This window comes from Salmo salar, chromosome 03 (assembly GCF_965601325.2).
Source record: "Salmo salar chromosome 03, fSalSal1, whole genome shotgun sequence".
In the NCBI taxonomy this organism is placed as follows: domain Eukaryota; kingdom Metazoa; phylum Chordata; class Actinopteri; order Salmoniformes; family Salmonidae; genus Salmo; species Salmo salar.
Genome location: NC_138293.1, coordinates 92,562,457 through 92,677,089, shown reverse-complemented (window position 1 = coordinate 92,677,089; position 114,633 = coordinate 92,562,457). Strand labels below are relative to the sequence as shown.

General features: G+C 42.1%; 2 protein-coding genes across 2 annotated transcripts; one reads left to right on the top strand and one right to left on the bottom strand.

The window, feature by feature from the left end:
• Window positions 1–51,895: 51,895 nt before the first annotated feature.
• Window positions 51,896–78,248, bottom strand: eps8l1a (EPS8 signaling adaptor L1a). The gene is made up of 15 exons (XM_045715725.2): window positions 78,113–78,248; window positions 67,931–68,036; window positions 67,789–67,847; window positions 67,315–67,447; window positions 66,620–66,708; window positions 63,698–63,772; window positions 62,515–62,663; window positions 61,785–61,929; window positions 61,620–61,675; window positions 58,995–59,103; window positions 58,337–58,477; window positions 57,439–57,571; window positions 54,560–54,725; window positions 53,809–53,941; window positions 51,896–52,419 (listed from the first exon to the last, which is right to left on the bottom strand). Exons 2-15 carry the CDS (start codon window positions 68,034–68,036, stop codon window positions 52,333–52,335), a joined length of 1,581 nt encoding a protein of 526 aa, XP_045571681.1. The 5' UTR covers window positions 78,113–78,248; the 3' UTR covers window positions 51,896–52,332.
• A 6,334-nt stretch (window positions 78,249–84,582) lies between these two features.
• LOC106601978 (sodium-dependent neutral amino acid transporter B(0)AT2) lies at window positions 84,583–112,858 on the top strand. Its single transcript, XM_045715724.2, has 12 exons — window positions 84,583–84,867; window positions 89,716–89,956; window positions 94,877–95,034; window positions 97,967–98,093; window positions 99,147–99,322; window positions 99,874–99,984; window positions 100,255–100,496; window positions 102,511–102,691; window positions 104,559–104,760; window positions 105,514–105,673; window positions 109,107–109,269; window positions 111,291–112,858. Exons 2-12 carry the CDS (start codon window positions 89,716–89,718, stop codon window positions 111,624–111,626), a joined length of 2,097 nt encoding a protein of 698 aa, XP_045571680.2. The 5' UTR covers window positions 84,583–84,867; the 3' UTR covers window positions 111,627–112,858.
• The last annotated feature ends 1,775 nt before the right edge of the window (window positions 112,859–114,633 follow it).

The window sequence follows — 114,633 nt, the reverse complement described above, 5'->3', positions numbered from 1 at the left end:
AATGGCCATTGCAAATGTTGATATTTTTTTTTTTTTTCAATTAACAATTTCTTTCTGGATTTTAATGTATGCTATTGGTTGTTGTATTGCTGGAAGATCCACTTGTCGACAAATTTCATCTTCCTAGCAGAGGCAACCCGATTTTCAGAGCCTATACCAAGGCAGGACATATAAACCCAATAATCTATTAATCAACTAAATATTGAACAACAAATCATATTTTGCATGACTTGGCCTAATGCCACTAGTTCCAAAGTGCACAGTTTTACAACAGGTCTGATTTATAAAGGGAAACATGCGTATGTGTGGTGTGCGCCAAGTTTATATATCTCAATATTTTTTTAAAGAAATGGCACAGGCAGATATAGTTGAAGTCAGAAGTTTACATACACTTAGGTTGGAGTCATTAAAACTTGTTTTTAACCACTCCACAAATTTCTTCTTAACAAAATATTGTCTGTGAGTATAACAGAACTGATATAGCCCAATGACTTAGGACTCAAATTGCACTTCCTATGGCTTCCACTAGATGTCAACAGTCTTTAGAAATAGTTTCAGGCTTGTATTCTGAAAAATGAGGGAGTAAGACCAGTCTGAATGAGTGGACACTGCAGTGTCCCAGAGGTTTTTCATGCACACGACCGAGAGCACACCTTTCTTGTTTTCCTTTTATATTGACTAAGCTTTTGTCCGGTTGAAATGTTATTGATTATTATGACTAAAAACAACCTGAGGATTGATTATACACATTGTTTTACATGTTTCTACAAACTTTACTGATACTTTTCGGATTTCTCGTCTGCCTGTTGAAGCCGCCTTTGAGCCTGTGGATTTCTGAACAAAACGCGCGAACAAAACTGAGGTTTTTGGATATAAAGAGGGACTTTATCGAACAAAACAAACATTTATTGAGTAAATGGGAGTCTTGTGAGTACAATCATATGAAGATCATCAAAGGTTAATTGTATTGCTATTTCTGACTTTTGTGACTACTACTACTTGGCTGGTAACTGTAATGATTTGTCTGCTGGGCGCTGCCCTCAAATAATCGCATGGTATGCTTTCGCCGTAAAGCCTTTTTGAAATCTGATACAGTGGATGGATTAACAAGAAGTTAAGCTTAATTTTGATATATAACACACATATTTTCAAGAATGTTAAATATTTGAATTTGGTATTTTTGAATTTGGCGCTCTGCCATTTCACCGGATGTTGTCAAATCGATCCCGGTAATGGGATCCGTGCGTGAAGAGGTTTTAAGTACAATCAAGCAGGAGAGACCAGCCTCCCCTGCACCCAGCTGAGTGTCCATGAAGAGTGACTGGTCTTTGGGTCATCCTATACATTTTACATCTCAAAGTCCTAAACGATATCATAACCACCATCGATAAAAGACAATACTGTGCAGCCGTATTCATCGACCTGGCCAAGGCTTTCGACTTCATCGCATTGTTATCGGCAGACTAAACAGCATTGGTTTCTCAAATGACTGCCTTGCCTGGTTCACCAACTACTTCTCAGACAGAGTTCAGTGTGTCAAATCGGAAGGCCTGTTGTCCGGACCTCTGGCAGTCTCTATGGGGGTGCCACAGGGTTCAATGATGTCGCTCTTGCTGCTGGTGATTCTCTGATCCACCTCTACATAGACGACACCATTCTGCATACTTTTGGCCCTTCTTTGGACATTGTGTTAACAAACCTCCAGAAGAGCTTCAATGTCATCCAACTCTCCTTCCGTGGCCTCCAGCTGCTCTTAAATGCAAGTAAAACTAAATGCATGCTCTTCAACCGATCGCTGCCCGCACCTGCCCGCCTGTCTAACATCACCACTCTGGATGGTTCTGACTTAGAATATGTGGACAACTACAAATACCTAGGTTTCTGATTAGACTTTAAACTCTCCTTCCAGACTCACATTAAGCTTCTCCAATCCAAAATTAAATCTAGAATCGGCTTCCTATTTCACTACAAAGCATCCTTCACTCATGCTGCCAAACATACCCTCGTAAAACTGACTCCTACCGATCCTTGACATCGGCGATGTCATTTACAAAATCGCCTCCAACACTCTACTCAGCAAATTGGATGCAGTCTATCACAGTGCCATCCGTTTTGTCACCAAAGCCCCATTTACTACCCACTACTGCAACCTGTATGCTCTCGTTGGCTGGCCCTCGCTTCATATTCGTCGCCAAACCCACTGGCTTCAGGTCATCTAAAGGTCTTTGCTAGGTAAAGCCCCGCCTTATCTCAGCTCACTGGTCACCATAGCAGCACTCACCCATAGCACGCACTCCAGCAGGTGTATTTCACTGGTCACCCCCAAAGTCAACTCCTCTTTGGCCGCCTTTCCTTCCAGTTCTCTGCTGCCAATGACTGGAACGAATTGCAAAAATCATTGAAGCTGGAGACTCATACCTCCCTCACTAACTTTAAGCATCAGCTGTCAGAGCAGCTGTTGAAATCCCTTTGCTACCACAGAGAAAGACTTTGCAGTACGGTAACATCAAAAGGTTGGATAATGAAACAATATTTCTGTAATCCAAACAGTTGGAAGGGTCCGTGGGTATTTAAAGAACAATCCTGTCGAATTCATTACGATTTTGTGATGTCTTAAAGACGGTAGAACAACATAACTGTATCTCTGAAAGTGTACATTTCCCATTTGTCAGGTTCACATCTAAATGTTGTGTAATGTATATGATTAAGTATGAAACTATTTGTGAGAAGATGAAATGTGATCTTTGCCTTCTAAATGAGAAAATTGTTTTTCATGTAGCGTTTATCCAGTCAGTAACCACACCCACGTAAGCACAGACATTATGCCAAACGTAATGGAATGCTCCTTTTGCCGGAGTTCATAACCCCCCCCCCCCCGTAATGAAATTTACATTATACCAAGTAGACGGACGGTGAGCCGAACGTAACAAATGGTTAGACAAGAGACCAGTACTGCCCTCCCAAGCAAAAAGGCAGTAACTGCTCATAGAGTGGAACTGAGAAAAAGGGCTTCAAAGTTTTTTTTAATTGTCCAACCAAATGAATTCTAGGGAGATCATTGGAGATGTAATGATTTGTTGCCTTACTATGAGTACATGTTTTATTTATGTTGACCCTGACATGAACTTTGACATGACCTTTGACCCTTAAACGGCAGTTACTGCCTTCTTCCTTGGCATGATATGTTATAAATTGCAGGGTAATACCAAAGCAAACAGCAGTATCTGACATTTGTATTTGTTAGTTTATTATACTTCTCATTTATGCTATTAATACAAGAGAAGTGTAATTACTGGCAGTGTAACAGAGTTGAAACTGCATCCTTTGTGTGTCTTCCACTAAGATACCAGTTGCATTTTGTCACGGGTGTCGTCGGTAGAAATGGACCAAAACGCAGCAGGTATGTGCAAGCTCATCTTGATGTTTATTTGCTTTCAAAATGAACGTACAAAAATAACAAAACACGAACGATCAACAAAAACAGTCTGGTAAGGCACAAGGCGAAACACAGAACAATCTCCCACAAAATACAAGACAAACACACCCAACTAATATAGGACTTCCAATCAAAGGCAACACCAAACAGCTGCCTTCAATTGGAAGTCCAACCCCAATTAACTCAACATAGAACCAGACACACTAGACTAAACATAGAAATACATAAACCAAAACCCGGAAATACTAAATCAAACACCCTTTTAACAAACACACCACCCCGAACCACATAAAACGAATACCCTCTGCCACGTCCTGACCAAACTACAATACTAATTAACCCTTATACTGGCCAGGACGTGACACATTTACATAGAGATGTAGGTTCTGCGTCAGTCACATTACCTACTGTGTTTGACAAGTAGCCCATGTCTTGTTATAAGAATACATGTGAAAAGCAGCGCTGCAATTGTTTGAATTACATGAAACGATTACCTGTCCTGTAATATATAATGATGGAACATGATATAAGTATGACGTAGGGTAATACAAATGATAAAAAATGACCATGAGATTGCTAATAAAAACATTTTATTAGTATTTTTTCAAATGACACTTTTGAATGAACAAATAAATAACAGCTTTAAGAATACATTTTAAACATATTTACATGTTCATATTCATAAGAGGCCCCAAATGATATTTAGCTACAATTGATTAAATGCTGAATAGTTACATTTCATTTTTCGGTAACATTTCATTTTTAAGTAAAACTTCTTCAGTGCTCTTCCATATCACTCTTCATCCTCAGCAATGCTGTTCACAGCCAAGGCATTCCAGAACTGCCTTCGATTTGCAGGCATCAGAGGACACATCTTGGTGATTATGTCCATCTTCTTTGACTATTCTATCCCTCTATCCTGTGTACGTAGTATCGAGGTTGTCTCTAGAGTGACTTTCTTCATGATAAAGTCAAGCTCTGTGAAGTCATTTTCTTCATAGGAGACTTTGTAGAAGAGGTTCCTGGATCCACGCCTCAACTGGATTTCAGCCATCTCTGCCAGCTTTGGTGCTGCTGCCTTCTTCAGCTTGACGATTGAATGGCCAGCTTTCCATGCCAGGATGTTTTCCTTTTTCATTTCGACCACCTCCAGCTTGCCTGCATTGGAAGTGGCGACCACATGGAGGAATTCCCGAAGTCGTACACCACACCTCCAGGTCGAGCTTTCATTTCCTGTTCCTCGCCATGGTGGAAACTGTCTGCACTCATGAAGGTGTGTCCTAGCTCGAAGAACTTGAGGGTGATGTCCTTCATCAAAGTTGAGTCAGCATTGACAACACTCACCAGTGATGTTAGGAAGCACCAGTTTTTGTTTTGAGAAGTGCAGTTATCCACCCAATACACTGCATGCTTGACATCTCTCTCCCTCTCCAGTGCTGTTACGTAGATGAAGTAATCTCCTCTGCCTTCTGACCAGCTGTTCCTTCATGCTATACCACTGAGATTGTTTTCTTCTTCTTTTGAGACTTCTGTCCAATGGTGGCTAATGTCTCGTGATAGGAAACGATTCTTCTTGTGAACAATGCTGTTTTCACACCTGGCATGCGAGGGAGCATGATGACTTTTTGCATATGAACGCTCCTCACAGACCAGTCCTCAGACCAATCTTTCTGTGCACCAGCCTGGTAATGGCTTCTGCTCTGCCCTGCAGACTTCTTATATTCCTCATATTTCCTACATTGCATGCAGTCGGGGTTGGGGATGGTGAATTCAGATTCTGCATCGCTGTTGTCTTGGCAGGCTTGGGTTTCCATGGCCTCATTCTCCCTGTGCTCCATCTTCAGATGATGACCCTGCACCAAACAGAGCTCGCACTCCTCCTCTCCAAGCTTCACAAAGCTGATTTTCTTTCCCTTTACTGCCTTGCAATAGGTTTCGTAACCGCAGCTGGCATCTTTGTTTTTCTCCTTGTAGTCATTCTGCATGAACCAAATATTGACGTCACTAGGGAAGTAGAGGCGATGGGTATGCTCTCGTCTGTAGTGGCTGATTTGGGGATGGAAGGACTCAATGTGTTGCAGGATTGGATTCATGTTCAATTTGCTCACTGAAGCTTTCTTTCCCCTCTGATCCTTTGGTGGAATCAGTTTGGTGGTGATTGACTTGCCCATCATCGTGAAAATCAGCCTGTCATTTTTGGGGTGGTAGCCCAATGTTGTCAGAAAAAACACTTTGCAAACCTGTTGTGCAGAACTGCTCTGGTTTGGAAGATGGTACAGAAACGACCTGCTGCATTGACTGTCAGCGCCAACAGTGATATTTTTCTTAGATTGCTGTGCCACCATGTGGAAGATTCATGTCCTTCTCCTTATACTTCATCTCCCAATACTTTCCCATATTTCCTTTTGCCTACCCTCTGAAATATTCTGAGTACATTGCCTCTTGCATTTGGGACCACATGGCTTACCCATTGGTGGAATCTTGGATTTCTTGTTTGATAGGTTGTCTGGAGTTGTGTCCACGGGCTCAGCTGCACTTGTGCTGGAACATCCAACTCTGAAGGTGGATGAAAATCTTCATCATCATCATTGGTAATTGATTTCTCATCTGATATACTGATGTCTAAGGAGTCAGAGACCACCCACTGGTTCTCTTTCTTCAAATAGTGTTGACACTGTGACTTCAGTTAAAGGGGGTAAATCAGGAATCTTTGTTGGAATGTGGCCCTCAAACTCAACTGAAATAAATAGAGCAAATAATCAGGGACATGCATCCTAATGATTCTATTCTGTCATGGATGATAATAATTGATACTGACATTTTGTGGTGTGCAAACATATGATCATAATCCTTTTCAGTTATTCTATAATATAGGATATAATCAATGTTGATTTTATCTTGTGCAAACATTATCATAATAATTTTCACTGTCATAACTCAGTTCATCTATTAATGACATACCTGCTCCCAAAAAGGCTCTTAAATGTTCATCTTTATTTACAAATAGAAAAGAATTGCATGGATGGACATTGACAGGAATTAAACCTAGTATTGACGTGGTTGTACTGTCCTAATACACCCTCACATGGCAACTTTGATCCGCATAGATACCAATCATCTAGACCACAGGCACTGGTGGAAGTCATGCAAAACAGTTTTTTCTGCATTCATGTAATGATGGCAACGAAGCAGACACATTGAGCACACATTTGGCATGTCAATGTATCGGCCGTCGAAGGGAGTAGACCAAGGCGCAGAGGGTTGATTGCTCATTTTTAACTTTTATTGAACACGAAAACAAAACAAGAAATGAACGACAGCTGAACAGTTCCGTCAGGTACAAAACACTAGACTGAAAACACTACCCACAAAACCCCAAAGGAAAACAGGCTGCCTAAGTATGGCTCCCAATCAGCGACAACGATGTACAGCTAGCTGTCCCTGACTGAGTGACATACCAGGCCAAAACAAAGAAATACAAAAACATAGAAAAAAGGACATAGAATGCCCACCCTGACCAAACCTAAATAGAGACATAAAAAGGCTCTCTCAGGTCAGGGCGTGACAGTCAAAGCTTGTTGTACTAATTACATATGCCACCAACAAAGGTGATGGATACAATTTGGGATTTTAACTTTCCTGACCAGGACAGTCACGCAATACTGGAATATAAAAGAAACCCTGAACATATGAGTAGATGTATTATTATTGAGCTAGCAATGCTGTGTGTGTGCTCATCCAGAAAACGAGTGTGCGTGGCTTTTGACAATTCAGTATGGGGTGGGGTGCACTTCCAACTGACCGTCAGCTGGCTAGAGATCGTGTGTGTGGTGTAACGTTACGAATTCAAATAACCCATGGAATGTCAGAATACAACTAGGGATTATATTAATTCTAGGTATAATAGATTGAAGCTAGTATAAACTGCTGGTCGTCTCATATGGGAGCATGTAGCACAAATCTATTGCTTCATGCTAATGCTAGCTAGGTAGGTTTTGACGTTTTGGTAGGGGCGCGTCAGTTTTAGCTAGGTGGCTATCACTGGCTAGAAATTGTGTGTATGGTGTACTGATTCAAAGAAGACATCAGATGAAATTTCAGAATATAATTAATGATATGGCTAATAGATTGAAGTTAGTATCAATTGCAGATCTCCTCTTATGAGAGCAGGTAGCATTGTTAATCTATGCTCGCTAGCTAGTTAGCTAGCTTAGCTTGCTAATTAATTTTGATCTCAGATCTACTTAGCTAGCTAGTTCTTACCAGTGTCTGGATGTCGGCGTTTCAGAGCAAGTTCAACCATCATTTTCCCCCGGGAATGCTGTGCCATGGTGTTGTATCCCTAGATTAGCTATGTATGTGTGTGTGTAGCTGTCAGTCAGTGTCATACAGGTTCGATTGCATCACTATCAGAATAAAATTATATGAAACCAAGGTAAAACGCAGTAACTGCAGCCAAGGGCAGGTTGAAACCAAGCTAAAAGGCAGTAAGTTCAGTTACTGCCATTTACCTTGGTTTCACAGTAACTTTTTGCAGTTACTACTAATACGACCTCCATTTTCTCCAAAACACAAGAGGCAGGATACTTGTACAAATGATTAAGCATGCATTTAATGTATCAAAAATTACGTTAACTTATTTTCGACCAAATGAGCAGTTACTGCCTTTTTGCTTGGGAGGGCAGAGTGCATTGCCGGGTTGCTACTGGTGTGTAAAATGGTCCTAGTTGTACCTTGAATAATCAATCATTAAGCCCAGAAAACATGAGGACGTGAGTCCCCACGTTGAAATGGTTACCACTCTATAGACCAAGCAGACTAAGGTGTGAGCCAGATGTTGCAAAATGGTTTAGACTTTGAAACTATCGATCACTACCGAAGGAGCAAATCCTAGATGTCGCTTTATTAGTCTGCAGCTGGAACTGTGTAAGTCTAGAACGAGAATACAGACATCTGCGGATGCATCTATTCTAACAGATCAACTCTAAGAACTACAGGGTACGTCGAAGTATCCATTTTAACCTAATACAGCTACAAAGGACATGGTGACTAGAGACTTAAACAACCAGAGACTCTCTGATGAACTATTCTCCACAGTGATCGAGTGATTTCAACAGAGTGATATGACAAAGACATACAATCATGAATATATACATTGCGCTTCTAAAATCCGAATGAGCGGTTGATAGGGTGCTAAATATCCATATTCATGATGAGCGTATTATTCAACTGTATGTACGAAAGTTGAACTCCTTTGTCTCTTCTCCCGCTCTTTCTTACGTCCCCCTCCCTGTTCACTGTGTACCAAGCCGTCATATCGGGTAAGTCCAATTAACAATTAAGCCAATTTGTATATCGCTGATTCATCATTTAGGCTAGGGTTCGTGCAGATATCCAAGAATTTTAAGATGTTCAGAATGAGACTGATAGAAGGTAAATATTAATTAATGACTAATTGATGATTGATATGTAAGAGATATTATCTTCAAGAGTTAATTCAGAAAACGGTAACTCGTTAAATAAACCTTTTCCGTGGTGCCCCAGGTTACTAATGAGTTAATTGTTGCATGACTAATTTAATCACGTAATAATTAAAGTTAGATAATCTATTTGATAAAATATGTCATAACATTAATGATAGTCAAGACACGACAAGAGGAATACCTGGAGCGGTAGTCTCAGGCTGCGCTACTCCAAATCATCTTGGTCCTAAAACACACACGCACACAAACGCAAGCTTTGTAGGTCCATCAAGCCATTTAAATACCTTTCACTCCCTACAGTAACGTGGATCATTAGAGAACCTTCAAAAATCAGCAGAACGCTAATAAACGATTTATTGACACTTTATGTAGTGTCCTGTAATACTTAGTTTGAAGTGGGACACCTTTAATCATTCATAACACATCCATAAAGACCCTATATCGCATGATGCTGTACTTACTATAAAGTCAGACCCATTTGGTCATTTATAACACATCCATAAAGACCCTATATCGCATGAGGCTGTACTTACTATAAAGTCAGACTTCTTTTATCATTTATAACAAATCCATAAAGGCTTAATGATATAAACACAAATGTAATAACCCTTAGGGAATTACCACTAACAACTAAGACGAATAAACATTAAAGACATTTTAAACCATACATTTCCTTCTTTTTTTAACATTTTTAAAATAATACACACATATTCAGTTTCAAAAAGTCCAGCAATGCAATTACATGGAACATTACACAGGGCTGTGAATAGTGTAGCTTGTTCCTGAGCTGGCGGACATACTGTAATGGTTCTCGCCTCTCTGCCTGCTGGAGGTACTGCACGTTGGTTCCAACCTTAAAATGGATTTGCCAGTAGATTGTCGACTTGATTGATGGTGACTGCTGGCTAAGATTTTGAAAGTATGCTGTTGACATGATCAGTCCAATCAAAGCTAGTGTACATATAACGTGATTTGACATCATTTTATCTGTGGCCAATGACCTTGAGCCTTCTTGGATGGTCACTTTTAAGGTATCTCTAAGGCAGCACCCAAGAAGGCAATAATTTTCTAGCTCTCCCCTTAGACTTGGCGATGACGTAGTGTCCCAATGAGTGACAGAACACTGAGCCGATCACGGCACAGTGCTTCGTATTTTCTGCTGGCTTTCCCCACCACCACAGAAAGCACTGAGCTAGGCTGAAACACCTGCATTTTGGAGCTGCCTTACTCAAGAAAACAAAAAAGAGACCATGTGTGTAAGCAGCTTTATTAACTCAATGAAACATATATATTTGACATTGTTTCCAAACTGATATGGGAAATGTATCTTTGCCAAAATAACATGCATAACACACAAGCCCCAATTCTTTTTACAAATAAATTCTTTGTGCAAAGAATGTGGGGCTCAAAACAAGCTCTGCCCCACCTGCCCTGAATGACGGGTCGCCACTGTATATAACACACTCCTACAATACTGTAGGCATTAAAACAGATGCCATAGAAATATCCTCTGTGTTATTTTTTTCATTCAGATGAGCTTGCTGTGATTTGCCAACGTGAACTCAAATCCAATCTAAAAAAGAAATTTCAATGTGTATTTGAGGGGAACGCTAAACAAGGAAACCCAACACTTCTCAAAAACAGCTTGTTTTGAGCCCCACATTCTTTGCACAAAGAATTTATTTGTAAAAAGAATTGGGGCTTGTGTGTTATGCATGTTATTTTGGCAAAGATACATTTCCCATATCAGTTTGGAAACAATCATCACAGAGGGTGGAAAAGGAGAGGTCAATAATGAACATGAGTTGAGACAGATTGAGACAACAACCAGGGAACAAGCAAGACCCGGGACTGCAATCAAATGTAACGACATCTTCAAACCCTTAACTGGACAAGACAAACTTATCAGAACTGTGCTGACAAAAGGAGCCGCTGGCATTGAAAAAACAGTCTCTGTGCAGAAGTTCATTCTGGACTGGGCTGAAGGAAAAGCAAATCAGGACGTCCAATTTGTATTTTCATTCCCTTTTCGGGAGCTGAATTTGATGAAAGGGGAAAAACACCCTTTGATTGAACTTCTCAATCACTTCTCAATCGAAACGAAAGAATCAAGAATCTCCAACTACGCAAGTACAAAGTTCTGTTCATCTTTGATGGTCTGGATGAGTGCCGACTGCCCCTCGACTTCCAGAATAACAAGATCTGTTGTGACGTCACAGAGTCAACCTCAGTGGATGTTCTGCTGACAAATCACATCAAAGGAAAACTGCTTCCCTTTGCTCTCCTCTGGATAACTACCTGACCTGCAGCAGCCAATAAGATCCCTTCTGGGTGTATTGACCAGATGACAGAGGTACGAGGGTTCAATGACCCACAGAAGGAGGAGTACTTCAGGAAGAGATTCAGTGATAAGGACCTGGCCAGCAGAATCATCTCACACACAAAGACATCAAGGAGCCTTCACATCATGTGCCACATTCCAGTCTTCTGTTGGATTTCTGTAATAGTCCTTGAACACGTGCTGAAACATAAGAGAGAAGAGATGCCCAAGACTCTGACTGAGATGTACACACACCTCGTGGTGTTTCATACCAAACAAAAGAATGAAAAGTATCTTTGGAAAGAAGAGACAGATCCACACTGGAATAAACAAAACATTCTGTCTCTGGGAAAACTGACTTTTCAACAGTTTGTGAATGGAAATCTGAATTTTCAATGAAGAAAACTTAAAAGAGGCTGGCATTGATGTCAATGAAGCCTCAGTGTACTCAGGATTGTGCACACAGCTCTTTAAACAGGAATGTGTGCTCTACATTTAAGTCATTTAGCAGACGCTCTTATCCAGAGCGACTTACAAATTGGTGCATTCACCTTATAATATCCAGTGGAACAACCACTTTACAATAGTGCATCTAAATCTTTTAAGGGGGGGGTTAGAAGGATTACTTTATCCTATCCTAGGTATTCCTTAAAGAGGTGGGGTTTCAGGTGTCTCCAGAAGGTGGTGATTGACTCCGCTGTCCTGGTGTCATGAGGGAGCTTGTTCCACCATTGGGGTGCCAGAGCAGCGAACAGTTTTGACTGGGCTGAGCGGGAACTGTGCTTCCTCAGAGGTAGGGAGGCCAGCAGGCCAGAGGTGGATGAACGCAGTGCCCTTGTTTGGGTGTAGGGCCATGGATCTACCAGGATCAGGTGTACTGTTTCGTGCATCTGAGCAATCAGGAGATTCTGGCTGCTCTGTACAGTGCCTTGCAAAAGTATTCACCCCCCTTGGCATTTTTCCTATTTTGTTGCATTAAACTGTAATTGAAATAGATTTTTATTTGCAATTCATGTAATGGACATACACAAAATAATACAAATTGGTGAAGTTAAAAAAAGAAAAGTGGTGCGTGCATATGTATTCACCCCCTTCGCTATAAAGCCCTTAAATAAGATCTGGTCCAACCAATTACCTTCAGAAGTCACATAATTAGTTAAATAAAGTCCACCTGTGTGCAATCTAAGTGTCACATGATCTGTCACATAATCTGAGTATACAGTTGAAGTCAGAAGTTTACATACACCTTAGCCAAATACATTTAAACTCAGTTTTTCACAATTCCTGACATTTAATCTTAGGTCAGTTGGGATAACCACTTTATTTTTAGAATGTGAAATGTCAGAATTATGTAGAGAGAATGATTTATTTCAGCTTTTATTTCTTTCATCACATTTCCAGTGGGTCAGAAGTTTACATACACTCAATCAGTGTTTGGTAGCATTGCCTTAAATTTGTTTAAACACTTTTACATGAATGTGGATGCTACCATGATTACAGATAACCCTGAATGAATAGTGAATAATGATGAATGAAAAAGTTAGACGCTCAAATATCATACCACCCCTTAACTTCTCTAGAGTAGGGGGCCGTATTTTGACGTCCGGATGAAAGGCGTGCTCAAATTAAACTGCCTGCTACTCAGGCTCAGAAGGTAGGATATGCATATTATTAGTAGATGTGGATAGAACACACTCTGAAGTTTCTAAAACTGTTTGAATGACGTCTGTGAGTATAACAGAACTAATATGGCAGGCAAAAACCTGAGAAGAATCCAACCAGGAAGTGTGGAAATCTGAGGTTTGTAGATTTTTCAAGTGATTACCTATACAGTATACAGTATACAGTGACTTAGGGTTCATTTTGCACTTCCTAAGGCTTCCACTAGATGTCAACAGTCTTTAGAACGTTGTTTCATGTTTCTACTGTGAATATGGAGCGAACAAGAGGGCCTGGAAGTTGATGAGTGAGGAAATGACATGAGCTCAGAGGCGTGCGCTCTCGTGAGTGTGAGCTGTGTTCCTTTTCATTTGTCCGGTTGGAATATTACTGAAGATTTATGTTAAAAACATCCTAAAGATTGATGCTATACATCGTTTGACATATTTCTACGAATGTAAATATAACTTTTGACTTTTCGTCGTGACATTTTCACGCGCTTCCTGCATTTGGAGTAGTGGACTGAACGCGCGCACAAAAAGGAGGTATTTGGGACATAAATGATGGACTTTATCAAACAAAACAAACATTTATTGTGGACCTGGGATTCCTGGGAGTGCATTCTGATGAAGATCATCAAAGGTAAGTGAATATTTATAATATTATTTCTGAGTTTTATTGACTCCACAAAATGGCGGGTTTGGTTTCATGTCTGAACGCTGTACTCAGATTATTGCAAAGTTTGCTTTCCCTGTAAAGTTTTTTTGAAATCTGACACAGCGGTTGCATTAAGGAGAAGTGTATCTATAATTCTTTGAATTACAGTTTAATATGTTATCAACGTTTATGATGAGTATTTCTGTAAATTGATGTGCTCATTCACCGGAAGTTTTGGGAGGCAAAACATTTCTGAACATTACACACAAATGTAAAATGGGGTTTTTGGATATAAATATGAACTTTATCGAGCAAAACATACATGTATTGTGTAACATGAAGTCCTATGAGTGCCATCTGATGAAGATCATCAAAGGTTAGGGATTCATTTTAGCTGTATTTCAGTTTTTTGTGACGCCTCTCCTTGCTTGGAAAATGGCTGTGGTTTTTCTTGTCAAGGTGATGTCCTAACATAATCTAATGTTATGCTTTCGCCGTAATGCCTTTTTTAAATCGGATAATGTGGTTGGATTAACGAGAAGTGTATCTTTAAAATGGGAAATAATAGTTGTATGTTTGAGAAATTTGAATTATGAGATTTTTGTTGTTTTGAATTTGGCGCCCTGCTATTTCACTGGCTGTTGAATAGTGTGACCCGCAGGTGGGATGGTCATGACCCACATACCCCAGAGAGGTTAACTTGGGTCAAACGTTTCAGGTAGCGTTCCATAAGCTTCCCACAATAAGTTGGGTGAATTTTGGCCCATTCCTCCTGACAGAGCTGGTGTAACTGAGTCAGGTTTGTAGGGCTCCTTGCTCGCACACACTTTTTCAGTTCTGCCCACAAATGTTCTATAGGATTGAGGTCAGGGCTTTGTGATGGCCACTCCAATACCTTGACTTTGTTGTCCTTAAGCCATTTTGCCACAACTTTGTAAGTATGCTTGGGGTCATTGTTCATTTGGAAGACGCATTTGCGATCAAGCTTTAACTTCCTGACTGATGTCTTGACATGTTGCTTCAATATATCCACATCATTTTCTATCCTCATGATGCCATCTATTTTGTGAAGTGCACCAATCCTTCCTGCAGCAAAGCTCCCCCACAACATGATGCTGCCACCCCCGTGCTTCATGGTTGGGATGGTGTTCTTCAGCTTGCAAGCCTCCCCCTTTTTCCTCCAAACATAACGATGGTCATTATGGCCAAACAGTTCTATTTTTGTTTCATCAGACCAGAGGACATTTCTCCAAAAAGTACAATCTTTGTCCCCATGTGCAGTTGCAAACCGTAGTCTGGCTTTTTTATGGCGGTTTTGGACAAGTGGCTTCTTCCTTGCTGAGCGGCCTTTGAGGTTATATCGACATAGGACTCGTTTTACTGTGGATATAGATACTTTTGTACCCGTTTCCTACAGCATCTTCACAAGGTCCTTTGCTGTTGTTCTGGGATTGATTTGCACTTTTCGCACCAAAGTACGTTCATTTCTAGGTGACAGAAAGCGTCTCCTTCCTGAGCGGTATGACGTCTGCGTGGTCCCATGTTGTTTATACTTGTGTACTATTGTTTGTACAGATGAACGTGGTACCTTCAGGCGTTTGGAAATTGCTCTTAAGGATGAACCACACTTGTGGTGATCTACAATTTATTTTCTGAGGTCTTGGCTGATTTCTTTTGATTTTCCCATGATGTCAAGCAAAGAGGCACTGAGTTTGAAGGTAGGCCTTGAAATACATCCACAGATACACCTCCAATTGACTCAAATGATGTCAATTAGCCTATCAGAAGCTTCTAAAAGCCATGACATAATTTTCTGGAATTTTCCAAGCTGTTTAAAGGCACAGTCAACTTAGTGTATGTAAACTTCTGACCCACTGGAATTGTGATACAGTGAATTATAAGTTAAATCATCTGTAAACAGTTGTTGGAAAAATTACTTGTGTCATGCAGAAAGTAGATGTTCTATCAGACTTGCCAAAACTATAGTTTGTTAACAAGGCATTTGGGGAGTGGTTGAAAAATTAGTTTTAATGACTCCAACCTAAGTGTATGTAAACTTCCGACTTCAACTGTATAGACACCTGTTCTGAAAGGCCCCTGAGTCTGCAACACCACTAAGAAAGGGGCACCACCAAGCAAGCGGCACCATGAAGACCAAGGAGCTCTCCAAACAGGTCAGGGACAAAGTTGTGGAGAAGTACAGATCAGGGTTGAGTTATAAAGAAATATCCGAAACTTTGAACATCCCACGGAGCACCATTAAATCCATTATTAAAAAATGGAAAGAATATGGCACCACAACAAACCTGCCAAGAGAGGACTGCCACCAAAACTCACATACCAGACAAGGAGGGCATTAATCAGAGACGCAACAAAGAGACCAAAGATAACCCTGAAGGAGCTGCAAAGCTCCACAGCGGAGATTGGAGTTTCTGTCCATAAGACCACTTTAAGCCGTACACTCCACAGAGCTGGGCTTTACGGAAGAGTGGCCAGAAAAAAAGCCATTGCTTAAAGAATAAAAATTGTAAACACATTTGCTGTTAGCCAAAAGGCATGTGGGAGACTCCCCAAACATATGGAAGAAGGTACTCTGGTTAGATGAGACTAAAATGTAGCTTTTTGGCCATCAAGGAAAACGCTATGTCTGGCACAAACCCAACACCTCTTATCAACCTGAGAACACCATCCCCACAGTGAAGCTTGGTGGTGGCAGCATCATGCTGTGGGGATGTTTTTCATCGGCAGGGACTGGGAAACTGGTCAGAATTGAAGGAATGATGGCGCTAAATACAGGGAAATTCTTGAGGGAAACCTGTTTCAGTCTTCAAGAGATTTGAGACTGGGACGGAGGTTCACCTTCCAGCAGGACAATGACCCTAAGCATACTGCTAAAGCAACACTTGAGTGGTTTAAGGGGAAACATTTAAATGCCTTGGAATGGCCTAGTCAAAGCCCAGACCTCAATCCAATTGAGAATATGCGGTATGACTTAAAGATTGCTGTACACCAGCGGAACCCATCCAACTTGAAGGAGTTGGAGCAGTTTTGCCTTGAAGATTGGGCAAAAATTCCAGTGGCTAGATGTGCCAAGCTTATAGAGACACCCCGAGAGACTTGTAGCTGTAATTGCTGCAAAAGGTGGCTTTACAAACTATTGACTTTTGAGGGGGGTGAATAGTTATGCACGCTCAAGTTCTTTTCTTATTTCTTGTTTGTTTCACAATAAAAAATATTTTGCATCTTGAAAGTGGTAGGCATATTGTGTAAATCAAATGATACAAACCCCCAAAAAGTACATTTTAATTCCAGGTTGTAAGGCAACAGAATAGTAAAAATGCCAAGGGGGTGAATACTTTCGCAAGCCACAATATGTGTTCCCATCATTCATCAACAACAATGACAACTAATGGTTAAACTGCAACAATAAGTTACTGTCTACAGAGTGCTATGTGTAAAGCCTTGCAGTCATACGGGAAATCTGGACCTTTTGCTACGCTTCCTTCTGGGCCTCTCACTGGAGTCCAATCAGAAGCACTTACGAAGTCTACTAACCTGTCTGGGATGGGGCAGTATTTTCACGGCCGGATAAAAAACGTACCTGATTTAAACTGGTTACTACTCTTGCCCAGAAACGAGAATATGCACATTATTAGATTTGGATAGAAAACACTCTGAAGTTTCTAAAACTGTTTGAATGGTGTCTCTGAGTATAACAGAACTCATATGGCAGGCAAAAACCTGAGAAAATTCCAAGCAGGAAGTGGCCTGTCTGAGAATTTGTAGTTCTTCTTTTGATTCTCTATCAAAACTACAGTGTCCGTGGGGTTACGTTGCACTTTCTAAGGCTTCCATTGGCTCTCTAAAGTCTACAGAAAGCAGATTGAGGCATCTCCTGTCTCTGGGCAGAGTATAGTAGCTCAGTTTCTCAGTGGTCTGCCTGGTGACAAAGAGATTGGATATGCGCGTTCACGCGACCAGGCTGTTTTTTCTTTACCTCTTTGAATGAAAACACTATTGTCCGGTTGGAATATTATTGCTATTTTAAGAGAAAAATACCATAAAAAATTATTTTAAACAGCGTTTGACATGCTTCTAAGTACGGTAATGGAACATTTAGATTTTTTTTTGTCTCGATATGCGCTCGCGCGTTACCCTTTGGTTAGTGACCTGAACGCACGAACAAAACGGAGGTATTTGGACATAACTATGGATCATTTGGAACAAAAACAAAATTTCTTGTGGAAGTAGCAGTCCTGGGAGTGCATTCTGACGAAGAACAGCAAAGGTAATACAATATTTCTAATATTAATTCTGAGTTTAGTGTGCCCCGAACTTGGCGGGTGTCAAATTAGCTAGCCGTGATGGCTGAGCTATGTACTCAGAATATTACAAAATGTGCTTTCACCGAAAAGCTATTTTAAAATCTGACACAGCGATTGCATAAAGAAGTTCTGTATCTATAATTGTTATGTATTTTGTCAACGTTTATGAGTAATTTAGTAAATTCACCGGAAGTTTTTGGTGGGAATGCATGTTCTGAACATAACACACCAATGTAAAAAGCTGGTTTTTGGAAATAAATATGAACTTGATTGAACAAAACATGCATGCTGTGTTTTGGGTTTTTGTGACATATATGCTTGCTTGGAAAATGGCTGTGATTATTTTTGGCTCTGTACTCTCTTAACATAATTTCATGTTTTGCTTCGCTGTAAAGCCTTTTGAAATCGGACAATGTGGTTGGATTAACGAGAGTCTTATCTTTCAAATGGTGTAAAATAGTCATATGTTTGAGAAATTGAAGTTATAGCATTTTTGAGGTATTTGTATTTCGCGCCACGCGATTCCACTGGCTGTTGAATAGAGTGGGACGCTAACGTCCCACCTAGCCCAGAGAGCTTAAGGGATGTTGTGTACAGTGGAGAATTTTAATAGTTTCAATAATAATAGTAAGAAAATTGAGAACAGAAACAACGTCTGTTTATGAAACCTTTACTCGTGTCTCAGGCAGCAGTGCAACAGTGGCATGAAAATGTTACAACACAGTAGATTGATTCAAGAATATAATTTTCCATCAACTCTTAGTGTTTCACTATTCCGTGTCTCATGTCGTCTTAGGCAGTATTCTAATTATAAGCCTGTTCGTCTTAATAATGTTACGTTCTCCCTGATTCTCCCTCTGTTTCTTGATACAGGCATGGTGAACATGGAGAGCATGCCACAGACTTTAAGATTTGATGTGCAATGACTATTTCAAAGACTGTGTGGGGTACACAGGAAATGGGAAGTGTGGAGTTCTGTGGGCGTATTTCACAGACCATCCCTTCCTGGACAGTGCCCAGACTGCCAGTTTTATGTATTGGGGAAGGAGAGAGCTGTGACAGAGGGGTGGAAAAGAAGAAGAGAGAGGGATATATCTGTTACGTCTAGGTGATGGAGGGGGGGCACAGTGTGGCTACTGTGGAGGAGAGGCAGGGTGGCTACTGTGGAGGAGAGGAGAGGCAGGGTGGCTACTGTGGAGGAGAGGCAGCGTGGCTACTGTGGAGGAGAGGCAGCGTGGCTACTGTGGAGGAGAGGCAGCGTGGCTACTGTGGAGGAGAGGCAGCGTGGCTACTGTGGAGGAGAGGCAGCGTGGCTACTGTGGAGGAGAGGCAGCGTGGCTACTGTGGAGGAGAGGCAGCGTGGCTACTGTGGAGGAGAGGCAGCGTGGCTACTGTGGAGGAGAGGCAGCGTGGCTACTGTGGAGGAGAGGCAGCGTGGCTACTGTGGAGGAGAGGCAGCGTGGCTACTGTGGAGGAGAGGCAGCGTGGCTACTGTGGAGGAGAGGCAGCGTGACTACTGTGGAGGAGAGGCAGCGTGGCTACTGTGGAGGAGAGGCAGCGTGGCTACTGTGGAGGAGAGGCAGGGTGGCTACTGTAGAGGAGAGGCAGGGTGGCTACTGTAGAGGAGAGGCAGGGTGGCTACTGTAGAGGAGAGGCAGGGTGGCTACTGTAGAGGAGAGGCAGGGTGGCTACTGTAGAGGAGCGGCAGGGTGGCTACTGTAGAGGAGAGGCAGGGTGGCTACTGGAGAGGCAGGGTGGCTACTGGAGAGGCAGGGTGGCTACTGGAGAGGCAGGGTGGCTACTGGAGAGGCAGGTTGGCTACTGGAGAGGCAGGGTGGCTACTGGAGAGGCAGGGTGGCTACTGTAGAGGCAGGGTGGCTACTGTAGAGGCAGGGTGGCTACTGTAGAGGCAGGGTGGATACTGTAGAGGAGAGGCAGGGTGGATACTGTAGAGGAGAGGCAGGGTGGATACTGTAGAGGAGAGGCAGGGTGGATACTGGAGAGGCAGGGTGGCTACTGGAGAGGCAGGGTGGCTACTGGAGAGGCAGGGTGGCTACTGGAGAGGCAGGGTGGCTACTGGAGAGGAGAGGCAGGGTGGATACTGTAGAGGAGAGGCAGGGTGGATACTGTAGAGGAGAGACAGGGTGGATACTGTAGAGGAGAGACAGGGTGGATACTGTAGAGGAGAGGCAGGGTGGATACTGTAGAGGAGAGGCAGGGTGGATACTGTAGAGGAGAGACAGGGTGGATACTGTAGAGGAGAGACAGGGTGGATACTGTAGAGGAGAGACAGGGTGGATACTGTAGAGGAGAGGCAGGGTGGATACTGTAGAGGAGAGGCAGGGTGGATACTGTAGAGGAGAGACAGGGTGGATACTGTAGAGGAGAGACAGGGTGGATACTGTAGAGGAGAGGCAGGGTGGATACTGTAGAGGAGAGGCAGGGTGGATACTGTAGAGGAGAGGCAGGGTGGATACTGTAGAGGAGAGGCAGGGTGGATACTGTAGAGGAGAGACAGGGTGGATACTGTAGAGGAGAGGCAGGGTGGATACTGTAGAGGAGAGGCAGGGTGGATACTGTAGAGGAGAGGCAGGGTGGATACTGTAGAGGAGAGAGAGGTGGGGTTCTGGTTTTTGTTGCTCTATCAATAAATAAATAGATATACTGTATCTGTTGTAATATGACTCAATCTCGGGGTGGGGGATAAATCTGTCACATGTATATTTCATTCAGTGGAATATAGTTCATACAGAAACAAGATTGTTGTGTCAAGAATTTGACAAAGAAACATTCTACAGACAACAATATTTACAAACACCAAGAGGCCCAATAACAACAAGATCAGTGATTTGTAAATGAAACCAGGTTTTACAACACAGTGTGGTGATTCATTCTATTAATAAATGACTCTAGTTGACAATATCTGACAACTTCAATGGCGTTTATTCATGAATATTTACGATCATATGTTTACACACTAGAGAGATATTCTACATTGTTGTTCCAGTGTGTCTTACTGAACATGACTATTAGAGTGAAACATCATGTTGTGTTTTACACAGGGACCACCTGACACAGGGACACTGAGGAGTCTTCAAACCAAACCCTAAACCCTGGATAGAGGGGCTCAGTGAACGTGGAGGTGAATGTGTTCAGGTGGGTCAGTGTGTCAGAGGAGACTCTGTAGAAGGACAGAGTGTCGGCTGGCCAGTCCAGATACACTCCTACTTTGTGGGATCTGGATGAGGGGACGTCTATGGTAGTGGGATTATAATTGTGAAAGGCTTTGTAACTTGTCAGAGCAGACCAGACTCCAGGACTTGTCATTCCATCCAATCAGACAGTCCATACCCCCCCTCCTCTCCTGCGGAATCCTTTATATGTCACTCCTATGACAGCCCCACTCCTACTCCACTCTACCTCCCAGTAACAGCGCCCAGTCAGACCCTCTCTACACAGCACCTGTCCAAAGTCCTCAAATATCTCTGGGTGATCAGGATACACCTGCTTCTTTCTCCTACATGTCACATTTCTGTTCTCCTCAGACAGAGAGAGGTGTCTGTTTACTGTGTTTGGGTCCAGTGTGAGATCACAGGCATCTGATGGATGAAACCAGACACAACATTAGAAATCATCATCATTCACATTAGAATGTTAACTCACTTTTCACTAATTCATTTAATGTAGATGTTTCTAGGTATCAAAAGGAGAAGTTAAGGTAACTTGAGACTTGTTGAATGATCACATGTTATACTGTATGGTAATATAAAACACACTTATTCTGATTAATTACACACACATTTCTTATGTAACACAAATGCGCCACACACAAACATACACACACATTGTCAAAGCAACTTTTTCTAAACTCTGGTGTCCCTGATTTCTGCTTCTGTAGAACTACAGCTGATATTTAATATTACCAAGTAAGTAATGATGGTGGTCTTTGACTTTGACTTATCTTGAATTAAGACTTATTCTTAGTTATATTCTTCACAGCAGTCAACACTCACAATTTCTAAGCCCAGGGCTCATTGTGTTCTCTCCACCATGTTCCACACTGTGTAGAGGACACACACACACCCCCCAATTGGTCTCTTAACTAGCCTGATAACTCAAACATGTCTGATGTGAACATTGACATAAGCCCTCTACATACTTGAGTTTCTCCAGTCTGCAGTGTGGATCCTCCAGTCCAGCAGAGAGCATTCTGACTCCTGAGTCTCCTGGGTGATTGTAGCTCAGATCCAGCTCTCTCAGGTGTGAGGGGTTTGACCTCAGAGCTGAGACCAGAGAAGCACAGCCTTCCTCTGTGACTAGACATCCTGACAGCCTGCAAAGAGTAAAATAATTTCAAAACCACAATGCTATTCTTTTCTATAGATATATCAGTGTCCTGAAACCTGCCATATCTATGCATAAGTGAATATATCATTATTATAAATGACAAATTATCAAAGTATTGCTTGAAGAGAGAAAAATATAAATAACAAACTATTTGAGTAGACTGGCCAGACCAGTTTAAAAAGCGGTATCAGTCAAAAGACAGACAGTGAGGTATCAGATTTAGATTATATTGAGTATACAGCCCACACCATATCTCACTGGTCACCCCCAAAGCCAATTCTTCCTTTGGCCGCCTTTCCTTACAGTTCTCTTCTGCCAATGACTGGAACGAACTGCAAAAATCACTGAAGCTGGAGACTCATATCTCCCTCACTAGCTTTAAGCACCAGCTGCCAGAGCAGCTCACAGATCACTGCACCTGTACATAGCCCAGCTGTAAATAGGCCATCCAACTACCTCATCCCCATACTGTATTTATTTATTTATCTTGCTCCTTTGCACCCCAGTATCTCTACTTGCCCATTCATCTTCTGCACATCTACCATTCCAGTGTTTCATTGCTATTTTGTAATTACTTCGCCACCATGACCTATTTATTGCCTTACCTCCCTTATCCTACCTCATTTGCACACACTGTATGTAGACTTTTTCTACTGTATTATTGACTGTATGTTTGTTTATTCCATGTGTAACTCTGTGTTGTATGTGTCGGACTGCTTTGCTTTATCTTGGCTAGGTCGCAGTTGTAAATGAGAACTTATTCTCAACTGACCTACCTGGTTAAATAAAGGTGAAATAAATAAAATTAAATAAAAATATATTTTGACAGTGAAGCAACATTTTAAATTTGGCTCTATACTCCAGCATTTTGGATTTCAGATCAAATGCTTCAAATGAGGTGACAGTATATAATGTCACTTTTTATTTGAGGTTATTTTCATACATATCAGTTTCACAGTTTAGAAAAATAAAAGCACTTCATGTATCTAGTCCCCGCATTTGAAGAAGTCATAAGTATTCTGACCAATTCACTCAAAGTTTAATAACGTAATAAAAATGTAGTATTTGGTCCCATATTCGTTGAAAGCGATGACTACATCGAGCTTGTTTCGAGAGAGTGTGTGTGTGTTCATTAAGCGATACACATGAACATACATAACCACAGACACACACAATTAATTTGTCATAAACACACACAAACACACACACACTTCATTTGTGATTATTCAAACACATATGGTGTACAGCATATGTGTATATATACAAATAATTTTGACTTCTTCAAATAGATACAAATGGGAGAACTAGATACTTAAAAGGCTTTCATTTCTAAACAGTAAAACAGATATTTATGAATACCTTATATTTACATTTTTGTCATTTAGCAGATACTCTTATCCAGAGCGACTTACTGTAGTGAATGCATACATTTCAAACATTTCAGTTAATTTCATGCATTTTTTTGTACTGGCCCCCCATGGGAATCAAACCCACAACCCTGGCGTTGCACACACCATGCTGGCGTTGCAAACACCATGCTCTACCAACTGAGCCACAGGGAAGACAACCTTCAAATAAAAGTTTAGATACTCTGTACTGTCGCTTAATATGAAACATTCTATCTCAAATCCAAAATGCTGGAGCACAGAGCTAAATTTAAAACTGTTAACTTGTTATGGATAGGGGGCAGTATTTTCACAGCCGAATAAAAAACGTACCTGATTTAATCTGGTTATTACTCCTGCCCAGAAACTAGAATATGCATATAATTAGTAGCTTTGGATAGAAAACACTCCAAAGTTTCTAAAACTGTTTGAATGGTCTCGCTGAGTATAACAGAACTCAAATGGCAGGCCAAAACCTGAGAAGATTCTGTACAGGAAGTACCCTGTCTGACCATTTCTTGGCCTTCTTTGTCATCTCTATCCAAAACAGAGGATCTCTGCTGTAATGTGACACTTTCTAAGGCTCCCATAGGCTCTCAGAAGGCGCCAGAACGTTGAATGATGACTCTGCAGTCTCTGGCTGAAAAACAGTAGCGCATTTGGATAGTAGTTGATCTGAGAACAATGAGACGGGCGCGCGCGTGCACGTGAAGTGTCCATTTTACATTTTCAGTCTTTGAACGAAAACAACGACTCCCGGTCGGAATATTATCGCTATTTTACGAGAAAAATCGCATAAAAATTGATTTTAAACAGCGTTTGACATGCTTCGAAGTACGGTAATGGAATATTTTGAAATTTTTTGTCACGAAACGCGCCAGCGCGTCACCCTTCGTTACCCTTCGGATAGTGTCTTGAACGCACGAACAAAACGCCGCTATTTGGATATAACTATGGATTATTTGGAACCAAACCAACATTTGTTGAAGTAGAAGTCCTGGGAGTGCATTCTGACGAAGAACAGCAAAGGTAATCCAATTTTTCTTATAGTAAATCTGAGTTTGGTGAGTATCACACTTGGTGGGTGTCAAAATAGCTAGCCTGTGATGGCCGAGCTATCTACTCAGAATATTGCAAAATGTGCTTTCACCGAAAAGCTATTTTAAAATCGGACACCGCGATTGCATAAAGGTGTTCTGTATCTATAATTCTTAAAATAATTGTTATGTTTTTTGTGAACGTTTATCGTGAGTAATTTAGTAAATTCACCGGAAGTGTTCGGTGGGAATGCTAGTTCTGAACGTCACATGCTAATGTAAAAAGCTGTTTTTTTATATAAATATGAACTTGATTGAACAAAACATGCATGTATTGTATAACATAATGTCCTAGGAGTGTCATCTGATGAAGATCATCAAAGGTTAGTGCTGCATTTAGCTGTGGTTTTGGTTTTTGTGACATTATATGCTAGCTTGAAAAATGGGTGTCTGATTATTTCTGGCTGGTTACTCTCCTGACATAATCTAATGTTTTGCTTTCGTTGTAAAGCCTTTTTGAAATCAGACAGTGTGGTTAGATAAAGGAGAGTCTTGTCTTTAAAATGGTGTAAAATAGTCATATGTTTGAAAAATTGAAGTTTTCGGATTTTCGAGGAGTTTGTATTTCGCGCCACGCCCTATCATTGGATATTGGAGCGGTGTTCCGCTAGCGGAACGTCTAGATGTAAGAGGTGGTTAACTTCACTGTCCAAACACATATGGTGTGGACTATGTTTGCCTGTTAAACACAAGTGGATCTGGTGGAGTTATCACTTGTTGACCAACTACAGGAATACTGACCTCAGAATCTCCAGTTTACAGTGGGGATTCTCCAGTCCAGCAGAGAGAAGCTTCACTCCTGAATCCTTCAGGTCATTGTTACTCAGATCTAGCTCTCTCAGGTGTGAGGGGTTTGACTCCAGAGCTGAGACCAGAGAAGCACAGCCTTCCTCTGTGACTCCACAGCCTGACAGCCTGACAAAGAGATTATCATGATGTCACAAACACAGTTAATTTAACACCAGTGGTGTAGAAGGACAATGTCAGATGCATTTGGTTTATTCTCTCAAACAAAATATAGATTCATCTTCCATCTCATAGAAATGTATGGTCATATTGTTATACTAATGTGAACATCAATGCATTGATTCAATATGTTTATCAATATAATATTGTATATTATATACATATTATAATACACATTTTTGTCTAAAGTGAAAATGTCTTTCTTCCTGATGATTAGTACTTAAATGTCATTTGATGTACTCACAGAGCTACTCTGGAGGCTTTGACCACTGGCAGCAGCCTCAGAAGACCTTCCTCTGATCTGGAGTATTTCTTCAGGTCAAACACATCCAGCTCCTTTTTTGAAGTCAACAGCACAAAGACGAGAGCTGACCACTGTGCAGGGGAGAGTTTGACTTCTGAGATACTTCCTGATCTCAGGTAGCTTTGGATCTCCTCCACTAGAGAACGGTCATTCAGTTCATTCAGACAGTGGAACAGATTGATGCACCTCTCTGGAGAGGGATTCTCCCTGATCTTCTCCTTGATGTACTTGACTGTTTCTTCATGGCTCTGTGAGTTGCTTCTTGTCTTTGTCAGTAGACCTCGTAAGTGCTTCTGATTGGATTCCAGTGTGAGGCCCAGAAGGAAACAGAGGAAAAGGTCCAGGTTTCCTGTTTCACTTTGTAAGGCTATATCCACAGCACTCTTGTAGAAAGTAACTTCAGGCTTGTCTCTGAACAGCGCAGTAAAGTTACTGGAAGTTCATTGAGGTTTGGCCATTCGATTCTCATTGTTGTTGATGAATGAGAGGAACACATATACAGCAGCCAGAAACTCCTGAATACTCAGATGTACGAAGCAGTACACCTTGTCCTGGTACAGCCCACATTGCTCTTTAAAGAGCTGTGTGCACAATCCTGAGTACACTGAGGCTTCATTGACATCAATGCCAGCCTCTTTCAGGTCTTCTTCATAGAAAATCAGATTGCCAATCACAAGCTGTTGAAAAGCCAGTTTTCCCAGTGACAGAATGCTCTCTTTATTCCAGTGTGGACCTGTCTCTTCTTTCCCAAGATACTTTTCATTCTTCTTTATGGTATGAAACACCACAAGGTGTGTGTACATCTCAGTCAGAGTCTTGGGCATCTCTTCTCTCTTGTGTTTCAGCATGTGTTCAAGGACTATTGCAGAAATCCAACAGAAGACTGGAATGTGGCACATGATGTGGAGGCTCCTTGATGTCTTTATGTGCGAGATGATTCTGTTGGCCAGGTCCTCATCACTGAATCTCTTCCTGAGGTATTCCTCCTTCTGTGGGTCATTGAACCATCGTACCTCTGTCACCTGGTCAACACACTCTGAAGGGATCTTATTGGCTGCTGCAGGTCGGGTAGTTATCCAGAGGAGAGCAGATGGAGGCAGATTTCCCTTGATGAGATTTGTCAGCAGAACGTCCACTGAATTTGACTTTGTGACGTCACAACAGATCTTGTTCTTATGGAAGTCTAAGACCAGTCGGCACTCATCCAGACCATCAAAGATGAGCAGAACGTTGTACTTGACATAGTTGGAGGTTCTTGATTCTTTGGTGTCCATTGAGAAGTGATTGAGAAGTTCAATTAAAGTGTGTTTTTGTGAAATGAAAATACAAATTGGACATCCTGATTTGCTTTTCCATCAGCCCAGTCCAGAATGAATTTCTGCACAGAGACTGTTTTTCCACATCCTCCGATGTAGTTCTGGGCTGATTCCTCACCGTTCTCATGATCATTGCAACTCCACGAGGTGACATCTTGCATGGAGCCCCAGGCCAAGGGAGATTGACAGTTATTTTGTGTTTCTTCCATTTGCGAATAATCGCACCAACTGTTGTCACCTTCTCACCAAGCTGCTTGGCCATGGTCTTGTAGCCCATTCCAGCCTTGTGTAGGTCTACAATCTTGTCCCTGACATCCTTGGAGAGCTCTTTGGTCTTGGCCATGGTGGAGAGTTTGGAATCTGATTGATTGCTTCTGTGGACAGGTGTCTTTTATACAGGTAACAAACTGAGATTAGGAGCACTCCCTTTAAGTGTGCTCCTAATCTCAGCTCGTTACTTGTATAAAAGACACCTGGGAGACAGAAATCTTTCTGATTGAGAGGGGGTCAAATACTTATTTCCCTCATTAAAATGCAAATCAATTTATAACATTTTTGACATGCGTTTTTCTGGACTTTTTTGTTGTTATTCTATCTCTCACTGTTCAAATAAACCTACCATTAAAATTATAGACTGATAATTTCTTTGTCAGTGGGCAAACGTTCAAAATCAGCAGGGGATCAAATACTTTTTCCCTCACTGTAGCTCCAGTAAAGTTGAAAACGGCCACTTGGGAAACGAATCAATTAAAGTGAAATTGCAGGACGGCAGAGGTGAAGTGAAGAAAGTCAAAGTTGCAGGTCCATTATGATATTCTGAGAGCAACTTGGTATGTATAACAAGCCAAATAGAAATTCCAGACGGACACATTTTTCTAACTTGATCACTATTAACCTTGTTGGTTATGTTTACTAAGTGAAATTCAAAGTTTTCTACGTTGTTGACCCCAAATGATGGTGAAACTGATTTCCCGACTGCGGATTGTGCCATTACTCACCACAGATATGTTAAAAAATATATATATAACATATTTGCATTAGAATATGTATAGTTTTTGCTCCATTCTGTTAATAGTTTATTTGTGTATTTGTAATGGACATTTTCATGACTACCTATTTTTCTTCTTTCAGGCTGAGTGAGTGAGTAGAGCTCTGCCAGTGTGAGCTGGAAGCAGTGTCATTGGTCAGGTACATGCTCTGGCCTTGCACACCCAGCCAGCCTCAGACTGCAGTGGTCTGCTCACTACTCAAGAAGATAACCAGCCTGCAGCTTGAGAGTGGTGTTTCACTGAGGGCCATATGCCTGTCAATCAATTTTCCTCATAGGACACTAAGTAATCAGTTTTATAGTCTGATTCTGTACTATGTCTACTTTGTCTGCAGAAGTTCATAACTAAATTCCTGTTTTGATAAACAGATCTGTCATAGAAACCATCTGCTCTGTTAATTTTTTTTACATAATGTTGCTGCTACCGTCTCTTATGACAGAAAACAACTTCTGGACATCAGAACAGCGATTACTCACCCCGAAATGGAATAAACTTTTTCCTTTAACGAGTCCGACATGAAGGACATACTGCTTTCCCGGGACAGGCCCAAAGAGAAAACTGAGAAAAAGGGGGCGGAGGTCGTGCTGCCTTCTGAGAATTCGTAGCTGATCGAATAAACCCCCACTGCCATCCATTCTATTGGCTAACGTGCAATCATTGGAAAATAAAATCGATGACCTACGAGCAAGATTAAACTACCAACGGGACATTACAAACTGTAATATCTTATGCTTCACTGAGTCGTGGCTGAAAGATGACATACTTAACATACAGCTGTCGGGTTATACACAGTATCGGTAGGATAGAACAGCGGCATCTGGTAAGACAAGTGGTGGTGGTCTATGTACGTATATTTGTAAACAACAGCTGGTGCAAGATATCTAAGGAAGTCTCAAGGTTTTGCTCGCCTGAGGTAGAGTATCTCATAAAAAGCTGTAGACCACAATATCTACCGAGAGTTTTCATCTGTATTTTTCGTAGCTGTCTACATACCACCACAGATTGATGCTGGCACTAAGACCGCACTCAATGAGCTGTATACCGCCATAAGCAAACAGGAAAACGCTCATCCAGAAGCGGCGCTCCGAGGGACCAGGGACTTTAATGCAGGGAAACTTAAATCCTAATGTCTATCAGCATGTTAAATGTGCAACCAGAGGGAAAAAACTCTAGACCACCACACACAGAGATGCTTACAAAGCTCTCCCTCACCCTCCATTTTGCAAATCTGACCATAATTCTATCCTCCTGATTCCTGCTAACAAGCAAAAATTAAAGCAGCAAGCACCAGTGACTCGGTCAATAAAAAAGTGGTCAGATGAAGCAGATGCTAAGCTACAAGACTGTTTAGCTAGCACAGACTGGAATATGTTCCGGGATTCTTCCGAAGGCATTGAGGAGTACACCACAGTCATTGGCTTCATCAATAAGTGCATCGATGACGTCGTCCACACAGTGACTGTTAAGTACACACCTCAACCAGAAGCCATGGATTACAGGCAACATCCACACTGAACTAAAGGGTAGAGCTGCTGCTTTCAAGGAGAGGGACTCTAACCCGGAAGCTTATAAGAAATCCCACTATACCCTCAGACGAACCATCAAACAGGCAAAGAGTCAATACAGGACTAAGATTGAATTGTACTACACCGGCTCTGATGCTCGTCGGATGTGGCAGGGCTTGCAAACCATTACAGACTACAAAGGGAAGCACAGCCGAGAGCTGCCCTGTGACACGAGCCTACCAGACGAGCTAAACTAGTTATATGCTTGCTTCGAGGCAAATAACACTGAAACATGCATGAGAGCACCAGCTGTTCTGGAAGACTGTGTGATCACGCTCTCAGCAGCCGATGAGAGTAAGACCTTTAAACAGACGGATTACCAGGACGTGTACTGCGAGCATGCGCTGACCAACTGGCAAGTGTCTTCACTGATATGTTCAACCTCTCCCTGTCCAAGTCTGTAATACCAACATATTTTAAGCAGACCACCATAGTGCCTGTGCCCAAGGACACTAAGGTAACCTGCCTAAATGACTACCGACCTGTAGCACTCACGCCTGTTGCCATGAAGTGCTTTGAAAGACTGGTCATGGCTCACATCAACACCATTATCCCAGAAACTTTAGACCCACTCCAATTTGCATACCGCCCCAACAGATCCACAGATGATGCAATCTCTATTGCACTCCACACTGCCCTTTCCCACCTGGGCAAAAGGAACACCTTTGTGAGAATGTTGTTCATTGACTATAGCTCAGCATTCAACACCATAGCGCCCTCAAAGCTCATCAATAAGCTAAGGACCCTGGGACTAAACACCTCCCTCTGCAACTGGATCCTGGACTTCCTAAACGGGCCTCCCCCAGGTAATAAGGGTAGGTAATGTCGGGTTCACCTAGGGGTCATGAAAAGGATTGTATCAAAATGTTTGATTTATTAGAATAATTGATTATTCTTATGTTGTATTAATAGAAGGGGATGGGTTATAAGACCCCTCCTTCCTTACATTTATAGGGTCCTAGACTACAGATTAACAATATATATATATTCATTGTAGAGGTTTAGTATTCCACAATTGTTTTTTAGTTCTCTCTCTCTTTCTTATAAAAAGGCCCCTCTGAGAATGTGTGACTGTGAAGAAGAAGCTCGGCAGGGGAGTGTAAGAGAAAAGACTAGTCAAACATTCCACAATAAATCAACTTTGGGGAGTGGACGTTTACTGCTAAGTTTTAGATAACACAAAGCCTTGTTTATATAGCTTTGTAGGCATGGTTTTGGTCTCAGGAGTAAAAAGGTAATGACGTAGGTAGTGACATCACCAGGCTAGACTGAGGGTGTAACAAAACAACTTTTTTGTTTGATGCAGAACTTACTCGGAAACATGCATGCTATGTTCCTGATTGTCAACTTCTGTCTGCAATTGCATTAATAAAGGTTTTTGAATTATTTAATTAAATATATTGTCATAATGCTAATTTCACCAATGATTGACAAGGACGAAAGGAACGAACCCTAACATTAACAACACAACCGCCACGCTGATCCTCAACACAGGGGCCCATCAGAGGTGCGTGCTCAGTCCCCTCCTGTACTCCCTGTTCACTCATGACTGCATGGCCAGGCACAACTCCAACACCATCATTAAGTTTGCCGATGACACAACAGTGGTAGGCCTGATCACCGACAACGATGACACAGCCTCTGGTGAGGAAGTAAGAGACCCGGCCGTGTGGTGCCAGGACAAAACCTATTCCCCCTCAGGAGACTGAAAATATTTGGCATGGGTCCTCAGATCCTCAAAATGTTCTACAGCTGCACCATCGAGAGCATCCTGACTGGTTGCATCACTGCCTGGTATGGCAACTGCTCGGCCTCCGACCGTAAGGCACCACAGAGGGTAGTGCGTACAGTCCAGTGCATCACTGGGGCCAAGCTTCCTGCCATCCAGGACCTCTATACCAGGTGGTACCAGAGGAAGGCCCTAAAAATTGTCAAAGACTCCAGCCACCCTAGTCATAGACTGTTCTTTCTGCTACCGCACTGCAAGCGGTACCGGAGCGCCAAGTCTAGGTCCAAGAGGCTAAACAGCCCCAGAAACTGCCGCTCTGTCTCAAGACCATTAGCCATAAGACTCCTGAACATCTAATCAAATGGCTACCCAGACCATTTTCATTGCCCCCCCCCCCCCCTTAACATTGCTGCTACTCTCTGTTATTATCTATGCATAGTCACTTTAATAACTCTACCTGCATGTACATATTAGCTCAATGACCTTGACTAACCGGTGCCCCCACACATTGACTCTGTACCGGTACCCCCTGTATATAGTCACGTTATTGTTATTTTACTGTTGCTCTTTAATTACTTGTTACTTTTATTTCTTATTCTTATTCATACCTTTTTAAACTGCACTGTTGGTTAAGGGCTTGTAAGTAAGCATTTCAATATAAGGTCTACCCCTGTTGTAGTCGGCGCATGTGACAAATACAATTTGTTTTGATTTTACTTGTAGGTGAAGATGTATTTACTGTATGTGTTCATGGCCTACTCTGATGGAATGCAGTAATGAATCAGAGTGCCTTTAAGTTCATTCATTTCAGGGAAGATACTGCCCTGACAAATGAGGCCTTTGAGAAGTTCCCACATACTATGTTGGAACTTGATATGTTGTGCCGTCGAGCCCCAGAAACTGCCGCTCTGTCTCAAGACCGTTAGGTCCAAACCCAAAACAACGAAATTGGACGAGGCAGGCGTGTTGGGGGTTTCCTTCAAGTATGAGCACCCGCTTCACATCTTGAACATTAAAAAGGGTGAAAGGTGGGATGCAGTAATAATGTTTTTCATTTAAATGGTATGTATGTTTTGCAGTGTTTGATTAGTTTAGTATGCAAATAATTATGTATCTCTTCAGTAGTTTGTCAAATGCAGTGTACCTGCTGAGCGATGAAGGAGGGGAAGGGAGGAAAGAGCATCAATCTCATCTTCATATAGGACATTGATGCAAGAGGCAGCCATCCGTGCAAGTAATTAACCTTTTTATTCTACATCTCAATTACATGAACAGTTGAATAGCAGTTTTCACCAAAAACATTGTTTTAAATAACGTTTTAGATAAACTTTTCTGAATTGAAGCATGGGACCACATTTGTTGTGCTAGTTTTGCATGCTTATGGACAAGACTTGCCATGTCAGGTGCTTGAACATGATCATTAATATTGTCAGTTGGTATTTATTCATATTTTATAAGGTTTAACCAAATAACCCTTTAACCATGATGACGCTGTCCAATCGTATTGACCTCCTGACTGATGCCCTTCTCCAACATGGGAAAAAGATGCGGCAGAGGCAATGTTAGTACACTTGGAATTGTTATTCATTTACTTGATGCTGGTTGACGCTCGTGATGTTCCTAACATTTCCTGTTTTTGTGTTTTAGTGGACTCTCTGCCAGAGGCTTTCCCGAGCAACAGAAGTTGCAACAGAGGCAAAAAGGGAAATGGCAGAAATTGCACAGTCTCTTCCAGGTAAATCATTGTATCAATAATCTAATAATAGAATTTCAGTATTGATTAGAAATGTTGTCACATCTGTCACTGTTGTTATGTTTTAGGAACAACACTGGACACCATTAGGGATTGGGGCAGGAATGTCAGTGTTGTTATGTTTTAGGAACAACACTGGACACCATTAGGAATTGGGGCAGGAATGTCAGTGTTGTTATGTTTTCGGAACAACACTGGACACCATTAGGGATTGGGGCAGGAATGTCAGTGTTGTTACGTTTTAGGAACAACACTGGACACCATTAGGGATTGGGGCAGGAATGTCTGTGTCACCCTTCAGAGGCCAAAACCTGCTCTGTGCTGGGAGGAGCAATATGTTGCAATGCTTCAGCAACATGCAATTGCAATGTATGCAATTAATTTCAAATGACTAAACAAAGTTGTTATTTTTCAGTATGCATTATTGTATGCCCTCTCTAATCCATTTTTTATTTTCAGGGCACAACAGGAAAGTGGCGACGGAACAGCTGTTTTTCAGCTTGTGCAGATCAAGAGGTACTTCCTCAATTAGTTTTTAACAGTGCAATTGTTAGATAAGTGAATATAATTGATCTCCCCGGACAAACTATTTAGAACCTTTCTGATTACAGAAAACTGAAGATGATGGAGAGGAAGAACAACATCCTCCATTGATGGTCCCCCACCAGCAGTTGCTTCCTGCCCTCCACAGACTGCAGAGTAACAGATTGATGTCACGGCTGTGTGGAGAAACGGACCAAGGCGCAGCGTGCTCTGAGTTCCACATATTTATTTTAGTGAAACTTTACAAACAACCAAAAGAAACAAACAACAAACCGTGACGACAGAGGTGCTACATGCACTTACTCAAAATAAGATCCCACAAAACACAGTGGGGAAATGGCTGCCTAAATATGGTCCCCAATCAGAGACAACGATAAACAGCTGCCTCTGATTGGGAACCATACCAGGCCAACATAGAAAAAACAACCTAGATAACCCACCCTAGTCACACCCTGACCTAACCAACATAGAGAATAAAAGGCTCTCTATGGTCAGGGCGTGACAATTGAGGACCAATCTGGAGAGAATCTTTAGTCTGGTGCTAGAACGGAGGTTCCTCTGTGGCCTGATGACAAAATATGCAGGTAACATATATATTCAACAATAGGAACAAGTCAAATCATATCAGTTGTATGATATTTATGGGTGGGCAAACAATAATAATTGTTATTTCTGGGTGGGCACACAATAATAATTTTGATTTGTAGCTGTTTCTGAACTTAGTTTCTGTTGCTAATTATCTATTGTTGGACGGTAATAGTTATTGTATAGCAGTTTTTGTCATTTTCGAAAGATTTTTTGTTTAGATTGGATTACCTTCAACATATTTTAGTTGTCTGTATTATCTGTTAAAAAATAGATGGTCTAGGTATTGCCAACTGCCTGTCCAAAAGGCTTGCCACGGTCAGTAGTAGCATTAAAAACAGTGTGAAGGACTACAACCTGAGGAGACAAGGTTTGTCCTCACAGCTCCCACATGCCCTGGTGTATGAGGATGCAGTGCAGGTGGACAGCACTGTTTGGTCCTGGAAAGCAGGAGGAGCAGAGAATGATGGGAGTTTCACCTCAAGGCTCTTTGTGCTCCATTCCCTCAGAGAGCGGGCATGTGAAGATAAGCGCGTTGAGGATGATGTCTTCACTGTCAACAAGTTCTACTCACATGAGCAGGAACTTATCGTGGAGGTCTTACAACATTACACAGAGCAAGATGGAGTTAATCTTGGGGCGAGAGCTGTCCTGGCTGGAAAGCTTGATGAGCTCCAGCATGCAGAAGGACAACGTGAATTGTTCATAAGGGCTTTTATTGAGGGCAGTGGCAGAAACTTTGAAGTGGAGGACATCCAGGAAGTGGATGAGGACAATGACTATGACTACGAAATGTAGAACATGTACATTCTGTTTTCATTTATGTCATTGTATTCCTGCCTCTTTGTTTAAAATGTTATGTTTTATTGCTCTTTTAGGGTTGAAAGAAGCACTCTATGCATCTGTGGACATTTCTGTTCAATTGTTAGATGCAATACAGGCCACTGTTGCATGTCATTTACCCAACGCTCTAACCACTAGGCTACCTGCCGCCCCGATTTAGGACCCTTACAGTGGTGAACTTCATTTTGAATAAATAGGCCTATAGGCTTTTAGCTAGGCTTGAATTTACTCATCAGTAAACTTTGGAAACAGCTTGATTGTACTACTTTTAATGATAAGACTAAGCCCATATCTGATTGATCAGAGGGGTTATGTCCACATGTCAAGCCAACAGGCACTGGGCGAGAGCTTAAAATGCTTCAGTTTTTACAATCTGAACACCTGAATCACTACATGGACTAGGGTTGAATATACTCATCCTATAGGCCAGGCTACACATATTCATATACAGCATATCACTACATGGACTAGGGTTGAATATACTCATCCTATAGGCCAGGCTACACATATTCATATACAGCATATCACTACATGGACTAGGGTTGAATATACTCATCCTATAGGCCAGGCTACACATATTCATATACAGCATATCACTACATGGACTAGGGTTGAATATACTCATCCTATAGGCCAGGCTACACATATTCATATACAGCATATCACTACATGGACTAGGGTTGAATATACTCATCCTATAGGCCAGGCTACACATATTCATATACAGCATATCACTACATGGACTAGGGTTGAATATACTCATCCTATAGGCCAGGCTACACATATTCATATACAGCATACATAGGCGTACAAGGTCATACAGATTGTAGGTTTTAGGTCAGAAGCATGGTGCTGTGAGGTGTTGACTCACTTGAAGCTAACTGCTGTGTTTTTGAGTGACCAGAGATAGAAGGGGGTTCTGTATTACCATCTGAACTCTGACTCTCATATCTGCTGCCCATGAAACAGGTTTAAAGGGCTCTATTCAAGCCGCATCACTGACGTTAAGCTTTACAGCGTGATTGACATTTAAGGAATGTTCCTGCTTTCACAGAGACTGCATTCACGGTAAACGCTGCATATGTCGGATCAATCTGAAATAGGGCTGTCCCGAGCCATAGCATTAACCAGCATCCAAGAGGATACTTCCATGGGCTTGGAGGTAAAGCAGCTGGAAGAGTGGGCGACATCCAACAACATGATCCTGAATGGGAAAAAGGTCTGTGGAAATTGGGATATGTTTTTCTAGAGACCATCCGCAATCTGTACCACTGATAGAGGACAGGAAGTACCAGTGGTAACAACAACTAAGTATCTTGGTTTTCATCTAGACTCTAACCTCAGTGGTGACACACATGTGGGGCAGTCAGTGAGGAAGGCCTCAAAATGTAATATCTGGTCACAGTCTATACTACACTGGTGTCGTGTCTTTGGGGGTACCATTAAACTGAAGATATGTTTATCAATTAGCTCCCTGTAATTATTATCACGCGATTAAACTGATTAATCGTTTAATTGTAATTAACTAGGAGGTCGGGGCACCAAGGAGAATATTCAGATTACAAAGCTATAATTTTCCTAATATAACTTTCCTATACTATAATATTATATTCTATTATAGTATAGGCCGATTATCTCCTAGTTTAAATGGTGTATTTACCTCTAGTCCAGTCTCATTCCAAAACGTCGTAAATTGTTGTATCTCCACGAACCCAGTCTTTACTAAAATCATCCATACATCAATTGTCTTAAAATCATTTATTTACTACACTAAGTAATTAACAGAAAAACATACAAACAGTAATTATTGTCACAAAGGATTGGTATCGGAATGTGCCCTTGTGGGCTAAACAGGCTGGTCGGCCTGTTGAACAATGGGTCATAAATGGTCAGCTGAGAAGTTTACACAGAGTTCATTAATATTACAATTGACAATTGAAGGCTCACTCATTCGGGAACAATTGCAATCAATATATATTTACGCTCAGTGTGTCGTCGTTCTTTGTTGGAGAGTTCGGTTCTGTTGGAGAGTTTTGTCCGCGTTCTCTCTCTCTCTCTCTCGGTTAGAATGGATCTTTCAGAGCGACATTCATTAATGTCGTCATAGAATGGTTGTTTCGTTGGTCTTCGCGTTCGATGATATAATTTACTTAGCTGCAGACTAATAATTAATATCAAAGACTTGTTCTTATTCTGTCGGTATCAATAGTCTAAAAGTTAACCACGTGGTATGGTTCACTTTCAGTAGAGTACTTGGATGGTCAAACCTCTGGCCATAGAGTGTAGGCCTGGTCTGGAGAAATGTAAATCAGGGAGTGTTTTATAGTGCCCATAGAACAGCTTGTCAAATGACGCCTGGTCCTGTATGGGTGTTGGGTGATGGTACAAAGGGGAGGGGGGTCAACTGTCCTTCCTGTACCCAAAGAGGCCAACGTCATGACATACCCCCCCTGGTGGTTTGGATCTTGTTTATCCTGCAAGTTACAAATCAACATAAAATCATGACCACGTGATGTCCCATTGGTAGATCATCGTTGCAGTCCTCTCTGGTGGTTGAACTTGGTAGGCTCTCTGAAAGCGGAGCCGTCCACCACAAGGATGGACAGTTGATGTCCGGTTGGTGATCGCCGTTGCGGTCTCCTCAATTGGTGTACCTTGGTAGGTTCCCTGGAAGCTGTAAAGTACCCCAGGAAGGGCCAGGGGATGTCCTGGTTGGTGATCGCCGTTGCGGTCCCCCCCTCTGGTGGTTTACCTTGGTAGTTTCTCTGACAGCGGGCATGCCGCCACAAGGATAGGCTGTGGGTGTCCGGATTTGGGGTCGCCGTTCCGGACACGTCGTCCAGACTGGAAGGTCTGGGCAGTAACTTAGGCAGATGTTAACAACGCACACACACTCATGAAATATATATAATTATATTCATTCCCCAATGAGCGGCGTTGTGGCACTAAGTGATGGTTGTATGGGGACTTTGTTTATGGCTCTATCACTTCCTAAGTGTCAAAGGAACTGAACCGAAAAGGAATGAAAGCATAAACAAAACAAAAATATACAAAATATAGTTCACACAAAAAATCATCTAATTGGACTGTATTCTATATACGTCCAATGTTCTGGCAAAATGATTATCATGGCATTGTCTCTAATGCCATATCTAGGGTTTTCCTACTTGGTGTGTTGCTTAGGCGCTATCCTAAGTTGATAACTATATGATAAGTCTACAGCTGTAATGCACTAGTTTGGGGCAGTCTACAGGTATGACCTACGGACTTCTGGGAAGAAAACTGGTGAGTGCTGTAGAGTCAAAGGCCTAGAAGTAAATGTTCAACTTTACTAAGGCTGGTATATTGCTTGGGCCCTTAAGTGGTCCTAGCATAAATCCTAATTGGATGTTCCGTTGTGCATGTGCGTTTATGCTTACACAAGCGCGCATGTCAAGGGAAGAAAACCAAGTATCCGGGCAGATTACAACTTGTTCAGAATGAGTCTGACGTAGTCAGGTAATTTTCAGGTCAATGCCTGGAGGTCAGTCAGAATTGGTGTCAAGGGAGTCTGTAGTAGTTTTCTACAAGTCACTGTCTTCCACTATTGTAGTGGCGATAGGTATGAAGTCTATTTCATAGCTATGTTATCCACGGAGGAGCTAACCTCACGACGGAAGTACTCTTTAAGTATTGGACCAGTCATACGTGGTGTGATCATGGTTCATGACTTCTAATAATTTTACTCCTGAATGGAGGGTCCTATTTATTAGTGACATGTGTGTTAACCATTGGAAGAGTGCACTGGAGATTCCCCTCCACGTGTTGCACTCTGAGTGACTCCTATGTCGCTGTTGTCAATGGTAATTTGATTTGTTAAGTCTCTAACCTTCTTACTGATTGTAGCTGGTATTGGTACTGGTACTCAAGGGGACCAGTTATCCTACCGATTTATTCTGAAATATTATCTACCGGAACACATGATTGGAGCATTTTACTAGTTGTATTGTAGTTGAACCTACGCATGGCAAAGAATGATTATTGATGCCATTAGTTTTGGAGGTGGACAAGTCCACTGGACTTCCTTTACAACCAGTGTGGTACACCTCAGTACTATCTTAGATGTCTTCTAAGATAATCCCCGTCTAGGGGCCTGTCTGCTCCTCACTGTTCTCATAGGAGAGTTTACAACTAGATTTGATTTATGCTCTGGCGGCCTCGTACGGTGTTGGCCGTAGTCTTGACCCCCCCACCGGCCTCGATGAGGCTCATCATGGGTCTGGGCTACTATTCCCCCCCTTTGTGCCTCGGGACCCCCCCACCAGCGGGTGGTCATGGTGTCCGATGCGCAAACGAGAAGATCGGACCCTACGTACGAGTTTTCAGCGGCCGCGTTGTTATGAGAATGGCTGTAACCTTTCAACCAAATCTCCTGGTGTTTGTGCTTCAAAAAGCTCAGTGGCTGTCGAGGCATGTCAGTCACCACCGCATCCGCGTGTGGCAACCTCTTCATTACCTGCGAACTGAGACGAGGATATCGGTCTGTGATATCGCAAAGTGTTTCACCAGTGGGAGTCATCGGGTCAGTTGCTGGACTGACGCCATTAGTGTCATTGTAAGGGGTGACAGTCCCCAACAAAGCGGAAGGTGTATCATCGGAAACAGAGTATACTCTGCGCATCAATGTTTTTCTTGCTGAGACGGCCGCAGTGCTTGCGGAAGTGTCCAAAGGGCAAGAGAAGTTCATCTCAACTAACGTATTGCACGACTGCAAGGAAGAGGGAAGTTGCTTATTCACAGAGACAGCTGGCTCGAAATCATGAAAAGAATGGTCAATCAGGTTGGCTGAGGGAATGTGTCGAGATATCGTACTATCTCCGTGGATCGGATTTTGTACCAAGAGGTTTCTAAACGTCTTTTTCCCAAGGGGTGCTTTCGACAGATACCCCTCGTGAAGGACTGCGTTGCAGCTAGCGTTAGGGGAAGACAGTGTGGTCAGTGGAGAAGGCACTGTGGCCTGTGACCATACCTGGTTGGTTTTCCAATCCATCAATGGGAGTAACCGATCCATCAAGTCTGCTCCAAGTAGCAGGGTTACAGTTTCGAGGCTGGTAACATACACAGGGTGAACGAGCGATACGTCCTGGAAGTGTAGTTTCAGCATGACTCTCAATGTGAGAGGCGAGGTAGTCTGAGTGACCCCTCGAAGTTTAGTGTCGCATCGTTCCACTTTTAACCAACGTTTAGTTGGCTTCAAAGCCCTTTTGAGATCATCAAACAATGTTTGAGAGATGAGTGATATTGTCGCACCCGAATCTATTAGCGCATGACAAGTTAAGCAGTCCTCCAGGACTGTTTCCAGGTATGGCCATTTAGATTCGTGGTTAGTGGACATATTCCCCACAAAGTGGAGTGGTCGTCCGCAACGACATGATGTGCCATTTCTGTTCAAGGTGGAAGCAGATTGACTTTTCCGATTTTGAGTGGGCTTGGCTTTAACGAAGCGTTTGACCTTTTTCTTCGCAACTTTTGTATCAGAGTCTATAGACAAAGCCCGGGGGCTTGTTTCTTGATCAAGCGGGCCCTGGATAGGGTCTTGAATGAGAGCGGGAGAAATTTGAACTTTAACGTCCATGCTATGGGTGTTAACTCCTGCGGACCTGGTGTCCGGTAATTCCCCGTCTAGTCCTTGTGACTTATCTTTTACCCTTTTCTCAAATTGTTCTCGCTTAAGTTCTTCCCGTAGTGGGACTTCTGGAGAACATTGGTCTACGTTTTGATCGTCCTTCAACCCTTTGTTACCCTTGTGCTCTGACACTGTTTGTGGGTTGGGTGCAGGAACGTAGCGAACGGGTCGATTGTAGCGGTAGTCATGTTGATGGCTACGTACTTTACAGTTATTTCGACCGCAGAGGTTATTGGAATCATGGTTTCGTGGTAGAAACTGTTGTTGTGCGTCATCTCTCGACGCTCCAATACCTGATAATGCACCCTCTAACTGGAGTGAGTGCTCCTGGTTAAACTTCAAAACCGAGTGGTCAGGGATCTTAGCATTGTGAACTTTTGATGCCTCAAAAGCTGTGCTTGCAAGCTCTCTGAGTTGTAAGATAGGCAAGCCAACGTGGGCGGCAGGGCCCAAGTAGGTAATGAAGGTGGGATACATGTTCGACAGAAACATTTGTTTGAATGGTAACAGCTCTTCCGTTCCTGTTTCTGTGAGTAGGCCAAAGTAAGCTGAACGAAGCCTATGATAGTAAGCTTGTGGGTGTTCGTTCCGAGCTTGTTTGACGGTGTTAGCCAGTGAGCTATTGTGTTTGCGAGTCGCAGAACCACTGAATTCTAATTTCAAAGCTGTGGCAAGTTTAGCGTAGTCATTTAGCACATGTTGCTGTTGTAGACGAATGAACCTCGTCACATGTCTATTCGACGTTCGCTTCAACAGGTAAACCCTGTCAGTACCCGTAGCGTTCGGGTAGCCATCCAACGCGTCCTCTATGTCAGCTAGGAACGTCTCAGTATCGTTTGGCTGACCTGGAACGGGGTCAAAGGTGGGGAAATTCTTGACGAGTTTGTCAAGGTATTCCGCGCCAAGCGGGCGGAGAGGGTTGGCTTCCTCCTGTGGAGAGATTGGGGCCGAAAGGCCAAGAGAAGAAGCCAAGCCTTGTTGTTGTTGGCCAAGAGGCGCCATATTACTCAGTGCCGAAGGGCCAAGAGGAGAAGACTGAGGGACACATGAGGGAGGCAAGGTCTGAAACCTATTGTCTTCACTCCTGTGAGTACAGGGCTCCGGTTGCTTGGATGGGTAGTCGCGCTGTAGAGCGTGACCATTCTGGATTTCCTCCAGATGGTACCTAAGGGTGGAATTCTGCTGCATTGCAGAGTCCACTTGAGCGCTTAGAGTACTGATTTTGGACACGTGAGTGTCACACCTGCTCCTTTCGGTCTCAAACTTATCTGTCATGGTTTGCAGATAGAGGTCTTAAGTACGGAGCGAGATATTCAGTGATGAGATTTCCTCTGCTTGCTTAGAAATCAATATTTCCAACCTCATCACCTGAGTTCTCTCATCATTCATTTGGTCAGCGACTTCAATAAGTTCTGCTGATTTATCATCCAACTTTGTCATTGTGTTCATTAACTGATCGTCTTTGGTCTGCAGTGCTTTGAGGAGCACCGTGTTATTTTGAGTAACATTCAACAAAACAGCATGCATGTTGTCAAGTTGAGCGCTCCTGTTTGTAGATAACTCTTCAGATTTATCTAGTTTGGCGTGGACATCATCGTATTTAGTTTTGGCTAAATCGAGTTGTTCCTGTAGCATATGATTTTGTTCCTGTAGAAAACGATTTTGTTGAAGAGCTTGTGCTTGGTCATCGTCATACGTTTTTGCAATTACATTTAATTGTTCAGTTTTCGAATGCAGTTCCATAGCTAGCAGAATTTTTCCCTTGTCTGCATTGCTCATTGGTTTCCCGGTTCTCTCCACCTGTCCCTTTATGTCTACCGTTACCTGCTCGTGCTTCAGCTGTGCACTGCGGTATTGGACAGATGGCAATCTCGGATGGCAAGACATCAGAGCTAGACTGGAGAGAACCTTTACGAGGCCTGCGCCCGATGGTTGATTTTGGAAAACATTGTTGTCTGCTTTTCCACTAATGGCATAATTAGGGTTGTTATCGCTGCTGAGGTCAGAGATCAATCCATTTACGGGTGGAGGTTCACTAATTAGCGGGCGAGTGGGAACCACCCCCTCTGATAGCTTGCACATTATTAGAACATTTGAAAGGAAAAATTGTTTTTCCTAATTTTTCAAAATTTGGTTTTGGAATGTGGAAAACTGCAAAGACGATTTTAATCTATTTATAGACGTTAATGAACCATCAGTACTGTACAGTACTGTGGAAGTTGGACGTGAATGAATTTGCCAAAGCAAATTGAATTAATCAATGCCAATGATTAGTCCTACCTGGGTAGGCTATCTGGGTATTAAACTTGAATTACCTGAGAGGTTGCTTCATCCCGGTTAATATGCAAAGTTTAAGTTGTCTCATTTAATTGGAAGAACCTAGAAAGGTATGTTCGACAATTTAACTAAATAAATTGAATGAGACGATAATCCATACAATCTCCATTGATTGGATATCATAAGTGTAAACTGTAGGTCAAATGTTGGGACCCTTCACCACTAGGGTACGCTCCTCCCTGGGGCTGAGCGTCAGTAAAGGGGTTTTACTGACTGTGCTTTGCTAAAGCAGATTTTACTGATTAATCTATTTATGATATATCAAACCTGTATAGGCTATCTGGGAATTAACTTTCAATTAACCTGAGAGCATTGCTTCATCTAAGTTAAGTTTGGAAAAAGTTAATCATGTCTCATTGTAGACGCCCAATCAATTTTGGATATTATTTAAAAGCTCCACTTGAAAAGGTAAATCTGGCAATTTCACTTGTTAGTTAAATTGAATGAGACGTCATATCCAGTCAATTGCGATTGTCTGGATATGTTACCATGCTCCACGTTTGAATTTCCCCTAGAGATGTACTGGCAATTCTTCACCACCAGGGTGCAGAATGCTGAAATTAAACGGAAGTACAAAGGTCGGACTTCCGTCGCGCTAGCGGAGGAATTTTAAACGTGTTACGGGGAGGGTAAAATGTTCCCTCTCTGTTAGCTTGCCCGTAATGCTAAGCTATTGCTACTTGGTTCAGGAGTATCACTTCCAAGCACCAAAATAGGATCCTTTCACTATGGAAAGGGTGGGTTTTCTAGTGACGTCTCACCTTAACCCCATTCAGCATATTCTGCTAGCGTTTATGCTGACCGGAGCGACACGGTACTTAAATACAGATACGCATACGGTCTGCCCACACTGTCTTAGTGCGGTAGGCAAATTATTCGGCTCGGTTACCGGACAGTTAACTTCTCATTTCTAACCTTACTCTAGAAGTTAATATTGACCGACAGAAATAGTACCGTTTGGCCTAACGGACTAAATCTGGAATTTATCCCTCACTGCTATCGACATAAGACCGGAGCCACTAAATAGCTTCTCCCAATGGAAAACACACAATCACTTTGTTTAGATAGCAGGCTGTTTGTACAATTCTGTTTGCACAATTGATGTATAGAATTTCACAGCAAAGTCCAATTCTATCTTAGATTCCTCACAGGGGGCACCATATATGTCGTGTCTTTGGGGTACCATTAAACTGAAGACCTGTTTATCAATTAACTCCCTGTAATTATTATCACGCGATTAAACTGATTAATCGTTTAATTGTAATTAACTAGGAGATCGGGGCACCAAGGAGAATATTCAGATTACAAAGTTATAATTTTCCTAATATAACTTTCCTATATTATAATATAGGCCGATTATCTTCTGGTTTAAATGGTGTATTTCACCTCTAGTCCAGTCTCATTCCAAACGTCATAAATTGTTGTATCTGCACGAACCCAGTCTTTACTAAAATCATCCATACATCAATTGTCTTAAAATCATTTATTTACTACACTAAGTAATTAACAGAAAACATACAAACAGTAATTATCGTCACAAAGGATTGGTATAGTAATGTGCCCTAATGGCTAACAGGCATGGCTGGTCTGTTAGACAATGGGTCATAAACGGTCAGCTGAGAAGGTACACAGAGTTCATTAATATTAACAATTGACAATTGAAGGCTCGCTCATTCGGGAACAATTGCAATCAATATATATTTACGCTCATGTGTCGTCGGGATCCTTGTTCGAGCGTCGTTCTGATGGAGAGTTCTCTCTCTCTCTCACTCTCGGTTAGAATGGATCTTTCAAAGCGACATTCATTAATGTCGTTATAGAATGAATGTTTCGTTGGTCTTCGCGTTCGATGATATAATTTACTTAGCTGCAGACTAATAATTAATATCAAAGACTTGTTCTTATTCTGTCGGTCTCGATAGTCTAAAAGTTAACCACGTGGTGTAGTTCACTTTCAGTAGAGGAATTGGATGGTAAAACCTACTGGCCGACTCACTAATGGAGTGGAGGCCTGGTCTAATGAAATGTAAATCAGGGTGGGTTTTATAGTGACCCTTGAACAGGCTTGTCAAATGACGCCTGGTCCTGTCTGTGTCCCTTGGGGGGCGTGCCGATGGCTGAGTGAAGCTTGTACAGAAATCCAATTCTATCACATTAACATCAGTACATAGCATCTCAATGTATTACAAATAGCTTTATCCTTATTAATACATTTTATACAACCATTATGATGCAAGTCTCAAGCTGAGGCTATTATATAAACAGTTTTATGGTAATATGGCTATATTGTCTCTTCTGAGTATCACAAAATTGTACCAAGCGGACCAGTTCGTAGCTGGATTCTTCACCAATCTTCCATACCTTCTCCAGAACACACATGTCGCTCGGTTCTCCAATTCTATGAGTTGGAAGAATTTCCTTTGTCTCTCTATGAAACATGTGTAAAAACTCCTCTTAGAGTTTTTACAACCCTTTCACACAGGGCCTGGGTTGGGGGGAAGGTAGGTTGGGGGATGGTACAAAGGGGAGGGATTCAACTGTCCTCCCTGTACCCAAAGAGGCCAACGTCATGACAACAGCAAAGGTAATAAAATGCTTCTTATAGTAAATCTGACTTTGGTGAGGGCTAAACTTGGTGGGTGTCTAAATAGCTAGCCCTGTGATGCCGGGCTATCTACTTAGAATATTGCAAAAGCTATTTTAAAATCGGACATATCGAGTGCATATCGAGTGCATAGAGGAGTTCTGTATCTATAATTCTTAAAATAATTGTTATGCTTTTTGTGAACGTTTATCGTGAGTAATTTAGTAAATTCACCGGCAGTGTTCGGTGGGAACGCTAGTCACATGCTAGTCACATGCTAATGTAAAAAGCTGTTTTTGATATAAATATGAACTTGATTGAACAAAACATGCATGTATTGTATAACATAATGTCCTAGGGTTGTCATCTGATGAAGATCATCAAAGGTTAGTGCTGCATTTAGCTGTGGTTTGGGTTTATGTGACATTATATGCTAGCTTGAAAAATGGGTGTCTGATTATTTCTGGCTGGGTACTCTGCTGACATAATCTAATGTTTTGCTTTCGTTGTAAAGCCTTTTTGAAATCGGACAGTGTGGTTAGATTAACGAGAGTCTTGTCTTTAAAATGGTGTAAAATAGTCATATGTTTGAAAAATTGAAGTTTTTGCATTTTTGAGGTATTTGAATAATGCGCCACAGGATTACACTGGCTGTTGAGTAGGTGGGACGCTTACTCAACAACTCATGTCAGCAGAGTACCCAGCCAGAAATAATCAGACACCCATTTTTCAAGCTAGCATATAATGTCACATAAACCCAAACCACAGCTAAATGCAGCACTAACCTTTGATGATCTTCATCAGATGACAATCTTAGGACATTATGTTATACAATACATGCATGTTTGTTCAATCAAGTTCATATTTATATCAAAAACATGTTTTTTACATTAGCATGTGACGTTCAGAACTAGCATACCCCCCGCAAACTTCCGGTGAATTTACTAAATTACTCACGATAAACGTTCACAAAAAACATAACAATTATTTTAAGAATTATAGATACAGAACTCCTCTATGCACTCGCTATGTCCGATTTTAAAATAGCTTTTCGGTGAAAGCACATTTTGCAATATTCTAAGTAGATAGCCCGGCATCACAGGGCTAGCTATTTAGACACCCACCAAGTTTAGCCCTCACCAAAGTCAGATTTACTATAAGAAAAATTTTATTACCTTTGCTGTTCTTCGTCAGAATGCACTCCCAGGACTTCTACTTCAATAACAAATGTTGGTTTGGTTCAAAATAATCCATAGTTATATCCAAATAGCGGCGTTTTGTTCGTGCGTTCAAGACACTATCCGAAAGGGTAAAGAAGGGTGACGCGCCCGACGCGTTTCGTGACAAAAAAAATCTAAATATTCCATTACCGTACTTCGAAGCATGTCAACCGCTGTTTAAAATCAATTTTTATGCCATTTTTCTCATAAAAAAAGTGATAATATTCCGACCGGGAATCTGTGTTTTAGTACAAAGAGAGAGAAAATAAAAACATGGGGTCGCCTCGTGCACGCGCCTCAGTGTCATTGTCCTCTGATAGACCACTTACCAAAGGCGCTAATGTTTTTCAGCCAGGGGCTGCCTCGACATCATTCAGCTTTTTCCCGGGTTCTGAGAGCCTATGGGAGCCGTAGGAAGTGTCACGTTACAGCAAAGATCCTAAGTTTTCAATAAAAAGAGTCAAGAAGCCCAAGGAATGGTCAGAGAGGGCACTTCCTGTACAGAATCTTCTCAGGTTTTTGCCTTCCATATGAGTTCTGTTATACTCACAGACACCATTCAAAGAGTTTTAGAAACTTTAGGGTGTTTTCTATCCAAAGCCAATAATTATATGCATATTCTAGTTTCTGGGCAGTAGTAATAACCAGATTAAATCGGGTACGTTTTTTATCCGGCCGTGTAAATACTGCCCCCTAGCCCTAACAGGATAATGAGTGGGCTGGACAAGCCGAGAGATGAGTTTGGGCGGTCTGCTACGCTTCTGGTTAGGCTGTTTTTATGTTATCCAGAGCGCTGTGCCAGAGTGCAGAAAAACTGACGAAAGCGTAATTCAATTGATGCCCGCAGCACAGTTGCGGTCACAAATGCTCTGGATAACATAAAAACAGCCTAACCAGCTCTGCTACGGTGAGTAAAATGGTCAGAGTGAGCTGATCTCTCATTTGAGTCTGGAAGTAGCTAGCAAGCTAGCCATCATTAGCCAGTTAGCTTGGGTGCTTGACTGCCGTTGTGAGGTCAGAACGCTCGGATCAACCCTACTTTTTATGGCCAGAGCGTCCAGTGTGCGCTCTGAATGCTCCGAGAGCAAAACGCTCAGAATTTGCGAACGGCCAATCTGACAACGCTCTGAGTTTACGAACTTTACGAACGCCCAGAGGACACTCTGGCACTCAAGATTACGTTTCCAAACACACCCATAGTATAAACCAGCCTTTAGTCTTGAGATCTTTGCTTGTTTAGTAAATAGCCTCTCATGTGAATCCTTAACCTGTTATGGCTAGGGGGCAGTATTTTCACGGCTGGATAAAAAACGTACCCGATTTAATCTGGTTACTACTCCTGCCCAGTAACTAGAATATGCATATAATTATTGGCTTTGGATAGAAAACACTCCAAAGTTTCTAAAACTGTTTGAATGGTGTCTGTGAGTATAACAGAACTCAAATGGCAGGTCAAAACCTGAGAGATTCCTTTACAGGAAGTGGCCTGTCTGACCATTTCTTGAACTTCTTTGCCATCTCTATCTATTACAAAGGATCTCTGCTCTAACGTGACACTTCCTACGTCTTCCATAGGCTCTCAGAGCCCGGGGAAACCTGAATGTCGTCATTCCAGCCCCAGGCTGAAACACATTATCGCCTTTGTCAAGTGGCCGATCAAGGGACTGTGGGCTTAGGCGCGTGCACTGGTTGCCCCCGTCTTTGTGATTTTTCCTCTGTTTGCCGAAAAGGAGATTCCCGGTCGGAATATTATCGCTTTTTTACGAGATAAATTGCATAAAAATTGATTTTAAACAGCGGTTGACATGCTTCGAAGTACGGTAATGGAATATTTTGAATTTTTTTGTCACGAATTGCGCCATGCGCACAACCCTGATTTACCATTTCGGATAGTTTCTGGAACTCACGAACAAAACGCCGCTATTCGGATATAACGATGGATTATTTTGGACCAAACCAACATTTGTTATTGAAGTAGCAGTCCTGGGAGTGCATTCTGACGAAGACAACAAAAGGTAATCAAACTTTTGTAATAGTAAATCTGATTTTGGTGAAGGCTAAACTTGCCGGGTGTCTAAATAGCTAGCCCGTGATGGCTGGGCTATGTACTTAGAATATTGCAAAATGTGCTTTCACCAAAAAGCTATTTTAAAATCGGACATATCGAGTGCATAGAGGAGTTCTGTATCTATAATTCTTAAAATAATTGTTATGCTTTTTGTGAACGTTTATCATGAGTAATTTAGTAAATTGGTAGTAAATTCCCCGGAAGTTTGCGGGGGGTATGCTAGTTCTGAACGTCACATGCTAATGTAAAAAGCTGTTTTTTTATTTAAATATGAACTTGATTGAACAAAACATGCATGTATTGTATAACATAATGTCCTAGGTGTGTCATCTGATGAAGATCATCAAAGGTTAGTGCTGCATTTAGCTGTCTTCTGGGTTTTTGTGACATTATATGCTAGCTTGAAAAATAGGTGTCTGATTATTTCTGGCTGGGTACTCTGCTGACATAATCTAATGTTTTGCTTTCGCTGTAAAGCCTTTTTGAAATCGGACAGTGTGGTTATATAAAGGAGAGTCTTGTCTTTAAAATGCTGTGAAATAGTCATATGTTTGAAAAATTGAAGTTTTTGTATTTTTGAGGAATTTGTCATTCGCGCCACGCCTATCATTGGATATTGGAGCAGGTGTTCCGCTAGCGGAATGTCTAGATGTAAGAGGTTAAAGAGATGGGTGGGGCTAAAGCTTAAAATGGTGTGAAAGATGCTGAATGGGTGTAGACAAAGAAGAGCTTTCCAGTAGGTACCGAAATATTCAAGGGCCATTTTCTCAAAAGTGAGGTTACAAGTTTATCAACTTTCAAAGAATAATTACTTTCCCATTGTGCGTCAACTGTAGTGTATGTTATACCATTTTCTAGCTCTGGGTCTTCAATGTAAAAAACATAATTTCACATTTTGCCGGTCAGTCAGAAATATCAGGGCTCCGAAGGAGGGAGGCAATTGGCAACAGTCTGGTAAGGTAGGACAGTCGTGGGTTAGGGAGGAATTCGGCCTGATGTCAGGTCAGATGAAGTGAGAAGGAACAGTCCTATTTCACACACATAACTTCCACGCCTACGAAGGTTCTAGCATCAGGTAGGGCCATGACTACATCAGTGAGAAGAACCAATTAAGTTCCTGACTAACAACAGAGATGTGTTATTCAATGCATATCTGTGGGCTATAGTAGTAAAGGCCAAATTCACTATTTTATCAAATTATTGTTTTAATTAAAAATAATTATACCTAAAGGGTGACTCCTTAAATCCCAAATCAAATAGCTAAATGATCCATGTTATGACATTCTTAAAATAATTCCATATTTTAACTTATATGGAGGAAGAAGGTCCTGATGGTAGTTACTATATAACCTAGGACTCATCCTGTCTAACCCTAATGAACACCACCATGTTATGACTCTGTGTGAGGAGGAAGGATGTCCTGATGGAAGTTACTATATGAGGGAAAGTGGGCTACCTAGTCAGTTAAACAATTGAACGCATTCAACCAAAGTATGCCTTCCACCTGTAACCAATCCCCTTTAAATTGGAGAGGTGCGGGGGGCTGCCTTAATTGACGTCCATGTCATTGGTGCCCGGGGAGCAGTTGTTGAGGGGGTTAACTGCCTTACTCAAGGGCAGAATGTCATATTTTTCCACCTTGCCAGCTCGGGATTTGAACCAATGATCTTTCGGTTACTGGCCCAATGCTCCTAACCGATAGGCTACCTGTTACCGAAAAGGGTTGCAAAATTATGGTAACTTTACCCAAATTCCCAGATTTTACAGAAATCCTACTTGGAGGATTCCCAGATGTCCTACTTATTCCCTCCTAATTTGGGGAAATGTGCAACATTAACATATAACCTAGAAGTCATCCTGTCTAACCCTAACCAGGTCAAACAGCAGCAGGGGAAATGTACAACATTAACATATAACCTAGAAGTGTCATACCCTGATCTGTATCACCTGTCTATGTGCTTGTCTCCACCCCTCTCCAGGTGTCGCCCATCTTCCCCATTATCCCCAGTGTATTTATACCAGTGTTCTCTGTTTGTCTGTTGCCAGTTTGCTTTGTTCATCAAACTTACCAGCAGTTTCCCCTTGCTCCTGTCTTGTTCCTGTTTTTTAGATTTCCCTGTTTGTGACCTTTCTGCCTGCCCCTACCCTGAGCCTGCCATTCTGTACCTTGTCACACCACACTGGATTATTGACCTCTGCCTGCCCTGACCCCGAGACTGCCTGCTGTTCTGTACCTTAGGGATTCTGATCTGGATTAATGACCCCCGCCTGCCCTTGATCTGTCGTTTTGCCTGCCCCCTGTTCTAGTAAAAAACTTGTGTTACTTCGACACTGTCTGCTTCTGGGTCTACTCCTAAAACATGATAGACTGCTTACAGGGTAAAGGCGTTAGCAGGCTTCAGTTTGGCTGGCGCCTAGCTGAACTCGGCTAGCCGAACTGAACAAAAAAATTGGCAACAGTACTATTTGTCCATTTTGAGACGCTGTAACCAGTATACACTTCCTCAAAATAGTCAGATTTGTTCAAAGATACTGTAACTCAAGAAATCTGTCATTCATTTTGACATTTTTTCAGAGGAGATCGTAGTCGTGCAATTGTCCATCTAACTAAGATGTTTGGTGCAGTATTTCATAATGAAAACTCTTGCATGAAAATGAGTCATCTCTCGTTGAATGACAACGGACTTTATTGAAGAATCCCTACTGTTGACCAATCACAAACGAAGGGGCATAGTCTTCGGCTGGAGACTTCTGCTTGCATCAAGAAAAATGTTGTGCCTGAACAGCCAAAAAAAACCTCACCAAAGTCCAAAACAAACAACAATGTCACAAAATGTCATCATAATATATGCACAAACTCTTCTGAACTGTTTCGGCTGGGAAGCATGCGGACGCCTTAAGAAAACCAAGTCATTTTATAGTTTGGGTGAACCCTTTAAAAGTGAAATGTCTGTATCAGAGTCTCCATACAGACAATGTTAGTGAGTGTGTGTGTCCTCTTAATCAGTGACAGTGATGTTATTGTGTTTGCGTCCATCAACCAGTGATATCTGTGTATCAGTATCAGTGATATACATGTGTATAGCTTGTTCTTGGTCACAGCCTCCTGCTCTCCAGCTGGAAGTCCGCTTTCTGCTTCTGTTTCTCCATCATTGTCTCCAGCTCTGTAGATTTGCGGACATCCTAATAGAAATGAGAGAAAGAAAGGAAGAAATACAGTCTGTTAAGGAGCTAGTAGTTACTTTGCTGATGTTAAGGAGCTAGTAGAGTTACTTTGCTAATGTTAGGGAGCTAGTAGTTACTTTGCTGATGTTAAGGAGCTAGTAGAGTTACTTTGCTAACGTTAGGGAGCTAGTAGTTACTTTGCTACCGTTAAGAAGCTAGTAGAGTTACTTTGCTAATGTTAGGGAGCTAGTAGTTACTTTGCTAACGTTAAGAAGCTAGTAGAGTTACTTTGCTGACGCTAGGGAGCTAGTAGAGTTATTTGCTAACGTTAGCCTCTTGTCTGTAGCAAAGCACAGTAATGAAAAGGTCAAGTCACTACTGGTTGGTCAAATTATAAAATGTGAATGTACTACTCTCACTTCCAGTGAGACAGTATGTGCTATGATATTGTAGGGAATTTAGGGGGTAGCCCAGACTGGGACTCCAACCCAAGTCCAGCCAACACCTAGCAACCTCGTCAAGAGGTTCAGACCTCTTGGCGTAACGGTCATTACCCCCTTCCTTCTGGAGAGTGTATCCGCACGCTTCTCTTTACCAAGTCCCTCATGTGTACACACCTCTCCGATGGAGGTGCCTTCCTTGAGTCATCCCCCTTCTGACATGTAGTCCTGGCCACAGTGTAGCAAATTCAGGTGTAGCCCATACCAGGACTCAAACCCTGGTCCAGTGACTGTCAAGCTAACACCCTAACCATTACACCAAGAGGTCTGACCCTCTTGAGGAAGTCTCTAGGTGTTGGATTAAGGTTCTACAATATATTGGTTAGATTCCAAAATGGAAAATGACTCACTTCACTCCCTTCATTAAATTAAACAGGAAGTATAGTCCTTTTAACATAACTTGACATTTTACAACCTTGTCCATCCAACAATATATTGTATGAGATTCATGTGTTACACATCTAACACCAGTCCATCATTAGAAGTATTAATTCATCTACACCCAGAAACTCCCAGAGACTCCCAGTCACACTGAATAGGAATTAGGAGATGGGGCGAAAAGGAGGGAGGGAAGAGGAGAGAGATCCTTGGTTCCCATGCTTTTTCTCTATCTATAATGTGAGAGTTGTGTCAACCAGAAGAGAAGAATGGGAACCAAGGATCTATAATGTGAGAGTTGTGTCAACCAAAAGAGAAGGAAGACAGAGGGAAAGGAGAAATAAGAGGAGTACTGAGGAAGTGATGTGTTTTGATACAACTCTATAAGAGTTGTGATGAGAATGGGGTTGCCAGTCAATGGGGCTGCCAGTCAATGGGGTTGTCAGTCAATAGGGTTTCCAGTCAATGTGGTTGTCAGTCAATGGGGTTGCCAGTCAATGGTGTAACCAGTCAATAGAGTTGCTTGTACCTCCAGTAAAGCCTTCTGCACCATCATCTGGCTGTACACTCTGGCACCCTCTTCTGGTGAAAACATACGCAGGTCCTCTTTACTCAGGGCAAAGAGCTCAGCACCAGTGAGTCTCCCCAGCAGTGCTACTGTCCTGAATGGAGAGAGAGATATGGCAGAGTAAGGTGGTCAGAAGTGTTACTGTCCTGAATGGAGAGAGAGAGAGATAGGGAAAAGTAAGGTGGTCAGAAGTGTTACTGTCCTGAATGGAGAGAGAGAGATATGGGACAGTAAGGTGGTCAGAAGTGTTACTGTCCTGAATGGAGAGAGAGATAGGGCAGAGTAAGGTGGTCAGAAGTGTTACTGTCCTGAATGGAGAGAGAGATAGGGCAGAGTAAGGTGGTCAGAAGTGTTACTGTCCTGAATGGAGAGAGAGATAGGGCAGAGTAAGGTGGTCAGAAGTGTTACTGTCCTGAATGGAGAGAGAGATAGGGGACAGTAAGGTGGTCAGAAGTGTTACTATCCTGAATAGAGAGAGAGATAGGGCAGAGTAAGGTGGTCAGAAGTGTTACTGTCCTGAATAGAGAGAGAGAGATATGGGACAGTAAGGTGGTCAGAAGTGTTACTGTCATGAATAGAGAGAGATATAGGGCAGAGTAAGGTAAGGTGGTTTTCATTATGGCCATGCTAGAAAGGATAAACGTGTGACAGAAGTATGGTGTATATCAAGTATACTGTAGTTGACTGAACTAGCTCCACTACACCCACTCACGGCTCAGTGAAGCCCTTCCCTCTCAGCCAGTCCTCTACCTCAGCAGGAGGGGAGTGGTAGTCCAGGGGGGCCGAGGTGTCTGTGGTGCGGGGGATCACTAGGGGACGGATGGAGCCCGCCCTGCCGTTGGCCAGCCGCTGGAGGAGCTCATCGTTCACCATAAAGCCTGTGTACAGGGGTCACACACACATTTAATGTCAGTTAAGAATGTGCACATACTGTATACACACACTGTTACAAGCATGTTCTCACTTATAAACATGTACTCTATCACACACACACAACTACACACACACACACACACACGCACACGCACACACACACAAGCACACGCACACGCACACACACACACATTGACTACATTGACTTGGACTACACAGCTTTAGGGTTAGACATTACATTGACTACATTGACTGGGACTACACAGCTTTAGGGTTAGATATTACATTGACTACATTGACTTGGACTCCACAGCTTTAGGGTTAGACATTACATTAACTATATTGTAGTCATTTAACCCATTTTATCCAGAGGTATCTAGAGTGGTTGGATATTATCAGGAGGCTTAGCAACATCATACAGAACATGCAGGTATAACACAACCACTAAACCTTTAGAAGTAGCCAGCCAGTCTGCAGTGCTATGAACAGAAAACACATAGTGCCTGATAAGAGTAGTGCTATGCTGAATCCCAAATGGCACCATAGTCCCTATATAGTGCACTATTTCTGGTATTGAATTGTAAAAAAAAGAGTAGTGCACTATATAGGGAATAGGATTGTTAAAACAGCCACACATTCAGATTTAGTATTTCTCTATACACACCTAGTTTGTCCCTTTATTTAGAATGCATGACAGCTCATCAGTCAATCACCCCTAACTTTCTACCCAATCAGAGACATTCTCTTCCACCTGTTAGTTGTAAGTTCCGCCTCCAGCCAGTGAGTTGCAGTGATGGAAAGTTTGGCTTTTTTTACTGACTCTGATCTTTCAGGCTCGTTCAGTCAAAAGAACTAATCTTTCGACTCATTTTGTTCATTTCAGTCAGTATTGCCCAGAGCATGAAGGACCCTCTACCGGCGAACGATGAACTGAAAACTCAAAAAAGTAATGATTCTACAAGCCTTTCGTTCACATATTGTTCACCATAAGGGACTTATTCGAGCTGTGTGACTGAGACATGTCAAAGGTTTAAAACATCTATGTTTATTGATTGCTAAACATACAAATAAAAACATTCTTGATATATTTGAACGAGGTCAAGTTGTGAGCACAACCGGACTAGATTGTGAACGACTCTTGGACTAGATAGTGAATGACTCTTGGACTAGATTGAGAACGACTCATGGCGGAATGCATTGCTTGACTGCCATGAGGGTGATAAGCACAATGTGGTTTGTGAACTGCAGCCCCTAAACGATTCATTCTCCAGTTCGGGTTTGTTGCGCAGAGGCTGTGTATGTTTTGGTTCTACGGAGGTAGGTCCGTCATACCATTCAATAATCAATTACTTGCCTTCATTTTTGCACCATGCGATCAATGATCAGTTCTAAACATGTCTTTTTCTTCTCTATGCTCATGATTTATTTCCCTGAGGACATGATGACAGACAGTTAGTTGGTGGTCGGAGGACATCTCTGGAGCTGCTGACCCGGAGGAGCGGGTATTAATCCTGCTGTAGGACTCATTGTGACCAGTACTAGCAGGTCAAACAAACAACTAAAATAAACGAGTCACAACAAAAAAAATCATGACTCTCGAGTCAGTAAAAGTGGTCGTTCAAAAATAATTAATCGTTATTCAACTGCACATAAATAGTGAGTTGAAGACAGAGAACAGATAGTTCGTGAGTTCTCCTTAGAAGTATCAAGACAAGTTCCAAGTTGCACCATGTTTAGCTGTATTTGTGCTGCATATAACAAGTGAGGATTACCAGTACATGGTGTCTTTGACATGCTGTCTGTCAGGGGATAAAGTCATGTGGTACCTTTATATTGTTTATGAGATAATCATCATTGCTAGCTAAGTAGCCAGTTAGTATAGACTACAGTTAGCCAGGCTAACTAGATACCTTTTTATGTGTCATGAGTATTTCAGTTACATTATGTCGATAAGACAGTCATATCTTTGTAACAGCAGTTACATTATGTCTATAAGACAGTCATATCTTTGTAACAGCAGTTACATTCTATGCAGAGTTAGTGTTACACTGTACAGCCTCCTCACTACTGCAGCAGCTTATTAGTCATGTATAGCATGTTGAATTGGGTTAGTGAGCTATGAAGAGCTAACATGGCTGTCATAGAATGTTGTAGAGTCATGTAAATGAAGAGCTAACATGGCTGTCATAGAATGTTGTAGAGTCATGTAAATGAAGAGCTAACATGGCTGAAATAGAATGTTGTAGTGTTGTGTAAATGAAGATCTAACATGGCTGTCATAGAATGTTGTAGAGTCATGTAAATGAAGAGCTAACATGGCTGTCATAGAATGTTGTAGAGTCATGTAAATGAAGAGCTAACATGGCTGTCATAGAATGTTGTAGTGTCATGTAAATGAAGAGCTAACATGACTGTCATAGAATGTTGTAGTGTCATGTAAATGAAGAGCTAACATGGCTGTCATAGAATGTTGTAGTGTCATGTAAATGAAGAGCTAACATGGCTGTCATAGAATGTTGTAGTGTTGTGTAAATGAAGAGCTAACATGGCTGTCATAGAATGTTGTAGTGTCATGTAAATGCATCATAATGCAGAAACCTCATTGGCTAAACTATTTAAATACATGGAGGAAAGTGTGTCAACGGTCAGAGGGAGGAATGTGTACCTGGAGGTGGGTGGTGACACTGACCACTGTAGACCACCAATCCACAGGCTTACCTTTGTCTCTGTCGCCCCCTGTCATGGTGGAGGGGGACATGCTTTGAGGACGGCGGGGCACGGCGGGGAAGTTGGCCCCTTCTCGGCTGGAGGGGGTGTAGGAGAAGTGCCTTGGAGGGGCGAAGGGCACCTTCTGTCAAACAGAGACAGGAACATACAGGGTAACTCAGATGAGTCGGTGAGTATGCGTCTATTAAGCCCAGTTCAGATACAACAGCGGAGAGGAGACGGTTTTATGCCATTTAAAAACGAAATTAGCTTGATCTGTTGTAGTTTTAGAACGTCTCATGTCGTCTGCTGTAGATTCCAAGATTCAACACCTCAAATCTTAGCTAAAGACGAAACGGATCCGTTTAGCCAATCAGAAAACAGTGTGCTGACATTCTGTGTTTAGCCAAGCAGCTAGCTAGCTAACCAAGCAAACCACTAGCTAGCTAACCAAGCAGACTACTAGCTAGCTAACCAAGCAGACCACTAGCTAGCTAACCAAGCAGACCACTAGCTAGTTAACCAAGCAGACCACTAGCTAGCTAACCAAGCAGACCACTAGCTAGCTAACCAAGCAGACCACTAGCTAGCTAACCAAGCAGACCACTAGCTAGCTAACCAAGCAGACCACTAGCTAGCTAACCAAGCAGGCCACTAGCTAGCTTGCTGATATTTATCTGACAAGTCACAAAGTGTGTATTTCATGATACTTGTTTGCTACAACAAATGGGAACTTTGTATCAAAGTTGTATCACATCATTGTAAAGAGGCACCATTAGTGTGGAAACGGTGTCAACCGTGTGTGTGTTTGTGTGTGTGTGTGTGTGTGTGTGTGTGTGTGTGTGTGTGTGTGTGTGTGTGTGTGTGTGTGTGTGTGTGTGTGTGTGTGTGTGTGTGTGTGTGCCATTACCTGGGACTGTCTGAGTGCCACTGGGCTATCCCTATGGTTGTTGTTGAGGGCAGACAGAGGCTCCAGAATGTTGAAGGGAACAAACCCAATCTGGTCAAAGTTATTGCGGCACTTCCACCAACGCTTTGACGACTCAATCACCTGAAAGAGAGAAGATTTGAATTAGGATTTTTATTTATAATATGGAATTGAGATTTACTTGTTGATAAATAATGTGTTCATGGCAATGTGAGATATAATGAATCAAGACAATAAAGCTCTATGTGTTCATGGCCATGTCAGATATACTGAATCAAGACAATACATCTCTATGTGTTCATGGCCATGTGAGATATACTGAATCAAGACAATAAAGCTCTATGTGTTCATGGCCATGTTAGATATACTGAATCAAGACAATAAAGCTTACTGAATGGAATTAATTTGTGAGAACTTTTTAAGTAATCAGGATAATTCAATCCATGTGAACTTCTGTAAATTAACACAAGTAGACCCTATGGGCTCTGGTCAAAGGAAGCACACTATATAGGGAGTAGGGTCTTGTTTGGCACTCAGACAGTATTTAACATGCAGTTCACACATTATTGTCATGTTGTCATGTTATTGTCACGTTATTGTCATGTGTTGTCATGTAGTACACAGATTCTAGAATAAAAACCTCCAGAGTTTCTCCCTGAAGCACGGAGAGTTCACTGCTGTTCCTGGCAACAAAGCCGTAGCTGCAGCTGAACATCCTCTCGCCCTCAGGTGGAAGTTCACTGCCATCTCTGGAGGAGAAACAGACAGTCCTAGGGTCAATCTCAGTTGTATCAGACAGTCCTAGGGTCAATCTCAGTTGTATCAGACAGTCCTAGGGTCAATCTCAGTTGTATCAGACAGTCCTAGGGTCAATCTCAGTTGTATCAGACAGTCATAGGGTCAATCTCAGTTGTATCAGACAGTCCAAAGGGTCAATCTCAGTTGCATCAGACGGCAGGGTCGATCTCAATTGTATTTCCTTGATTCCTCAAATCCAATCTCCTCGCCAACTTCTCAGCTGTATTGGATTAGAAGGTTGACAGTCCCAGTTTGTGTTACCTGTCATTTAACTGTGTGATCAGTTTGTGTTACCTGTCATTTAACTGTGGGATCAGTTTGTGTTACCTGTCATTTAACTGTGGGATCAGTTTGTGTTACCTGTCATTTAACTGTGGGATCAGTTTGGGTTACCTGTCATTTAACTGTGTGATCAGTTTGTTACCTGTCATTTTACTGTGTGATCAGTTTGTGTTACCTGTCATTTAACTGTGTGATCAGTTTGGGTTACCTGTCATTTAACTGTGTGATCAGTTTGGGTTACCTGTCATTTAACTGTGTGATCAGTTTGGGTTACCTGTCATTTAACTGTGTGATCAGTTTGTGTTACCTGTCATTTAACTGTGTGATCAGTTTGTGTTACCTGTCATTTAACTGTGTGATCAGTTTGTGTTACCTGTCATTTAACTGTGTGATCAGTTTGTGTTAGCTGTCATTTAACTGTGTGATCAGTTTGTGTTAGCTGTCATTTAACTGTGTGATCAGTTTGTGTTACCTGTCATTTAACTGTGTGATCAGTTTGTGTTACCTGTCATTTAACTGTGTGATCAGTTTGTGTTACCTGTCATTTAACTGTGTGATCAGTTTGTTACCTGTCATTTAACTGTGTGATCAGTTTGGGTTACCTGTCATTTAACTGTGTGATCAGTTTGTTACCTGTCATTTAACTGTGTGATCAGTTTGTGTTACCTGTCATCTAACTGTGTGATCAGTTTGTGTTACCTGTCATTTAACTGTGTGATCAGTTTGTGTTACCTGTCATTTAACTGTGTGATCAGTTTGTGTTACCTGTCATCTAACTGTGTGATCAGTTTGTGTTACCTGTCATCTAACTGTGTGATCAGTTTGTGTTACCTGTCATTTAACTGTGTGATCAGTTTGTGTTACCTGTCATTTAACTGTGTGATCAGTTTGTGTTACCTGTCATTTAACTGTGTGATCAGTTTGTGTTACCTGTCATCTAACTGTGTGATCAGTTTGTGTTACCTGTCATTTAACTGTGTGATCAGTTTGTGTTACCTGTCATCTAACTGTGTGATCAGTTTGTGTTACCTGTCATCTAACTGTGTGATCAGTTTGTGTTACCTGTCATTTAACTGTGTGATCAGTTTGTGTTACCTGTCATCTAACTGTGTGATCAGTTTGTGTTACCTGTCATTTAACTGTGTGATCAGTTTGTGTTACCTGTCATCTAACTGTGTGATCAGTTTGTGTTACCTGTCATCTAACTGTGTGATCAGTTTGTGTTACCTGTCATCTAACTGTGTGATCAGTTTGTGTTACCTGTCATCTAACTGTGTGATCAGTTTGTGTTACCTGTCATCTAACTGTGTGATCAGTTTGTGTTACCTGTCATCTAACTGTGTGATCAGTTTGTGTTACCTGTCATCTAACTGTGTGATCAGTTTGTGTTACCTGTCATCTAACTGTGTGATCAGTTTGTGTTACCTGTCATCTAACTGTGTGATCAGTTTGTGTTACCTGTCATCTAACTGTGTGATCAGTTTGTGTTACCTGTCATCTAACTGTGTGATCAGTTTGTGTTACCTGTCATCTAACTGTGTGATCAGTTTGTGTTACCTGTCATCTAACTGTGTGATCAGTTTGTGTTACCTGTCATCTAACTGTGTGATCAGTTTGTGTTACCTGTCATCTAACTGTGTGATCAGTTTGTGTTACCTGTCATCTAACTGTGTGATCAGTTTGTGTTACCTGTCATCTAACTGTGTGATCAGTTTGTGTTACCTGTCATCTAACTGTGTGATCAGTTTGTGTTACCTGTCATCTAACTGTGTGATCAGTTTGTGTTACCTGTCATCTCTCACACACAGATGTTGTTTCTTTGTAATATTGATGGTGTTTTGAAAAACAGTAGGACTGTTCATTACAGCGTGGAATAAAGAGTTAATAACATGGTAGTAATGGAAACTAGTTTTAATGACTTACTGTTTTACTATATTAATGATTTATTATTAATAAAGTTATATATTATATATGAAATATATAAATAATAGAAAAGTAATTACTTTTTTAAAAACACCCCTCTGTTTTATGGACACAGGAAGTTATTGGATCCAAGCACTCCATCATAAAGCTTAGTGAAAGGTGAAAGGTGCCATAAACAGTGGTGAAACTGTGTATGTCGTGAACTGTGTGAATCAGTAAACAAAAAGCATTACAGCAGTTATTGGGGATGTCAGAAACGTACGATTCATCAGTGTGCTGGACTGAGCTGGCTCCTTCCTCAGCCTGATCAGGAGGGTCCTAAATTAGGGAAGGAATAAGAAGCAATAATTACATAATTAAATCGAATCAATTACAATCTAAATAGGATGACATACACTTCCACTAGACAATGGTAAAGTAAGTATACCTCTACACTGTATTGAAGAGCGTCCTGTTTGTGCTGTGACTTGATTGGGTCCTCCCAAAGTTGACCTTCTGGGTCAAAGGCCTTAGGCTGCCATCCATCCAGAAAGACAGGTGAGTATGGAGGGACAGACTCAACAAGCTGGGAGCTGGGAGAGAAAGAGGCCAAAGGTCAGGACTTGTCTTGAGCCTTGTCAATGGATGACAATGTGCATATGAACTACACACAAACATACAGATGCAGTATCTTAATTTGATCATCCTGTTGTTGCAGGAATTTTCCTGCACAGCAGGAAATACAAACATGTAGTGTATTCAAGGTCTAAAAAGGCTTCTAAAATGTGTATTTTCCACTTTAAATGTCAGACTTGCACTAACGAGAAAATGTATCAAACCCTACAAAAAATGTCCATTAACTATAATCCACACAACAATTCACATTTCCTGTTGCTGCAGGATTATTTTCCTGCTGTGTGAAACAGGCTCAAATTAACATATGGCATCTGTACATCAATAAGCACAGATATCATATGCAGTACACACACACACACACACACACACACACACACACACACACAGTTTCCCCTGTAGTTCAGTTGGTAGAGCATGGTGCTTGTAACACCAGTATAGTGGGTTTGATTCCCGTGACCACTCATACGTAAGATGTATGCACGAATGACTGTAAGTCAGTTTAGATAATGGTGTCAGCTAAATAGCATATATGATTATATTACCAGTGTAAGGTCCAGTTAGGCCCTAGGGAGGTCCAAAGCTCCTTTTCGTCATCGGTCAGGTGCTTCTGCAGTAGAGACACAGCACCACTGGTCAGGGCTGGACTGACCACAGTCGCCCCCATCTCTGGCCCACCAGTAGTCTTCACCATCTGAGACCAGAGAGAGAGAGAGAGAGACATGAATTGATCTCAGACTTAACACTGATGCATCCATCCCGACCTCTGTCCGCCTGGGAAGGACAGACAGACAGACAGACAGACAGACAGACAGACAGACAGACAGACAGACAGACAGACAGACAGACAGACAGACAGACAGACAGACAGACAGACAGACAGACAGACAGACAGACAGACAGACAGACAGACAGACAGACAGACAGACAGACAGACAGACAGACAGACAGACAATCAATCATATAGTATCACCACAGATATGAGCCAGATATTTCACCGGATGAATGTGAGCATCTGCTTGGCGTTTCCACTCACTACCAAATATGGTAGTGAGAGGAAGCCCAGTGGGAGAAGATTTTGGCCGACATTCTGCTAATTTTCTCATCGCTGAAACATTTGACTGCCTATACAGTTTTCTGTTCCCAAACTATAATTTGTTAGATATCCGAGTGGACTAAGTTTTGTATACTTTACTGTTTGTCAAAGATTCTAAAATGTGCGTTGTTTAGGAGGAGTGCAAGGGTGGATTGAGTTATTGCACATGCACACTTCACAGAGTAGGCGTTCTCTAATGGAAATATGCAAATACATGCTAGAATGAGCCAATAGGATCTCGCTAGCTCGTGTTAGGCTCTGCCCACCTCCTTGCTTGTTCTGCCCACTATGATTCATTGGTTCCCATTGGAAATAATAGGCTGTGGTCTATCTTGGGTTAGTTATAAAAATCTTTGGTATCAGTATCCTAATTCCCAGGTCTGTTGGTACTGCATTGTCAGCGACCAATGAAGTTGGCTATACAGAACACACAGATCTGGGATCAGGCCAGTAAATACCTACCAAGACCAGTGGACAGATCTGGGACCAGGCTAGTAAATACCTACCAGGCCCAGTGGACAGGTCTGGGACCAGTGGACAGGTCTGGGATCAGTCTAGTACATACCTACCAGGGCCAGTGGACAGGTCTGGGACCAGTGACCATATCTGGAACCAGGCTAGTAAATACATACCAGGCCCAGGGGAATAAAGACGTGATGCACCAGCTCCCCAGAAGACGGCTCTGTGATGGACGACTTCAGGCGGTCCTGAAAGCAAAATAATATAATAATAATATATGCTATTTATCCAAAGCAACTTACAGTCATGCTACATATATTTGATGCACGGGTGGTCCCGGGAATGGAAGCCTGCCGTTGCTAATGCTCTACTAACTGAGCTACAGATAGTAAAACGGAGGAAAGTACTGAGCTTCTTTTTTTTAAGAGAAAACAGAGATCCAATCTGTATTTTTATTACATGATAGGACAGATGTAGGAACATATTGGGAGATAGACAGAGGGCAGACAGATGTAGGAACATATTGGGAGATAGACAGAGGGCAGACAGATGTAGGAACATATTGGGAGATAGAGGGCAGACAGATGTAGGAACATATTGGGAGATAGACAGAGGGCAGACAGATGTAGGAACATATTGGGAGATAATCAGAGGGCAGACAGATGTAGGAACAGATTGGGAGATAGGCAGGGGCAGACAGATGTAGGAACATATTGGGAGATAATCAGAGGGCAGACAGATGTAGGAACAGATTGGGAGATAGACAGGGGCAGACAGATGTAGGAACATATTGGGAGATAATCAGAGGGCAGACAGATGTAGGAACATATTGGGAGATAGACAGATGGCAGACAGATGTAGGAACATATTGGGAGATAGACAGAGGGCAGACAGATGTAGGAACAGATTGGGAGATAGACAGGGGCAGACAGATGTAGGAACATATTGGGAGATAATCAGAGGGCAGACAGATGTAGGAACATATTGGGAGATAGACAGATGGCAGACAGATGTAGGAACATATTGGGAGATAGACAGGGGCAGACAGATGTAGGAACATATTGGGAGATAAACAGAGGGCAGACAGATGTAGGAACAGATTGGGAGATAGAGGGCAGACAGATGTAGGAACAGATTGGGTGATAGAGGGCAGACAGATGTAGGAACAGATTGGGAGATAGAGGGCAGACAGATGTAAGAACATATTGGGAGATAAACAGAGGGTAGACAGATGTAGGACAATATTGGGAGATAAACAGAGGGCAGACAGATGTAGGAACATATTGGGAGATAAACAGAGGACAGAAAGATGTAGGAACAGATTGGGAGATAGACAGGGGCAGACAGATGTAGGAACATATTGGGAGATAATCAGAGGGCAGACAGATGTAGGAACAGATTGGGAGATAGAGGGCAGACAGATGTAGGAACATATTGGGAGATAGACAGGGGCAGACAGATGTAGGAACATATTGGGAGATAAACAGAGGGCAGACAGATGTAGGAACAGATTGGGAGATAGAGGGCAGACAGATGTAGGAACAGATTGGGTGATAGAGGGCAGACAGATGTAGGAACAGATTGGGAGATAGAGGGCAGACAGATGTAAGAACATATTGGGAGATAAACAGAGGGTAGACAGATGTAGGACAATATTGGGAGATAAACAGAGGGCAGACAGATGTAGGAACATATTGGGAGATAAACAGAGGACAGAAAGATGTAGGAACATATTGGGAGATAGACAGATGGCAGACAGATGTAGGAAGAGATTGGGTGATAGACAGATGGCAGACAGATGTAGGAACAGATTGGGAGATAGACAGAGGGCAGACAGATGTAGGAACAGATTAGGAGATAGAGGGCAGACAGATGTAGGAACAGATTGGGTGATAGAGGGCAGACAGATGTAGGAACAGATTGGGAGATAGAGGGCAGACAGATGTAGGAACAGATTGGGAGATAGAGGGCAGACAGATGTAGGAACATATTGGGAGATAAAAAGAGGGTAGACAGATGTAGGACAATATTGGGAGATAAACAGAGGGTAGACAGATGTAGGAACAGATTGGGAGATAAACAGAGGGCAGACAGATGTAGGAAGAGATTGGGAGATGGGCAGAGGGCAGACAGATGTAGGAACAGATTGGGTGATAGACAGATGGCAGACAGATGTAGGAACATATTGGGTGATAGAGGGCAGACAGATGTAGGAACAGATTGGGAGATAGACAGATGGCAGACAGATGTAGGAACATATTGGGTGATAGAGGGCAGACAGATGTAGGAACAGATTGGGAGATGGGCAGAGGGCAGACAGATGTAGGAACAGATTGGGTGATAAACAGATGGCAGACAGATGTAGGAACAGATTGGGAGATAGAGGGTAGACAGATGTAGGAACAGATTGGGAGATAGAGGGCAGACAGATGTAGGAACAGATTGGGAGATAGAGGGTAGACAGATGTAGGAACAGATTGGGAGATAAACAGAGGGCAGACAGATGTAGGAACAGATTGGGAGATAGACAGAGGGCAGACAGATGTAGGAACATATTGGGAGATAGACAGAGGGCAGACAGATGTAGGAACATATTGGGAGATAGACAGAGGGCAGACAGATGTAGGAACATATTGGGAGATAGACAGAGGGTAGACAGATGTAGGAACATATTGGGAGATAGACAGAGGGCAGACAGATGTAGGAACAGATTGGGTGATAGACAGATGGTAGACAGATGTAGGAACAGATTGGGAGATAGACAGATGGTAGACAGATGTAGGAACATATTGGGAGATAGACAGAGGGTAGACAGATGTAGGAACAGATTGGGAGATAGACAGATGGCAGACAGATGTAGGAACAGATTGGGAGATAGACAGGGCAGAAAATATTTAAGGATGCTGGAACCCCATCTCCAAGGGGACATGTGTTGTCCAGAGTCGAGAAGGTTAGCACTACACCAGACCCCGGAGTATACTGAGGTGAGAAAATTAGAAAGAAATTAGCCTTACATACGAAAGATTGATTTTGTGTGACAGAGAGGGACATTAGTCAGAATCAAATGGCTCTGTTATTCCACTACATGGGCTCACCAGCAGACAGAAGGAGTACTTGACTTTCTGAAAAATGTCAACAAACTCCTCCTCAGGTGGAGGGCAGGCTTTCAGGGTCAGCAAATCATCTGCACACAAAACACAAAACAATCAACTACTATGATGGGGAGTCATCAATTAATTAACATGTAAGAATAGTACCCAGAACACATGCACAACTTTATTCATTTCACTAGACCCTTCCTCCGGTTCATCGCTTCTTGAGGTGCCACTTTACAGTTCCACTAGCCAATGCTACAGTAAGTATACCTCTACACTGTATTGAAGAGCATCCTGTTTGTGCTGTGACTGGATTGGGTCCTGCGATTGCTGCATGCATTTTTTACTTTTAAATGAATGATATGTGCCCATTGATTCTTGAAGAATATAACTTATAAATGCCTCATGAGCCATACTCCATCAGAACCCAAAATATAAAGTTGTTTTATTTACTCCAGTGTTTGTAAACAATGCAATTGTAAACAAACACGGTATAACCAACAAAAAAACATGGTTAAAACTATTATTTTGCTCTCATTTTTGGTCTCATCTATTTTTGAGAGTTGAGTGGTTACATTTCTCCAGCCCCAACCGCCAGCTGTTTACCACCTTTAATAACTCTCTCTCTCTCTCTCTCTCTCTCTCTCTCTCTCTCTCTCTCTCTCTCTCTCTCTCTCTCTCTCACTCTCTCTCACCATCCTGCTTCTCTTTCTTCTTGCTTTTTCTGCTCTTCCTTTTCCTCTGGTTGAGGATGCTCTGAGCCTCAGCAGCCTGCTGCAGGCGGCCCATGAAGCGCTCCACGTCATCAAAACAGTGGTTTAGGATCTCCTGAAGGAAGAACACATCCCAGCTAAACCAGACACATCAATGCAGTGGTCTGGTGAGAGGAATGTTCTGCAAGCAGCCATGCACACACACAAAGACACACAAAGACACACACACACATACGCGCACACACACACAAAGACACACACATGCACACACGCACACACAGACAAAGACACACACGCACACACACATGTGCGCGCACACACATGCACACACACACAAAGACACACACACATGCACACACACACACACACACACAAACACACACACAAAGACACTCACACACATGCACACACACAGTTGCAAACATACTGTATGAACACACAAATACAGATACATACCACCTCTCTCTCTGCATGTCCTCGAGATGTGTGTTTTGGCTCACTACTGGCCCCATTCACTGACAAGAGATATAACATAGATGTCAGTTTAAACAACACACACACACACACACACACATACAGTGCGCACACATACACACACCTTTGAACACCTTTGCGTAGCCATGGGAAGGAAGTTGACCATCATGGGGCATGACTCTAACACCTGATGGCTTCCTAGGACGTACTGGGGGTGGGGTCCCAGACATCTGAGGGAGAGAGAGAGAGAGAGAGAGAGAGTAATGGTGATGCCATCAACAAGTCTTTTTGTTATATTCCTTAAGACGTCAGCATGCTTCAGTTCGTCTGGCGGCTAGCGCAAGTGTGCTTGCATACTTCCTTAAAAGACTTTCGCTTGAAAAACGAGAAAAAAGCAGCAATAGTACTGTTTGTCCATTTTGAGATGCTGTAGCCAGAATACACTTCCTCAAAATAGTAATCTGTTAATTTTGACGTTTTTGCCGAGATCTTAGTCGCGCAATTTTACATATAACTAAATGAGTCTAGCGACCAGCTATCTAAACTTGTAGTCAGCATGGTCGAATTAGCGACCGGGGTGGGGCCCATTGATCATCAGTTATCATATTAAAAATGGCAAAGATTTGCCTGCACCCTATGGCAAAATGTGTAGAATTGCAAGAAATTAGCTGTTAATGTTTCTCTCTGCCCCATGCCAAAATTAGTAGAATTGCATGAAATGAGTTATACAATTGCAAAATCTTTTCTCTGCCCCATGGCAAAATGTGTAGAAATGCAGCAAACTTGCTTTAAAACTGAAACATTTTATCTACTCCCCATGGCAAAATATGCAGAATTGCAGGAAATTAACTAAAAACATATAATATATCGATGTTGGCAGACCTAAGAGCAACTGTGGTCCCTCATGATGAGTTCAGGTTTTTGTGGCCCCACACCCATCAGTTACCTTTCCCTGATCTACACTGATCCACTTCCTTCAGATCTGTAATGGCTCAACAGGTAGGGACTATGATTTAAATTAGGACAGAGATTTAATCAAGAGGTAGGGACTGGACTTAAATTAAGACAGAGATTTAATCAAGAGGTAGGGACTGGGATTTAGATTAGGACAGAGATTCAATCAACAGGTATGGACTAGGATTTAGATTTAGGGCAGAGATTCAATCAAGAGGTAGGGACTAGGATTTAGATTAGGACAGAGATTCAATCAACAGATAGGGATTAGGATTTCGATTAGGACAGAGAATCAATCAAGAGGTAGGGTCTAGAATTTAGATTAGGACAGAGATTCAATCAGCAGGTAGGGACTAGGACTTACATTAGGACAGAGATTTAATCAAGAGGTAGGGACTAGGATTTAGATTAGGACAGAGATTTAATCAAGAGGTAGGGACTAGGATTTAGATTAGGACAGAGATTCAATCAAGAGGTAGGGACTAGGATTTAGATTAGGACAGAGATTTAATCAAGAGGTAGGGACTAGGATTTCAATTAGGACAAAGATTCAATCAACAGGTATGGATTGGGATTTAGATTAGGACAGAGATTTAATCAAGAGGTAGGGACTAGGATTTAGATTAGGACAGAGATTAAATCAACAGGTAGGGACTAGGATTTAGATTAGGACAGAGATTCAATCAGGAGTTAGGGTTTAGGATTTAGATTAGGACAGAGATTAAATCAACAGGTAGGGACTAGGATTTAGATTAGGAGAGAGATTCAATCAAGAGTTAGGGACTAGGATTTAGATTAGGACAGAGATTCAATCAACAGGTAGGGACTAGGATTTAGATTAGGACAGAGATTCAATCAGGAGTTAGGGTTTAGGATTTAGATTAGGACAGAGATTAAATCAACAGGTAGGGACTAGGATTTAGATTAGGAGAGAGATTCAATCAAGAGTTAGGGACTAGGATTTAGATTAGGACAGAGATTCAATCAACAGGTAGGGACTAGGATTTAGATTAGGACAGAGATTCAATCAGGAGTTAGGGTTTAGGATTTAGATTAGGACAGAGATTAAATCAACAGGTAGGGACTAGGATTTAGATTAGGACAGAGATTCAATCAGGAGTTAGGGTTTAGGATTTAGATTAGGACAGAGATTAAATCAACGGGTAGGGACTAGGATTTAGATTAGGACAGAGATTCAATCAAGAGTTAGGGACTAGGATTTAGATTAGGACAGAGATTCAATCAACAGGTAGGGACTAGGATTTAGATTAGGACAGAGATTCAATCAGGAGTTAGGGTTTAGGATTTAGATTAGGACAGAGATTAAATCAACAGGTAGGGACTAGGATTTAGATTAGGAGAGAGATTCAATCAAGAGTTAGGGACTAGGATTTAGATTAGGACAGAGATTCAATCAACAGGTAGGGACTAGGATTTAGATTAGGACAGAGATTCAATCAGGAGTTAGGGTTTAGGATTTAGATTAGGACAGAGATTCAATCAACAGGTAGGGACTAGAATTTAGATTAGGACAGAGATTCAATCAGGAGTTAGGGACTAGGATTTAGATTAGGACAGAGATTCAATCAACAGGTAGGGACTAGGATTTAGATTAGGACAGAGATTCAATCAGGAGTTAGGGTTTAGGATTTAAATTAGGACAGAGATTCAATCAACAGGTAGGGACTAGGATTTAGATTAGGACAGAGATTCAATCAAGAGTTAGGGACTAGGATTTAGATTAGGACAGAGATTAAATCAACAGGTAGGGACTAGGATTTAGATTAGGACAGAGATTCAATCAGGAGTTAGGGTTTAGGATTTAGATTAGGACAGAGATTAAATCAACGGGTAGGGACTAGGATTTAGATTAGGACAGAGATTCAATCAAGAGTTAGGGACTAGGATTTAGATTAGGACAGAGATTCAATCAACAGGTAGGGACTAGGATTTAGATTAGGACAGAGATTCAATCAGGAGTTAGGGTTTAGGATTTAGATTAGGACAGAGATTAAATCAACAGGTAGGGACTAGGATTTAGATTAGGAGAGAGATTCAATCAAGAGTTAGGGACTAGGATTTAGATTAGGACAGAGATTCAATCAACAGGTAGGGACTAGGATTTAGATTAGGACAGAGATTTTTTCAAGAGGTAGGGACTAGGATTTCGATTAGGACAGAGATTCAATCCGAGGCAGGTTGTAGCGCATTTGACATTAACCTTCGGCGACTAGAACTCACAACCCCAAAAATTATTCCCAACTTTATGCAAACATCAGCACTGCGACCGTGCCATAACCAAACAGGAGAGGGAAGCTCTCACTAGCAAGCTTTGACATAGACAACCACCATGTGGTACAACCATAGACTACCACCATGTGGTTCAGAAGGTACAGTACAACCATAGACTACCACCATGTGATTCAGAAGGTACAGTACAACCATAGACTACCACCATGTGATTCAGAAGACAGTACAACCATAGACTACCACCATGTGGTTCAGAAGGTACAGTACAACCATAGACTACCACCATGTGATTCAGAAGGTACAGTACAACCATAGACTACCACCATGTGATTCAGAAGGTACAGTACAACCATAGACTACCACCATGTGATTCAGAAGGTACAGTACAACCATAGACTACCACCATGTGATTCAGAAGACAGTACCTCCATAGACTACCACCATGTGGTTCAGAAGGTACAGTACAACCATAGACTACCACCATGTGGTTCAGAAGGTACAGTACAACCATAGACTACCACCATGTGATTCAGAAGACAGTACATCCATAGACTACCACCATGTGATTCAGAAGACAGTACAACCATAGACTACCACCATGTGGTTCAGAAGACAGTACCTCCATAGACTACCACCATGTGATTCAGAAGACAGTACAACCATAGACTACCACCATGTGGTTCAGAAGACAGTACAACCATAGACTACCACCATGTGATTCAGAAGACAGTACAACCATAGACTACCACCATGTGGTTCAGAAGACAGTACCTCCATAGACTACCACCATGTGATTCAGAAGGTACAGTACAACCATAGACTACCACCATGTGATTCAGAAGGTACAGTACAACCATAGACTACCACCATGTGGTTCAAAAGACAGTACCTCCATAGACTACCACCATGTGATTCAGAAGGTACAGTACAACCATAGACTACCACCATGTGGTTCAGAAGGTACAGTACAACCATAGACTACCACCATGTGGTTCAAAAGACAGTACCTCCATAGACTACCACCATGTGATTCAGAAGACAGTACCTCCATAGACTACCACCATGTGATTCAGAAGGTGCAGTACAACCATAGACTACCACCATGTGATTCAGAAGGTACAGTACAACCATAGACTACCACCATGTGGTTCAGAAGGTACAGTACAACCATAGACTACCACCATGTGATTCAGAAGGTACAGTACAACCATAGACTACCACCATGTGGTTCAGAAGGTACAGTACAACCATAGACTACCACCATGTGATTCAGAAGACAGTACAACCATAGACTACCACCATGTGGTTCAGAAGACAGTACCTCCATAGACTACCACCATGTGGTTCAGAAGACAGTACCTCCATAGACTACCACCATGTGATTCAGAAGGTACAGTACAACCATAGACTACCACCATGTGGTTCAAAAGACAGTACCTCCATAGACTACCACCATGTGATTCAGAAGGTACAGTACAACCATAGACTACCACCATGTGATTCAGAAGACAGTACCTCCATAGACTACCACCATGTGATTCAGAAGGTACAGTACAACCATAGACTACCACCATGTGGTTCAGAAGGTACAGTACAACCATAGACTACCACCATGTGGTTCAGAAGACAGTACCTCCATAGACTACCACCATGTGGTTCAGAAGACAGTACAACCATAGACTACCACCATGTGGTTCAGAAGACAGTACAACCATAGACTACCACCATGTGATTCAGAAGGTACAGTACAACCATAGACTACCACCATGTGGTTCAGAAGGTACAGTACAACCATAGACTACCACCATGTGATTCAGAAGGTACAGTACAACCATAGACTACCACCATTTGATTCAGAAGACAGTACCTCCATAGACTACCACCATGTGATTCAGAAGGTACAGTACAACCATAGACTACCACCATGTGGTTCAGAAGACAGTACAACCATAGACTACCACCATGTGATTCAGAAGGTACAGTACCTCCATAGACTACCACCATGTGATTCAGAAGGTACAGTACAACCATAGACTACCACCATGTGGTTCAGAAGGTACAGTACAACCATAGACTACCACCATGTGATTCAGAAGACAGTACCTCCATAGACTACCACCATGTGATTCAGAAGGTACAGTACAACCATAGACTACCACCATGTGATTCAGAAGACAGTACAACCATAGACTACCACCATGTGATTCAGAAGACAGTACAACCATAGACTACCACCATGTGATTCAGAAGACAGTACAACCATAGACTACCACCATGTGATTCAGAAGACAGTACAACCATAGACTACCACCATGTGGTTCAGAAGGTACAGTACAACCATAGACTACCACCATGTGATTCAGAAGGTACAGTACAACCATAGACTACCACCATGTGGTTCAGAAGGTACAGTACAACCATAGACTACCACCATGTGATTCAGAAGGTACAGTACAACCATAGACTACCACCATGTGATTCAGAAGGTACAGTACAACCATAGACTACCACCATGTGGTTCAAAAGACAGTACCTCCATAGACTACCACCATGTGGTTCAGAAGGTACAGTACAACCATAGACTACCACCATGTGGTTCAGAAGGTACAGTACAACCATAGACTACCACCATGTGATTCAGAAGGTGCAGTACAACCATAGACTACCACCATGTGATTCAGAAGGTGCAGTACAAACATAGACTACCACCATGTGATTCAGAAGTTACAGTACAACCATAGACTACCACCATGTGGTTCAGAAGGTACAGTACAACCATAGACTACCACCATGTGAGTCAGAAGGTACAGTACAACCATAGACTACCACCATGTGATTCAGAAGACAGTACCTCCATAGACTACCACCATGTGATTCAGAAGGTACAGTACAACCATAGACTACCACCATGTGATTCAGAAGGTACAGTACAACCATAGACAATCACCATGTGATTCAGAAGGTACAGTACAACCATAGAATACCACCATGTGATTCAGAAGGTACAGTACAACCATAGACTACCACCATGTGGTTCAGAAGGTACAGTACCTCCATAGACTACCACCATGTGGTTCAGAAGGTACAGTACAACCATAGACTACCACCATGTGATTCAGAAGACAGTACCTCCATAGACTACCACCATGTGATTCAGAAGGTACAGTACAACCATAGACTACCACCATGTGATTCAGAAGGTACAGTACAACCATAGACTACCACCATGTGATTCAGAAGACAGTACCTCCATAGACTACCACCATGTGATTCAGAAGACAGTACCTCCATAGACTACCACCATGTGATTCAGAAGGTACAGTACAACCATAGACTACCACCATGTGATTCAGAAGGTACAGTACAACCATAGACTACCACCATGTGATTCAGAAGGTACAGTACAACCATAGAATACCACCATGTGATTCAGAAGGTACAGTACAACCATAGACTACCACCATGTGGTTCAGAAGGTACAGTACAACCATAGACTACCACCATGTGATTCAGAAGGTACAGTACAACCATAGAATACCACCATGTGATTCAGAAGGTACAGTACAACCATAGACTACCACCATGTGGTTCAGAAGGTACAGTACCTCCATAGACTACCACCATGTGATTCAGAAGGTACAGTACAACCATAGAATACCACCATGTGATTCAGAAGGTACAGTACAACCATAGACTACCACCATGTGGTTCAGAAGGTACAGTACAACCATAGACTACCACCATGTGATTCAGAAGGTACAGTACAACCATAGACTACCACCATGTGATTCAGAAGGTACAGTACAACCATAGACTACCACCATGTGATTCAGAAGGTACAGTACAACCATAGACTACCACCATGTGATTCAGAAGACAGTACCTCCATAGACTACCACCATGTGATTCAGAAGGTACAGTACAACCATAGACTACCACCATGTGATTCAGAAGGTACAGTACAACCATAGACTACCACCATGTGGTTCAGAAGACAGTACAACCATAGACTACCACCATGTGATTCAGAAGACAGTACCTCCATAGACTACCACCATGTGATTCAGAAGGTACAGTACAACCATAGACTACCACCATGTGGTTCAGAAGGTACAGTACCTCCATAGACTACCACCATGTGATTCAGAAGACAGTACAACCATAGACTACCACCATGGTGTTCAGAAGACAGTACAACCATAGACTACCACCATGTGATTCAGAAGGTACAGTACAACCATAGACTACCACCATGTGATTCAGAAGGTACAGTACAACCATAGACTACCACCATGTGATTCAGAAGACAGTACAACCATAGACTACCACCATGTGATTCAGAAGATACAGTACAACCATAGACTACCACCATGTGGTTCAGAAGGTACAGTACAACCATAGACTACCACCATGTGATTCAGAAGACAGTACAACCATAGACTACCACCATGTGATTCAGAAGGTACAGTACAACCATAGACTACCACCATGTGATTCAGAAGACAGTACAACCATAGACTACCACCATGTGGTTCAGAAGACAGTACAACCATAGACTACCACCATGTGGTTCAGAAGACAGTACAACCATAGACTACCACCATGTGATTCAGAAGGTACAGTACAACCATAGACTACCACCATGTGATTCAGAAGGTACAGTACAACCATAGACTACCACCATGTGATTCAGAAGACAGTACCTCCATAGACTACCACCATGTGGTTCAGAAGACAGTACAACCATAGACTACCACCATGTGATTCAGAAGGTACAGTACAACCATAGACTACCACCATGTGATTCAGACGGTACAGTACAACCATAGACTACCACCATGTGGTTCAGAAGGTACAGTACAACCATAGACTACCACCATGTGATTCAGAAGACAGTACCTCCATAGACTACCACCATGTGATTCAGAAGACAGTACCTCCATAGACTACCACCATGTGATTCAGAAGGTACAGTACAACCATAGACAATCACCATGTGGTTCAGAAGATACAGTACAACCACGAGGGGGGATTTCACCAACAGGGGGCAGCAGTGTAACTGCCCAGTCAGATTTCACCAACAAGAGGCAGCAGTGTAACTGCCCAGTCAGATTTCACCAACAAGAGGCAGCAGTGTAACTGCCCAGTTAGATTTCACCAACAGGGGGCAGCAGTGTAACTGCCCAGTCAGATTTCACCAACAGGGGGCAGCAGTGTAACTGCCCAGTCAGATTTCACCAACAAGAGGCAGCAGTGTAACTGCCAGTCAGATTTCACCAACAGGGGGCAGCAGTGTAACTGCCCAGTCAGATCTCACCAACAGGGGGCAGCAGTGTAACTACCCAGTCAGATCTCACCAACAAGAGGCAGCAGTGTAACTGCCCAGTCAGATTTCACCAACAGGGGGCAGCAGTGTAACTGCCCAGTCAGATTTCACCAACAAGAGGCAGCAGTGTAACTGCCAGTCAGATTTCACCAACAGGGGGCAGCAGTGTAACTGCCCAGTCAGATTTCACCAACAGGGGACAGCAGTGTAACTGCCCAGTCAGATTTCACCAACAGGGGTCAGCAGTGTATTTTATTTTATTATTGTATTTATTTAACGTTTATTTAACTAGGCAAGCCAGTTAAGAATAAATTCTTATTTACAATGACGGTCTACCCTGGCCAAATCCGGGGTAGACCTGTGGGACTCTCGATCACGGCCGGTCGTGATACACCCCGGGATTGAACCAGGGTCTGTAGTGACGCCTCTAGCACTGAGATGCAGTGCCTTAGACCGCCGCGCCACTATTATCAGTTGGTACAAACATGCTGTGCGAAATGAGTCCTGAAGAGTCCTGAAGAGCTACTGGGTGCGTGTTTTCGTTCCAGCCCAGCAGTAATACACTTAATTTAACTCATTGTGGTCCATATTGAAGACCATGTTTCATTAACTGAAAACGGTGGAAGATGGAGATCCCTGTACTACCTGTATTGTAAAAAAAATACAACAACAAAAAACAGGAAGAGGCCAGAGGTGTGCGTCACATTGTCACATTCCCTCAGCTGACAGTGAGAATGCTGTTTAGCATTCCAATGTGTGTGTGTGTGTGTCTCTCTGTGCGTGTGTGTGTGTGCGTGTGTGTCTCTCTGTGCGTGTGTGTGTGTGTCTCTCTGTGCGTGTGTGTGTGTGTGTGTGTGTGTGTGTGTGTGTGTGTGTGTGTGTGTGTGTGTGTGTGTGTGTGTGTGTGTGTGTGTGTGTGTGTGTGTGTGTGTGTGTGGTGTGTGTGTGTGTGTGTGCGTGTCTGTGTCTGTGTGTGTGGGTCACTGACAGATTCAGTGCAATGACATCATAGACCAAATCCATAGAATTTTCTGAACATATGCAGTTATTTTCCTGATATTGACTTCTATTGAAATCCATAGAGCTGATTTAAAAAATGTGTTTTAAAGAAAGCCATGTGTCAAAATATGTTTCTATAATTCTGATCAGACAGTCTGCCTCTAAAGGGCACTGTCAAGATACCCTGCTCCTTTTAACAATGTATTGACCTTAACTCACAGGTCAAACTCATACAATGTATTGACCTTAACTCACAGGTCAAACTCATTCCACGGAGGGCCCAGTGTTTTTGCTCCTCCCTTGTAATTGGTTGATGAATTAAGGTCACTAATTAGTAAGGAACTCCCCTCACCTGGTTGTCTAGGTCTTAACTGAAAGGAAAAACCAAAAACCAGTAGACTCTAGGCCCTCCATGGAATGGGTTTAACACCCCTGATTTAACTGGTCCTTACTCTGCTCATCTCTCTCTCTCTCTCTCTCTCTCTCTCTCTCTCTCTCTCTCTCTCTCTCTCTCTCTCTCTCTCTCTCTCTCTCTCTCTCTCTCTCTCTCTCTCTCTCTCTCTCCCTCTGTCTATATTCACAACAACTACACACGACTGACAGTCCTGTCTAACCTCACACCAAACTGTTCATGATGGTCTTCACGTCTTTCACACACACACACACACACACACACACACACACACACACACACACACACACACACACACACACACACACACACACACACACACACACACACATACAGGGTATAATCCATATACAAATTGTCAGTACCTTGTGGTGTGTGTCTGCGTGTATTCCTCCAGCCCAGTCTAACAGCCTTGTCTGTCTACTGTCACATCTTGCTCTGTTTACACCAGTCGGTCCCTCCTTCTGGAGATATGCAAGAACGAGAAAAACAAGTCTAGCCTTCCTCTCTCCACAAATCTCACTTGGTTTCTCTCTCTCTCTCTCTCTCTCTCTCTCTCTCTCTCTCTCTCTCTCTCTCTCTCTCTCACACACACACACACACACACACGCACACACACACACACACACACACAGACACACTCACACACACTTTCTCTGTGACACAGTTCTCTTAGTTGTTGCCTGTGCTAAGGGCTGATCTGATCTGAATCTCAGAAATGTAAATAAACCCTGCTATGCAATCTCCAATGGCAAATACATCTGTTTTAATATGTTTTCCTGTTCTTATTACCGTTGTTATCATTGAATGCTTAAGCGTGTCACCAAACACCTACATTTTCAAAAAATGATATTGCCTTGCAGTACAATTCTTCAAATACTAGAGGTTGTGTGTACGTATGGACATGGCCTGAGGTGTCTGTGGAGATACTTTCCTGTCTAGTTCAAATGTAATAAATATCCACCTTTGCAGGAAAAGGAAAACTGGAGCACACAAGGTTTGGAGTCTTTTCTTGTGCGTATGCACCTTTAATACATGATAATAAGATGAGATGTATTTTATTGTCCGTTAACTTACAGAGAACATAAACATCTTTATGCTCACAACCCAGCCCAGACACACACATCCTGAAGGTCTGGAAGCAATGGGTCGATGGAGGCCCCAGGGCTGTGATCATTTGAGCCTGCTGCCAGCGGTGACTCTCCAATACCTCACCAGGTTTATCTGATTGATCCTCTACACCAACTTTTGAAGCTGGTCCGTTTTAAAACATTTCCAATCCCTCCTCTGTAATATCGTTGAGGTCAGATATGGCTCCTGTGTGTTCGTAGGTCTGACAGGACCTGGAGAATCCTCAAGTCAACCTCGGACTCCACATTACAAAACATGACCCACATAATGCTGCCTATAAACCACACTGTCTGTGTGTCATAGGTCTTGTGTCTGTGTGCTGACATGGTTTGGTGGCTTGGTGGCTTTCCTCCATTCATAACTGACTTGTAACTTCCAGTGAGATACTAGAGGATCCATGTGGTGTGGCTGTGTGGCTGTGTGGCTGTGTGGCTGTGTTTGGTTCACATTCTGCTTTTCTTCTCATCTCTCTCCACCCCCCCCCCCCCCCCCCCCCCCCTCTTGCGCTCTCTCTCTCTCTCTCTCACACACACACACTCTCTCACACTCTCTCACACTCTCTCTCTCTCACTCTCCCTCCCAAGCGCTCTTTCTCTCTCTCTCTCTCTCTCCCTCCCTCTCTATCATTCTGTCATGGTGTCTGTATGCTGGTGGAGCTGGTTTGTCCAGGGTCATAAAGTCACATATCTTCAGTCTATCTTCATTGACCTGTCTGCCACAATGCCTCACACTCTCTCTCTAACCGGTTATGGATGACACACGTCACACCCACACACACAGCCACACACACGCACACCCACACACACACACACACACACACACACACACACACACACACACACACACACACACACACACACACACACACACACACACACACACATAGACGTCACACGGTGCATAGTATCAGAAGAATGGTGTTACTTCAGCGGTGTAGGCATTCGTGTTACGTGTGTCTCCATTAATTAGTTACAACAAGTACAGTAACTATATACAGTAGTATTGTGATAATATATGATACAGCAGCTAAGGTCCTCAAGTTGTAAGGCATAGAGCCATGACTACATGGAACTGATGCAAGTAGTAGAATCAGATTTAAAACACAGATACAAATACACCTTATGGAACAGCGGGGACTGTGAAAAGACACACACAAAGGTACAGACACACGCTTACACAGACACATGACAAGACACACTCTACACACACGTACTGTACACATTCATTTTGTATTGTAGATATGTGATAGTAGAGTAGTGGCCTGAGGGAACACACTGAATGTGTTGTGAAAAGTCTTATAAAATGTAATGTCATGTAATATTTTAAATTGTATAAAACTGCCTTATGTTGCTTGACCCGAGGAAGAGTAGCTGTTGCATTGGCAGGAACTAATGGGGACCCATAATAAACCCCAGGAAGAGTAGCTGTTGCATTGGCAGGAACTAATGGGGACCCATAATAAACCCCAGGAAGAGTAGCTGCTGCCTTGGCAGGAACTAATGGGGACCCATAATAAACCCCAGGAAGAGTAGCTGCTGCCTTGGCAGGAACTAATGGGGACCCATAATAAACCCCAGGAAGAGTAGCTGCTGCCTTGGCAGGAACTAATGGGGATCCATAATAAACCCCAGGAAGAGTAGCTGCTGCCTTGGCAGGAACTAATGGGGACCCATAATAAACCCCAGGAAGAGTAGCTGCTGCCTTGGCAGGAACTAATGGGGAGAAGGTTTTGGTAAGGGAGCCTAGTGGTGCCCAGACCATATGGTTTTGGTAAGGCAGCCTAGTGGTAAACAGACCATATGGTTTTGGTAAGGGAGCCTAGTGGTGCCCAGACCATATGGTTTTGGTAAGGGAGCCTAGTGGTAACCAAACCATATGGTTTTGGTAAGGGAGCCTAGTGGTGCCCAGGCCATATGGTTTTGGTAAGGGAGCCTAGTGGTGCCCAGACCATATGGTTTTGGTAAGGGAGCCTAGTGGTAACCAGACCATATGGTTTTGGTAAGGGAGCCTAGTGGTGCCCAGACCATATGGTTTTGGTAAGGGAGCCTAGTGGTGCCCAGGCCATATGGTTTTGGTAAGGGAGCCTAGTGGTGCCCAGACCATATGGTTTTGGTAAGGGAGCCTAGTGGTAACCAAACCATATGGTTTTGGTAAGGGAGCCTAGTGGTGCCCAGACCATATGGTGTTGGTAAGGGAGCCTAGTGGTAACCAGACCATATGGTTTTGGTAAGGCAGCCTAGTGGTAACCAGACCATATGGTTTTGGTAAGGGAGCCTAGTGGTGCCCAGACCATATGGTTTTGGTAAGGGAGCCTAGTGGTAACCAAACCATATGGTTTTGGTAAGGGAGCCTAGTGGTGCCCAGACCATATGGTTTTGGTAAGGGAGCCTAGTGGTAAACAGACCATATGGTTTTGGTAAGGGAGCCTAGTGGTAACCAAACCATATGGTTTTGGTAAGGGAGCCTAGTGGTATAAAATACCATATGGTTTTGGTAAGGCAGCCTAGTGGTATAAAATACCATATGGTTTTGGTAAGGCAGCCTAGTGGTATAAAATACCATATGGTTTTGGTAAGGGAGCCTAGTGGTAAACAGACCATATGGTTTTGGTAAGGGAGCCTAGTGGTAACCAAACCATATGGTTTTGGTAAGGGAGCCTAGTGGTAAACAGACCATATGGTTTTGGTAAGGGAGCCTAGTGGTAACCAAACCATATGGTTTTGGTAAGGGAGCCTAGTGGTAAACAGACCATATGGTTTTGGTAAGGCAGCCTAGTGGTATAAAATACCATATGGTTTTGGTAAGGCAGCCTAGTGGTAAAAAAATACCATATGGTTTTGGTAAGGGAGCCTAGTGGTATAAAATACCATATGGTTTTGGTAAGAGAGCCTAGTGGTACTTAAGGATGACAACATTGGAACTGGAGCTTAGCCAGTCATGCTGCTAACAAGTCACAGCCTTACCTTGGCATGAACTAATTAACTTATTGTGTGGGTACGGAGGAGGATGGATGGTCATGTTATTGTGTGGGTAGAGAGGAGGATGGATGGTGATGTTATTGTGTGGGTAGAGAGGAGGATGGATGGTGATGTTATTGTGTGGGTAGAGAGGAGGATGGATGGTGATGTTATTGTGTGGGTAGAGAGGGAGGATGGATGATGATGTTATTATGTGGGTAGAGAGGAGGATGGATGATGATGTTATTATGTGGGTAGAGAGGAGGATGGATGATGATGTTATTATGTGGGTAGAGAGGAAGGATGATGGATGGTGATGTTATTGTGTGGGTAGACAGGAGGATGGATGGTGATGTTATTATGTGGGTAGAGAGGAGGATGGATGATGATGTTATTATGTGGGTAGAGAGGAGGATGGATGATGATGTTATTATGTGGGTAGAGAGGAGGATGGATGGTGATGTTATTGTGTGGGTAGAGAGGAGGATGGATGGTGATGTTATTGTGTGGGTAGAGAGGAGGATGGATGGTGATGTTATTGTGTGGGTAGAGAGGAGGATGGATGATGATGTTATTGTGTGGGTAGAGAGGAGGATGGATGATGATGTTATTGTGTGGGTAGAGAGGAGGATGGATGATGATGTTATTGTGTGGGTAGAGAGGAGGATGGATGGTGATGTTATTGTGTGGGTAGAGAGGAGGATGGATGATGATGTTATTGTGTGGGTAGAGAGGAGGATGAATGGTGATGTTATTGTGTGGGTAGAGAGGAGGATGGATGATGATGTTATTGTGTGGGTAGAGAGGAGGATGGATGATGATGTTATTGTGTGGGTAGAGAGGAGGATGGATGATGATGTTATTGTGTGGGTAGAGAGGAGGATGGATGATGATGTTATTGTGTGGGTAGAGAGGAGGATGGATGATGATGTTATTGTGTGGGTAGAGAGGAGGATGGATGGTGATGTTATTGTGTGGGTAGAGAGGAGGATGGATGATGATGTTATTGTGTGGGTAGAGAGGAGGATGAATGGTGATGTTATTGTGTGGGTAGAGAGGAGGATGGATGATGATGTTATTGTGTGGGTAGAGAGGAGGATGGATGATGATGTTATTGTGTGGGTAGAGAGGAGGATGGATGATGATGTTATTGTGTGGGTAGAGAGGAGGATGGATGATGATGTTATTGTGTGGGTAGAGAGGAGGATGGATGGTGATGTTATTGTGTGGGTAGAGAGGAGGATGGATGATGATGTTATTGTGTGGGTAGAGAGGAGGATGGATGATGATGTTATTGTGTGGGTAGAGAGGAGGATGGATGATGATGTTATTGTGTGGGAAGAGAGGAGGATGGATGGTGATGTTATTGTGTGGGTAGAGAGGAGGATGGATGATGATGTTATTGTGTGGGTAGAGAGGAGGATGGATGATGATGTTATTGTGTGGGTAGAGAGGAGGATGGATGAGGATGTTATTGTGTGCTGTAAGATTTAATTCTATCTATTTATGTATTCTATGTGGAAGTAGCAGTCATTTTTAATTGTCCAAGACAAATTCTCCCTTGGGACAATAAAATACACTGAGTGTACAAAACATTATGAACACTTGCTCTTTCCATGACATAAACTGACTAGGTGAATTCAGGTGAAAGCTATGATCCCTTATTGATGTCACTTGTTAAATCCACTTCAATCAGTGTAGATGAAGGGGAGGAGACACGTTAAATAAGGATTTTTAAGCCTTGAGACCATTGAGATGTGGATTGTGTATGTGTGCCATTCAGATGGTGGACAAAATATTTAAGTGCCTTTGAACAGGGTACGGTAGTAGCTGCCAGGCGCACTGGTTTGTGTCAAGAACTGCAACGCTGCCGGGTTTTTCACACTGGGGGGGTAATATCCTATCCTATCTCATCCTAATGGGATGCAAGTCATTAATAATATGGTCATCACAGTGTACCTATGTTAAGAGTGTGTATGTGTCCAGTGTCCACCCCCTTTGGGCAGGTGTAAAGCTCTCTGTAGTTAGCTTGACTAATAAAAAAAAGTCTAAACACACTCCGGACACCCGTTTGTGTGTGTGTGTGTGTGTGTGTGTGTGTGTGTGTGTGTGTGTGTGTGTGTGTGTGTGTGTGTGTGTGTGTGTGTGTGTGTGTGTGTTCAGGATGAGCTCATGATATCCCATGTGATAACCTAGAGCTCCCCCCTGTGGATAAAGTTATTACATATGAACTGACCAGTCGATTTAAACTATTGGAATGTCATTCAACATTCAATAGTGCTACTTGTGAAGAGTTAATTTAATACTAAGAGTATGTCAAATATTACGTTTATAAAGTAGGCAGGGTCTTAAATACCTAAAGACACAGTAACAATGTCAGATTAACGCTGTCACGTCGACACTGTCACGTTGACGCTGCCTAATGAATAAGATATTTTGTAAAGAATAAAAAATAGAGTGCTTATCTTTTAAAGCTGAATTGATTGTTTACTGTCATGCACTAGGCTACAACGGTTGTATCTCCTACAGTAACTAAAAAGGACACTTGACATGGAAATGACCTTTTACCTAATTCAATTTGTTGCGAATTTGTGGCATGTAATTCAAACACTTCGGTCAACATGCATCTAACTAAAGAAACCAATCTCAAGCGAACCACTGATGTCGGCCCTGCGTGTATTTTGTAATATTATAGGGACTGTGAAGGGTGGGACTGTGAAGGGTGACCAGAGCCAATCAAAAGACGAAGGGAGTTGGTCTTCTTGATATCTTGGCAAGATCGACAGATCATGCTTCTTACACTGCAACAACGTGGCGCCTGTGAAGTTTTGTATAGGATTCCGAATACTAATGATCAAGTTGAGCGCTCCAGAGAACCATTTGTTATTATGTGCGTCAAACCAGACGTAATTTAGAGACAAGACAAGGTTCTCGTTCTGCTGGGGTAACCGACCAAGGCTGGCAGTGAGAAGTTGTCCGACGTCAGAGACTACTCCCCCAAGTGCACAGCGCGACGTAGAGGGCAAACCGTGGTATGTTCAATATTACCATTGAGTACGTTATTGTATCCCTGTTAGGTTGTTGCACTCATGCGCTGTTTGCATGCGAGACAAGGTTTTAAAAGCTTATTTTCTTTTACACAGACCCCCCCCCCCCCCCCCCCCCCCCTCTTTCTTTCTTTCTCTTTCTAAGCGTAATGGCATCATGCCTACATAGCCATCTTTGTCTACCCTTTTACATATCTTAAAATGATCATTAAATAGCCTAATTGTTTTTCGTTTTATGTATTACGCCGATTGCGCGTTGGTTATTTTCTCACTTGAAAAAAAGTGTACTATTACTTCAATTGGTTTCAATTTCAAGCCCATATGTAAACACGCAATATATATATATGGGCTATTTATGTAGGGACCATGACATACAACGTTTATTACATTGTTATGACATTCTTTATGAGGAGTTCAGGATTTCATTTCAAATAATATGGATGAAGGATTGTTTAAATGTACATTTTTACATTGTTGTCAGTTTGTCTCAACCTATATACTTTTTTCTGTGTAGCGAAAGTGTAGGACTATAGGACCTCATCAGAGAAATAAGTAGGCTAGCAACCTTTTTATAATCCGACAAAGATCCGAGTTTACTCCAAACAATGCAGTTCCCAAGGTGACTTGAAGAGCCAGTACACAAACTCATTTTGGAAAGTAGTTTTATTAAGGCTAGAAGAAACCCTTCGTTTTTCGTTTGGGTTGGAAGTAAAAAGAGACATTTCCATTCTCTGAAAAGAAAATGGACTGGGAAATATTCTTAGACAACAGAAATTCGTACACACATCTTGGTCCGTGTCTGTCTTTGTCTGTGTGTCTGTGTCAAGTGTCTTGCCAAATCTATACATGTACAAGGGTTCTGTTGTGTTTGGCAATACGTTACTTACTGCCACATAATAAATAGTATGTAAACCAGTGAAGGGTTTTCACAGTGCCATTGTCTGTAGATCACAGACATTCACTCTGTGGATGGATCTTGCTGCGATGCACTTTGCATATTGAACTAGAAGGTAAACAACCACATGCTAGAAAAGTTTCCGTTCTTATTATAACACATTATACAGTTCCAATAAATCCACAGGATTATGATACACTGGTGAGTTTCATTAGCATATCATCTCCATTACAATTTACCTGTAGTGTTTGTTTGGCCCATAGGGCTCTGGTCTATTGCCAAACAAAACGATATGTAATATTATTTATTTTATTCAGATTTCTCTCACTTACAAATACATTCCAACAACTGCATAGAGTTGTTGACCGGGTGCGTGGGGGTTATTATGACCCAGTCTGAGCATCGTTGTTTACACAGTTCTTTTTTTTACAAATCAAGTGTTGGGTGTGTATTTATTTAACATAACACTTAGGGTGTGTGTGGCTCCCGGGGATGCCATGTTCTCTCTTCACTGACAGTGTTTCACTGACCAGTAGACTAGTTAAATAAAGCTTAAATAATATATATATATATATATATATATATTTTTATGGCCGAAATGACCCTGGACTCCATGTTCTCTCTTCACAGACACAGTGTTTCACTGACCAGTAGCTCAAAACAACTCTGGACACTTAACCACTATGGGGGGCAGAGGGTTAGGGGTGAAGAGGTAGAACTAGAGGTGAGCTAAATTTAGAGGGGGGGGGGGGGGGGGGGGGGGGGAGAAAGGACTCCCGTGTTATTGTTGACGGTTGCAGAGGTAACAAGAGGGAGTTATCCTTTTCTTTTTGATCTATTATTTGAATGTACCCAGCTGAATGTACCCAGCTGAATGTACCTAGATTAATGTACCTAGATTAATGCACTAACTGTAAGAGTGTCTGTAAGAGTGTCTGCTAAATTACTCAAATGTAAATGTAGCCTAATAGTCAATCAAACAGTTTAACCTGAGTGTATTGGCTATTGTAAACCAATCAGCTCAGAGCAGATCTAGTAAGGTGCTCCAATAGCTTCCCTATTCCCATAGTAGGATGACTCTGTGGTAACTCCTGCCAGTAGTAGTGTGGATCCATTACTATACCCCTCCCCCTGCTGTAAACCAATGGAACCCCTCCCCTGGTGTAAACCAATGAAACCCCTCCCCCTGCTGTAAACCAATGGAACCCCTCCCCCCGGTGTAAACCAATGGAACCCCTCCCCCTGCTGTAAACCAATGGAACCCTCGAGTCACACTTGTCAGAATAGATTTACCCAATGGAAACCACATGTTTGACTCTGTTCCATTAATTCCATTCCATCCATTACAATGAGCCTGTCCTCCTACTGCTCCTCCCACCAGCCTCCACTGTTGTGTGTGTGTGTGAGAGAGAGAGAGAGAGAGAGAGAGAGAGAGAGAGAGAGAGAGAGAGAGAGAGAGAGAGAGAGAGTGAGAGAGAGAGAAACTACCTTTTCTATCTGGCTGCAACTAGGTTCTTCTCCACTCTTACAGCTGATACTAGCCGTGCCCCTGTGCCAAAGACATCACTATAGTAAATAGCCTTGCACGAGCCTTGGCCTCTGCGAGTCAGAACGCCTCATAGGAGCCTATCTCCTGTTTCTGTAGCATGAGGCAGCTTGATGTACAAGTACATCCCCTGGACAGGAGACTAGTGGTGTAAATGTGGTTCCCCGGTGTGGAGACTCCAGGGTGGGTTCAGTTGGCCGTTGGTTTTATCACCAGAACACAGAGCAGTGGTAGAGAGATCATGGTTGATATATCTGCTGCTCATGGTAACAGAGGGAGACCACAGCTTCTATTTGATACTGTAACAGCTTCTATTTGATACTGTAACAGCTTCTATTTGATACTGTAACAGCTTCTATTTGATACTGTAACAGCTTCTATTTGATATTGTAACAGCTTCTATTTGATACTCTAACAGCTTCTATTTGATACTGTAACAGCTTCTATTGGATATTGTAACAGCTTCTATTTGATATTGTAACAGCTTCTATTTGATACTCTAACAGCTTCTATTTGATACTGTAACAGCTTCTATTTGATACTCTAACAGCTTCTATTTGATACTGTAACAGCTTCTATTTGATACTGTAACAGCTTCTATTTGATATTGTAACAGCTTCTATTTGATACTGTAACAGCTTCTATTTGATACTGTAACAGCTTCTATTTGATACTCTAAAAGCTTCTATTTGATATTGTAACAGCTTCTATTTGATACTCTAACAGCTTCAATTTGATATTGTAACAGCTTCTATTTGATACTGTAACAGCTTCTATTTGATATTGTAACAGCTTCTATTTGATACTGTAACAGCTTCTATTTGATACTCTAACAGCTTCTATTTGATATTGTAACAGCTTCTATTTGATATTGTAACAGCTTCTATTTTATATTGTAACAGCTTCTATTTGATACTCTAACAGCTTCTATTTGATACTGTAACAGCTTCTATTTGATACTGTAACATAAAATGGATGGACTGAATCCCATTGAGCCCCCAGCTGTGAAAAACAAGTACCAGACAAATAACAGAGCCTGTGTGGAAACAACCTTTGTTTATTGTCTATTGACACCCACTCACTATCAGAACCTGTACATTAAGCCCCATGTTTATAGTCTATTGACACCCACTCACTATCAGAACCTGTACATTAAGCCCCATGTTTATAGTCTATTGACACCCACTCACTATCAGAACCTGTACATTAAGCCCCATGTTTATAGTCTATTGACACCCACTCACTATCAGAACCTGTACATTAAGCCCCATGTTTATAGTCTATTGACACCCACTCACTATCAGAACCTGTACATTAAGCCCCATGTTTATAGTCTATTGACACCCACTCACTATCAGAACCTGTACATTAAGCCCCATGTTTATTGGTTATTGACACCCACTCACTATCAGAACCTGTACATTAAGCCCCATGTTTATTGTCTATTGACACCCACTCACTATCAGAACCTGTACATTAAGCCCCATGTTTATAGTCTATTGACACCCACTCACTATCAGAACCTGTACATTAAGCCCCATGTTTATAGTCTATTGACACCCACTCACTATCAGAACCTGTACATTAAGCCCCATGTTTATAGTCTATTGACACCCACTCACTATCAGAACCTGTACATTAAGCCCCATGTTTATTGTCTATTGACACCCACTCACTATCAGAACCTGTACATTAAGCCCCATGTTTATAGTCTATTGACACCCACTCACTATCAGAACCTGTACATTAAGCCCCATGTTTATAGTCTATTGACACCCACTCACTATCAGAACCTGTTCATTAAGCCCCGTTTATAGTCTATTGACACCCACTCACCATCAGAACCTGTACATTAAGCCCCATGTTTATAGTCTATTGACACCCACTCACTATCAGAACCTGTACATTAAGCCCCATGTTTATAGTCTATTGACACCCACTCACCATCAGAACCTGTACATTAAGCCCCATGTTTATAGTCTATTGACACCCACTCACTATCAGAACCTGTACATTAAGCCACATGTTTATTGTCTATTGACTGTTTATTGTATATAATGTGAGACATATCTAGCAGGCCTGTGAAGAGGCCCCCTTGCCTTTCCTGCTCTAACACCTGCACTAGTCTTGTCTTACTACCACTGACTTTGCTCATAGATTCTTTATTGAGGGAAGATCTACTTAATACAACTGTGATATGTGGTTGTCCCAAACAGCTAACATAAGATACGTGTAAGTCGCTCTGGATAAGTGTCTGTTAAATGACTCAAATGTAAAATGTAAAAAGAAACCAATGTGGCACACACACAAACACAAACACACTCAGACACTCACACACACACTCACACACCTATCTCTATTGGGACACTTGTTCTTCGTTTCCTTTGTCTAGATGGAGAAGCCTCCATTGCCTAGCGATGAGGAGGGCACTAGGATGGGAGACAGTCGGTCGGAGGCGGAGCTCCTGGACTTGGGAGTGCAGGGGACCTCTGGGGGAGTGGCATCGTCTGGGGATGCAGACGACCGCCCGGCGTGGGACAGCAAGCTGCAGTATGTACTGGCTCAGGTGGGCTTCAGCGTGGGCTTGGGGAACGTTTGGAGGTTCCCCTACCTCTGCCATCAGAACGGAGGAGGTGAGTCTCATTCTGTGGGCCCTATAGGACAGGGGCAGAGAGGGAGAGCGAGCGAGAGAGAAAGCGCGAGAGAGAGAATGGTTTATTTCAAATTCCATAAGGCAAATTTACATGCACTCTTAGAAAAAAGGGTTCCAAAAGGGTTCTTTGGCTGTCCCCATAGGATAACCCTTTTAGGTTTCATGTAGAAGCCTCTGTGGAAAGGGTTCTACATGAAACCTAAAAGGTTCTACATGAAACCTAAAAGGTTCTACATGAAATCTAAAAGTTCTACCTCGAACCAAAAAGGATTCTTCAAAGGGTTCTTCTATGTGGACAGCGGAAGAACCCTTTTAGTAGCTATTCCTGAATTATTTGACAAAAATACACAAATAAAGGGGGAAAGGGGGGGATACCTAGTCAGTTGTACAACTGAATGCATTCAACTGAAATGTGACATCCACGTCTTCGGTGCCCGGGGAAAAGTGGGTTAACTTAGTTTGAATTTTGTCAAGTTAGTGTGGGAGAGGTGGAAAAATTATTGTTATCGATCAATAATGACAAACCTCCTGGCATCGACAACTTAGATGGAAAGCTACTGAGGATGGTAGCTGACTCTATAGCCACTTCTATCTGTCATATTTTTAATTTGAGCCTAGAGGTAAGTCTTTCCCTGGAAGGAAGCCAGAGTAATTCCGCTACCCAAGAGTGGTATAGCGGCCTTTACTGGTTCTAACAGCATACCTATAAGCTTGCTGCCGGCTCTCAGCAAACTGTTGGAAACAATGGTGTTTGACCAAATAAAATGCTATTTCTCTGTAAACAAATTAACAACAGACTTTCAGCATGCTTATAGAGAATATGTACTGCACTGACACAAATGACTGATGATTGGTTGAAAGATATTGATAATAAGAATATTGTGGGAGCTGTAGATTTAAGTGCAGCCTTTGATATTATTGACCATAACCTGTTGTTGAAAAAACTTATGTGCTATGGCTTTTCAACCTCTGCCATATCGTGGATTCAGAGCTACCTATCTAATAGAACTCAAAGGGTTTTCTTTAATGGAAGCTTCTCTAATGTCAAACATGTAAAGTGTGGTGTACCGCAGGGCAGCTCTCTAGGCCCTCTACTCTTTTCTATTTTTACCAATGACCTGCCATTGGCATTAAACAAAGCATGTGTGTCCATGTATGCTGATGATTCAACCGTATACGCATCAGCAACCACAGCTAATGAAGTCACTGAAATCCTTAACAAAGAGTTGCAGTCTGTTTGGTCTGGTCCTGAACATCTCTAAAACTAAGAGCATTGTATTTGGTACAAATCATTCCTTAAGTGCTAGACCTCAGCTGAATCTGGTAATGAATGGTGTGTCTGTTGAACAAGTTGAGGAGAATAAATTACTTGCCGTTACCTTAGATTGTAAACTGTCATGGTCAAAAAATATAGATTCAATGGTTGAAAAGATGGGGAGAGATCTAGCCGTAATAAGAGATGCTCTGCTTTTTTGTCACCACACTCCAAAAAGCAAGTTCTGCAGGCTCTAGTTTTGTCTAATCTTGATTATTGTCTTGTCGTGTGGTCCAGTGCTGCAAGGAAAGACATAGTTAAGCTGCAGCTTGCCCAGAACAGAGCGGGACATTTTGCTCTTCATTGTAATCAGAGGGCTGATATAAATACTATGCATGCCAGTCTCTCTTGGTTAAGAGTTGAGGAGAGACTGAATGTATCACTTCCTATTTTTATAAGAAACATTAATGTGTTGAAAATCCCAAATTGTTTGCATAGTCAACTTACACACAGCTCTGACACACACACTTATCCCACCAGACATGCCACCATGAGTATTTTCACAGTTCCCAAATTCAAGAAAACGTACAGTATTATATAGAACCCTTATTGCATGGAACTTCCATCTTATATTTATCAAATAAACATCAAACCTTGTTTAATAAAAACAGATAAAGCAACTCCTCATGGCACAACACCTCATGGCACAACGCCTCTCCCCTGTTTGACCTAGATAGTTTGTGTTTATGCATTGATATGTAGGCTACGTGTGCCTTTAAAAAAATGCTATGTAGTTCTGTCCTTGAGCTGTTCTTGTCTATTGATGTTCTGTATTATGTCATTCTGTATTATGTTTCATGTTTTATGTGGACCCCAGGAAGAGTAGCTGCTGTTTTTGCAACAGCTAATGGGGATCCTAATAAAATACAAAAAAAACTGCCTTGCTCAGGGGCAGAACAACAGATTTTTACCTTGTCAGCTCGGGGATTCGATCCAGCAACCTTTTGTTTACTAGCCCAATGCTCTAACCACTAGATACACAATACACAAGAAATTAATCAACACACGTTTTACCTGAACTATTATCACAAATTATTATTACAACCAGCACTTTCAGTCCTTATTATGTGGGACTAGAACTATCACTTTCAGACTTCATGTTGTGGGACTAGAACCATCACTTTCAGACTTGATGCTGTGGGACTAAAACCATCACTTTCAGACTTTATGCTGTGGGACTAGAACCATCACTTTCAGACTTGCTGTATGTGGGACTAGAAACCACCACTTTCAGACTTTATGCTGTGGAATTAGAACCATCACTTTCACACTTGCTGCTGTGGGACTAGAACCATAACTTTCAGACTTTATGCTGTGGAACTAGAACCATAACTTTCAGACTTTATGCTGTGGGACTAGAACTATAACTTTCAGACTTTATGCTGTGGAACTAGAACTATAACTTTCAGACTTTATGCTGTGGGACTAGAACCACCACTTTCAGACTTTATGCTGTGGAATTAGAACCATCACTTTCAGACTTTATGCTGTGGGACTAGAACCATCACTTTTAGACTTTATGCTGTGGTACTAGAACCATAACTTTCAGACATTATGCTGTGGGACTAGAACCATCACTTTCACACTTTATGCTGTGGGACTAGAACCATAACTTTCAGACTTTATCCTGGGGGATTAGAACCATCACTTTCAGACTTTATCCTGTGGGATTAGAACCATCACTTTCGGACATTATGCTGTGGGATTAGAATCATCACTTTCAGATATTATCCTGTGGGATTAGAACGATCATGTTCAGACTTTATCCTGGGGGATTAGAACCATCACTTTCAGACTTTACCCTGTGGGATTAGAACCATCACTTTCACACTTTATGCTGTGGGACTAGAACCATAACTTTCAGACTTTATCCTGGGGGATTAGAACCATCACTTTCAGACTTTATCCTGTGGGATTAGAACCATCACTTTCGGACATTATGCTGTGGGATTAGAATCATCACTTTCAGATATTATCCTGTGGGATTAGAACCATCACTTTCAGATATTATCCTGGGGGATTAGAACCATCACTTTCAGACTTTATGCTGTGGGACTAGAACCATAACTTTCAGACTTTATCCTGTGGGATTAGAATCATCACTTTCAGATATTATCCTGTGGGATTAGAACCATCACTTTCAGATATTATGCTGTGGGATTAGAACCATCACTTTCGGACATTATGCTGTGGGATTAGAATCATCACTTTCAGATATTATCCTGTGGGATTAGAACGATCATGTTCAGACTTTATCCTGGGGGATTAGAACCATCACTTTCAGACTTTACCCTGTGGGATTAGAACCATCACTTTCACACTTTATGCTGTGGGACTAGAACCATAACTTTCAGACTTTATCCTGGGGGATTAGAACCATCACTTTCAGACTTTATCCTGTGGGATTAGAACCATCACTTTCGGACATTATGCTGTGGGATTAGAATCATCACTTTCAGATATTATCCTGTGGGATTAGAACCATCACTTTCAGATATTATCCTGGGGGATTAGAACCATCACTTTCAGACTTTATCCTGTGGAACTAGAACCATAACTTTCAGACTTTATCCTGTGGGATTAGAATCATCACTTTCAGACATTATCCTGTGGGATTAGAACGATCATGTTCAGACTTTATCCTGTGGAACTAGAACCATCACTTTCAGACTTTATGCTGTGGGACTAGTCAAGATACTTTTTGAAGAGGTAGGTTTCTTTCTCTCTAACTCAGCCCCCCCCCCCCCCCTCTCTCTCTCTCTCTCTCTCTTTCCCCTCTACTTTATTCCATTGTTGTATCTCTCCCTCCCCTGACCTCTTCGCTCTTGTTATTCCATCTGTTCTCTCTCTAACCCCATTCAGTCTCTTTCTCTTGAGTGGCGCAACGGGCTAAGGCACTGCATCACAGTGCTAGAGGTGTTACTACAGACCCTGGTTCGATCCTGGCTGTATCACAAACGGCAGTGATCAAGAGTCCCGTAGGATGGCGCACAATTGTCCCAGCGTCGTCGGGGTTAGGTGAGGGTTTGACAGGGGTAACTGACTTGCTTAGTTAAATAAAGGTTATATAAAACATTTTAGATATATTTTCAAAATCTCTCTCTCGCTAACCCCATTCATTCTCTATCTAGCTCCATCTGCATTCAACTTACAGAATCTCTCCATCTGAGGCATAACTTTGTATCTTAAAGGGTCAATCTGTGATTGCTATATACATTTTGGGGCTTTTCAATTCATGATATATAGCCATTGAATCTTGAATAATATAACTTATAAATGCCTCATGACCTTAGATCAACTGTCTAATTCCAAAACCCAACAAATAAGCTTGTTTTGCTCCTTTGTTTGTAAACAATGCAATTGTAAACAAACACTGTAAACAAACACTGTAAACAAACACTGCCTTAACACATGGTTAAAACTATATATATTTTATCTTATGGATTGTCAGTCCTTGCATCATAGCTCTGTCTTTGAATCTGAGAGTGGTTACATTTCTCCAACCCCATCCCTCAGCTGTTTACTGAAACAGTGAACTGCAGATTTAACAGTTTAACTCTCTGCCTCCTCTCCCTCTCCTGGCAGGCGCGTTCATGGTGCTCTATGTCATGCTGTTGGTGGTGGTGGGGGTTCCCCTGTTCTTCATGGAGCTGGCTGCGGGCCAGTGTATCCGTCAGGGCAGCATCGGTGTGTGGAAGCACATCTCCCCCAAGCTGGCCGGTATTGGCTACTCCAGCTGCATGGTGAGCACAGCAGGGGTTGGTCCCAAATGGCACCCTATTTCATACTGTATGTACAGATGCCGTACTTTAATTTGAGCCTGCTTCTCACAGCAGAAAAATAATCCTGCTGCAACAGGAAATGACAATTATTATGTGGATTTTAGTTCATGGACATTTATGTAGGAAAAATCAGGTCTGAAATGTTAAAGTGGAAATTACAAACATTAGAAGCTTTTTTAAACATTGAATTCACAAAAAGGAGCATTTCCTGCTGTGCAGGAAAATTATCTGCAACAACAGAGTGATTAAATTAAGATAGCAGATCTGTAGTGCACTACTTTTGACCAGAGTTGCAGAGCCCCAATAGGTCCTGGTCAAAAGTAGTGCTGCACTTTATAGGTAAATAGGGTGCCATTTGGGATGCACAGTTTGTCAACTAACTAACAATACACATTCCCACCACACACAGGGACTAGTTTCTCAACTAACTAACAATGCACATTACCACCACACACAGAGTCTTCTTTCATCTGGTTACCATTCGGTTGTTTGGTTGGGACTGCTTTCATCTGGTTACCATTCTGGTGTTTGGTTGGGACTGCTTTCATCTGGTTACCATTCTGGTGTTTGGTGGGGACTGCTTTCATCTGGTTACCATTCTGGTGTTTGGTGGGGACTGCTTTCATCTGGTTACCATTCTGGTGTTTGGTGGGGACTACTTTCATCTGGTTAACATTCTGGTGTTTGGTTGGGACTACTTTCATCTGGTTAACATTCTGGTGTTTGGTGGGGACTGCTTTCATCTGGTTACCATTCTGGTGTTTGGTTGGGACTACTTTCATCTGGTTACCATTCTGGTGTTTGGTTGGGACCTGCTTTCATCTGGTTACCATTCTGGTGTTTGGTTGGGACCTGCTTTCATCTGGTTACCATTCTGGTGTTTGGTGGGGACTGCTTTCATCTGGTTACCATTCTGGTGTTTGGTGGGGACTGCTTTCATCTGGTTACCATTCTGGTGTTTGGTTGGGACTACTTTCATCTGGTTAACATTCTGGTGTTTGGTTGGGACTACTTTCATCTGGTTACCATTCTGGTGTTTGGTTGGGACTGCTTTCATCTGGTTACCATTCTGGTGTTTGGTGGGGACTGCTTTCATCTGGTTACCATTCTGTTGTTTGGTTGGGACTACTTTCATCTGGTTACCATTCTGGTGTTTGGTTGGGACTGCTTTCATCTGGTTACCATTCTGGTGTTTGGTTGGGACTACTTTCATCTGGTTACCATTCTGGTGTTTGGTTGGGACTGCTTTCATCAGGTTACCATTCTGGTGTTTGGTTGCGGTGCAAGAAAATGTTATTTATTTCTTCTGCTTGTCATGAGAAACATTCGGACGATGGCTGAAGGAACATTTTGACTTCGTGTCATTATTCAACATACAAGGAACCTCCTTCCATGCCCCTTGATTTGTCACAATGTTGCTAGACTGTTCCTAGAATGTTTTCAAAAGGAACGTTCTCAGGAATTAGAAACACTGGAACATAGGCTGTTCCCTGGCCCGACAGAAATGTTTTGGGAGCCAAACATTGTCACTAGGGTGACGGTTAAGGCCTAATCTTGAGGCTATAGATCTGTGGTGAAGGCAAAAAAATAGACCAGGACCCGACATAATAAACCTGTTGACTAGATTTCCAGGTAAGTTAAAAACAGCTCCGTGCATGTAGAATGTATATTTGAATATGCATAAATATGCATAATATCAGTCAACAGTGTGAATATGGCTCCTAGTGTTGTTAACAGGTCCTGCACCAATGACTGTGGACGTGTTTGGAACCTGACCTTAAGCCCTGAGGCAAAGAAGAACAGCAGAACAGCTTGCAGAAGTAGACTGGTGTAGTCTAGCAGTCAGAATCAGTCAACTTGGTTTAACCATGCAGGAGGTCATATAAACAGCATAGTTAGAGTGAGAGATCACTCCATTATCAACATTTGTCTGAATTAACTTTTTAGTCACCTCATGTCTGGTAAACAGAGATACAAAACAAACTGACTCGTACACCTGTGTGGCTCGAGAAGGCTAGAGGTTTGTGTGTGTGTGTGGTGTGTGTGTCTGTCTGTGGGTGTGTGTGGTTAGGGGAACGATCTCTTTGTAATGTGTGAGAAGTAGTTGCACACTCCTCTCTCCCCTGTGTTGGTATGACTTATGCACTGACACCCAATTGGTTAACACTGACACCCTAGGGCCTCCTGAGTGGCGCAGTGCTCTAAGACACTGCATTACAGTGCTAGCTGTGCCACTAGAGATTCTGGGTTCGAGTACAGGCTCTGCCACAGCTGGCAGCGACCGGGATACCTATGGGGCGGCGCACAATTGGCCCAGCGTCACCCTATTGCTTAACACTGACACCCTATTCATACTCATTCTGTCAGTGCTGGTGTCAGGGAGCTGCTATAACAATATTTAAAGGGATAGTGTGATATTTTAGCAATTACTTACCCAGAGTCAGAGAACTTGGATCGATCCCTGCATGCAGTTTGAAGGAAGTTTCATTTAGTTTTGCGAGCCATTGTTAACTGCGCTGCTAACTGCTTCTACTTGCAGTTTTATTATATGCATAGTCACTTCACCCCCACCTACATGTACAAATTACCTCAACTAACCTGTACCCCCCACACTGACTCAGTACCGGTACCCCCTGTATATAGCCTCATTATTGTTATTTTATTGTGTTACTTTTATTTTAAAAAATGTTTTACTTTAGTTTATTTGGTAAATATTTACTTAACTCTTCTTGAACTGGACTGTTGGTTAAGGGCTTGTAAGTAAGCATTTCACGGTACTTGTTGTATTTTGCGCATGTGACAAATAAAGTTTGATTTGATTTGCAATGACTGGAAGTCTACAGGTGCAGCTAGCATGTTAAATACTGCATTAACCCTTGTCTTCCTTCCTCAGGTGTGTTTCTTTGTGGCTCTCTACTATAATGTCATCATCGCATGGAGTCTCTTCTACATGGGCAACTCCTTCCAGTATCCTCTACCCTGGGAGCAGTGTCCCATCAACATGACCACCAATAACACTGGTATTCACTAGCTGTGTGTGTGTGTGTGTGTGTGTAGTGTACCGTAAATTCCGGACTATAAGCCGCAACTTTTTTCCCAGCTTTGAACCTCGCGGCTTAAACAATGACGCGGCTAATATATGGATTTTTCCCGCTTTCAATTAGTTTTTATTTTTTTAAAACACATTCTGTGACGTGCTCAGTTTTTTGGCGGCATAAAGCTTTCATTAGACCAATGAAATTGCCGAACGGGTTAAGGTCAAACAACTTTTTTGTTTACTGTTTAGATTAAATCGAGCGCTCTCAAACTTCCCATCATTCTGATTACGGTAGTAATTTTGTCACCCTCATCATAGCAAAGACACGGAGAAATGCATATGATGCAGCTTTCAAGTTGAAGGCGATTGATCTGGCTGTTGGAAAAGGAAATAGAGCTGCTGCACGGGAGCTTGGTCTTAATGAGTCGATGATAAGACGTTGGAAACAGCAGCGTGAGGAATTGACTCAGTGCAAAAAGACAACTAAAGCTTACTGCAAATTTTTAATTTTTTGTTACAAGCCGTGTTTCGTTAAAGCCTATTTATTTTTGTTACAAGCCGTGTTTCATTAAAGCCTATTTATTTTCGTTAAAGCCTGTGTAAAGTTCATTTGTTTCAATGTACCGGTAGGCACCTGCGGCTTATAGACATGTGCGGCTTATTTATGTTCAAAATAATATATTTTTTTAATTCAGTGGGTGCGGCGTATATTCAGGTGCGCTTAATAGTCCGGAAATTACGGTAGTATTTTGTCCCCACAAAGTTAGTTGTACAGTGTGTGTGTGTGGTGTGTGTGTGTGTGTGTGGTGTGTGTGCATGTGCATGCGTGTGTGTGCGGTTCATATCATGCTTCTCCTTATTTGTGTTTAGATGTGTAATGGACACATTGTATTCTACAAGAGCAGGGTTTGTGTATGTAAACTATAAATCTCTCTCTCTCTCTCTCTCTCTCTCTCTCTCTCTCTCTCTCTCTCTCTCTCTCTCTCTCTCTCTCTCTCTCTCTCTCTCTCTCTCTCTCTGTCTCTCTGTCTTTCAGTAAAGGAATGCTCAAGTAGCTCCCCAACCTCATACTTCTGGTTCCGGAAGGCTCTAGACATCACAGACTCCATCGATGAGTCTGGTGAGTTTAACCCCATCATGACGGGCTGTCTGCTGGCTGCCTGGGCCATCGTCTGTCTAGCCATGATCAAAGGCATCAAGTCCTCTGCCAAGGTAAGGACACTCTCAGTTCATCTTTTTTACAACATATAGCATGTTACAAACAGTATAACTGGTCACCACCTGCCTTGACCCTCAGTAGTGTCGCCCCCGGCAACCACTAACCATGATTATGGTAGGCTAGTAGTTAACACGCTAGCTGTGAAAGAAAGCGGCTGAATTCTGTTTTTGGCAAATGTTACTTTTAAATTGTTTAATGTTAATGTCCTCCTTCGTTGACCTTGTCTTGTTAAATGTTTTTTTTCATGTATAGTTTTTAAAAGAGAATGTAGAATGTCTTTTGATAAATATTGATTTAATCCAATATCTTATGGTACTTAGTCTGTGCCCATGAACCCAGCCCTATATCTACCTATAGGTAAAGTTAAAGATACATTCTGGAATTGGAAAAACAACAAAACGGCAACCCCACCACCTGTCCTGGTATACAGCTGAGGAATGGGGCTGGAGAAATACAACCTCTCCCAAATCCATAGACATATTTTACAATCTACATTAATAGGACTGATGGTTCCTAATTCGAATTGTAATTCTCTTCTCCATAGGTGATGTATTTCTCCTCAGTCTTCCCCTATGCTGTGCTGTTCATTTTCCTCGTCAGAGGCTTGATGCTGGATGGAGCCATGGAGGGAATTGCCTACATGTTCTACCCTAAAGTAAGTACAATAATAACAATAATAATAATATATTTAATTGATTTTGCACTTTTAATTACAAGTAGAATCTCAAAGATGTACAAAGATGCTTAAAAACAAGAATTAAGCACTCTGGAGAAGTGGACCAGAGAGGACCGGAATTTCTATTCACTTCCTGAATTGACAGAATATAAATAGAATAGAATTTAGTCTTATGCTGTCACTCTCTCTCTCTCTCTCTCTCTCTCTCTCTCTCTCTCTCTCTCTCTCCTCTCTCTCTCTCTGTCTCAGATAGAAATTTGGGCTGAGGTGCAGGTGTGGCGGCAGGCAGCCACACAGGTGTTCTTTGCCCTGGGCCTGGGCTACGGCTCTGTGATTGCCTACTCTTCCTACAACCCCATCCACAACAACTGTCACCGTGACGCTCTCATGGTCTCCTGCATCAACTTCATGACCTCAGTGCTCGCATCACTGGTGGTGTTCGTAGTGCTGGGCTTCAGGGCCAAGAACATTGTCCTGAACTGCATCACCCAGTAAGTATGGAGTCAAGGGGGGATTGTGAGTGTGTGAGAGTGAGTGAGAGTGAGAGAGAGAGAGAGAGAGAGAGAGAGAGACAGTGAAAGAGAGCGAGAGAGAGAGAGAGCGTTAGAGAGAGAGATTGTTGTCCGTTGACAATTTTGATTCTCATTTTTATTTTTTATATTGTAAATATCCAAAATAAGCTTTGGCAATATGTGCATTGTTACGTCATGCCAATGAAGCGAATTGAATTGAATTGAGAGATAGAGACAGTGAAAGAGAGAGAGAGCGAGAGAGAGACTGTTTGTAGACCATGGAACTGAGAAGGTATGTGTAATGTCTGCTGCACATCTCATGGTTCTGTTGATGTTACACTGCTTGACTCATGCTGGGGAAGGTTTCAGCCCAGTTTAAAGGGATAACTCCCTTCAATGCGGTAAGGCCCTCTTATTTAAAATGTCTTTGCGTGTGTGTCTCAATAGCGTTGAATCTCCTTTCCTTTAAAGGGATAGTTCACCCAATTTACAAAATCACATCGCTTTCCATAGACTTTCCTGCAGTCAAATGACCAAGTGGCCTCATGGGTGGAATGTTATTTATATTTTTCATAATTTCATAATTTATAAACATAATATTTTTTAAACCTGCAGAGAATCTGGTGTTTCTATGTCAACGGTTTTGTTATATTTCTGTCTTCTGTGATATATATAAAGTGTAATATTGGGATACAAACTCAAAACTGAATACATTTCAACTCTATATGTGACATGGTACATGTGTCTTCTTGTTAAAGCCCATAACCATGTGTGTGAGGTGTATACTTTTGTTTCAAACTAAATTTGTTTAAGACTAAGAAACATTTTGTGTGACCTTGATTTAGCCCACTGCAGTAGAAGGTTCATCTGTAAGCAGTCTATGGATGGGGTAAGACAGCTATTCATGCTTTGGTTTTGTTTGCCTGGTCACTGTCTCCAAATGCTAACTTTTTAGCATTTGTGCCACAAAACCAATGCAAGTCTATATCTCCTGTATTAACATTTTTCACGCTTCGTGTCCAGATCATCTAAACTGTCGACAATTGATTGTGTAGCTCAGTGTTTCCCAACTCCAGTCCTCCAGTACCCCAAACAACACACATTTTTGTTGTAGCCCCGGACAAAAAAAAACTAATTCAACTTCTTGTTGAAGTAGAATCAGGTGTATATGTCCGGGGCCACAACAAAAATGTGTACTGTTGGAGGAACGGGGTTGGGAAACGCCGGTGTAGCTCAATGAAGTTACTTTAACAGGATTTGAATATAAAGTGTGAAAAATGCTAATAAAAATGCCATTTGGAGACCATTGGCCAGTTAAACTAAACCAAAGCATGGATTGCTGTCTTGCGTTGTCCATAGACTGCTTACAGGTTAATGAAAGCAAAATGTCATTTTGTTATTTCGGATGAACTATCCCTTTATAAAGCATGTCAATATTATGGAAACATATCCAAGACATGTCTATATGTACACTCTTAGAAAGAAAGGTGCTATTTAGAACCTTAAAGGGTTCTTCAACTGTCCACATAGGAGAACCCTTTGAAGAACTATTTTTGGTTCCAGTTTCTACAGAAGGTTCTACATGGAACCAAAAAGGGTTCTACCTGGAACCAAAAAGGTTCTCCTATGGGTCCATCTGAATAACCTTTTTGGAACCTTTTTTTCAGAGTGTAAGCATACCTTCAAATAAAGTATTAGCGGTGTACCTGAAGGGAATTGCGATATTGAGAGCTTGGAATTATCATGTTCTATCTGCAATTTTGCCCAAATTGAGTTCTGGACATTTTCTTGTTCTGTTCAATGTTCTCTACCTATATAGTACTCTAGGTACCCCAATTCATGTTGTTAAGTGAATAAGGATATGAGATAGAAATTGCTCACACCATTCAAAACAATAAGGGTTGGTAACTAAAGCCAATTATCTCAGAATCAACTTTTTACAGAAGGAACCTTATAATTCTAAGCTCAGGCTACGTCACCTCCCACCCTTCAGAAATATGGGCCTGTTAAACGACATGGCCACACATGGAAGCAACCATCACTGGTGGCCGTGGTTCAACATGTCTGATCCTGCCTCCGTCACCATACCTGACTACAGAGAGTGGTACCATCACTACGGCTCCCAGGTGGGAACAAACATCACCGACTGTGACCTGGATGAGGAGATGAGCAAGGTGAGGGTTAGATTAGGTTTTAGGGGGTTTGTGGTCACAGACTGTGACCTGGATGAGGAGATGAGCAAGGTGAGGGTTAGATTAGGTTTTAGGGGGTTTGTGGTCACAGACTGTGACCTGGATGAGGAGATGAGCAAGGTGAGGGTTAGATTAGGTTTTAGGGGGTTTGTGGTCACAGACTGTGACCTGGATGAGGAGATGAGCAAGGTGAGGGTTAGATTAGGTTTTAGGGGGTTTGTGGTCACAGACTGTGACCTGGATGAGGAGATGAGCAAGGTGAGGGTTAGATAGGTTTTAGGGGGTTTGTGGTCACAGACTGTGACCTGGATGAGGAGATGAGCAAGGTGAGGGTTAGATTAGGTTTTAGGGGGTTTGTGGTTCAAATCCTATTTTCAGAAATAATGGAGAAAGGAGTCCTTTGTAATGTAGGCACAAAGTTATTTATAAGGAGCTGTCTTTACCTCCCTCTAACTGTTTCCCCTGCCTTGTATTCCCTCTCTTTCTTTACCCCTTACAACCTCCTGTTAACACCTTGCCCCCCCTCCCTCATTCTCTCCCTCCCTCTCTCATTCTCTCCCTCATTTCCCCCCCCTCCATCCCTTCTTCCTTCCCTTGTTCTCTCGCTCCCTTGTTCGCTATCCCTCCCTCCCGCGTTCCCTCCCTCGTTCTCTCCCTCCCTCGTTCTCTCCCTCCCTCCCACGTTCTTCTCTCCCTCGTTCTCTCCCTCCCTCGTTCTCTCCTTTGTTCGTTCCCTCGTTCCCCGCGTTCTCTCCCTCCCTCCCATGTTCTCTCCCCCTCCCTTCCCCCTCCCTCATTATCTCCCTTTCTCTATTCCATTTTTAACCCCCCCTCTCTAATCCATACCTAACCCATATCTAACCCGTCTCTAACCCATATCTAACCCCTCTCTAACCCATATCTAACCCCTCTCTAACCCATATCTAACCCATATCTAACCCGTCTCTAACCCCTCTCTAACCCATATCGAACCCCTCTCTAACCCATATCTAACCCATATCCAACCCCTCTCTAACCCTCTCTAACCCCTCTCTAACCCATCTCTAACCCCTCTCTAACCCATATCTAGCCCTCTCTAACCCCTCTCTAACCCATATCTAACCCCTCTCTAACCCATATCTAACCTTCTCTAACCCCTCTGTAACCCATATCTAACCCCTCTATAACCCATATCTAACCCCTCTGTAACCCATCTCTAACAAATTCTCTAACCCTTATCTAACCCTTCTCTAACCCATATCTAACCCATCTCTAACAAATTCTCTAACCCATATCTAACCCCTCTCTAACCCATCTCTAACCCATCTCTAACAAATTCTCTAACCCATATCTAACCCCTCTCTAACGCATCTCTAACCCCTCTCTAACCCATATCTAACCCCTCTCTAACCCATCTCTAACCCCTCTCTAACCCATCTCTAACCCCTCTCTAACCCATCTTTAACAAATTCTCTAACCCATCTCTAACCCATATCTAACCCCTCTCTAACCCAAATCTCGCTCAAACCCTCTTAATTTTAATACTTTATTGAGAAAGGCAGGTTGCAAATATCAACATATTCCATATAGAATACAGTTTACAAATATCAACATATTCCACATAGAATACAGGTTTCAAATATCAACATACTCCATATAGAATACAGGTTACAAATATCATCATATTCCACATAGAATACAGGTTACAAATATCATCATATTCCACATAGAATACAGGTTACAAATATCAACATACTCCACATAGAATACAGGTTACAAATATCATCATATTCCACATAGAATACAGGTTACAAATATCAACATATTCCACATAAAATAAAGTGTTTGTCCCTCTCTCTCTAACCCCCAGGGTGTGGAAGGGACGGGCCTGGCGTTTATTGCCTTCACAGAGGCCATGGCCCAGTTCCCTGCCAGCCCCTTCTGGTCCACGCTCTTCTTCCTCATGCTGCTCAACCTGGGCATGAGCACCATGTTCGGCACCATGCAGGGGATCCTCACCCCCCTCATGGACAACTTCAGCCTGCTGGGACGCCACCGGACCATGCTCACTGGTAATATACACATATTCACACACACCAATGCACCAATACACAAATGCACCCACGTGCACACACACACACTCAATGCACACACACACTCAATGCACACACACACTCAATGTACTTGTTATATTTTTTGGTGTTTTAGTTTGTAGTTGTGCTCTTTGTCTGTCTTTGAAACATTTAGTCCGTGAGTCACTAAATAGCTGTGTTCTTTGTCATTATGGTTCAGTGAGTCACTAAATAGCTGTGTTCTTTGTCATTATGGTTCAGTGTGTCACTAAATAGCTGTGTTCTTTGTCATTATGGTTCAGTGTGTCACTAAATAGCTGTGTTCTTTGTCATTATGGTTCAGTGTGTCACTAAATAGCTGTGTTCTTTGTCATTATGGTTCAGTGAGTCACTAAATAGCTGTGTTCTTTGTCATTATGATTCAGTGAGTCACTAAATAGCTGTGTTCTTTGTCATTATGGTTCAGTGTGTCACTAAATAGCTGTGTTCTTTGTCATTATGGTTCAGTGTGTCACTAAATAGCTGTGTTCTTTGTCATTATGGTTCAGTGTGTCACTAAATAGCTGTGTGCTTTGTCATTATGGTTCAGTGAGTCACTAAAAAGCTGTGTTCTTTGTCATTATGATTCAGTGTGTCACTAAAAAGCTGTGTTCTTTGTCATCATGGTTCAGTGTGTCACTAAATAGCTGTGTGCTTTGTCATTATGGTTCAGTGAGTCACTAAAAAGCTGTGTTCTTTGTCATTATGATTCAGTGTGCAGCTGTGCTCTGGGCTTTGTGATCGGACTTTTGTTTACCCAGCGCTCGGGGAACTACTTTGTGACGATGTTCGATGACTACTCTGCCACCCTGCCCCTGATCATCGTGGTGGTCTTTGAGACATTCGCTGTGGCCTGGGTGTACGGAGCTGACCGGTAAGACCTCCAAATGGGTTTACCAATACCAATGTATTATTACAATACCAATGTATTAGTATAATACCAGTGTATTAGTATAATACCAGTGTATTCGTATAATACCAATGTATTCGTATAATACCAGTGTATTAGTATAATACCAATGTATTAGTATAATACCAGTGTATTCGTATAATACCAGTGTATTCGTATAATACCAGTGTATTCGTATAATACCAATGTATTCGTATAATACCAGTGTATTATTACAATACCAATGTATTAGTATAATACCAGTGTATTAGTATAATACCAGTGTATTCGTATAATACCAATGTATTCGTATAATACCAGTGTATTAGTATAATACCAATGTATTCGTATAATACCAGTGTATTAGTATAATACCAATGTATTCGTATAATACCAGTGTATTAGTATAATACCAATGTATTCGTATGATACCAGTGATGTACAGTACTCCTTTCTTTGGATAATTTATTCATGTTTTCTTTTCTATGTCACATTGAATTAATTACAACAAATATTTGTGATGTCCCTCCGTAATACGGTATGATCCTGCCTACTTCCTGGATCATGTCCCAAGCTGTTTTTGAATTGGGCTTCAAGATTATAAAATCAAATTCATCAAAACGCAGCCATTTAAGATATATACTGAGTGTGCAAAACAACAATACCTGCTCTTTACATGACAGACTGACCAGGTGAATCCAGGTGAAAGCTATAATCCCTTATTGATGTCACTTGTTAAATCCACTTCAATCAGTGTAGATGAAGAGGAGGAGACAGGTTAAAGTAGGCTGTTTAAGCCTTGATACAATTGAGACCTGAATTGTGTATGTGTTCCATTCAGAGGGTGACTGGGCAAGATAAAATATTTACTGTAAGTGCCTTTGAACGGGGTATGGTAATAGATGTAATAGACACCGGTTTGAGTGTGTCAAGAACTGAAACGCTGCTGGGTTTTTCACGCTCAACAGTTTCCCAGATGTATAAAGAATGGTCTACCACCCAAAGGACATCCAGCCAACTTGACACAACTGTAGGAAGCATTGGAGTCAACATTGGCCAGCATTCCTGTGGAACGCTTTTGACACCTTGTAGACTCCATGCCCCAATGAAATGAGGCTGTTCTGAGGGCAAAAGGGGGTGTAACTCAATACGAAAGTGTTCCTAATGTTTTGTATACTTAGTGTATGTAAAATGATATTTCTATTCATGGTTTAATTTACTTCTAACTGTTGCCTTTCATGAAGGTTTTTGATTGCGTTTTCTTTTTTGTAATTGAAAACCTTCATGGATGGCACTGGGTAGAAGTAAATTAACCCATCATACAAATATTAGATTACATACATTTTAAATGACCGCGTTTTGATGAATTTGATAATATAATCTTGAAGGCCATTCAAAAACAGAGTGGGACATGATCCAGAAAGTAGGCGGGACTTTCATACCATATGATGGAAATGATTTCTGTGTATGTATGGTGTTGTACAGTGTAGGAACAGATTGTTACATAGTACTTACAACTCTGACACCTAGTGGTAGTTTGTGCAATTACACATTGAATTGTCATGTTTTCCAATGCGATTATGTTATAAAATTTAACACACTATGGTATAACAACTTTGTTGTCGAAAGGGGGACTGTCTTAACTTTACTTCCAGTCTACCTTTCCAATCCCATATCAACCCCATAGCCCTGGGCCCTAGGCACTTGTGTAGATCTGAGAGGATTGGATAGGTGGTAGTTTAGCCTGACCTCTGATCTAGGTAAAAAATACACAGGTTAGGACAATGTAATAATTCCATGCGAAGCGTTCTAAAATAAACAAATTCATTGGTCCAGCACCGTTGCTGATTCTACAGGATTAGTATTGTAAATGTGACTAGCGGTCAAGACATTAAGTAATAAAGTAGCTGTAGTGGCTGTCATTTTAAACTCATTTAAATGAATAGAATGAGAGAAAAACAGTTATGTACTTGCTGAGTAGTTAGCTGAAACTTTCTGCAATGCTAACATCCACTTCCAGTCATTTTCTCTCACATTGCTAGTCCCATTGTTTAGATTTTTTCTGCATTTATGCAACGACTTATGGGATATTAGAATCCTCTTGTCCTAACCTGTAGATTTTCAACCATTTGTATTTATTTTTCTATTGAAACTTTGTTTTAATAGGGAAGACATATTGAGACCTATGTCTCTTTTACAAATGTGCCCAACATACCCACTCATTCAAGGGTTTTTCTTTATTTTACTATTTTCTACATTGTAGAATAATAGTGAAGACATCAAAACTATGAAATAACACATATGGAATCATGTAGTAACCAAAAAAGAGTTAAACAAATGAAAATGTATTTTAGATTTTAGTTTCTTCAAAGTAGCCACCCTTTGCCTTGATGATAGCTTTGCACACTCTTGGCATTCTCTCAACCAGCTTCATGAGGAATGCTTTTCCAACAGTCTTAAAGGAGTTCCCACATATGCTGAGCACTTGTTGGCTGCTTTTCCTTCATATGGGGGAGCACGTTCGATCTAATGAGTGAACATGTAGTTCATCTCAAACATTCTTACGAGAGTTTGGAAACAACATGTATTTCGTTTTTCCCATATTAAGCACAAGTTTTAAATTAGCAAGGTATTCCTGCATAGCTATAAAATCTGACTGTAGTTTTAACACAGCCAGATTAACAGTTGGGGCATTAGCATACATAATTAAAAAGAATAAAACTCAGTTACGAACAAATTCTTCTCATCCGCATATAGATGAAGTTTACATTTTTTTTACAGATTGACCAATGGTGTTTATATAAGTAGTGAAGAGAACATGTCCCAAAATCAACCCCTGTGGTACACCTTTATGTACTTCAAGACATTCAGATTTAACCCCAGCAATTATGATGGCCTGAGTTCTGTCACTGAGTTCTGTCACTAAGATAATCACGAAACCATGAACAGGCATCAGAGCTCAGCCCTATCGAGGACAACTTACATAGTGATCAGATTTAGCCTTTTTGATTTGTCTTAGACAATGATTCCTCAGTTGCTTAAAAACTTCCCAGTCCAGGCCTAATCATGTGTTCCTGGCCTCGACCCAAGCATCAACTGTTTTATGAATGAGTTCTGCAACTTCCGGAGTGTACCAGGCATTCGATTTACCTTTAACCCTTCATTTTCTGAAGGGAACATGATTATCCACAATAGTATTGAAGACATCTGCAAAATGTCTCAAAGCTAAATCAGGTTCAGAGATATCTGAAATACAATCAAGCCTCTGATAGGCTGGGTGGAATTGTTGCCATATTGTGGACAGCTATCTAATCCTCTAACATCTCCACAAGAGTCTAGCGGGCTAGAGGCTATAGGGGTTGGTTTGAGATTCAGCATCTGTGATGAGGACACATCTAGCATCTCCTCTCCTCCCTAGCTTCTTGGATGACATTGAGATCATGCTGAAATGGCGCCCCCCGGTGCTGTATAAGTACCTGTGGAAGTACGTGTGTCTGTTTGCTATGGTGGGCCTGCTGGCGGCAAGTCTACTGCGAATGGTCTTCAAACGACCGACCTACACAGCCTGGAACCACACCACGGTGAGATACCCCATACAATGGCCCTGGTCCCTGTTCCTGGCTGGCTAGATGGAGGGCTTCCTTTCCTTCCTTCCTTTTGACCTTCCTAACTTCCTTGAAGTACATTATTCTCACAATTGCTTGATTACACTCACCTTCTTTTTTCACTCTCTTCTTATACCTCCCCTCCCTCCCTCTTTCCTTCCTTCTTTCTTTCTTTCTTTCTTCTTTTCTCTCTCTTTCGCTCTCATCAACCTATACAAGGTGCTATCTAGAACCTAAAAGGGTTATTTGACTGTCCCATTGGAGAACCCTTTGAAAAACCCTTTTTGGTTCCAGGTAGAACACTTTTGGTTCCAGGTAGAACCCTTTTGAGTGCTGCACACTGTAGGAGCTCAGATGCAATAATTGAATAACCTAATAACCAACGTTTGGACAGACAAGCTGTCTTCAACACTGCAGGGTGACTAGTTTATATAGTGTCAAAGGACACACACAGGTGTCTGTAATCATAGCCGGGTGTGGCCTGATATCATTGGTTAATTCTCAGATATAAAAATAACATACCAAAAACATGAATGGATAGCATACGATCATAGATGCAATCTGGCTACATAAGCCTACAACATTTCCACAGCAAAATCACAATAATCACAAGAATGGCTTCAGATCAAAGTCTACATTGAGACCGAAGGGAGCAAGGGTCTTTAAATTAAAGCCTTTTGTTTTAACAATAAATTGTCGAGGTCACCCCCTCTCCTGTTCGATGCCAGTATAACGTAGAGACTAAATCAAGTGGTTTGCTTCCAAAAAGTGGGCTGTAACTGGGTAAGTCAAGTTTTTGCACCTAATGGTGCTACGATGCTGTCACGTCCTGACCATAGTAAGATGTTATTTTCTATGGTAGAGTTGGTCAGGGCGTGACAGGGGGTGTTATGTGTTTTTCTATGTTTTGTATATCTATGTTTAGGTTCTAGTTTTTCTATTTCTATGTTGTGTTTTTTTTGGGATGATCTCCAATTAGAGGCAGCTGGTCCTCGTTGTCTCTAATTGGAGATCATACTTAAGTAGGGTTTTATCCCACCTGTGTTTGTGGGTAGTTGTCTTCTGTGTAGTTTATGTACCTGAGAGAACTGTGCGCTTTCGTTTTCCCTTTTTGTTATTTTTTCCTGTAGTGTTTTGAGTTATAATAAATATTCATCATGAGCAATCAACACGCTGCGCTTTGGTCCCCTCTCTACGACAGTCGTTACAGATTCTCCGAGATTCATGCTTTTAATTCACGCTTTGTTTTACCCACATAATTTTTACCACAAGGACAAGTTATAAGATAAATAACTGCCTTAGTGGAGCACGTGATAACACCTTTGATTGGGATCTGTGTCCCTGTTTGGGGGTGTTTGAAGGATCTACATTTAGAAGTGCCATTACATTGAGCACAGCCATTACACTTGTAGTTTCCATCCAGTAGGGGCGCAAATACACGTTGTGCAGGGATATCTTAGGGTGGTAAAACAGAGTGTACCAATTGATCTCTGAGGTTTCTGCCCCGCCAGAATACGACCAAGGGAAGGTCCGAAAACACATTACCGATACTGTCATCGGATCTTAGAATGTGCCAATGTTTGTGAACGATTCCCTTAATTTGTTCACAGCACTTTGAATAGCGGGTAGTTAGAACGCAAGAATGCTTATTTTTTGCGAGACTGTCCTTGAAAAAGATCATGTCACCCTGCAGTATTTGTCATTATACCCTGATGAAGACAGCTTGTCTGTCCAAACCTTGGTTATTAGGTTATTAATTATTATACATTGTTCAAGTGTTCTACTCCGCTGGCCAGCACCTCACCAAAATAGGTGTGCATTTCTTTTGCCTCTAGAAGAACCCTTTTGAGTTCAATGCAGAACCCTTAACACAGAGGGTTCTACATGGAATCTTAGAGTTCTACCTGGAACCAAAAAGGGTTCTACCTGGAACCAGAAAGGGTTCTCCTATGGGGAAAGCCTTTTGGAACCCTTAGAATGTATGTCTTCCTCTCCAGGCATCGGAGACAACTCTGGAGTACCCAGGCTGGGCCCTTGCTATGTTGGCCATGCTGATCCTGGCTGCCACCCTGCCTGTCCCTGTTGGCTACTTCCACTCCTGGCTGAAGAACCGTGGCATGGGCCCCGAGGGGGAGCTCGCGGGCCAAGAGATAGACCGAGAGAGGTACATCAAGTGCAACTCCAGCGATGCCCTGGACTCCAACTCCCAGCATACCCCTTCGGTGGAGGATGATGGCCGACCCAGGGCTAGCTTCCTACCACTGGGCCTCGACCACTACAGACTCCTCCCACAACAGGAAGACATGGAGGAGGAGGAAGAGGATACGATGTGAGAGAGGGGTTTGAGAATCGAGGGACGAAGAGAGGAGAGTGGCAGTGGGAAAGAGAGCCTTACTTTAGAGAGAGAGAGAGAGCGTCTCTTGACTGAAATAGTGGAAAGGACTCCACTTATATCCCCAGACTTTTAATTGATAATGAATCTTAATAAGGTATTACTATGTTTATGACCGTTCATCCATATTACCAAAGAAACCTAACATTAGCACAATGGAATAACCTGTATCCTTAGTGCCAAAGCACACCTATCAGTGACCTATCATAAGTCACCTATCATAATTGACCTATCATAAGTGACTTATCAAAATTGACCTATCATAACTGAGCTATTATAAGTGACCTATCATAAGTGACCTATCATAAGTGACTTATCATAATTGACCTATCATAAGTGACCTATCATAAGTGACCTATCATAATTGACCTATCATAAGTGACTTATCATAATTAACCTATCATAAGTCACTTATCATAAGTCACCTATCATAAGTCACCTATCATAAGTGACATCATAATTGACCTATTATAAGTGACCTAGTGGTTAGAGTGTTGGGCCAGTAACTGAAAGGTTGCTGGATCGAATCCCCGAACTGACAAGGTAAAAAACTGTCGTTCTGCCCCTGAACAAGGCAGTTAACCCACCTTTCCCTGGTAGGCTGTCATTGTAAATAAGAATTTGTTCTTAACTGACTTGCCAAGTTAAATGTACTATTTATAAAACCTATCATAAGTGGCCTATTATAAGTGACCTATCATTGTACTGCTAAGTACTGTAAGAAGTGCCTTATGGTTCAAGTGCTGTATTAACACACCCAGGATCCTATTCCTTGAACTGTGATGACAGTTTCAACTAGCTGCTCACAGGTAAATGATATGTATGACTTGTATTCTTGGGTTTCTTGTAGTTTGACTTGATTCTGCTCCAAAGACACTTATGAAGGTGAGGAGTATTGAGGGAAGCGAAGGACTTTAAAGTCCAGCTTGTATATTGCATAGTAATACTCTTGTAAGACAAGTAGAGGCTCTGATCCAGAGAGCCACAAAATATATATTTGATATATTCTGATATGCAGTTTTTTATTAGGGTGCTAAACTTAGTTCAGGAAAGTAAGGAGCTGAATTTGGGGCAAAGATTGGGGAAGTTGTGCAGTGGTACTCGGTATGACCAGTGACCGCCCATAAACAAAGATCCTGCCAAAGTAACTTCTAAAGGATGTTTAGAAAATAACATGCCTTGTGTCTGAGGTTTTACTAACTTCTCAGGGCTACGTGGGACGCTACCGTCCCACCCGCGGTTCACACTATTCAACAGCCAGTGAAAAATCAGAGCGCCAAATTCAAAACAACAAAATGTCATAATTCAAAGTTCTCAAACATACAACTATTTTACACCATTTTAAAGATAAACCTCTCCTTAATCCAACCACATTGCCCGATTTCAAAAAGGCTTTACGGCGAAAGCATAAAGTTAGATTATGTTAGGACAGTGCCAACACAAGAAAAACCACACAGCCATTTTCCAAGCAGGAGAGGGGTCACAAAAACCATAAATACAGCTAAAATTAAGCACTAACCTTTGACGATCTTCATCAGATGACACTCCTAGGACTCAATGTTACACAATACATGTATGTTTTGTTCGATAAAGTTCATATTTATATCCAAAAAAAACATTTTACATTGGCGCGTGATGTTCAGAAAATATTTTTCCTCCAAAACTGCCGGTGAATCAGCACAACAATTTACAAAAATACTCATCATAAACGTTGATAAAATATTAAACTGTTATTCAAAGAATTATAGATAAACATCTCCTGAATGCAACCGCTGTGACAGATAAAAAAAAGCTTCACGGGGAAAGCACACTTTGCAATAATCTGAGTACGGCGCTCAGAAAAATACACCAGGCAATACAGATACCCGCCATTTTGGAGTCATCTAAAATCATAAATAGCATTATAAATATTCCCTGATGATCTTCATCAGAAGGCACTTCCAGGATTTCCCAGGTCCACAATAAATATTGTTTTGTTCGAAGTCCATAATTTATGTCCAAATACCTCCTTGTTGTTTGCGCGTTCAGTAAGCTACTCCAAATGTAGGAAGCGCGCCGAAAATTTCACGACGAAAAGTCAAAAAAAGTTATATTTACGTTCGTAGAAACATGTCAAACGTTGTATAGCATCAATCTTTAGGGCCTTTTTAATATAAAACTTCAATAATATTCCAACCAGACGATTCCAATGTCTTGAAAAACGTTATGGAACACAGCTACCTCATCACGTGAATGAACTCATGTCATTTTCTGAGTCACCAACTTCCCGGCCTTCTTGTTCGCTCTCTGTTCACTGCAAAAGCCTGAAACAAGGTTCTAAAGACTGTTGACATCTAGTGGAAGCCTTAGGAAGTGCAAAATGAACCCTAAGTCACTCTGTGTTAGATAGGCAATGACTTGAAAAGACTACAAGCATCAGATTTCCCACTCCCTGGTTGGATTTTTCTCAGGTTCTTGCCTGCCATATGAGTTCTGTTATACTCACAGACATTATTAAAACCGTTTTAGAAACTTCTCTGGGCCCGAGTATTAGGCAGTTTACTCTGGGCATGCTTTTCATCCGAAATCGAAAATACTGCCCCCTATACCTTAACAGGCTAAGTAGTATGTGATGGTAGTGAGAAACAGCACAATCCCCATAGCTGTGTGTTAGTAGTGTTAATAGTAGTGAACTGACTGAAAGGGAACTTAACATTCATATCATCTCCTGATGCTGATTGTTGCCTCTGACCCAACGTGTCTGTCTGTCAGAGGCCCCATCAGTGAGCAGGTCACCAGGCAAAACCAGTGAGCTAGAGAGGCCCCATCAGGGGGCAGGTCACCAGGCATAACCAGTGAGCTAGGGAGGCTCCATCAGGGGGCAGGTCACCAGGCAGAACCAGTGAGCTAGGGAGGCTCCATCAGGGGGCAGGTCGCAGGTCACCAGGCATAACCAGTGAGCTAGGGAG

Coding starts and splice junctions, on each gene's coding strand:
- LOC106601978 (XM_045715724.2), top strand. CDS start 89,716: ATGGAGAAGCCTCCATTGCCTAGCGATGAGGAGGGCACTAGGATGGGA. Junction 99,323..99,873: donor GCATCAAGTCCTCTGCCAAG/GTAAGGACACTC, acceptor TCTTCTCCATAG/GTGATGTATTTCTCCTCAGT. Junction 102,692..104,558: donor TGGATGAGGAGATGAGCAAG/GTGAGGGTTAGA, acceptor TCTAACCCCCAG/GGTGTGGAAGGGACGGGCCT.
- eps8l1a (XM_045715725.2), bottom strand. CDS start 68,036: ATGTCTGGGACCCCACCCCCAGTACGTCCTAGGAAGCCATCAGGTGTT. Junction 67,448..67,788: donor GACATGCAGAGAGAGAGGTG/GTATGTATCTGT, acceptor TTCTTCCTTCAG/GAGATCCTAAACCACTGTTT. Junction 54,726..57,438: donor AGGGGGCGACAGAGACAAAG/GTAAGCCTGTGG, acceptor CCCTGTACACAG/GCTTTATGGTGAACGATGAG.